Below are 121,688 nucleotides of genomic sequence, written 5' to 3' on the forward strand. Positions count from 1 at the left end.
GGAGTTTCTCATTCTGGTTAACCCAGGTCTTGACTTTTTTTGACCCGTGAGAGATGATTAGCACATATTAAAAAAGAAAAATGCTACTTACAACTCGAAGGGTGACCTCTTTCAAGCAATGCAGTTCCCAACCATTTCAATCACTTTCATAAGCTACAATCTACCACAAGATTAACAGTGATCCTGCTTGCTGCAGTATCATTCTGTTCTTTAATTGGGCTTGGAGTTAATTCAGCTAGAGAGCAAGTAGGTAAGAGAAAAATTGGGGGCAACATCAGGTAATTGGATATTCCTGAAATGCAATTCACTGGGGGAGGCAATGAGTGGGAAGCACTCATCATTCCAGTTTCCAAACCTGCTGTTAGATGTCAGGAATACTCTGGCAGTTGTGTTTGATGGTGGTGGTGATGGGATGCCCAGAAGAGACACACAGAGTGAACAACTCCCCCCAGAAACCTTATGACCCAGGGTGGGAGGTGCCCTGTTTGTTTGAAAACACCCATATCCAGTGCAGTTCCATCCCAGAGGGCTTCCCATCCTTTTGGCTACTGCAGGACCCCCACTGACTCCTACCCTGCTGCCAAGAAGAGAACTGTTTTTTGCAGAGTCCCTCTGTGCATGGCTCTGAGCTGGATATAAAGAATAAACCCATCCTCTTGCTTGTTGCCAGGTTGCTCTGATCCCCAGCATTTAGCTCCTCTGCACGCGCTGGTGACACGGGCAGGATATTCAGACCACCTCAGTCCTTACCTTACCCAGGCATGCCGCAGCTCAGAGCTGCTGCCTGCACTACCTCTGGACACAGGCTTGCTCAACACATACTCGCTGTTTACAACTGTGCTCTGAGCCCTCTCCATTATGCAGTTTTAATCAGTTTCATGCAAGCCCTGTTGATTATGTATTGTTTCCTGATCAACCCACCACATGGGACCAAGCCAAGGGCTGTGCAGAAAGCTGAGGGTATTGCATGGATGTTATAGAATCATAGAATCATAGAATAGTTAGGGTTGGAAAGGACCTTAAGATCATCCAGTTCCAACCCCCCTGCCATGGGTAGGGACACCTCACACTAAACCATGGCACCCAAGGCTCTGTCCAACCTGACCTTGAACACAGCCAGGAATGGAGCATTCACCACTTCTTTGGGCAACCCATTCCAGGGCTTCACCACCCTAAGAGGAAAGAACTTCTTCCTTATTTATATCCAATCTAAACTGCCCTTGTGTAAGTTTTAACTCGTTACCCCTTGTCCTATCACTACCGTCCCTAAAGAAGAGTCCCTCCCCAGCATCCCTATAGGCCCCCTTCAGATACTGGAAGGCTGCTGTGAGGTCTCCACGCAGCCTTCTCTTCTCCAGGCTGAACAGCCCCAACTTTCTTGGCCTATCTTCATACAGGAGGTGCTCCAGTCCCCTGATCATCCTCGCGGCCTCCTCTGGACTTCTTCCAACAGTTCCATGTCCTTTTTACGTTGAGGACACCAGAACTGCACACAATACTCCAGGTGAGGTCATGCCTAACACCCTGGTCACCTCGTTGGTGAAAGACACTGAGCTCACCACTGCCTGTTTCCCTCCAGCTCCTGTTCGCCATTCATTACTTCAGCCTCTTCATTCTCCATCTCTCACGTTCAGTGTTAGTGGTTCCATTAATTGTGCAAGATCCCTCCCAGGCTTAAAGGCTTAAAATCGACGGTGTCCTGTTCCCCCATTAATGCGTGGGCACAGGGCTGGCTTTTTCCCAGTCCTCTAGTACTTTTGATGACTGTTCCAAGACCTATTGAAAACCACCATTAACTATCCAGACAGCTCCTTGGCCACCTCCCCTACAACTCTTGCAAGTTACTCAGCTCTGCTGGTTTACAAATATAGAGCTCTATCAGCTTGCTGTTCTGTGCATACCTCCCATGTACTCTTGGAAAGTATTTCATTAGCACGTTGTCTTTTTTTCCACCAGATACCAGGAAGAGACATGCACTGAGCATTTCTGCCTTTTCTATGTTATTGATGAACCTTCCATTTCTGTGGAATATCAGCCCACTTGCTAACACAAGGCTCCTTTTATTGAAAACCCTGGAAAATACGCTTCTGTCTTTAATTTCCCTGGCTTCTGCAGTCCATTAATTGCTACCAGTTCCCCTTTTGTTCTTCTTGTGTATTTATATTTTATGTGTTAGTCTTGGTGGCTCTTTCACTTTCTTTCCAAGCACTGTTGGTTTGTTTTTTGGTTTGTTTTTTGTTTTTTAAACAAAGGTTTCTGTCTCCTTAACTGCTTTTTGGGTAAAATATTTGTAAAGGCTTCTCCTTTCCCATCACATTTTTCAGTTACAGCCTTTCTCCAAATTGATCTGACCTGTGATTATTTTCTGCTTTGTGAAACAGGACCTTTTAAAGTGGCAAGTATATAAATATATTACTGCTTTAAGCTTTACTTGGTTTGCACATAACAAATGTAATCAAGCCATGATTGCTGGTGCCCAGCATGGTGAGAAATGCATCTTCACCTGCCGGGGTGAGTCTGAATGTGGAATTCCCTCATGTGGGAGGCAGTATATTTGTATTAGGAAATCATCTTTCATTTTACTCCTCAGATTCTAAGGATATTTTAATACTGGCAGCTCAGGACCTCCAGCATCCATCGCTCTGCCTGAAATCCCCAGTGATCACAAGATTTTTATTAGATATTATGGATGTGGCTGCTTAAAGATCAGATTGTGTCAAGTCCCTGCAGTGGCATGGTGGTCTGCTGCAGACCCTTCTTGCCTCATGCTTTATTTCCAGGAATATTAATTCAGGAACAACCTGGATCTTTTATTTCCATGTTGCTAATGACTTGGAACCAGCCTGGGACCACCGGTGCTTGGGAGATGGAGATAGCAGCTCCCAAACCAGTCCCAGCGGGATGCGGGTCTGGGCCAGCAGATCAAGACCTCTAAGCACAACTGGTAATCAAACAAAAAAGGTGGTTGTAACACAGGGCTGCAGTACTTCAGGTGGAGAAATCTCCCCACCAGCCTCAGGAGCGGGGCTCTGTCATGTATTCAGCAATTCCACCTTGTGCAGGTGGGTTTTGCCACTGCAGTTTCAATCCTTTGTGTCTTGTGATTTCCCAGTTGTATTTTTGTTCGGAACAAGCATGGTCCAGTGTCCTCATTCCTCCTCCATTACGTTACCAGGATAACGGGCCCTTGGCTTGGCTGGCTGGAATACCCTCCAGGAGCTTTTCCTGTTGAGGTGGAGGTCAGCTGAGCTCTACAGCTCCACCATGGATGGCCTCACCCTGGGAAAACACAAACCTCCCTACACCACTTAAACAACCTGGTATTTAACTCCACATTCAGCTGCCTTTTCCCTTTCTTTCCCTGTGAGACAGGGATGATTTTTCTAAGCTCACATCAATGTGCTTCCCCTTCAGCATCATTTGGGCATCCCCAGGAGCTGCCCACAGTGTGTGAGGTCCTGTGAAGCCCTGCTGCTAGTGCCAATAAACATCCTCCCGCGTGGATGTAGACCCACTCAGCTGAGAAGCCTTCAAATCACACCTCATGCCTGGGCTTGGGGAGGACAGCACACTGTCCCTCCTCCTCCTCTCCCCATCCTCTGTTGTTCTTCACAGGATCACATTCCCAGAAGAAGTTGCCTGCCTTTCTGGGATGCTGGAGATGATTTTCTGAGCAGCTGGACCCTTGGAGATACATCCCTCCGCTCTCACGCTGAGGATGCAGCAGCAGTGTGCATTCCTTCACTTAATCCTCTCTCTCTCCCTTTGCTCTGTGGCAGGTTCTTTTTCTTTCTCATGCATAGCCAAACTTCCCAGCAGGTTTTCTTTAGAGGCTGGGTCTCCCTGATGGGCTGCACTTGTCTTTCTGAACCATGTTGTACATCAAAACCCGTTGCTCCCTCCAGGAGCCGCTCCATTGGCTCTTTATAGGGCCAGGGTGGTTTCTGCATGCAAGGGATGGGATCAGCTGGAGATCTGTGCCTTTCCACCAGTGTTTTTGATTGCAAGGCATGCCAGGAATAGGCTGGTGCTGATTTTATTCTGTACAATTCACATTGCTCCCACTGCTCAGTGCTATTTTGCCATTCATACTCAGTTACTGACCATAAGCTGATTTGCTTTTTATTGTATTTTTTTCATCATTATTCTTTTATCCCAAATGTCACCTCACTCCCCTCATCCACATGTGCACCAGGTTATTAGAAAACCAACTTAAAGCCCTATCTAATACTGTCTGTACCCTCTGGGACAATGTCTCCAGAGTTAGTCAAATATACTGGAGAAATCCTGCTGCAGCTTAAAGACAGTCCAGCTCCAGCTCTGGAATAGCAGCATCTGTGGAGATCAGCCTGGCTCTCACTGGTAGCAAAAGCATCTTCCAGAGGGAAAACCCCACTGATACTCAGGGCTGGTGTGAAATCTAACCTGGAATTTCCTCTCCGTCAGCCTCCTGCACATCGGCAGCACTGAGGAAACACAAACTGGCCCGAAAGTATCCCCAAGGCAGTAAGGACTGCAGATGGCTGGGGTATGAGGTTCTGTTTTGAACTAAATCCTGACCTTTGCAGGAAGTCTGGGAAAACTGGATTTATTTGGGAACAGGCTCAGGGACAGCAGTGTGGCTGTGTCATAGTCAGCCACCACACCATGATCACCCAGGCATCTGTAATTGTCCATGCAGCCCTTTTGCCTGGTACTCCCACATGTTTCTTTATTTGGCTGCCAGCATGTCTTTAGGTGATTTTTGGAGAATCCTGAAGCCCATCCTTTATATCCTTTAATAACCAAGGTGGTCCTTTCTGACCAAACCCTCCACTCCAGCCCCAGGGCAGCAAGGCAGGCTATGGGCACACCACAGAACCTAAATGGTCGTGAACCAAAGATGTAACATGTGGCTGCATTTTTGGTGTAGAAACTGGCCATAAAGGTCCTGTTCCCAAAATCATACTCATTTTAAAGCCATACACCACCCTGACAGCCCTGCACTGGCACTTGACACGAGCAAATCTCGGTCTTCTTCCTCAGCAGATTGTTATTAGTGATTTGCTTTTTGCCAGGTACCAGTAAATATGCTGTTCTTTTAAACATTTCATTTAAAACATAGGTCCTTTTAAGCCTATTTTATTAAGAGCAGCATCCCACACTAGGCAGAGGTGTTTTTGCACCTTAGTGTGTGCACAGGCATTAGCCTATGGTTTCTGTACCCCATTGAAGTACACAGAGGGAATAGCTGGCCATTAATTAATGTGCCAGTTAACACATAAAACTACTATAAATGTGTTAAAATAGAAAGGGGATGGAATTTCTTTTCTTTCTCTGCCAAAATTTTAATATACATTTAAGTAACTTCGGTTGTAGTGGTTGTCTTAGAAAGTTTGGGGGTTTCCACCCAAAGTCTCTTTCCATGAAAAAATGGGAGCTTGCAGTTCCAAAAATGCAGTACCTGAAGTGTGTGATTTTTAGGAAAAAAAACAACAAAAAACAGCAAAACCCTTCAATGTTCACGGAGGGCAGTTCCTGCATTCACAACGGGCAGGTGGGCAATGGAGGCACATGCTGAGTGTAACCATCCCTTCCATGGGGATGCACGTGCCTAAATCCTGTGGGTTTCCATCACCAGGGTTTATACAGCTCATTTTTATCCTCAAGGTTCTGGCTGAGCTGAGTCTCGAATCTCAGTTAATAGTCTTGGCTCAAAACTAGCTCTCCAGTAACTCCAGTTGTGATGGCAGGATGCAAATATGAGCCAGTGCTCCTGGAAGACCTAGTGGAGATTTTCCTGAAGAACTGTGTTTCCATACATTGCCCAGATTTTGCCTTATAAGGCAAAAAAGTGCTCACAGGTGCCTTGTGAGCATCGTTTTATTTTTTTCTGAGAGCTCCTCCTTTACTCATAGAATCATAGAATAACAGGTTGGAAGGAACATCAATGATCATCTTGAGGTCCCTTCCAATCTCCCCACAACTTACTCTTAGGGAGATCCCCGTTGGGCACAAGAGGAACATTTTTCTCAGTGAGAACCACCCGTTGGAATAATCTCCCCAGGGAAGTGGTGGATTCACCAGCACTGGACACTTTAAAGATTCAGCTGGACAAGATGCTGGGACATCTTGTCTAGTTCGTGCTTTTGCCAAGGAAAGTTGGACCAGGTGATCCTTGATGTCCCTTCCAAGATGCGATCCTGTGATCCTATGATTTGACTTCCGATAGCACCCAGGAAGATTCACTTTATAACTGAGTGAAATAAGACTTATGGGCCAATCATTTCCTGGATCCTCCTTTGAGCCCTTCTTGTAAATGGGGGTGACATTCGTCTTCTTCCAGTCTCCATGACTTCTCAAAGACTATGGAAAGCAGCCTCGCAAGGACCTCATCCACCTCTCTGAACACCGTCAAGCACACAGTGTCAGGGCCAATCCTTTTCATGGAATACCAGGTTGAAAGGGACCCCAAGGATCATCTGATCCAAAATTTTATAGGGGTCAAGCTCCTGTGTTAATCAACAAACCAACTTTTTTTTTTCACTGCTGATGGGTTTATGTTTACATCAACCTGGATTTTTCCTTCAGACTTGTGCGTTACACTCATGTATTAAGACAAATATACATGCAAACAGCGCTGCACAGACACCCCTTACACTTGTCACACTTAGAAACAAAGGAGTGTATGGCCAGTGGCAAGAGCATATTCCAGAGGGAAACGCCTGGACCAGCATCCCATGTGCTCCATTGACATGGAGCTGTTGCCACTGCCTGGGGAGAATTTCACATCTTCAGCAATTCCGGATAAAAATAAGAAATAAATCTATGGACAGGACTGGTGGGGGCTTCCTGCTGCTTTGCCCCTTCCCAATGGATAGGAAGGGCCCCAGTGAGGTGCCCTGTGTTGAAGGGAGAGGACCAAGGTGTGCATCAGCCCAGCCAGAAGGGGATACAGCTGTGACCACTGCCATAAACCTGGAGTGACAGCACGGCCTTTCCATGAATAAATAATCCGTGTTGCAGTCGCAGTGTGATGGACCCGGCACGGAGCGAAGTCTGCCCGGAGACTTGGCTCTGCCGGCGCTGAACGAAGGCGTTTGTCCCTTTCCTGTTGTCCCCGCACCGGGAAACGGGGACCCCGGGTCTGGCAGGGAGCGGCCGCCCCTGGTCGCATCGAAGGAGGAGAGGCGGGAGCGGGGCGGGGGAGAGATGAAGGGATAAATAGGAGCATCCCGGAGCCGCGGCGGGGTGCCGGGGGGAGCGGGGGGCTGCGGCCTTGCCGGGGAGGGAGGTGAAGGAGACGCAGTTCCTGTCTCTTTAAATCCACCCTGAGCCCGGAGCCGGGAGCTGAGGCAGAGCAGAAAGCCCAGGATCCTCTCATTAATAAGCAGGATTTATCCCCATAGGGAGCAGGAGGTGGTGGTGCGGGCGGGGTTGGGGGAAGCGCTGTGCGAGCGGAGAGAGGCCGCTGCCCAGCCCCTCACCGCGGCATCCAGCCTCATTCCCGAGCATCCTCCGGCCGAGATGCGGGATCCGCTGGGCGAGGCGAGCGGGTCCTCCCGGCAGTGAGGTTTGCTGCGGGCAGACAGGCAGGCAGGCAGGCGGACGGACGGGCAGGAGGGCGGGCTGCGGTGCGAATAGGGGGGGGGGGGTCTGTAAAGATATAGCGGGGGCGATGTCGAGTTTTTAGGGCGCGAGGTGCGTGCGCGGTGCGAGGCCCGGAGCGGGGCGGGGTGGGGGGAGCCGAGCGGGAGCGGCCGAGGCGCCGCATTGCTGCTGATCCGCCGCCGCCACCCCGCATCCCCTCCACCCGCAGCATCCCCGCAGCATCCCCGCCATGCCGCCGCTGCCGCCGCCGCCGCCTCCGGCCCCGCGCCGCAGCCAGGCCGGGCGGGCGGGCAGCCCGGGGAGCGGGGCGCAGCGGGGGCTGTGAGGAGCCGCGGCTCTTCCCTTCCCGGGGTTCTTTCTCCTTCTCTTGGAATTTGGCCTCTTTTTTTTTTTTTTTTTTTTTCTTTTTTTTTCCCTATTTTTCCCTTTTTTCCCCTATTTTTTTTTCCTCCCCCACCCCCGTTCCCTGCCGTGGATGGTTTTTAGGTGGAGTCGTTTGCACCAAAACCCAATAGCTGCTGCTGTTCTTGCTGCTATTTTTTTGTTTGTTTAATGATACTGTCTCCACAGCAGGGGAAGAGAGAACTGATCCTGAACGTACTCCCAGAGAATGAATAATCACAAGAAACTGGCTTAAGCAGCTCCCTTGGATCTGGTGCATGGTTGTGATTGATTTGATTTTTAAATTCTCTTTTTTCCCAAGTCATCGTTTGCATTTTATTTCCTTCTTTTTTTTATTTTTTTTTTCCCTTTTTTTTTTTTTTTTTTTTTTCACCTTTTGGGGGATTTGCAAACCGAATTACATGCATGTCCAGTGGGGGAAGGTTTAATTTTGACGATGGAGGGTCGTACTGTGGAGGCTGGGAGGACGGAAAGGCTCATGGCCACGGAATCTGTACCGGCCCGAAGGGTCAAGGTGAATATTCGGGCTCCTGGAGTCACGGCTTTGAGGTGCTGGGGGTCTACACTTGGCCCAGCGGCAACACTTACCAGGGCACCTGGGCGCAGGGCAAGCGCCATGGCATTGGCATGGAGAGCAAAGGGAAGTGGGTGTACAAAGGAGAGTGGACCCATGGATTTAAGGGACGGTACGGGGTCCGAGAATGCACTGGAAATGGGGCCAAGTACGAAGGCACCTGGAGCAATGGATTACAGGATGGCTACGGGACAGAGACCTACTCGGATGGAGGTAGGTGCTGCATTGATACCTTCCCTGCTAGGGTGGGTGATGCTGTAAGGTGGAAACCTTCAAACAGGGATCCTGGGTTAAGGCTGGAGTCTGGGAGTTTGCAGCCTACTGATGTGGATGGAGGGAGGGATCCCCATACTCCATAGGAGACAGGGAACCAGCCCATTGTGGCATCAGCCCAGCTCTTTGCCACAGGTAGCCCCACATGCTCAATGGGTCCCTGGTGCCAGGTGCTGCCCCCGTCTCTCCTCAACCAGGGTTTTTGGGGATGGGAGCTGGCTGCACTGGTGGGGGGGGACACCCAGCTCTCACAGTGGTGGTTGGAGGACGGGGATGGGCTGAGCCATCAGGAGACAACCCAAGTTGCACATGGGATTTGCAGTTCTCGCTGCATCACTGGGACCTGGAGGACTTGTACTGAAGCAACCCAGGGCAGGGGGGAAGTGAGAGTGTGTAGGGGTGTTCAGGGCAGATGGGTGCACCTCTAGTGCTGCCAATGGTCCCAAGGAGGAGCTGGGGTCGTTGTTTGCCCTGCAGCCCCTCCAAACGCAGCCCCATGCTTAATAATACCAGGCAGAAGACTTTAATTCAGACAAGAGTCTTACATTCCTAGTTTGCAGCTTAATGCTTAGCGTAGGGGCTCAGAGGGATCATCAAAGCTATTCTCTGCCGTCAACACGGCTTAACGAGATGTTGAGGGGAAACTGGGATTAAATGAAAAACAGGAAAACCCAATTGGAGAGACCTAAAACAAAATATTGCTGGACTTAAACAAGCTTAAAGGCTGAACCAGGGGAAGCAGCTGGTGCTTTGCTGTAAGTGGCTGTATCATCCTGTCTCATGGTTTGTGGCTACTTCCATCTCTATTGCCACAATAATCCGGTCCAGGCCTACCTACCAGTGGCTGGGGGCATTCAGCAGCACTGCCCCCTTCTTTCACTGTCAAATGTGTCCATCTAAAGCAGGCTCTTTTTAATTATTATTTTATTTAAGATATTATAATTTTCCGTTATTTTGCTTCATTAAGGAAATTACAGCATTGATGAGCTCCATCGCAGCCTTCCTGAAAGGTGTTGCAAGACCTTTCTCTATAAAATCCAGTTGGTTGCTTTGTGATTATGCAGGCAGGCAAGATTAAACATTTCCTGCAGCTGCTCTTTTATGCTTTGGAAGGGAGAAGTGGAACAATATCTTGGGTTTTAATGATAATGATAATGATGCTGGTGGCTTTCTCCTGAAGGCAAACAGAGCTGCAACCTTTTGTTTCAGCCGCCTGGAATAATGCTGGGGTCTGGGCTGGAATCTGCCGGGTGTGTGTTTCCGAGCCATCAATAAATCCCAGCAGTCCTTCAGCTGAGAATAAAGCTGCTTGGCCAGAGAATAATTGTGGTCTCCCACGTTCGAAGTGGTCAGGAGGGGATGTGGGGGGGGGGGTTCTGTGTGCTCAATATGAGAGCTGTCTCCTTGCTCCCCTTATGGCATCCAGCCCCTACCAGGGGACGGTTGCAGGAAGGCGGACAGAAGTCGTAACAAACTACATCTCTCTGAGGGCTGGGTGTTGCAGGGCACACACGTGCCCCCAGGCCAGCACGGTCCCCATCAACTGCAGCGCAGCAGTGATTTGGGAACCCTGGGGAGCATCCCCAAACTGGGGTGGTTTACCGGCGGTTTCACCGTTTCTGAGAACCTACCAGAAGCAAAGAGCTTCCTCTTCCATCTTGTCAGCCCGGACCGGCCTCTTGGTGCCTGGGGATTGAGAAGCTGTATTGGACATTTATCATTTTAGGAGGAGGTAGGGAGATCAGTGGGAGAAAAGGGCAGGGTCTGTAGCAAAATGCTCCCTCAGGCACTCTGAAGCCTTCCTAGGAGGGGCAATGCAGAGTGATGGTGGTACCTGTGGCCAAGCCCATCGAGCTGCCAGGAGTAGGGACACCCCATGTGCGCCCCGATTGGGCTCCTCCGCACCAGCTTCCCCCCATTTCAGTTGGGCAGTCACCACGGAGTGACTGAACCCAGCCAAAATTTCACATTCACCAACTTGGTTGCAAAAGTGTTCAGAGGCCGTGGCCCTTTCCCAGTTGCCTGTATCAGTTCCGGGTGGAAAACCCCAAAGTTGGACATCTCCAGCCTTTTTGGATACTGAAGGCTGATGAACTTTGAGCATTTAGATTCAAGAAGCCGATGTGTGCAGGAGCTCTGCTGGAGGGGTGGCTGAGTAGCTATGGCACAGAGGAGGCAACTGTTGGGAAGGATGTTTCTCATTAATCTATTCAAGCTATTACCTTCATCAAACTGAAGTATCCTAGAATCCTCGCCCCAGCATCTGTCACTTGCCACCCACAGATAAATATTCATCCCTTGCATTATGCTTTTTTAGCACATCAACCATGGCTAGGGGATGGGTCCCTAAATGCACAACAAGGCTCTGGAAGCGACGTGCCCCAAAATCCATGGGTTTAGCTCCAGTTTCACCATTCCCTCACACTATAACGGGTGAGGACAAACCCCAACGCTCCACCAGGTGCTATCTTGGGCAGTGATACTTTGCGTGGCTGATGCGCACGTGTTGATGCACAGGGCTTGGACACTGAGCAGTGGGATGCGGTGGCCTGAGCCACGCTGCCATCCCTATGCCCTGTCTCTGCTCATCGCCCCGGGTGCTCGCACACGCACGCACGCTTCCCCCACATGCAGCTTGCAGCTCTCACACCTCCCACACGGGCACACTCATCGCCATGCACACACGCCTCTCCTCCCCACGCCGAGGAGACGCTTCGCCCCTTCTCATGCATACCCACATGCACATGGTCTGCCCCCAGCCTGGAGAACAGCCCTCTCCGACCCGTGCATGCACCAGGTGAACGCGAACTGTGTTCCCCGAGCTGTGTGGATACGTGTCCATCAATGTAAACCTATCCCACAGAGCCCAACTACGCAAATGCAGCCGTGCTGTTCCCCTATAAGCCCACGCTTTGCCCAATCTCCTTGGCACACGCCTGACCCATGTGTGGCACATGTATGCACTGTCCTGTCTTTCCCCTGCACGTACACATACACTTGGACCCCCCTAAACCTCAATACTGCAGACATGTCCTTATCTTTCTGCCAAAAATCCCTCCTGCCCGCATCCAGAAGCTCCCTGGTATTACATAAACCAGGATCCTGAGGGTTGCTTCAGTCAGATGTTGGAGTTGCACTGCTTATTTGCTCAAGTCCAGAGAGGGAGCAGGATTGCTCCCTTGCTTCAGGCGAAAGGGGCTGCATCCACATGGATCAGCGCCGATGTGAGCTAGAGCTTCTGCTGTGGTCCTTGCTGGAGCTGGTGGAACCTCTCTAGAGCAGAGAGTTGGAGACCCCCACCTGAGCAGGTCTGGAGACATCTCAGCTGGTTTCTGCCTTTCTGTAACTCCTTGGACAGTTTGGAAACACTCAGGGATTTTACCCTGGGGACAGCTGGAGTGGTAGCTGCAGGCTGTGCATTGGGTATGGGTTTAGCTGCTGAAACCGTGGTTGTGAGGAATGGATGAGGTGGGGTGTGTGAAGGAAGCCCCAGATCTGCTTTTGCCCTTTCAGTGCTGTTTTTCTCCTCCCTCCACCTCTCCCCAGCTGAGAATTTTGGATCCAAAACAAGACAGGGTCTCAGGGAGGGCACCAGTCCCTTGCTTGGGTTCTGTTTGCCCAGCCAGTCCTTAGGGAATGGCTTGCAGTGATTCCCTGGTCCGTTCTGGGTCCCTCCCTCTGCTACCCACATCCCAGGTTCCCATGTGCTGCACACAGCCTTGTTTCTCAGGAGGGCTACCCCGAAACAGACGGGCAGTCGCATCGTGGTGCTTATCTTGTGTAATCCTCCGTGCCCACTCACCTAAATGAATCATCCCTTTGATAGGTGAGTGAAATATAATTAGTGTTTTCATTGTTAGCACCATGTGAGTAGGCATGTAGGTTTTCTTGGCCCAGGCTGGGAAATGTTCCTGCTTTGCAAGCAATGGGGAGAGGAAAGCAGTGCGGTGGGAGCTGCCGGTGTGGGCTGTCTCGCAGCCTGTCCTGCCCCAGTTTCCCCACCTCTGCAGTGGCACTGGTGACACTTCCAGCTGCCCTCTTAAGTGGATGCACCAGGAGCTACCAACCAAATGGCTTTAATATGGGTGAGAAGGTGAAAAACATGAGATATTTGGCAGAAAAAAGCCCTTTTGCCAGTGTAAAGGGCTGCTCTTGGGGGGATGCACTGGGGATGCCGTGATGCTGGTCCAGGAAGGGGTTTTGAATGAACCACCACCATCCAGTGCCTCTAAGGGCAGCAGCATCCCTGACAGCTGCCTCATGCCTCTCTCCATAGCGGGGTTTTCCACGGGTTCCTCTACAGCAGCAGGGAACCAGCTAGTGAGGGCAAATTTCCATGTGGTCTATTCATAGCACGGATGTCAGAATTACCTTAAAAGTACCAGCTCTCGTCTTATTTTGCTGCCGGGAAGGAATTGTTGATGCACTTTAAATAGTGGGCGGAAACAAGCAAATACAAGTGCGCCCTGATTCCCCATCCTCCCGCTTCCTGCAGATCCAGACAACCCCCTAAGAACCTGATAATTAAAGATAAAAGCTATGAACTCTGTTGATGAAGCATCCCACCTCCTAGGTTTGGTACGGAAGTTGCTCACAGCGCGGCAGTGGTTATAGGAGAGCAAGAGCTGAGGCGTCAGGACCCACCTAGCATAGAATAAATGAATCAAAATACTAAATGAAGATTGTGACCAGTGTTATTAAAAATAAATGACATGAACTCATGGTAATAACTTATCTCACTGGAACATGATGGTTAGATTCAGGTACAGCTTAGGACAGAGGAGGAAGGATTTTGACCCCAGGGGAAAGGATGAGAGATAGAAACTGTCAGACCGGCTCAGACCTTCACTCCATCTTCTTGAGGATTCCACCCAGCTCCAGGGTATGATGTAGGACCCCAACCCTGGGGCAGTCTGGCCTCCTTACACCTCTCTCCTTGACCCATAATAGAGGGTGACCTAAGCTGGGAAGCACTGTTTTAATATCCTCTCACTGGGGATGCTGGGGTGGGTTTCTCATGGCTTTTAATGCGAATCTCAGGGTATTTGCATGTGATTTGATATCCCATGGGGCCCCTCGTGGTTGGGTGACATCTGCTCCTGTAGCTGAGTGTTTTTTTTTTTCCCTTGAAGCTCCAGCTTGTGGAATCATGTGATTTTGCAAGATTTTAAGCTTCATTTTCGAAGCAAGGTTTCCACCCAGGCTGTTGCAGGGAAGTCATTCTTACAGGCTTGGAAACCAGCAGATGAGAGCTAAAAATGCCTTCTGTTTAAAAATGCCTCGATTTTAAAATGAACCTGATAAATTTTGAATGCTTTGAATCAGGTAACGCTGATGTAGATGAATGATCCGTATTAACGTAGGCATGACTTGGAGATGCATCCGGGCAGGATGGAGCTGGTGATGGTCCTAGAGGAGGCAACACTGTGGTTTAGTATCTGCCTTATGAGATTTGGCAGGGTTTGCCTGTCTGGGGTATGGGTTTGACATTGACTGAAATCCTGAGCAATAAAGGAAGTTTTTGGCAGGAGTTTGCAGTAGTTGCAGGAGAGTTTTGATGCTAGTTTGCTGTTTAACTTAAACTATTGGTTAACATAAAAGGGGAGCTTGGAGGAAAAAAAAGCCCCAAGCACTTGAATGGCAAGTGGTTGTATTTTGGGGTTGATATCGGCTTTCCAAAGACAGATTCTTCCTTCTGAATCCAAAATCCTTAAAAATTGCAATCGATGCATGGGCATTCCCTTAGAACAGCCACTCCTTTCCCAAAATGATTCCCTGAAGATGTTCCACTTACTCTTAGCACACAGCAGAGCATCATGAATTTTCATGAATGAGTGAACAGCTGGAGCAAGGTCCCTAAATTTGCAGACATTTGCACCAAGATGACTGCTAAAAAGGTATAATTCCCTGCTCAGGGCATCGCTTTGGGTCTATGAGGTGTTTCCCTGGACTGCATAAGAGATTGACCATTTATCTCATAGAATAGAATTAAATCTTGCTTTCACCTCACCTCATCCTGCGTTATCCCTGCTCCTGGTGCAGCCTCCTATCCCACATCCATGGGGAGCTCAGCCTCATCCCATGGACCCCCAAAGCCTGGTGCTAGCATACAGCACTGTGTGTGAGCATTGGAGAATTAGCTCTTACTCCTGTGAGCTCTGCTCAGAAATGGGGTGAGATCACAGAGTTTGCAGTGAGGATTAGAGCGCTGAGGGATTAATGGACTAAGTATTAGCCCGATTTCACTCTCCTTTGTGAGAGGAGCACATTAGCTGTAATAAAGGAGCTGAGTGATATGTTAATGTGTTTCTCACCCCTTGTGTGAAAGCCTCATCCTAGTTTTGGCCCCAGTCGGTGGCTGAATCCTCAGGGATTCAGCTGCCCATGGGCCCCATTTCACCAGGGGATGATGCTCCCTCCACTGTCTCCAGTGAACGTGGCACTTCCCGCTCCCAGGAAAACTGGAAGTTTCTTTTTGCCTGTTCTTTCCTTTTGAAAAGCTCTATTTCCCCTGACTCCAGGACCTGGCACTTTAAGGAAAATCACAACTGGCCTGAGACTCATTGTGAGCCCCATCAGAATTAGCAATGCCAGGATTTGATTGCCATTGTAATGGCTTAAAGCATTTCTCCAAATGCTGGCTGGAAAAAGCAATTACTAACGCAAACAGGCTGGGGGAAGCAGGAGCAATAAGGGAGAAGAGGGAGGGGATGCTCAGGATGGACTTGTGTTTTACTGCACAGGGAGAACAAATTGAGCTTTTTCCCTCTTAAAGCAAATAGCCAAAGTGCTTCAGAAGTTGTTACCAGGAGAGTCTGAACCTGGTCACGGGTATGGGAGGATGCTCATCTCACAGGTGTTATCTGAGCTGAATTTCCATATGTGGTTTTTAATGTAATTAGTACCATAAAGGCACATACTCATTGCTGGCTATTCCCTGTGGAAAATGGCTTAATTCCTGTAGCCTGGCTTATCTTCAGAGGTAGGGCATTGACTTCAAGGCTTTGCCCCATTCCATATGCTTGCTGTGGGCTGTGCAGAGCCACTTTGTGCCTGCAGCAGAGAGGCACACACCTCGTTTTGTTGGAGGAGCTCATCCTCCACCTCGCTCTGCGCCTCAGTTTCCCATCTGTAAGTGCAAATATCAGCAAATATCTTTCCAGTACCATGACGCACATTAATGTTTGCCAGTGAGGGAAGTAGCTTCCCTCTGCTGATCTGATTACAAAGCATCTTCAGAGCAGGCCTCATGGCAATGAGAACGTAAAGGACTCCCGTGTTTTGGATGGAGCTCATATCCCCCACATGATCACTCCTGATGATGCAAACCCGCCTTTCAGATGATTTTCCCGAGTGGTTGAGCAATCCCTGTTCTGTGGTATTTCATCCTGAGTTACTCTACGTGGTTATTTGCATCTGCAGAGGAGGAGGCTGTATAGATCCATCTCTTCTCTCCAGCCCCAGGCTCTTGCTGCCCCAGGTGTCCCACGAGGCACTGGCTCTACTGGGGCCATTCCTGCACCCATTTCTACCTGCTTGCAGAGTGATCTCCTATGGCACATCATCCAAATGCAGCAGCTCCACTGATTTATTTCCTTAGATGGAGGGTCCCTGGCATTTAGCTTTTAAAAGTGCAAGCTAACCATGCTGATAGGAGCTGTGGACTTGAAATGCTTCATTATTTGTTGAGCCCCAGCAACAGACTTAATGCTATCCACCATCCAGGCAGTTACAAAGCAGCTCATGTCCACTCTAGTCCTTCCCTCTTCATTCTTCATTGCTTTTCTCCCTTCTCCTTTCTTTCTTCCCCTTGTCCCCTCCAAGGATGCCAGGACCTCACTGTGCCCATCATATATGTACGTATCCAGCCTCGCATTAAGCAATATGACTAACATCCATCACGTGCTTGTGCCTGCAGATTATATTTGCATACTCAAAAATCCATACTTTATTCCTTCCCCTGTGTAAGCACTTACCAGAGCATATTTTTGGCATATTAACAACCACATAAGAAGCACCTGACTGTGTTTTCAGCATGGCCTGGTGATGGTCAAAGACCATTGGCAGAGCTGGGGGGGGGGATAACTCGCTGCTGATGCTGTATCCGTGTGGCATTGCACACATGTGCCATCACTGATTCTCACCTTTCATAGTGGGCAATGCAGGTGAGAAGTCCTAACCTTCCATATCATGCTTGTGTAGGATTTAGGTGAACATATGGGGTACAACTGCTGTGTTGGGCACACAGCAGGAAATGCAAGTCACCCAGCACAACGCCTTGTCCTGCTGCCAGGAGTGCAGGAAGGATGGTTCTTGGGATGTCTTGGCACCCACACGGATGCTTGGGAGGACCCACACCTGGAGGTAGCACATTTTGGGGGCATGTTTTTACCAACAAGGTCCCCTGACTGCTGGATGTCAACCGGGGTGGCCAACAAGTGTGTCCCTATCATTGCACCATCAGGATCTGAGGCTGAATTAGCATCCTCCAGTCCTCTCTTTTCTCTCATACATCTTCTCATTGGGATAGATGTTTCTGAGATGCAAAACATGATTTGTGCATCGACCCTCCCTGGGTCTTTCTGATATTGAATAGCTGGGAAGTGATATCTCTAAAACCTGCTCCTTCCATCATCATGCAAGAGACTGGCCTAATTATTGCCATCGGATGTCTTTAATTAATATACTGCAGAGTTCAGAGATGGGGGGGTAGAGGGTAAGATGTGAGCGTACCAGGAAGGATCCTTCACAAGATAAATGAGCAATTTGCAAGGCCTAATGACTTCAGCTTGGTTTGGAAATGTGGATGGTGGACCCTCTGGACAATGCAGACCTCATTCCCAAATTCTGCTGAGTGGCAAAAGCTATCTGGGAGGCTTGGATCACTGCCATTGCCAAACACAGTCACTGTGACAGGCAGATCTTGGCTGTGCTTCAAGGATGGGACAGAGGCTAAAGAGGAACCTATCCTTTGAAGCTTGCTGCTCCCATGTCTATGGAAGCCTGCGTAGCTGTGCTTGTGTTGATGATTATTCTAGCTAGCCTTGAAGTACTTTACATTGAGCCATGACAGTGGGTTATTTGTAGGGTTTTTAACTTCGTGTTACTGATGGGTAAGGAACATTTTTCCAAGTGTTTTGTTTTTTCCCGAGGTCATATTGTGATAAAAGTATGCATGTGCCCACCGACCTCAAAATGCTTTACAGCATCCTAAGTAGCTGCTTGAATTTCTCCATGTGAGAAGCTGAAGTGGAGTGAAGCAGGGCAGGTCGCTGCAAATCTCCCTGTGTGCTTTAACCTGTGTGCTTGCCAAGGGCTTTTTCGAGGAGAGCATGGAACTGATTGTCTTGTTTTGGGAAGCGCCTGTGAGCAACCTTCAGTCCATAACACTCCTACTTAATGGTGTTCCTGGACTGGAGCCAGAGGGCTCAGAGGACTGCAAAATGCCAAATCCTCGGGTACTGGGAGAGGGAGGAAAGAAAATGTAGACATTCCACCCCCAAAATCCTGACTTCTGTTTCTGTACAGTGCCATGGTAAAGATGAACCAGGTTTATATCCAAGTGTGTGGTTGCACCCTGGGCCAAAGGAAGCTGTGTGCCCATCACCCTCAATTTTTATGTGCAAAAAGGTATGGATTAAAATGGCATCAGTGAAGTGATTCTTCTGGCCCAAGGCTTCAGCCTGGTGTGCTGTGTGGCAATGAGCTGGTTGCCTCTTCCCAGCCACGGTTAAGACCTTGTCTGCAAGAGCAAGCAGCTCCCTTGCTTGAACAAGCACATGAGCCCCGCCACAGCAGCTGCATCCCAAAGAGATGAGCTGGAGCTGGACATCAGTCTTCTCCTTCCCTCTCCCCAGGAAAACCTCCAAATCCCTTTGGCAAAACCAAGGAAATGAATGGAAATCTGTTGTTCTTCCCAGTGTCTGTAATGCCTCGGATCCTCCCGGAGCGCTTGCAGATTGGAGCTAATTAGTCTTCCCCATAGCCAGCTGAACTGATGGAGTGTGGCTGCATCATCCCTGTTTACAGCAGGGAACATGAGGCGCAGGGGTTGAACCCAGCCACCTTGCCACCAGCTTTGCACGATTCCCTGTTTCTCCAAGGGGCAACCAAGGCAAACTCCTATTTCAGGGATTTTGGCATTATGGGGACAACAGGAGCAGCCCTGCAGTGTCTCTGCTCTCTTCCCAGAATGAATCTTAGCCTCCTGAGCCAAATGCTGAGAAAGCACTGAGGAGCTGCAATGAATTAGATCACTTTTTGGTGCTTGTCATTTCTCCAAACGTATGATCTTCTGCTGGAGAATCAGGAATAATGCTTCAGAGGCCAGTGACTTCTCGCTTTCCGCTTTCAGCCTGCCTGGCTCCAGCGAAGGATGGGGCTCTGCATGGTCCTCTGGGGAACAGAAATTCCTGCAGGAGCTTAAAAAGCCATTTGGAAACACCCTAGCCTTGCTCCAAGGGGAGCAAGCCAAGAACCTCCAAAACTCAGGCTTAAGAACGCAAGTGAAAATGGCCAACAACTTCATTGCCCATTCCCTTTTCCCCAGGTTCCTATCCCACCCCAACTTTCCCCATATTTCCTGCAAGCCCATTCCCTTTCTCACATTCCATCTGCTGTTTCCAAAAGGTGAATACTCTCAGTTACTTTCTTGTAGCCTCAGGTTATTCCCTCTCCTTATCTCTGTGTGGCTATATCCCCACCATTCTTGACATTACCTTTACCTTGACTACATCATGCTGGAGTGATTACACCAGGAATCAAGGATTCCTCCCTGTGAATCTATGGCAAGCAGGAACACAACCTGCTTATTCTCTGGGCTCTGATTTTGCTGCAAAATTCCCATTCCCAGGGCAGGATCAGGCCCTCTTTTCAGCAGGATCATGGTGGTGACTGAGATTTATTGGCTTGGCTCCCCAGTGCTGTCCTATACTCCACACTTCCACCTGGCCCTACCACTGGCTGTCTGTATGATGCTGCCCTGACCGCGTAACGGGTGCTGCATTTTCCCTGACACAATCACTCCATTGATCTCAAGCAATTAATGCTTTGTAAAGCATTTTGCAAATATTGATAGTACAGAAGGAGCTGTTGCATTGGTTGTGTTACCATAGGAAGTCACAAGTTACCTGCCTCAGGAGGGTGTTCTTTCCATGTCCAAGACATTCTTGGATGCTCTTTGTCCTTTTTGCTCGGTGTAAAAGAGCCACATTGAAGTGGGATGGATATCTGTGGCATCCTGGAGGCAGGAGTGACCTGCGTGGCTGGGGAGAAGTTGGTGCATTTTATTCCCCATAAATTATCCTCTATCACAGTGTCTTTGTCTCTTTTCCATAGGGCCCTGGCTTGGGCAATGCAATCAGCTTGTGGCCATGACTGCAGCAGTGTTGGCTTGCTTCCTGCTTCCCATCCCAATGTAGGCATGTTCCCATCTTGCACACAGTTGAAAGAGGGCATCTGCTTTTCTGCCCAGACCCTGGGAGGTGCTCAGCTCTCATTCTTTGCACTGAAATCCTTGAGGACCTCAGTTCAGCACCTCAGCAGATCAACCTGGGGACCTTTCGCATCAGATGTGTTCATCCCGTTACACCCAACCCCATCCTATGGTCCCCACCGCACAGGCTTCCCATTGCCTGCTCCCTTTTCACCTCCTGAGCAATGAAATGGCTATAGCTGTTCCATCCTGGCATGTAAAGTGGAAAACCATAAACCCCTGTCTCCTCTGCAGGGAGAAAGAGTCTCCCAGCTCCTGGTGAGATTAAGCTTTGTGCATATATCTCCAAATGTTAGGGGGCAGAGGTTAAACTGAGCAGTGCAAGGGGAGGAGGTGGCAGCGCTTAGCAATGCAGATCACATGGCTCTGAGACCTTCCAGTATTCATGTCCAAATCCTGGGATATTTAGGGATCTGAAACGTTATGAAGTCAGATGAAGGAAGGAGTGCTGTTTGGGTGAGAAAGTATGGATGAAATCAGCTACCTGGAAGGAAGCTTTTTGATGTGCTGGTGGCTATGAAGGTGGCCAGATGTCTTGGTGGCCATTGGGACCCTCCTAGGCAATCCCCAGAGGTAATCCATGCTGCTGCCTCCATCAGGGAAGCAATGAGGAGGGCAATACCACCCACGAAAGCAGACTTGGGGTTTGGGTTTTGCTCTCTAATGGGTGTTGCTCCATGATGCCAGGAGGGGAGAAGCAGGATGGAGTGGATGGATGGGGTGGCTCCTCAAGCATCCTTTGCTTACTAAAATTGGCCTTACCAAGGAGATGCAGAGCATCTCCTGGCACCTGTGCAATTCTAGGAGCAGGTTTTAAGGCCATGCAAGGATGACAGCTTCCCGGGCACCTCTGCATTGCTGGAGATACACTGCAGCTGTAACCTGCTATGGCCAATTTGCTGCCTCTCTCCAGCTGAGATGCGCTGTCACGCTTGCTCCGACAGCGCTTTGTTCTGCTCTTTGCTGCTGCCTGTGGTTTTCAGCAAAGGGCTGTGTCTGCTTTGCGGCGCTTTGGTTTAATCCGGTGGGGTTTTCATCAGCTGTAGATTTGCTGGGGACAGGGAGGTCAAGGGACCATCGAAGGGAAAGGGAATCCAGGGCATAGGCAGGGCAGGCTCTGACAGATCCCTTGCAGGACCTTTCCTCCCTCTCTTCTTGCCCACAGGAGCATCTCTCCCTGAAACCCATTGAATCCATCTCTAAGGGAAACAGGAGACTGAGCATGGTGTGAGGGCATCACAACCATCTTTTGGGCTGCCTTTGCAGGGGTGCTCAGAGCACTGGGGGAAATGTCTCTCACCCATCTGCTGCCCATTGCTCCCCAGATGCTCTGGGAAGGAGCCAGAATGGGGAGTGACACAGTGCCAGGTCTGCAGGGGATGGATGGATGGAGAGCTCGATGGTCTCTCCCCTGCCACAGAGACCATTCCAGGGTGCCACTGGGCACGGGGAGAGCCGTGGGGGCACAACATCGGTCATTGCATGTTCTTGGGGACCCCAAAGTGGACTGCAGCAGGGCGAGCAAGGCTCACTGCTCAAACCCAACCATAGGACATGTCTGATGTCTCCTCTGAGCTGTTTGCCAGCTGTGTTGTCCCCCATCCTTCTCCCTGCCGGAGCTGCCACCACCTCCTCACCCTGCCCTGCCAGTGCTTTCCATAATCCTGGTGCTCTGCCTCCCTCCCTGGTTCTAATCCTATAAACCCTCAGTAAATCCTGCCCACCTGGCCCTGCTTCTCCAAGGAAGTCTCTTCCTCAGCTTGGGGCTGGCATTGTTTTGGGTTGCACAAGGCTGTCACCCAGACAACAGAGCAACTCAGGAGCATTGCTTGCATCGGGGCAATGGGAAGGATGCCTGAGCTCCAGGGGATCCGTGCAAATGTGCCTGGGAGCTGGTTCCACTTTCTGTGCTCAGGGTGAGCCACTCCAGCCTGTATCCATCTCCAGAGCCAATACTGAGCCCCAGGGTCTGGGCAATAGAAACCCTAAGGGAGCCCTGGAGGTGGGATCAGGAGGAGGAGGAATGAAGAGGAGCAAAAGGATGCGTAGCTGTAGGGTTGGGATCACTCCTTGTAGTGGGAAAGGGGTTCATCTGGGTTGAGGGTGAGCATGGGCAGCACGGCCTGTTTTAATCATTCTTTCTGCTGGGCTGTTGGGAAATGTTGAGAAGGAAACCCTGCAGCAAAGTGGCTGGATCTTAAGGAACAATATTTTTGCAGCCAAAAGAGTGGTCTGAGGTGGAACCAACGGGTTGCTCATGTCTGATTGCTTACCCTGATTGCTAAGGACAAAGAGCATCTTGTGCGGAGAGGGGACGGAAAGCCTTTATCAGTCTGAGCTGGTGATAGTCATTGGGTTGGTTTCATCTGGGCTGTTTTGGTTGGATTCACAAAGGATTCACTCCATCAGCTCATGTATTTTTAGATTCCCCTGGTGTGCGGGAGCAGGGCTGGCACGAAGGGATGCTGTGAGGTGCTGCCTGTGCCTGTCCCAGCATTACCAGCCGGGACTGGGAATCAGGAGGGCAGCCAAGGGCTAGGACTAGCCACAGCATCCCAGCAGCACCAATGCCAGGTGAGGAGCTGTCCCCGGGCTTATCCATCTGCAAGGGCTTAGGTGGGCAGTGAATCATAGGATCACAGACTGATTTGGGTTGGAAAGGACCTTAAGATCATCCAGTTCCAACGCTGCTGCTGTGGGCAGGGACACCTCCCAGCACTGTGTCTTAAGCTAGTCCAGAACAGATTAAGCCATCCTAAGAATAAAAACAAGCCACACGGTTCAACCAGGTGGGATGGAATGTGAAAGTGTGCCAGTCACTGAGCTCCAGGAGGGGAAGGGATTATAAGCCCCAAGGAAGATTGCCACCGGGCACTTCAGTGTATGGGGCAGGCATTACACTCTGGTTGTGCTTCCTTGGGCCGGGTGGGTTTCTTGTGCCTCCATTCACAGTGTTGTAGTGAGGTCTCGTGCGTGTTTCAACCCATTACTGACCAGTTAAGCAACTCCAGTTAAGTGCCCACACAAATGCAGGAGTTCAAACAGGGGCACATTTCCAAAGAGAATAACCAAATGGATCTCTCCCCACGAGGCCTTTACTTCTATAGAGCAGCTCCCTTCTGCTACATGCCAGATGAAAGGTGCTACGTATGTAAGTAAATGCGTTGTAATGCACCATCCGCTTTGAACACTGCCGGCAGCATTGACAGGGATTGAGTCTGCTTCCGGATAACGATTCCCTTACCCCAACTCCCCACTCTCTTCCCTTTCAAATTAGGGTCAGTTCCTCGAAGCATCGCTCCCTGCTTGGTGATGCCTTGGCTGGTTTCTAATATTTCCATGCTGCATCTGGAGTGCAAGCCTGCAATCCAACCAAGATCTTATTTTTCCCTCCCACAATATGACATTGCAGTCCTTGTCACGGAGATGGGACTGGGATCCAGAGCTGCTCTTTGCTGCTCCCACTAACCAAGGGCTTGTAGAACAGTTTGATGCCATTAGCGCTCCACAGGATGCCATGCCATGAAGCCTCTGTTTGCTTTTGTCTCCTCTTCCTAGGGACATACCAGGGCCAGTGGGTCGGAGGGATGCGCCAGGGTTACGGCGTCCGGCAGAGCGTTCCCTACGGCATGGCTGCGGTTATCAGGTCACCCCTGAGGACGTCCATCAACTCCCTGCGCAGCGAGCACACCAACGGCACGGCGCTGCACCCCGACTCCTCGCCGGCGGTGGCCGGCAGCCCTGCCGTCTCCCGGGGTGGCTTCGTCCTCATGGCCCACAGCGATGCCGAGATCCTCAAGAGCAAGAAGAAGGGCATCTTCCGGCGGTCGCTGCTGAGCGGGCTCAAGCTCCGTAAGTCCGAGTCCAAGAGCTCCTTGGCCAGCCAGCGAAGCAAGCAGAGCTCTTTCCGGAGCGAAGCCGGGATGAGCACGGTGAGCTCCACCGCCAGCGACATCAACTCCACCATCAGCCTGGGTGAGGGCGAAGCCGAGCTCTCCGTCATCGAAGACGACATCGACGCCACCACCACCGAGATCTACGTGGGCGAGTGGAAGAACGACAAGCGGTCAGGCTTCGGGGTGAGCCAGCGCTCGGATGGGCTGAAGTACGAGGGAGAATGGGCCAACAACAAGCGCCATGGCTACGGCTGCATGACCTTCCCTGACGGCACCAAGGAGGAGGGCAAGTACAAGCAGAACATCCTGGTCAGCGGCAAGAGGAAGAACCTCATCCCGCTGCGGGCCAGCAAGATCCGTGAGAAGGTGGATCGGGCCGTGGAGGCTGCTGAGCGGGCAGCCACCATTGCCAAGCAGAAAGCGGAGATTGCAGCATCCAGGTAAGGTGTTCCCCTTCCCAGTGTGGTGTCTGAGCAAGGGTCAAGCCCCAGTGGCTGCGGTTTGATGGGAGAAGTGGGAATAGACTTTTTGCAGTCGTAGGCTCCTGGTGGGATGTTTTAGGGAGGCTGGTGGAGGCAGGCAAGGGTTGCAGTGCTGGCTGGACCACAAAGCGGGAGCGTTCAGCATCCTGGAAAGGCATGCTTCTGGATTGGTCCAGGTGTCATGGGTGGTGTTCGAACTGAGGTGGATACAAGCTGATTTGTCCTTCTGCTAATTCCAAGTGGGATGTGGATGCAGAGTGTTTGCAACCCAGCCAGCAAGACCGCGCAAGGTCACCCAGAATGATGCAGCCTGTGCAAGGGGTGATTGTGCCATGCACTTGTGGCTGACAATGTGGGTCTCGCATGCTGATGACTGTCACTTAGGAGCTGCTGGGTTATTTACCCCATTTCTCCCTAGCCTCTTTAGTAAGCAGGATGATACCCTTAGCAGAATTGCTCCTGAGATGTCATTTGCCCATATCCTCTGTCTGACTTATAGCCAGGAGGAGCCATCCCAAGGCTGGCCTGCACTGGGATGATTCCTAGCTATTTCCGTTCCCAAAAGAGGTTTTGAGTGGAAAAGCAGTCAAATCACTGGCTGCAGCTGATGCCTGTGGAGGGTTTGCCCTGCCTGACACTCTGCTAGGAAGAAAAGCTCTGGGTACCCAAATAATCCCTACTGGCCCCAAGAAGCCCCTTACTCCCTGGGCTGGCTGTAGCCATCATGGAACTGCTCAGTGATTCAGGGCAAGGACCTTATGTATCTGAAAGAAGGGGGGAGCAGGGGGATAGAAGTAATGTCTGATTTAGCTTGAAATAGGGTCCAACTTCCAGCTCAAAGCAGGGACAACTCAAGCACCTTCTAGCTGGCACCTGGCACTTCATGACTTACAGTGAGCTCCTAACAAGAGGTGAGCTGAGAAAAGTCTCCTCTGTCAAAGTCAGGGCTCCTTGGGGATGGTTTATTAGAGCATGGTCGTTCCTTTCTGTTTTATGAGCAAATGCTACATATAGCAGCCAGGCTGGGGAAAACGGGCTGGGGTTCAGGGAAAAACCCAGGTACCTCTTCAGTCTCCTGTGCTGGATTAGCTGTTGGGTCTGAATCATTTGTATGCAGAGTCACACTTGGAATCTTTATCAGCACTTCTACCGATGACTTATCTGCAATATAAATTAGACTCCCAGGCCTGCTTTGGGAGCGTATTTGGGCTTGATGATGTTTTTGAGCTGATGGTGTACGAAACTGTTGTCAAAGCTGTGGAAAAGGAAAGAAATCCCACTGGATTGCCAGGTAGGAAACAGACTGCAGAGCAGCGGAAAGCCCAGATCTTTCCCTGTCATCTGGGGATGTGAATGCCTCAGTACAAAGGCATTCCTGCAGTCCTGGAAGCCTGGAGCTCTAGTCTGCTGTGGGATGCCAGGTCTAAGAACCCAAGCATCCTCTGTCCCTAGGTGCTAATGGTCCTGGAAAGCCACGACAGTGGGAGTTGGCAGAGGTATGACCCCTCCCCATGTTGGAAATGCTTAATGAGCTCTGGGCATATGATATTCTACCTTCTAATTATGAGACAGAATGGAAAACATCAAATCAGATAGGGATGCAGAGCACAAGTACCTTCCTCCCCTGCACCAGCTGGGATAAGATGGTCCTGAGCTCTGCTGGACAGCAGCAGCAGTGCTGGGAGGGAGGATGCATCCTGTAATCACACGTGTGCATGGAGGAGGAGGAAAACCTGTGGGATTTGGTGGGGTCACAGAGGACCCCTTCAGTCATCAGTGAAGATGCAAAGAAATAAATGAATGGGAGCGCACTGCTTTGACGATACTGCCAGAGACTAACCTGGTCCCACCAGCAACCCGACATCTCCACCCTGCAGCCCAGCTCCCTCCACTGTTTGGTCTTAACTAGTTGTCCTTTACTAGACACACATGGAAGAAAGCAAGCTCTGGGAACCCAGGGCTTGGTTCTTTTTATGGCACAGCCATCGCCTCCGGTGCATGAAGGCTGCTGGTGTGTTGAAAAGCCCTTTATTGATCTCCTGCACAGACAGACTCCAATGTGACGTGCACTGTGCATTAGTGCTGGGTTACCAATCATGGATGACAGCCGTCCGGGGAACTTTGGCTGCTGTGTTTTATGGTGGGGCCCCAAATCCTATCAACAGAGAGCCAAATCATCCCAATACAACCCAGGCAGGACTGAAGGATTTAGGCTTTGCTGGAGACACAGGGCATGCGGGATTAGGTGGGTGAACAGGCTTAGCCCCAAGGTGTTAGGTAGTGTCTCAGGTGTGCAATTTGACTATGTGCAGGAGAGGCCCAAGCACCTCAACGTGCCAGTCCAAAACCTATCATCCTTCAGCTCAAGCTCTTCCCTTTTGTGAAGGCTTTTGCAGTTCTCAGCGTGCAGAGCCACAAGAGAGCAAGCTTTTACAAACCTAGAACCAGCTAGAAAGGCTTCCATATCATCAGTCCGGTTAACTTTAAAGCTTCTAAATGGATAAACACTCCCCTGCAGTGCCCACACCAAGCTGCATCGTCCAAATGGAAAGAAATGCACAACTTAGGCAGTGGGTGCATCGGTGGAGGAGTCCTGATGCTTGGTTTGGTGGTTTGGTGGCTTAGAGGTACCATATTCCTTGCCTCACACCAGCATGAGCTCTGGCTTACCAACACCTGGGGGTTTCATAACAGCACTGGTGTGTGGCTGTGTATGTATGTGCTTGCATGTGTGTGTGTTCTTTTCTGTCTAATAATAAGGCTGAGTTCACTGTGCAGCCTTTCCCCTGGTGGGGGAAAATATGTGCCCACCCACATATTTCATTAAATTTGTAAGATTTCAGTATTTTTGAAAACTCTGCTGCTCTGTCAGATTTGGTTGGAATTGGCCAACACGTTCAAAAGTTATTAGTGTGGGAGTGATGGCATATAGATATATAAACAGCACAATCACATAAGTAAGCCCCATTTCCTGAGGAAAGTAGGCTAAAAACACAGTGTACTGGAGAAGTCTCCAGTACACTATGGAAAGTAAATTGGATTCTTAAAGGTGTTTTAGTCTGAACACTGTACAATGTGACGCAGGAAAATAAGCTCATTTAGGGAATAGTTTTTAGGTTCAGTAGATGATCCTTCTAAATTTTCTTTGATGCAGTTGAAATTAAAGAACACTTTCTTTCCTCTTTTATGTCTAATTTGCTGTGAAGTAATTCATATAAAGTCAATGGCCGAGAAGGGCTGTGAATCACGTCTGAAAAACTACCATTGAGATCAACTCTGGGTTTTCCAAGAGAGCCAAGGGGGAAGACCCTTATAAGCCTGTCTAAAATGAGGGTTCAAAGTGTCCTTTTTGTGCTGTGGAGTGCTTAATTCCCTCTCATATCAGCCAGGAGCCATCACTCTTTCTCCTGCTGCCCTGGAAGGATGAAGGATGCACTGGAGATGCTGGCTCTCATCTCCTTAGTGCTAACATTAATACCTAAGGCAAGTTGTCCATAGGCACTCGTATGTCATGGTCAACTAAAATGTAATATCCAGGCAAGAGTGGTGGGCCAGAAAGACCATCTCCACCCCTTGGCTTTCAGCACGGCCACCAGCCATGCTGATGCTGATAGATGCATGTGGAGCACAGTGAGACCTCAGGACTGACTCCAGCCCTCAGCAGCAGATGATGATAGTTTCAATGCAAAGCAGACAGGCTTTAATTCTCTCCAGGTTTTCCTTCTGCTACCATAGTTCAAGGTTTTGTAATTCGTGGCTGCACTACGTAGGAGAGGTAGTGCCATCACCAGAGCTAGGGTTGTGAGTCCCAAACATGGGTGGCATTTAGCAAGCACTTAGCACAAGCTTCCTGGGGCCCTGTTGTTCAGCATCTTAAATAACAGCACCCCAGAGCAGCCAATGACCTAGCACCCCAGAGGGGGTGCTGCTTTCAGGTTAGTCCTAAGTAACACACTTCCAGGCGTAATTATAGCTGAGCCATTCACCAATGATGAGAAAATATAATTAAGCTCAATAGTCTCAGGAGGAGTCGGGCTACAGATTAGTGCAGTGTCATTCAACTTCAGAAAGGGAAACTGGAGGAAAAAAGGAAAAGGCAGTGAATAAAGACAAACTGGCAGTGAGGGCAGGTAAAGGAAGGTGTTTGGACTCAGCACGGGTGCTCCTTCAGGATGCTGCAGTGATGATGCATCCATTTGTGTTTGAAATATGATGGGGAGCAGGGAGGCAAGAAAAGCCCCCAAGAGCTGAACAGCAAAGTGTGTAAGGTTGTCTGAGCCAAACAGTTATTTTCTGCAGAAAAATGAAAAAGCAGCCCAGGCAAAACCCACAGAAAAGAATAGATTCTGCAGTTCTGATCCCAAACATTTTAAGTTGCGGTAATGTCACTACTGGCAGTACACCGAGCCATGATAATGCTGCTTAATGCTCTCTCAGGCCTGTGCCTGCAGCTTTGCAATTGTACTTAGCTGCATTTGATTTAAGGTTTCTGCTGGCTTTTCTCATGCCTGGGGGAGGTGGCTGCAGGGCTCCCACATTAGTATCGCCCTAATCCCTGCCTCGTGCTGCCAGCAGGGCTTGTGCTGCGGATGGAGGCGGAAAGGAGGAGGAGGGATGGGGGTTAAGGGGAACAATGTGGCCCCAAAGGGTTTTGTGTGCCAGGATGGCAGGGACGAGATGGCAGTGGACTGAAGCCAAAGTGGGTCACAGCGGAACTGCCTGTGGGGATGGGGCTGAGTGAATGATTTAGGGGTAAGACCACGTGTGTCAGGGCCCCCCCACTGCCTCATCCAGCCCTTCTTTGCGCACCTCCGGAGCCAGTTCCTCTACTTATGTTCCCTTGGAGAAGTGCTGCCCCTCTTCAGGAGTCATTAGTTGGGGACCAGTGGGGTCACTGATGGCATCACCTGGTACCTGCTGGGTGTCAGGCAGGGAGAGCTTGAACCCTCCATCCTTTCCCAATCTCTGCATCCTTTCCTTGCAATGGGACAGGGAGGGGAGCACAGATGGGATGGGCAGAGGTGACTCAAGGGCTGAGGTTAGCTGGGGCAGGAGGTAATTCTCTCTATGGCAGCATTGTCTTTTTCCTTTGTTCCCTCTCTCCCCAAAACCATCCCCTGTGCCATGCAGACAGGAGGAAAGCGCAGGGCGGGCAGCCTCCAACAGGCTTTACCACTGACACAGAGCTGAGCTGCAGCACAGCACACTGGCTTTCCTTCCCTCTGCCACCTCCCTATCTTCCTCCTGTGCCTGTGCACAAGCTCCCGTGTGTGACAGGGCTCAGGCAATACTGTGGCAGCAGAGATTAGGATCAGCTGTTATTCCTCCCATCCCAGTGCCACTATCAGCTGGGATGACACAGTCACATCTGACTCATTGCGAGCACCTTCAGTTCAGGACACTTGAGGATGGCATCCCGGAGCATCGCATCCTTATCCATGACTGGCTCTTGCGGGACATGCTGCCTGCACCGTGACTGTTTAAGTCCTCTTGCAATGCCAGTGTAATAACTTCCTGCTCAGACAGGATTTACAGCATTAAGCTTTTTTGTGGCCACGTCAAAAGTCAGAACTAGGTGGCACACTCATGCAAGGCCAGCCCTGCGTGTCCCCAACTGCCACCCGCTGCTTGCGTTGCGATGCAGGGCTGCAGGGACACATCCGTGCATGGATATAAACAGGCTGGAAAATGAAGTGCCTTTCATAGGAATGATGCTTTACAGAATAATCCAACTGGAAAAACCACAGCAGGGTCTTTTTTAGCTTCTAAGAGAGCAGCTTAGCATGGTTTCGCTAGCCCTTCTTCTTTCTTCGCTCTCCCATCCCTCGACCATGACTCCCAACTTGGCAGCTCCCACTGCCTTCCCTCTCTGCTGAGCCAAATATGACCTAAACCACCCTGGCTCCATGACCCAGGTGTGTGACTTGCATTCATATCATTATTTCCAACATTGCTAGGTCCTGATGGAATAACATGGGCAGGGCAGAGATTCACAGCCTGTTGGATTCGCCGTGGTCCCAGATGGATCTACTCCCTGTGCTCATAGGTGAAGACCTCCAAAATCCACACAGTCTTGGCAGACGCAGCTTGTGTTGGAGCAGGACCACAGCAAAGTGCAACTGGAGGGGGATGGTTTTGCCATAGAATGAAGTAGGAGAAGAGTCTTGGGATGTGGGAGGAAGCGGCAGTGGCAAAGCCGGGATAGGAGAGCTGTGCTGGTGCTGGAGCATGGTCGCTTTGTCAGTGGGACCAGATGGAAACAGGCAGGGATGGCACCGTCCAGCAGCGCAGGAGGAAGGACAGGAGAGTGATTCACTCCTGGCAGGCACCACCTCCATGGGAAGGGGCTGCCCTGGAGACATGGGCAGGAGGTGAGGGGCTGCATGGGGGCCAAAGTGGAGGCTGCCTCCTCCTCCTCCTCCTCTTCCTCCTCTCCGGCATCACACAGCAGTCCATCACAGCCCAGATCATCTGCTTGGTTTCTGATCCAAGCCTTTTACCAGCTTAGCACATGGGCTGAGTGGCCGGCACTGCTGTCCTGCTGCAGAATCAGCCCTTCTCAGGAGGTGGTGCAGGATGATTTCAGCCCCCTGAGCAGTGTTAGATCCCATCACTAACACCACAACCTCCTGCCCACCCTGACTGCCTGCGCAGCACCGGGAAGAGGGAATGAGCTGAAGAAGAGGATGGTGAAGCCTTTTTTTCACACTGACGCCTGCTTTTGGGTGAAGCAGCTCTTCATGAGATGGGGGGGGAAGGAAAAGCAACAATCCCCTGATTTTCCTTTCTGCTGCCTTTCCTATTCAATGAGCAGAAGCTGCAGTGTTGCTTTTCTCAGCGATCTTCGGGAGGGAAGGGAGAGATCCTCCCACAGCCTGCGCAGCTGCCTGGCTCGCAGCCCCATCGCTCTCCTCCATCCTCATCCTCACCCTCTGCAGGGTGCAAGGAGACTGGTAGGGGTACACCCAAACCTGGCAGGCCCGAGGACTGCATGCAGAGGATGATGAACTGTAGCATCCCACCGTGTCCCACCACCCTAAACCCCCTGGCTGCGTCGGTGGGAGCTGCTGTGCCGTGCCCTGCCTGCTCCCTTGCTGCACCCCAGTAATGCTGCACCTCAAAGCTTTGATAGCAGAGGACTGCTGAGGGGAAGGTTTGGGGTCCTGCCTGTGTCTGTGCTGCCTTCCCATCTCCTAAAGGAGGCCTGAGTGCTTTCCCCTCTCCGAGATCTCCCTTTTTGGGTTTCCTGGCATGCGTTCCTGCTGGCTGCGCTGCTCCCACTGGTCCATCCTCCTGCTTCATTGCAGCAACAGCCCCAACAGCCCCATGCTCCTGTCCCTCCACCAAAGCCCCTTCTGGAGAGAGGCAAAAGCAATATCAGGAGCACAACTGAGACGAAAATGCAGAATGGAGCAAAAATACTGAGTGTTTTCCTGGGTAATGTTCATTAGCACCGCTTCCTGCTGCAGACAGACTGGGATGCTGGGGGGGAACACCAACACTACCGTGGTGGGGATGTCCCCTGGTGCTCTTCAGTTTGAAAAGCCTCAAGCAATGAGGTTTCTGTTGCCTCCTCCATGCAGGACAAATAACAAGCTGTCCTAGCTTCCTAATCCAGGAAATTAAAGGATTTGACCATAGACCCTGCTAAGCAAATTTCCCCCTGAAAATCCTAGGGGGATTTAACCCATGGATCTGACTGATTATCCCTTTAATACCGTGACTAAGGAAGTTCCCAATTCTTCAGGGTGCCAAGCACCCCAAAAACCCACAACAGCAATGTAGCCATGTCTGGTGCTCAGCACACCATCCGGCAAGACCTTCTATTCAGTCTTAGCCCACCTCTACTACTCTTTTGAATGGTGGGCTGGCAGCAGCCCTTTCCTGCCTGCTTGGTGCAACCATGGCCCAAATGCACCCCACCCCATCCCTGTCACCCTCCAGGCACATGGCATGTCATTTGAGGACTGTTGTTCTCCTGGTTCAGCCTCAGGAGCAGCTCACATGGGAGATGGGCTGGGTGCCCCCCAATGGTAGATGGGTAGACTCCTTACAAGCAGCACCAGCTCCTGTTCATGGACCTTCATGGCAGAAGGGAGAAATGCATTTTAGCTTTGCTAAACTCATTCTGCTCAATTAAAGCATGTCTAGTATCCATCCCCAAAGCAAAACCTGCTGGGTCAGTGAACCCAAGCAAGGCTGGATCAGTGGATACCCTGCCATGAAGCATCCTTGTAAGCCTCAATGGCTCGGTGATGCCACCATGAACCCTGAGCAGCAGTTCCTTGGGGTTGGGCTGCCTTATGGAGGAGAAACAGGTTTGTGGGCTCAAAGCTGGACACCACTGTCACTAGAGCTGTCCCACAGCCACCCCACTGTCAGGCAGCACAGCCTGTCCCCATCCAACACAGCAAGATCCCTTGGGAATGTCAAACAGCCATGGCGGGTGACAGCTCTTCCCACCCCTGTGGTCCTGGGAATAAACTCTCCAGAAAAGCAGTGGCAGAGACAAGAGCCAGGGATGAGGCACTTTTGCAAGGGGAGAGGTAAGGGGCCGAACTGGCACAGGGGCTGGTCAGCAAACCTGAGTCGGATAAATGGCCTCCCTGGGGAACCAGGCTGCAGCCTTCTCTCCGTTATGTGGATGTCTCTCTCTGTCTGCTCTGTCTCTCATCACCATAGCACGGAAGTGAAGCATAAATAATTAAAAGCCCAGATTCTCTCCTGGCAGAGCCAGGCTCCGGGTCCCTTCCCCTGTTGTGCTGCTGGCTGCTTAAGTGGGATGGACCTGCAAACCCAGCGCTGCCTGCTTGCCTCAGGGCACATCAGCGTTTGGAGACCAGCAAGTGCACCCACTGCCCCAGCAGGTCTCCAGCAGCAGCATCCCATCCAGGGGACCCTACAGGGTGCTTGGGGTACGCTGGGATGAGCAGCAGCCATAGGTGAGGATCAGACTGGGTGCAGGGAGTGGGGCTGAGCAGGCAAACCGTGCTGCAGACCCAGCAGCTCATGCATGGTCTCCCGTCTTGAGGAGTAGATTATTTGGGGGTGCTGGCTGGCTTTTAGGCTCCTGGTGCTCAAAACCCCTCAGGTGACAGGGAGCAAAAGCCCATGCAGGCAGCAGGGATGAGGGATGAGGAAAGAGGCTCCTTTGGGTGGGTTCTGAAGTTTGAGGCAGGCAGGAGCTGCTCGTTGCTGTGGCAACAGGATGATATATATTTCTTTCCCCCTCCACATCCATCAGGGCTGTGGCCAGCTCACACTGCAGACGGGTCTGCCCACCTCTGTCTGGCTGCCCAGGGCACCACCAGCCCTTCTCCTTCCTGTCTGCATCCACTGGGTGCAGAGGACCGGGTGATGTGCACCAGAGGACCACGTCAGCCCCAGGCAGCGCTCAACACAACAATAAATATCACCAAACACTCTTGTCCCTTCCATCCTTCCCCATGGGGACCAGAGCTATAGAGAATGGTGACAGCAGCCTGGCACAGAACGTCTTTCTGCAGCATTTTAGCATTTCATGTTGCTTTTATTAGGGCTGATTTGGTGGGTACTGTTAGCAGCTGAGATTGCTGTGTAGGTCTACATCCAACCCAACTCTGCTCAGCTGGCTGCACCAAGGGGTGGTGGTACCACGGGTTTGGGGCACAGCTAAGCAGGGTCCTTGTACCCACTCAGCATCTTCCAGGATGGTGTTAAGCAATGGGGTTAAAGGAGTGCTGTCTGCCACATGCTTTCTGTAAGGAGCATTTTTGCTCTGGCTCGACATTTTCTCATCATTCCTGAGGGATCTTGGTGGGTAGCTGGATGCCATAGCCTTGGATGGAGTTGATGCAGCTGTGTCCAGCACACGGCTGTCTCCAACCAGCTACTTTGGTGGCCAGTTGCACCTTACAGCAGAGGAGAGCATTCCCGTTATCACTGGGTCCATCGTGGTGAGATTGACTGTGGCAAGAGGTGCACAAAGTGATGCCCATCACCAGCATCTCACTCAGGCAGGGAATCAGCCTCATCCTGGGTGTCTGGAGCAAGACATGGATGTATTTGGTTTCCAAACATCTCTTGGGGCCCTAGAGGTTGGTTTTCCGTCCCTCAGAGGAGCAGACCATTTTAACACATCCCTTAGACTGCTGTCACATCACCCCACAGGGCTGGAGGCAGCAAGGTCCCAGACGGCAAGGCTAGAGGCCAACCACCTCTCCTCTGACAGCTTGGAGAGCATCCATCAGTGCTCCTGAGGCCATTTCAGCTCCACGTCTTTGCCTGAGTCCAGGCTGTGCTGGAACTACAATACCAAGTTCAGTTAAACGAGTTTGTCATTGGGTCTGGATGTGGGTTGGGTTTTCGCAGTTTGGTCCCAACTGGGGTGGGTTTTTCTGTTGGGTGCTGGCTGTTTAAAACAGTGACTGGCCAGGATATACCATGGATCATCCCTCTCCATCAGCCCATCACCAGGGGAAAGGAGGACAATGAGCTCAATGTTACTCTGCCTCTTTCAGGCCTTTGTGGCTCCAGCAGCAGAAAAAACGTTGCCTGGAAAGTTCTTTTGCCAAATGTCTGTTTTGCTTGAGGTGACCAAAACTTGGAAACTTCCAGGGTGTTTCAGCCAAAACCCAAACAGGGCGAAGGGTCAGGAAGGGAGAAAAAGACTTTTCCTTGCGGTTCTGTTGTGTTTTGCTTTAGAATTTGTTTTTACTCCTTCTTTCTTAGGCATCAAAATGAAACTGAAATTAAATTGATGTGTTTTGCTTGCCTGCCATTACCTGCCTCATCTGAAGTTTTTCATCTGAACTCCCAAATTCTCTTATTCTGAGCACTTTTCCTTTGGCTGTAGGGAATAGGCCCCAGTAATTCACAAAGAGCCAGGCAATGCCAATGGCTCTTCAAAGGGATGTGGGGGGTTCCCAGAGGGCAGACCAGAGGCTTCCTTTGCTCCCTTTGCCCATGACCTGGCTGAGTTTCTCCATGCTTCATTTTGCCCCTTTGGCACTGAGGTTCCCACCCCAATCTTTATCCTGTGTGTGGCATCAGCCAAGCAAGGGAGTCAGTGTGAAAAACAAGGAGGAATGGGCTGGTTTGGGGACCCTTCTAGTGATGGAGGCTAAGATTGGGATGCTGATGGTCCACCAAATCCTCCACCTTTTAACCTGCAGCCTGGGGAGGGTCATGGCAGGAGGAGGTACCCAGTGTCCACACCGAGCCAGGCTTTTCCTAACTTCCTTCACCCATCCCACAAAGGATGCTCCAGGTTTGTGGCTGGACTGGGGATGTTCATGTCCCGATTGCGTCTATACCCTCCTCTCCTCGATAAATCCAAGGGGATGGGCAATGTTAACCAAACCAACAATCCAGACCCACCACCATCAAGCTTCCCACCAAACCCCTGGTGTTTCCCCAGCCTAACAAGCTGGGATGGGCTCACAAGGGTTTTGGCAGTACCACCTTCGGAGCCAGCCTTGCCCGGAGACAGGGTGATGCAACCAGAATGCAGGATCCAGCCTGAAGTCATTACAGTCAGCAGCATGTGCAGCCAAACTCAGTGCTACACATGTCCAAACAGGCTGAGTTATGGCTGCTTGGGGAGCTCTAACTTGGTCTGTTGTGCATCTAAAAACCTCCACCCGAATGCAGCATTGATGTAGGGCTTTTCTGCTGCTCTGTGTTTGCACTGAATACAGAGGGTACAGATCTGCAGTGTGAGGATGATGCAGCCCTGCCCGGGTTCCTCAGAGATTTTGTGCCTCCGCTTGTGTTTTCTTGGGCTTTTTCTCCTTTCCTTTTTTTTCCTTTTCCAAGGGTTGTCAGTGGTTCCTTCCAACCTGTTTTGCCTCCTGCCTGGAAGTGGCAGGCTCGTTTGTAATGCGCTATTTTTTGCACAGGGTTAGAGGAGCCTTTGTGGCGTGGTTGTGCCTTTGGGATGTGTGCGGGGAGGGCTGTCTGCTGGCACTCTGCAAGAGCAGGAGATGAAAGGAGGGACGTTAACATTTCACATTCCCTTTATGTGCATTTTCCGTTGTGTACATAGCAGTTATCCAGTGAAATCGTGGAAACCTGCCCCAACCAAAACACGACAGCGGGAGAGCAGGCAGCATCCCCCCTGCTCTTTCCTTTCCCTTCCTTGAAGCTAGCTCTTCCCAAACCCTGCTCTGAGCAGGTTCCTGCAGGTTTTTCATCACCACCCATCACTTTCCAGAAGATAGCAATGCTCCTGATTTATAAGAAAAGCATGAACTCCATCCATGGAGCTGGAGCTCGCTCTTGATGCCTCTGAGTCTGACTTGGGAGAGGGGACTGTGTCCCAGGAGCAGCTTCCTGCCCCATTGCTGACCATCACTGCCATGTTTGAGTCACCAAAGTGCCTGGTCCTAAGTGAGGCCAAACCCATCTCCTTTGGTCGGTCAGGCTGGGACAGTGGCATCAAAGCTGTCCTTTTCCACAGCAAAGCCCATCTCCCACATGATGGTCTGTGCTAGCAGGCACTGAAGCAGCAGGGTGGGCAGCTACTGCCTGGCCACACCGCTCACCTGCATCCTCCCTAGCTCCATTACAAGTGACAGATGGCAGGAGATGAGACTCCCTCTCCAGATGTTGATTTTCTTGCGAGCTGCAAATAACATCTCAGAGCAGCTTGCGCATTGTCTCCGGTGTGAAAGATCCATCAGCTTTGCCCTTGCTGGTGGGCAAAGAATTAAAGGGAAGGAAACCCAGCAGGAGGGAAATGTATGGGTCTGCCTGGCTCTGCTTATTCTGTGCATCCTGTGGCCAGAGAGAGATGCTGGCAGCATCCTGAAACAGTGGCAGATGTGCCTTTGGGTACCAGCTCCACCTAGTTCAGCTCTTTGAAGTTGATGGGGTTTGATTTTCTTGTGCCAGGGCTGGCATTTTGTGTTTAGGAACAACAGGGATAAAATAAACAAATCCGAGCAGCCCCATAACCGATGTGGGATGACGGCAACAAGGCAAGATGGAGAGGATCATAGCATTATGGTCCTTAGGCTGCTCTCATCCTTCTCCACCTGGAAAGACCCAGCTCAGGGTCCCAGGGGAAGCGCAAGGATGGGAGCAGCCAAGATGGTCACGATGCACCTTGCTTTGGCTGTGCTTTGGACCATGTTTCTCCCAGGGTTTTGGGGATGTGACGTTTGACTGTGGCCCATCCTTGTCTCCTATGTCACCATGACTTTGCACCATTACTTGCGAAGTCGTGATTAAGATCTTCAGCAGTAGTCACTTTGCCTGCTTAAAGGCCAGGCACAGGACAGGACACAGCCTGGCATAATTCGGTTTTCCCCTTATTTGGATGAAAACCATGATATTTTCAAGGAAATGATGCCTTGGTGAATTTGCTCTACATTTGTAAGCTCCAAAAATACAAAGGTAGAGAAGAATCTGGCACAGGTGCCTGGAGCAACAAGCTAAATGGGAACTGGCTCCATCCCTGTTTCCATGGATTTTGGAAACCTCGTGACTGCCTCACCCCCCTTGGCCATGGGTGCCTGCTCTTCTCAAGGTTTCCCAATTGGCTTGGGAATGTTTTCCCATTAATTTCCCAGCATAAAACGACAGGAAAACCCAGATTTGGGCTTTTGACCATAACATTTTCCATACTTCTCTGTATTTTGCTTTCTTGGGCAATAGCAGACAAATGGATTTTATTTTTTTTTTTCAAGATTAAAAGGTTTGACTTCATTTTTTCTTTTTTAATTCAGAACTTTTCTGAATGTGACTCCTAAAAATGTGACTTTCAGAACAATACTTCAGAGCCTGCAATAACCATTCCCTCTGCCCTGTGCCATCCCGGCCATCCCCAAACCCTTCCCTCTGTCTCTTCAATGAGAGGTTTCCCACTCTTCCTCCCAGTCCGTGTTCTCCCTGCTGGTACACAGAGCGGTGTGGTCCATCCTCCCATCCCAGAATCTCCATCCAGACCTGGGAATCCTGGCTGTGGGTGCAGGGAAACCAGGCTTTCTCTTTGCTATGCACAGCACCCGCTTTCTGTCTGGCTGCAAAGAGCCAGAGCAGACTTTTTTGGCTGCATTACGTCATGTCAGAGGTCACATTAGCTGCTTTTTCCTCTTGATTAAGAATTCTAGCAGTAGGGGGGGTGGAGGGAAAGCAGACAGAGGAAGCGGGCAAGGGAGATATGCTTGCAATAAGCAGGTAAATGGGAATTTATGCACAAATAGCTAGTTGGTGTGTCTAATATTCCACCCCCTGAGTACCGGCACTGTATTACTGCCTTCACAAATCACTCAAGGCAAGCCTAGTGCAATAACAACTAAGCCAGGAGAGCTGTGGAAAGAGTCAAGATGGAATTAAAAGTGGGTTTTATCGGGGCAATAAATGCCAGATAGGGAAAATAACAAACAGGTTGCTAATTGCTGCCATCTCCCCACTCCCTGGGGGAAATGTCTAGACGGAAACCAGCCTTGGGTCACGCCAGCCCTTGCAGTCAGCTTACTGCACTGGTCTTTTGGGGCCAGAAAGGTGCTGGGATGCAGGATGCTGTGCCCTATGAAAGCTGCAGAGCCAAAGGCCATGCCAGCAGCAAAGGGAGGCAGGACGGGTGCTGCAGCTCTACCCTAAATCAGAGATGCTCCCACAGAGGTAGAAGCCAGACAGTCTGCAGCAGCTCTTATTAATAATTCAGTCCCAATTTGTCCCATCTAGGAGAGCATGAAGTCTAGCCAAGCCTCCCCTGCTTGCAGGCAGGGTTTGAGATACTGCCCTAAGTAGGCAGAACCTCTAGTCCCTCCCTGGTGCTGGTTGCAGCTATTGATCCTATGCCAGCAGGGTTTGGAGCTGGAAGCGCCTGTCCTTCACTGCAGGGTGCGGAGCGTTCGGATAGCCTTGGGAGAGGGATGTATCAGGAGAGATCCCTCCCTCCCTCCCTTCCTTCAGCTCTGGCGTTTGGTTACCAGCATTGATCACTTGGGGACTTTTGCTTCTTGTTTCGTGGTGCATCACAGCTTGATGCAATTAGAGCTGGATCCTGCTCTCCGCTGTGTCAGTGGGAACATGAAATAACCCCTGGTGAGTCAACACAGCTGAGGGATTCACGCTCATGCAAGCCTGGGTTTTGCACATGGGGTGGTTGGACTGAAAAGCTCCTTTTCCTCACCTCATCTGGCCATCCCAAAGTGCATCCCAGCGCTTTCCTGTGCACCCCTGAGCAGCCAGTGCTGTAAAACAGAGCTGGACTTGGAGGGAAGAGCAAAGCACTGGGTCTTAAATGCCCTGCAAATTTATCTCTGAATTTTTCCTGTAGTATTTTCTTGCAGCTAGTGTGTGTTTTAATTGAATTTTGCCATTTGAAAAATGCATGAACCTCTGTAATGGAGGCAGAAAACCCTCCTATAGGAAGATAAAGATGCCTTTAAAAAATACAAGACAAAAAGCTGCCTGATTACATATTGACCTGAGAGACAAAGTGAATCGGATGGAGCCAGCCTGGCCCCTTAGGAAAACTTGAGGCTGTTCATTATGTCCCAGGATGAGCTCACTGGCTGGTTAACTCCATCCTCACCACTCGTGAGTGCCTACGAGCCAGCAGCGCTCATCTGCTCAAGTGAAGCCTCCAATGGAGACACCACATGGCAGGTTTGCCATAAAAATAGGGACTGCAGGGTTTTCTCCTCTTATATGGTAGGAAGAGTTTAAAAAGCTGAACAGAAGAAGGCTTTAATAATAGTTTTAGTAATTTTCTTTCTATCTCAGCTTTCTTACTTCATTTCTAAGCTCTGGACAATTAGATCAGTCTGTCCCTCTCTTCTGCCCCTCCGTCTGAGCTAAGAAATGGAAAACAAAGAGGGAGAAGACAGTGGATCCCTTTGTAGTTACCAGGAGCTTGGGGGTTTTATGAGCTCCCTTGCAGGGGGGTTGAATTATAGGTGTAGTGGCAGTATAGAACAGGTTAAGACCTAACAGTCCTGCTGAAATCAGGTCAGTACTGAGCAAAGGGTTTAGTGCTTGTTGTGATGTGCTCCTGTTGAGGAGTTGGAACTATCTGGAGAGTTCAGGGGAGGTTTCTATTCAGCTCTTGGCATGGGATGGAGGAGTGCTGGAGATCTTCATCCCCACAGCAGGATCCCAACAGTAAAGCAGCACTTTCATACTTCCCTATCTGAAGGGAAGTATGAAAGCCTAAATCCCACCAAGGAGAGGATCCCTCAGCCAAGCTTTGAGTTCTCAGGGGCACCACAGAAGCAAGCAATGTGCTTGCAAAAGAACATAAATCCCCCAGCAAAAGCTGAATTTTGGAAAACAGACCTTCTTTTCCAGAAATGTTGCCCAAATGACACCTTTTCACATTTAAACCACAAGCAATGCAGATTTCCCCCTGCATCCAGGACATACCTTCCTTTGGCCCAAAACATAATTCTGCTCAGAGTCTGCTACCTGCTTTTTATTGAGGAGGAAGAGCGTGTTTTCCACACAGGAATGCAAGAAAGAAAGGAATAAAGATGGCAAATCCTTCATCTGCTTCCAGCTCGCCCATCACTGCACGAGAGAGGAGATAGACTCAGAAACAAAACAGGTTTCTTGTGACAGCAGTTACCATCCATACAGTTACAGGTGTCACATTTACAACTCACAGACAGACCCACCTCTGTTCAGGGGCGTTTCTGGTGTTCTGGAAACTTATTCTGTTTTCCAGCCTAGTTTTTAAGCAGTTTGTCCCACTTGTCCCCCTACCAAAGCAGTTCATTAACCAAATCACCACTCAAACCTTGCCTGGTTCTAATTTTGCTTCCTGTTTTTGCTGAAACCATCAGGTACCACAGATTTTGCTGAGAGTTCACCCTTTTTTGGCTAAACTGGCCCTGAGCATTGGATTTGCAACAGAAGCCCTCATGCCAGCTCCTTGCTCAAGCAAATCCAGGCCAGTAGCTGTTGGCATTCCTAAAAAGCCAAGTTCTTCCTTGCAAATCAGGTTATTCCAGCTTCTTGTGGATTAGATGGAGCTGATAAAGTTGGCATTATGAACCATTCGCAGATATTATCCCTTCCCTTGTCGGTTCTGGCCAAATCACAAGAGATCTGCAAAGGAATCTGGTTGCTCTTTCTCCCTGCCTCCTCTGCCAGCTCTTCTTGCCAGTTGGACCACTTGCCCGGTCATCCTCCCAGGAGTCAGCTTGGCAAAACTCCATAAGTAACATATTCCAAGCCAGATCCAATGTGGACTCTTTGCCCCAACCCAAACCAGACCCTTGCATCTCAAGATCTGTAAACCACCCCTTGCCATCCTCACTGTGGCTCTTCCCAGCCCCATCCCAAAATGCCCACCCTGGGATCAGCTTGGATGTGCACTAAAATCTGATGATGTGCACTAAAACATGATGTAGAGGTTGTAGCTATCCTCAGAAGTCCCTTTGTGCTTGGGGGTGCCGATGCTCAGGGAGCTCTGGCTGTCTCCACAACCCAGGATGTGTTTTTCCCTCTCCCTCGCTCATCCAGCGGTGGTAGAAGGAATCTTCCAGCAGATGTGCAACCTTTTATCAGCTCAGATGAGATGATAGGAGCACCGTGCTCTTGCAAATAACACCATTTGTCCAGTGGGCTCATCACAGGGTGGAAGACACCACAGGAGGTAACTAACGAGCAATGCAAGAGGATCTGTTTAATTCCTCCCACCTCCAAGCATCCCCAGCCTCCTCCTCCAGCTGTGATGAATCCGTAGGGAAGGATCCAGCCTTGTTTTGTGGCTTCCAGGGTGGCGTTTCAGTCCAGCAAAGATTTAGGGCAGGAGAAGAGCGATTAGATTGAGCCCCATCTATGTGTTGAGGGGGTTTCTACTTTGCAAGGAAATAAACTCAAGCAGTTAACTGGGGAATTAAGATTTAGCGCAGGCTGTGAGCAGCAGGCATGTATAGAGGAGACAGCTGTTAAATTTAGGATGTGACAAAGTCATGCGAGCACTAACTGGATTACTTGCATTTATTTGGGAATACTTATGGTTTTTATTATGCAACGTATAGATCACCATAATTCTGCTTTTCACTCCGACGGCGCGTCTCCTTCAAGCATCTTAGAGAGCATTACAAACAATTAAGCCTGCTGTGACTCTGTGCAGCGCTCAGCGTTACATCCGTGCTGTGGGTATCGAGTACGTTTCAGGTTGGGGATGGCTTAATTAATGAGATTGATTTTTAACACTTTCTGCACCGAAGCCCCAAGCTGCTGCTCTTCCTGGGCTGGTCTTGCAGTCCACAGAGATGAATCGGTCCAGAAGTCTCTGGAGTGAGTTTGCCAGGGATGCAAATCCATTCATCCCCAAGGGGTGGTGATTTTGACCCATTCTGGTGAAGAAAATGGGAGGTGATTAGTGCTGGAGAGGGGAGCATGACCTGGGTAGTGGCTACATGTATGCTTTACCAGCATAACCTCCCACTCTGCAGACACCTTTGTGTGTCCCCAGGACCCCTTGGAAGTGGCACAAGCTGCTTTTCAGTGATTCCAGCCTCCTTCCCTGTCAAGAAATGGCAGATAACTGCCTCCAGCTGCATCTCCAAGGAGGAGTTTAGGAAGGCACTGTTTAATCTTGCCTGCTGAGTTTGGTTCAGATGCTCTCAGACATTATCAATCCTTTGTATCAGGCCAGCAGGGACCAGCAGCCTGCTCTATAAATGTGCTGCAGTATGGGTGGAACAGTCCCTTCCCTGAGCAGTTTTCAGTCCAAGGAGACGGTGGAGGGATAAATGGATGGAGGATCTTTGGGAGCCAACATCCAGACCACCGAGAAGCTCCTGTGGAAGATGCCAGCCAAGGTTTCAACAACCTTGGAGAGTCAGCATCTTAATTTTAAGCCTCAGGTGGCACTGGGGTGGTTCCCACTGAGCACATTAGGAGCAGTTCACGCCTCCTCTCCCAGCAGTTTGCTGCACTGAGCATCCCTGGTCCTCCTGGACGAGCTGAGCTGAGATACCTGCCAGGGGATGGGGCTGTACCGTGCTTGTCCACTCCTCCAGCCCTGCATGAGTGTTGAGCAGAGTGAGTGCTGGACCCAGGGTGGGTATAAAAAGCGTTTAAACCCAATTTTTGGTTGCAATTGTCACAGGGGACCCGCAGGACCTGTAACAGCATCACCACCGCCCCACTGCCACCTTCAATAGCTCTGTGAGAACAGGTTGTCTCTGCTCCCTCAGCTACTCCAAAGCAGGCAATTTATACACATAAAGCACTTATTAGAGCAAAGACAACTTGTCAGCACCTGAAAACAGTTGACAGGTCAGCTCCAGGAGCAGGGACCGGGCTCAAAGGGGTGACAGCACACAGGCGCGCGCGCATCCGGCTCCGTATCCCTGTGGGCTGCACGGTGCAACGGCGGGCACATTACTAGCCCTATTTTCCATTTATAGGAGCTCGTCAGAAATGGCACTCCTCTCCGAGCAGATGTCGAAAAATTAGGGGGAATTCAGAGAGTGGCAGAGGAAAAGGAATGATTAAAGGAGATGGAGGGCCTGATTTTGGAGGGAAAAGAAATCAGCAGAGCTATTTATAACGCTGCCTGCACAAGGGTGGGTAGGAACAGGCGTTTATAAAGTGCCTCCATAGCTCAGCTAAGCGGAAGGGGCAAACCAGCCTCAAAAAGGATGTCTGCAGGAGCACTGCAGAGGGGCCAGATAGCAGAGTGTAGATCCTGAGTGATGGAACATTGTCCAACATGAGCGTCTGGGGAATTGCCGGTAATGGGTGAGTGCAGGGGACAGTCACATATCCAGATGAAATACAATGTCCTGGTAACAGAACCACAGAACCACTGAATCACAGAATCCATAGGGTTGGAGGGATCTCTGGAGATCGTCTTGTCCAGCCTCCCTGCCAAGCTCTGTTAAGGGGTGGTAGAGGTGGTACTGATGGCAAGACCCCACTCCTACCTCTGCTCTTGGTGACACTTGCATTTACTTCCATGCAAAACATGGTGGGGGTGGAAATGTTCACTTTTTCATCCCAAACAAATTCTTCTTTTTTTTTTTCGTTAAAAAGCAACCAACAACAGCTTTAAATTCGGGTCTTCAGGCCCAGGGGTTTGCGGGGAGATGCACACAGAGATTGTCTGTCAGGCAGGGATGTGTGGAGGGTACCAGCCTGTTTTGGGTCGATGCATCCCCAGGAGAGCATCCTGCCCCTATTTCCAAACAACCTGGGTGATTTGCAGGCTGAGAAGCAGCTCATAAACACGTTGTTGTTGCAGCATCACCAGTTCCCCAATGAGCCCCAGCTACTGGTGGTGGCTCCTCTGCCACAGTGAGTGGAACAAAGGGGTTTCATGGGGGGAGTTTGTGCTTCTCCGTGCCTTGGTCTTCTAGGGAAGCTGCCTAACGCGGTCCTTGTCTCTCTGGTTGCCTTGCAGGACCTCTCACTCCAGGGCCAAGGCAGAGGCGGCTGTGACAGCGGCGCAGAAAGCTCAGGAGGAAGCGCGGATTGCCAGGATCACTGCCAAAGAGTTTTCGCCTTCCTTCCAGCACAGGGAGAACGGTCAGTGCATGTCCCTGCTCTGCCTGGCACCATGGATGGGGCTTCGGCACTGTGCCACTCTCTGCCCCACTCAGCCCTGCGGAGACCCCAACCCTCCCAGGAATGACCCAAGACACCCTCAATCTGTGCCTGCAGTCCCTGGTCCTCACTGGGACTCTCTGGGTGGGAAACTGCCCCAAAACACCCGTTTTCAGGGGTTTTAGCACAAGGTTTTCGGTATCCAACACTTCCGCCCTGTGCAGTCCTGTTGTTACAGGAATTTCCTCTTTCCACACCAAAACACACCCATTTTTTAATTCACAGCCTTTGATGGTTGCACAGAAAAATCCCAAATGCAAAGACAAATGTTCCAAGGGTGGTCACTGATTTTACCCCCATGGGTCTTATGGGTTCCTGGTTTCCCATGTCTGGGTAGCTAATCCTTCACTTAAGTGTACAAATCAGTTGGGGAAGTGTGTGTCTGAGGTGTGCCTGGTGGCTCTTCCTTACCTCCATCACCTTCGACATTTCTTGCTGGTTTGGCCTAATTTTCACTCATGGACAAGAGGCGCAGGCTCACCAAAGGCTGAGGGAGGAGGAAGCCAAAGCAAAGCCATGGGGTCTGCGCCCGGTGGGTACAGAGGGTGGATTCACCCCATGAAGGCTGTGCCTACCCAGGAGTAAGAGGGGCTGCTGCAAGTGGGAGTGGAAAGCTCCAAGTCCCTACAGCAATGATTAACATAGTAATTAATCCATATGAATGGCTTTATTCAGAAGTTTTCCTTGCACGGAACCCTCATTAGGAGGCGTCTATCATTATTTTCTCCCCCTTCCAGCTCTCTAACTGAAGATTACTCATTCGGTTTAATTGCTCAAGGGCCTGGCGCTGGTGACTCACGTTGGTGCCATTCCCTGAGGCCAGGGAAAAGGGCTCATTGCGTCCTTTGGACCAGCCAGCCCATGCACAAGTCCTCACCTCAGCGCAGTGGCTGCAGGAGAGTGGCTGGGAGCATCCCATGGCTCAGCAGCGATGAGCCAGACAGGGGCTGAGGTCTGGCTCCAGCCACGAACCTGCCTGGGGTGGGTGTTAGGGGTAGAAAACCCTCCTCCAGGACACATCCAGATGCAGATGGGCATTTGGGGGGCTCAAGCATCCCCCTGGCAGAGGATGCAGAGCCCCACACAGCTCTCTGATCGCTGGCGGAAGGCGCAGCTCTGTTCAAACACCCCTTGGCATTTCTCCTCCTGCAGAGGTCCAATTTGTGTATCAAGATCTGAGATTTTTCACAGGGCTGCATGGTCCCAGGGGCTTCTTCAGCCCTGAAATATTCCTCATCTCCATTTCCTCTTGCCAAGAGACTTTTTGCTGGTTTTAAATCGCCTCTTGAAAAGATATTTTTAGGTAATACATTTTTTACTAGCTTCCAGACAGGGACATGGTGCTTGACTTGTGCTGGGGCTTGTTTCTGATGCTCGTGTCTGGGTGGGTTGTGTGTGAGTGAAGGGGGGGGAAGGAGTTTCCACTTAGAGCGCATTAAAAAACAAACACACCATCCAAGATGAATTGGGAAACCTGGGAGCACCCAAGACCAACTCAGGCAGATAATAACTGTGAGCAGCCACATCACCCCACAGACCCCATAACCTCAGGCTGGGGGAGCTGCAGCAGGGAGGGGATGAGTTGCCACCACACTGCATGGCCTTTCAGGGGCTGTATATGCCCACCTTGCACAGTGCTGCAGGCACTGCCTGCCGTCCTCCTTGCTCAGCATCATGGGTGCTGGATGTGCCCCCTTTGCTCAGCATCATGGGTGCTGGATGTACCCATATTGCACAGCACCATGGCTGCTAGACATGCATCTTGCAAGGTTTTGTGGGTACCGTGTGCCACTCACCCTCACAGCATCACAGGGCATTTGATGCCCACCTCACTGTCTGCCCCGCAGGCATCCTGGTCCAGATCATCCCTGCAGCACAGCCCCTGTTTGAAGAGATGCAGACTCCAAACCCACAGGCAGTGGCTCCAGCAGCCCCAGACATGCCACAGCAGTGCTGCAAGGCTTTTACCTGTACAAAACAAAAACAACCATGCTCAGTTCCCTGCATTCCCTGTGGTTTTCCGTCTCTGTCTGTGGGGGGGGATCATCCACATCCCCATCATGCTCCCCATGGTTGTGCATCCCTGGTGCTGGCTCTGCCAGGTGCCAGCTGGGTCAGCCCATGGGCTGGATGATGCTGGTGAAGTGAGTCCCCAAGGAGCTCAGCACTGCTCCCAGATCCCATACATGGGTCCTCAGGGGCATTGAAGATGCTGTGGCCAGGCACGGCTGCCTCAGTCCTGCTGGAAATCCAGATTTGGTGCTCTGCATCCTCCTTCGTGCTCTCACAACCGTTCTTCCAGGAACATCACGTGCTCTGTGACTAATTTTAGCTCAGAATAATTGTTGCACATCCTCGGGTGTCGAAAGCTGGCAAGACTGCACCATGCATCTGTCGAATTCCTCCGCAAGGAAATGCCTGCATCCCTGTAGAGCTCCGGGGCTGGAGGGGCAGCTGTGCCATAGCGTTGCCACCCAGGGCTGCAGAAGTCAGGGAATTAACCCATGGAGAAGCAAATTTAGCTCAGCTCGTTGCAGTTGTGGGTGGGAAAGATTTAGGATGTGAAGGTGCTTAAGAAGGTGGTCCCTCGTGCAGGTCTCCAGGGTGAGGATGCTGGAGCATCATTGGGCTCTCCTGCCTCCATCATTGGACTCAGGGGACCAGGGGTCAGTGCGAAAGCACAGGGGCAGTGGGTGTTTTGTGGCTGGTTGTGCTGTTGGAGCTCAGCTTTGGGGTCGTTTGAGTTGGTGGGAAGCTTTCAAATCCCTGCAATCTCAGCAAGAGTCCTGGAGACCTGAACTGGGGAAGATCGGTCAAAGTTTGGGACACCCCAAGTCTCGGGTGAGCCCGTCTCAGTAGTTTACAGCTTTCTCATAGGAAGCCATTTATCCCCTCCCTGCCTCAGTTTCCCATCTGTGACATTAGAGGGTGGCTGGAACAGGAACTTCTGAACAACACCCACAAAAACAAGTCTCTGTTTTTGCCCTGAGACAGTTATTCTGCGTGAAGGCGGAGGGGGTGAACTGCACCTTGGTCCTTCATGACAATTTCCCACTAGTACAGGGACTGCCTGGGGGCTCCAGATAAATCCCTGGAGGCAGATAAACAGGAATGAAGGGAACAAACTAAGAGTGAAGCAGGAGTATTGTCCCCGGACTGATTTTTCTATAGCAAATAGTACCAAAAACCTTGACAGTCATTAGGAAACAATTTCCCATTGAGAAATTGCCTCAATAGGAAATTTCCAAGCAGCCTTGTTACTTTTTACCTCCCCTGCAAGTGGTTCCATGGGGACATCCATCTGCATGTTCCCAACATTCCCTGGGTGTATCCAGACCATGGCATGGTGGGACATGGGGACAGCTGAGGGCAAAGGCACATGCCAGCAGTAGCAGCAGCAGCGCAAGAAGATGCGATAGAGAAAATTGCTTAGCAGAATTGTGGAGAGCTTCTGAGCATGCACTTTTAAACCACAGTAATAAACTGGGATCTTCCTTTTAGAGATTCATTTCTTGCCAAGCCATAGCAATTGCAATTAGATGCATTTCAGGGGCATTAGGCAGTTAATGTATTTATCAAATTGTTCACCTAATTTCGCATGGGTTTAGCTGGAACAACGGTGCCTTGAGAGGGTAAAAGAAGAATTAATGCTATTAGTTTGTACCCCCTTGAAATACTTCAGTATAAGCAATGTGTTTAATGCCAGATGCTCACCTCCTGCTTGAAACACTCTCCGAGTCCCTGTCTCCAGGGAGATGCTATCTTAGGGGTGCTCTGGGCTCAGAAAGGATGAAATGCATTCTGTACTGATTATTGAACACACATAGCACCGAACGTGCTACCTTGCTCCTGCCTGAACACGAGAGGCACAGCCACCCATGTGCTTTCCACCGCATCCAGCAAGGAGGGCTGCATGGGGAAACATCCATGTCCTCCTCGTGTGTCCAGGGCAGGAAAGCTGTTTGATATACGGCTTGGGGGGGGGATTTTATGGGAGGATTTATTTTAATGGGAGGCTCTCACGTCTGCATGGATGAGGCCATCTCCCAGTGTAAACATGCAGGTGAGATTCTCTTTACCTCCCAGCTGCAAAGCCAATGTGTTTCCCATCCAGGGAGAGGTGTGAAGGCTGTGGGCAGTGAGCTGGGCACGGGGTGAACCCAGCAGCACCCAGCACACACATGCACACAGGGCACAGGGTGAGCCATGGGTTCAATCTCACATTTCCCCTCTTATGCTTACGTGGGAACTGATGGAAAAAGGTGATCTCCAAAAATCACCTTAACACCCTTAGTGGGCTTAGAGTGACTGCTTAATGTGGAGCAGCACAGGATGCTTTCAAACAGGGCTGCAAGCTGCCCATCCCTGCAACCTGCCAGGGAAAGCAGGGCTATAGGCAGAGCAGCGGCAGGGCACAAGGCTCTCAGCAGCTCTGCATCATAAGCAGCTTCCCCACCTTGCTGGGGCTGTGGTCCTCCTATGCACATCCCCAAGCAAGCAGGGCACCCACTAGCAGCAGGGGTGGTGAGAACTGTGGAGGCTAAAGGTGTTTCCTAAAAGGCTTGGTAGCCCTTAGGTTAACAGCAGTGGAGAATCACATCATTAGTGCAGAATGCATCTGTCTTGACAATGCCTGCAGCCTGCAGAGGATGCTGAACTGTTTCCCATGCTGCTCTGTGGATGCTGTGGTGACAGCAGGATTGGTGTAAAACCAACAATGCCTTTTCTCTCAGAAAAATCTGTTTGTTGAGCTCCGCTGCTGCTGTCCTGATCTTGCCTTGCGGTTCTCCTGCTGTCCAGCACTCCCAGCCCTATTCTCTGCCATGAAAAACCTGGTGGGTGCCCACAGAACAGAAATAACCCTGTGGCATTTCTCTCTCCCTCTCTTTTTCCCTCTCGATGACTGCACAAAAAGGGCTCGAATGCCAGAGACCGAAGCGCCAGAACTCGAGCGATGACATTGAGGTCCTCTCCACCGGGACGCCTCTCCAACAAGAGAGCCCCGAGTTGTACCGCAAAGGGACCACCCCGTCCGACCTGACTCCGGATGACAGCCCGCTGCAGAGCTTCCCTGCCAGTCCCTCCTCCACGCCGCCCCTGGGTCCTTCCTGCAGGAACAAGAGCGCTCACTTCTCCAGGCAGGTCTCGGTGGATGAAGAGAGGGGTGGGGAGATCCAGATGTTGCTGGAGGGACGTGGAGGGGATTACTTGCGACCCAACAGCTGGAGCGAAGAGAAGGTCGGTGGGACTCGCGGCATGAGAAGCGGGACGCTGCGCAGCGGGCAGATGGGGTCAGCCTCGGTCCCTGAAGACTACAGAGGTCGGAGTGGAGGACACAAACATTCGGCCTCCAACCACAAGCAAAGAGAGAGGTGGACAGATTCCCCAGCCACAGTTTCATGGACTTCCCACCACAGGTCCCACAACCACAGCTCAGGGAGCTCCAAACTGCTTGAGCTAGAAGAGGAGAAGATGAGCAATTACGAGATGGAGATGAAGCCCCTCATGAGGATGGATTCTTATATGCAAGAGATTCACACCCAAAAAAGACACTATAGCAAAGGAGGACCCTGCAGGAGCATGGCTGATGACCACCGTGGGGAAGACCGGGGCTACGGGGTTCAGAGACTGAGGTCTAAGTCCCAGAACAAAGAGAATTTCAGGCCAGCTTCCTCTGCAGAACCCACGGTGCAGAAACTGGAAAACCTGAGATTCGGGGACAAAGCTGAACCTCGGCTACTAAGGTGGGACTTAACCTTCTCCCCTCCACAGAAATCTTTACCTGTTGCACTAGAATCTGAAGAAGACAATGGGGATGCTCTCAAATCCAGTACGGTAAGTAGGTGAAACTGTGTGTTGACATCAACCCGATGCAGAGCTGTTGTGGTGGTGGACCCCGAAGTTGCAGTGGGTTTGTGCCTTGAATCCCTGCTCATCCCTTCTCCCATCCTGCATAATGGTGTGTGCTGGAAGGGTTTTCTCTGCACAACATCCTGGCGGGAGCTGCAGGAAAGGTGTTGGTGATGCTTCCTGGTGGTTTGGTTATGGCAACAGAACTTCTTGCTGGCCCAAGAGCATGGCATGACCCTGTTGCAACACCAGTGCTTAAATCGTGGTATCTGGGCACTGTGTGAACCTCCCATGGCTCTCAGTCATTCTGCTGCTACATGGTGGCACTGCCTGCTGAAGCAGAGGCCTGACCCAGGTGAAGAAGAGAGCCATGGCCACGGAGCAGGGGACATTGCAAAGTGGTTGTGCTCCTGAGCTGATCCCTGCTTGGGTTTCCTGTGCTGATCTGCGTGGTGCAATACAGCTCGGGGTTTTTTTTTGTGTGGATGTGAGCCAGGAGGGGGGATGCAATGCGAAAGGGTCTTGGCAAACTGCAGACAAGAGGATGCAATTTAGGAAGGACACCAAGGCAGGGAAAGCAACGCACATGCACAGCAAGGGTAGTGGGCTATTAGAGCTCTGCAGATCAGGGTGATAGAGATTACAGCCAAACATCAGTCTGTGCTATCTATACCTATACCTATATATATATCTAGCTATACTATCTATGTCTGTATCTGCACCTCTACAATCTATATACTATACTATCACTCCACTGTGAGGAGCACAAGCACACTTTCTAAGCAGGGGCATAGCTTGTGGGACTCAGAGGGTAACCTTTGTGAGAAATCCAGTCCCGAGCTCCTTGCTTTGGGATAGACAAGGACATGTTGGGCATTACCAACTGCCTGCTGGAGGTGTGCAGTGTAGGGAAGAGGAGACAGAGCAATCTTCAAACACATAAGCAGCTGCTGAAAAGTGGAAGGGAATAAACCATTCTCAATGAACTGTATTGATGGGCTTACATTCAAGTGTTAGAGGCAGTGGTTACCCGTTAGCCATTACTAGTGAGCTGGGACCTCACCTGGAGCATTGTGTGCAGTTCTGGTGTCCTCAGCATAAAAAGGACATGGAACTGTTGGAAGAAGTCCAGAGGAGGGCCACGAGGATGGTCAGGGGACTGGAGCACCTCCTGTATGGAGACAGGCTGAGGAAGTTGGGGCTGTTCAGCCTGGAGAAGAGAAGGCTGCGTGGAGACCTCAGAGCAGCCTTCCAGTATCTGAAGGGGGCCTATAGGGATGCTGGGGAGGGACTCTTCATTAGGGACTGTAGTGACAGGACAAGGGGTGATGGGTTCAAACTTGAACAGGGGAAGTTTAGATTGGATATAAGGAGGAAGTTCTTTACTGTAAGGATGGTGAGGCACTGGAATGGGTTGCCCAGGGAGGTTGTGAATGCTCCATCCCTGGCAGTGTTCAAGGCCAGGCTGGACAGAGCCTTGGGTGACATGGTTTAGTGTGAGGTGTCCCTGCCCATGGCAGGGGGTTGGAGCTGGATGGTCTTAAGGTCCTTTCCAACCCTAACTATTCTATGATTCCATGACAATAAATTGCCAGGGGAGGCCGTGGTGGCAGGGAGGGAGGAAGTGATCTAAAACCTGGCTGGACATCTGCAGCTCAAATATAACTTGGTCAGAGCTGAACCTGCCTTGGGAGAAGGCTGAGCTGTGTGATTTTCAGACCCTTCGCAGGCCTGTTTTTTGATGACTCTTAGACTTACATTGAGAGCACTTGTTCTCCCCACTGGTTTGCTGTTGCTAAAGGAGGTGATGGGGATCTGATGGGAGCAATGGGGAAGCCACCACCGTGCCAAACTGCCTCTTGTTAAGTGCCCAACACAGGAGGGATCCTATGGTGCTGAATTTCCCCCAGCCCAGGCCATACCTACTCAGGCAAAAGAAAGTCTGTAACTCTCAGATGGTGACACGTCAGGCTCTGGCAGAAGATAGGAGCTGAATCTCCTTGTCAGGGCAGCAGAAGATGACGCTTGGTTGTTTGGGAGACAAGGATCATGAAACTGAAACTACATTTATCAGTTACGCTGAAATTTTGGGGTAGAAAGCATCATGCTCTGTAATGTATCATCACCACTGACACCCCTAAAGCATCCCTGCTCCTCCAGACGCTGGCAGAGCAAAGGTATCAGGACCTGCAGACGAGGAATGAGAGCAAATGGGTGGGGAAAAGGAGGGAGCGGGGACATCCGCAGCCGTGAGCACCCGGGATGCAGGGGGACTGAACTACAGATCTGCTGTGGTTTCCCTGCTGTGGCTGTGGATAAATCACCCCCACACAGAGCCCTGTAGCTTTCCAGCTCCCTATTCATCCTGCAGGCTGCAGCGCAGGCTCGGAAGCACCCACACGGCTTTAGGGAAGAGCTGAGCACAGTGTGTTTGTTGGGGGACTGCACTGTAGGACACACAGTGAAGCCAGCCCTGAGCACACACCACTGAGCAAACCAGCGGGTGCTGAGGCCAGACCAGGCTGTCCTTCCCTGCTAGAGCAGATGCCTGTGAAACACCAGAGGAATGACAGGCAGCATTAGGGGCCTGACAGGCTTCCAGAGGGGAAAAGCAGCAGCAGTAATTGCACAGACATCAACCCTGTTGAAGTCTGTGGGACTCACAGATGGTCCAGCACCTCTCATGATGTGACCTTGCGTGGCAGCAGGGAGCTGGGACAGACGCAGGTCCCAAAGGAGGGATGGAGCCACCATTTCTCCTTGCTGAGAGCCACACATCCCTTGGGGAGATCACTGGTGTGAGTGGCACTGATGCCCCTCCCCACCCAGCCCAAGGCAAGCAGACCCCAGCCTGCACATACATAAACCTCCCACCCAATGAGGTGGGTTTGAGCTGGAGGTAAATATCCCCTAATGCAACATAACATTAATGGCTCTTCCGAGTGAATCCCAGGCACTAATGAAGGGTCACAGCCTGCATGGAAAGGCACACAGAAAAGCCATTAGGATGCACATCATACTTTTAAAGTGCTATGGCTGTGGAGCAGCATGTTCAGTTTTCTCACATTCATAACCGAGGGTGGAACAGATGGCGAAGGTTTGGGAGGAAGCTAATGTAATACAGAGGAAGAGATAATATGTGGATTTAAATAACCTACAATGCCAGCAACAATTTGTTCTAGCAAGAATTGCACTGTGCTAGCAGGGTTTTGTTCCAGTGGCCTGGCAGAGAGGGGTGGTTGGAGAGGAGCAGGGGAAAGAGGTGTAGGAGAGCAATGGGGGATGCAGTGATTTGTGTTCCAACCTCCTGCCTAGCACAGTGAACCTGCCTGCACCCACCAGCAAGGACCTGAGGGCATTTCAAACTTCAATGAGCATGAGTCCCTGAGGAAGAGGAGAGGAAGGCTAAAGGGAAGGATTTACCCCACAGCCCCCACATCCACCTTCCTTGGTGTGCACTCGGTGACACTGCACACACGGATGCTTAGCCCTGCGACAAAACCACTGCATCCTCATGCTCTGGGTCTTTCCACACAGAATTAAGCCTCTCCAGCTTCCCAAAATCCCTATTTCTTACTCTATCCCAAGACAGCCCTCCTCTTTGGACTGCCAGCAGCTCCCAGGAAGGGCTGGCTGTGTGTATGCGTGTGTGTGCACATGTGTGTGCCCACGCTGCTTCAGCTTGCATGACAGCCTGCTTCCCTGTGATCCACAGCACTGCCATCTGCGATGCTGCTCCTTGGAAAGGGCATTTCTCATCTCCCAGACAGCTGGGCTGCTTCAGAAAGGTGCTGCCAAGGAATGGGAAGGATGCTCTTAGCTCGGTAGGGCTATTTTTGCCCTAAGTGTAGTATCCCTACGCAGGGCTGAGGTCACCCTCACACCTTAATCTTGGTTTAAAAGTAATCTGCCAAAAAACAGCACTACACACTCCATCAGTGAGGCCAGTGGGCTGGCTCTGTGTTGGAATGCCAGCTCCAGCTCTGAGAGCAAGCACACCCTCATGGGAGAGGGATGGGGATGCTGGCCTTGCAGAAATACAGTCTTGAAATGGTCACTGGCCTTGATTTCTATCTTAGAAACAAGGCTGGAAGGGCTGCAGGGTCCCTTGGAGCCCAGCCTCTTGTAACATGTGCCCCAGTGGGGATGCAGACCTCTGCAGAAGAGACAGATGTTGCTCTAGGTTGCTATATAAGCTATGATGCAACCTCTTGGTTGCTATACAAGCTATGGGAACTTTGTTCTTCTGAGCCATTTTTCATCAGCCCCTTAAAGAGATGCTCCCAGAGCCCCTCTTCATCGGGGCTGCACATCAGTAATTGAAAATTGCTCTTATAAAGGTCACTTTGTGTGCCCAGCGCTCAATAGCATTGATGAAATTCCGCACTGCTTGGTGTTCACTGTCAGGGGACTTCGGGGTTTCAGGGTCATCAAGCTCACACTACAGTCATAGAAGCCCTTTAAAATTACATTTAAAGCCACCTGATCTTTCTGTGCCTCTGTGTGCACTGACCCCTGCATCCACAGTACAAACTCACGTCAATTGTCACCATTCAGGCAGATGAAAATGGAAGCCAACACACAAGGATCAGTGTCGATGTTGTTGGATTAAGGGACTTACAGGAACATCACCACCCGTTCTGCCCTTAAATGCCCACAAGGTGTAAAGCTCAGCCTGTGCCTGCATGCTTCACAGGTTCCTAGGGCCTTTGAGAAGATCTTTTTAGATTGGGAAAGGAAAAGAGGAATTGTTGAGGCACTGGAAAAGGAAAGGGGCTTTCTAAAATGCCAGCAACCCTTTAACCCACAAGCGCAAAACACATCACATTTTTAGGGTTGGGGACGGGGGAAGATATATGTGTCCTTTCCTGCAGGTGCCGAACATCTGCAGCTTGTAAAAGGGAGAAGAAGTGTTTTAGGCACAGAGGTCCTCAGCGTGCCTGCAAGAAGGGCTAGTGTTCAGGCAGTCAGGCACGAATGGAGCCTGATTCATCTGCTGTCCTCATTTGGCAGGAGCAATCACGGACATTCAGGTGAAGACTCATAGGGACACATCGTGGCCTCGCTAAAGGCACCCTTGGAGATGTGAGTAGGCTTGAGACTTGGCCCTTTAAAATCCCCATCTCATCTCGTTGAGAAGGCCTGATGGAAGGGCAGTAGGCAAAAAAAAACCACCCCGCAGCCACCCCTGTCATTTGCTTCCATTGTCACAGGCTGTTGGATAGGATCTCCGTGCTCTCAGCTGTTTGCTGACAACCCTGCCTCTTACTGCAAACAAAAAACCAGGGCAAACAGTTGCAGCAAATGGAGCTCGCAAGCATCTGCTGGGTTAGGGATGTCAGAGACACCCCCTTGTCAGTGCCAGGTAGGCAGGGAGGGATTCCAGCAGCTGCAGCATCTTCCCTGCTCACTCCCTGCGTGAGGGGCGTATTCTCCATCAAGATATTCCGAGCAGGTTTCGCTGTCGCTGGGGAAAGTGAGGAGGAAGCAGCCAATCTGCATCCAGCACAGGCTCTGCTGGAGCGCACTGTGCAGCCGGAGCCGGGCCGAGGGAGGGTACCCAGGCAGGGGACTCAGTCCAGGCTTTGATGGAGCAGGGTGGGAGGGATGGAGCGTGGCACTTGGCTCCTCCTCACTGATGCAGGTGTGGATGGCTGCCTTTTCTTCCAGCTGTGGGGTTATTCTTGAAGAGATTTACCTCAATGTGGAGTGCTCTCTTCAGAGAAGTTAGGGACCTTTATCCCTGAAGAGTGCAAAATGAGATTAAAAACACAGCTAGCTGTTCCCTCTGTCCTGAACAGGCACCCACTGAATTGTGAAGCTTCGCCTGCATCTCAGACTCGGCTCAATGCTGTGAGCAGAGGTGCTCCATCTATCTGCCTTTGGACCACTGTGCTGGGAAAGCAGCCTGGGGGCTTTATTGGGGTCAGCCTCCTTGGGACTAAACCCCGTGTCTTAACTCTGTGGTCCTCTCAGTCTTCCTGCTTCAGGTTTTTCCACTTACATTTTTCCCCCATCAGAAGGGAGTCTTCCCCAGGTCTCCTAACACAAGCACGACTGGCTTTTCCTTATTTCTCTTATCTCAAACAGGTTCAAACCCCAATCCCAAATGGCCATAGCACATACATGTGTCCATGCAAGTATAAATGTAATTACCTGGGAATAAGGAGGAAGATGGTCCTGCAGACACCCATTTGCCATCATACACCTCTAGGGATGAGCCAGGTCCAAGCATCACCACAGGGGCCGTGGCATGCACAGGAGGAGCTGTGCACAAAGCAAACAGTTTGGGTTTGGGGATTGCCTCGTTTTAAAACACAATAATCAGAAACTGTTCTTTTCTCTAATCCCTTTCATGTACAGGCATCGCAGGCATTACCAGCAACAACACAAAGTAAACAGTGTTCAGAGAGAAGTGCACTGTTTAACTTGAGAGGGTCCTCTTATAACCCTTTTAATCTTAGGGCCCCTTTGATGTACCTGAAGAGAGCACCTCTCTGACTTTGCTCCTGTCATCCTGGATTCATATTAGGTTTTGAGCCCAACTCCACATCTTCCAGCTTTGAAGAAGTTGGGGTCAAAAACCAGCTTTTAACCCCAGGAGAACCAAAAGTCTTAAAAACATATGTACAGGTCCAAACAAGAGAGCTCACGCCGGCACCTGTAATGTGAGGACTGAACCGGGGTGATACTAAGAGACCCCAGCTCGGGATAAACCCTCACATTCACTTCAGCCGCTTCTTTTCTGCAGAAGCAGGTTTCTCCATGCCTCAGTTGCACACTGGTATCAAGTGCACATTCAGCATCTCCTGGGCTGCTTTCCTCAAGTCACGGGAGACGCTGTAATACGCTGAAGAAAGCAAGTGAATCCCTTATGTTTCTTTTACTAAACGCTCTTTAACCGTTTCACAGCAGCCTGTTCCTGGCAATTATGTGACAAATCAGCACAAATGTCATGGAGCTGCTAAGTTTTCATCACTTTCCGCAGTGCTGAGGCTGGGAAACAACACATATATTTTTTTTGCTGATCCAAGTCCTTAGCAATTACACTTAAAGGATCCCAGAGGGATTCCTAGGTAACCTGCACTATGGTTTCCATGGCAAGAGAGGCAGAGCTTGTACCCTGCTATAATAGATAATAATGGATCGTTAATGCTTAAATTAATTATGCTGCAATTGTATTTGTGAACCAGCTGTCCCTTGTATTCCCAGTAAGACTCCCGAGTTGCTACACAACTCAAAAGGATAAAAACAAACAAGAAGGAGGGGCAGGAACCGTGGTGCTCGGCTGCAGCCACCATCGGAGCTGCAGAATACCAGAAACCACAGGCTGGAGGAAACCTTCACTCATTACTTCTATAGCTCCAATTTCTGTTATTACCTCCGTGCCATTACAAAGCTTTATTCACATTATAGTGTTTACATGGGTCTATGTTCCAACTCTCTAATCTGTGCAGGAAAACTTGAAAGTCCTTGGAGGCTTATCCCTGCTGATACAGAAGGATGCTTTCACCTCGCTGATACTGGTGTATCATCACTGGGCCCATCCTGGGCAGATGTTTTTCTCCTCCCAGGAAGGATCTCATTATAAAAAGCCAAAACAACAAATCCCAGTCCCAGAGCCGCCTCGTTTTGCTGATGAAATTTGCCATCACCCACTATGCTGGATGATGCTTCGGCACACCAGAGCTTGATTTAATTTTCCCTTTCCTGGAGCCAGGCTGGTAACCGTTCTGGGTGGAATTCATCTCACGTCACTTGATCTACAGACAGCCTAGATGGTTAGCACAGACTAGATGTCTAACATTTAGACAGCTAAAATTGGGTGAGAGGACGCTGCCAACTGGCATCTGCTTCCCAGAGGAGCGGGTTCTGGACTTGCGGGCACGGTGCTGGGAGGCAGAGCAGCGTTCTGCAGCAGAGCCCTGTCTCCCGGATGACAGGCAGGGTGGTTTAAACAAATTTCTGCAGCTCCTGATGGCCTGCTCTAGCACCATTTTAGGGCTAAAAAGGATATAAAAAAGCAGAGCTTTGCAGGATGCTCACTGTGTTTGACACACAAACCCCAGGCTCTGAAAATCAGCTCGACCTCTGGCTTTCTAGCACCGCAGATCCTGAGATGCCACTGGCCTCAGGGTTTGCTTTGGGCTCCTCTATGTCTGAAGGAGGCCACAGATGAGATAAAGCACCACATGAACTACTAAAGCAACATGCAAAGTCACAGATGAAGGGTTATGGTTCTTTCTGCATGGGGGTGGCTCACGTTAGAGGGCTAGCATGTGGCGTGACGAGTTGTAAAAGCTGCTAGCTCTAAAATGCTGGCTGTAGCTGCAGTAAAAGGGAGTTCACTGACCTATTGCCAGGCCGGGCTCAGCAGAACATCTCTTCCGAAGCACAGACCCAGAAGTGATTCATTTTCCACCTGGGCACTGAGCAGGAATCGCTTCTTAGATGACACGTATCTCAGGACATCCTTGCCACCAAAGGAGAAAAGGACAAGCGTTTCCTCTGGGCAGAGGCTAGGGCACAAAGACACCTTACAAGTTAGAAATAAGCCAGCCATAAGCATTCAGGAGTGCAACAGGATTCATAATTGGAGCTAAACCAGAAGCTTCAGAGTCACAAAGCTGCTTATCCACCAGCTGCCACAGGCAGGACTCCAGCCCATGCCAATATATGCTGGGGGGGGGGACCAGCCGTACCTGTAGTTGCTGGGTGAAGAGCTTGAGTTAGTGCAGAGAAGAGCAGGTTAAAAAGAGTTAACTGTGAAAAGGAAGCGGAATGTGTAGGTCGTCAGACAGCTGGATTTGAGCTGTTCAGTTTGCAGAGACCAATCCCCTCCCTGGTCATCCTGTTTCTGAGAAGCTTTTGCTGGCAAATATGGAAAACCCCACATGTGCGGTGGCAAAGCAAGCGTTTTCTCCTGCCTCTGCATTGAACTGGGGGTGTGAGATACAAATAAGTGCAGGCTGAACCAGGGACCTGAGCAAAACATTTGTGCATGGGAATCCAGTGGCTACTGATGCAGGCAGGTTCATGTGTGTTGACTCCCCCCAGTTTTGTTGGATGAGGGCATGACTTTGATGTACTGGAGTATAAAGGAAGGGCACGCTCTCTCCCTGGACACCATCACATCAGCATCCTCTGAACACAAGTACCAAAGGGTTGTGATCTCTGATCCATCCCAAAGCGTCCATGCCTGTGAGGGAAAAGTGTGAGAGGGAATTAAGAGGTGGCCAGTCCTGCTCTATGCTTTTTGTCGTCCCCCAGATTATATATATACAACTTTACTTCCTCCATGGTATTGAAGTGATCCAGTAACCTGAGCAGAGCAGAGGCAGAACTGGTCAGCACTGCTTTGGCAAGGGACGTAAGATGGTGAGTGGACCAAGGCCAATGCCAGCACAAGGGAGAACAGTTAAGTCCTCCCCTGGCTGCGAGGTGGAGACAACCAAATGCATTGTGTGCTTCTGCAGTGCCCTGCCAACAGAAACAATGACAGTGATGATAATCACTTGCAATCTGTTATTGCATTAACACGAGCTCAAAAATGGTAAAACCCAATAATCTTCTGAAATGAAGCTAATCCCCCCCCAGTGTAAATAACACACCGCATCGCAGTGCTTGGCGGCAGCAAGGCTGGGAGTGTTGGGGGGGGAAGGTTCTGCTTTTGAAAGGCTTGGCATGGTGCAGGCGGAGGGATTTGCTGGAAGCAGCCAGGCATGGATACCTGCTTGCCAGGAGAGGCTCTCTGCAATCCTTCCATTTGGTTGGCTTCCTTTGACCCTGTTGCTAAGCTACAAATATGCCTTTCCAGCAAGCTCCAGCATCCTCGCTCCCACCCACTCCCAAGCGCAAACTGAATCAGCCTGCTCAGAAGAGAAACCATCTCTGGCCAGCAAAGAGCCTTTTTTATCTCATTTTCCACCCCCCCAGTATCTCTGCAGAGTGGTACTTGGTTATAAAGAACACTCACTCTGCCCCATGCCAACCCAACAGCCTCAGGAGCTTTGTTAGGAGGAGTGTGGAGAAAAGCATATTATACCATACCAGGTGATGAAACCTGGCACTGCTCCGTTGCAGCAAGAATAGATGAGGATACCAGCGACTCAGAGAAGTAGCTACCACCTACCTGCACACACGCTTGCTCACCCTGATGCAAGCCACGTTAACACTTCAGGACAGCAGATGTTTTATGGCTGGGTGAATGCTTTCTGACCGTGTGCTGGTGTCCTGCAGAACAGCGTGCTGGAGGGTTGTCTGCAGACCCCGTGCTCAGTGGTCTCTTCTGCTATCCTTGGGATGTTAATAGGGTCCGAGTCTCATCCTCATCAGGACCATCACAAGTTGTCAGGGCTGCCTTTTGGCTCAGTGGAAGGTAATGGATGCTCCTCGAGTTCACTTCAAGCCAGCCTAGGGAGGGCGTCTGACATGAGCCAGCTGCAGTGCAGGTTGCTGCAAAGGTTTCTGTGTAGTCCTCGGGAGCTTAATTTGGTCCATATAAACCTCAGGAAAGCTTATTAAAGCTTTCCCAAAACCCTGGCTTTATATAGACCACAATATACCGGCCCGACTTTTGCCATTATCAGGATACTTGTATAAGCAGTCATGTTTACAGGTAAATGTCCTCTGAAGACTCCTCCAAACCATCCCCAAACAACTATATGACTCAGTATAATCGTTTACATGCTTTTCATCGACTATCAACCAATTCTAGTTATTAAGGCCAGATTTCTGATCTCCACATGGGGGAGTCCATAAGCAACTGCTGTCTTAATTGATGGATCTGGTGGTTCTGCATCCAAGTGTTTCCTTGGCAGATGCTAAGTCTGGAGCTCACATTAACACTTACATGTCATACGTGTTAATGTATGACAGTAAACAAAGTGGGCCCCCAGGCTTGCAGGTATGCATGTACATGCAGGCAAATGGATGGAAGTTAAGTGTTGAAATGGCTTAGAAAAGCAGGAGTCCAACAACTCTGCTGTCATACAGGGATAAGAGGGACAGAGCTGCCAAAGATGCTGCAGGACCCAAGAACGCCTTGGGCTATGGCTCAGTGTGAGGAGGGAGCAGAGTGCTCCTGGCAGAGGCTGGTTCTTTTCTGGTGAACCAGGAGAGGGATTTGTCTGCCTTTGCAGAAGCAGAGGCTGCCTTAGGAGGATGCTGTCCTTGGATGAAGGAGCTAGAGGTAGCCTGTTTATTGTCCCAGGACACGGGGGGCAATGGAGCTGGGTTTAGTCCCTGCTTTTGTTCTTTGCTCACCTCCAAGGGGGAGATCTTTATTCACACCTTCCTCATACAGTAATTCAGTGGGGGTTCCCATTTGAGGGTATAAATGGGCAGTTTGGGGTCTGCCTGCCCTGCAGTATCCAAGACCCAGGGCATCTCCCATCCCTGCCCCAATGCAGCCTTAGACAGATTGTCAACGTACCTTCTAACTCCTCTCCTTCTCTTTCTCTTCCAGGGTTCAGCTCCCATCCTGGTAGTCATGGTGATCTTACTAAATATTGGAGTTGCCATTTTGTTTATTAACTTTTTCATCTAATTCAAGACTGTCTTGTTTGCAAAAATAACAGTTACATGTATGAATGGGGGGAAAAAAATCCCGAACAACAACAACAAAAAGGGAAAAAAAAATCATAAGTCGAACTGTCCTACGACAATTTCCAAGTCTTTTCACAGAAGAACAACAAACGATCGAGTCTCACTCACAGTTTGCCTTTTTTCCTGGGTAATGTTTTTTGGATTTTAGCCAAAATTCTTTGCTTGTATAACACTATGCTGTGTGGCATGGCAAAATGCTATCAACACTCTGCCCCCCCAACACTGGAAAGGATGAGAAGGAATCCCAACAAAATAAAAACCTCATTTCCCTTCCCCTCACCCCGCAAAAAAATATATTCAGAACAACAGCAGTGAACCCCAAAATGGAGAGTACATAATGCAGAGGGGACCATGGGGAGATTTTGTTTGATGTACGGGTCCTGGGATGCTCCGGGCTGAGCTTCCCAGGGAAATCCACAACAGCTTTAATGATAAATGGGAGAGAAAAAGCAAAATCAGCCTTTTCTTCCTTCTCCCCTCGCAAATGGAGAAGCGTTGCTGTAAGAAGGAGGAGAGAAGGAGCGCAGGGAAGCATGAACCCTGTCTGGATGCAAAAGATGAGAGAAGGGCAATGGGCCCCATTTTGTTACTTGTTTTTAAAACAAAGCAGCAATTGGTGTTTTGTTAAATTTCTTGGGGCGGGGGGGGAATAGGGAACACAAGGTGTGAGCAGCAGCCCCACCACACTCCTGCCTTCACTCCTCCTCCTCCCCAGGCTGCTCCCCACCATGGCAGGGCTGGAAAACCACCCACTGCTACTTTTAATTCACAGCAGATTTTACCTGGGTAAAACCCAGATTCCCCCCAAAAAACACAGAGGCACATTCAGCAACACAAATTGAGTAGCTGCTGGTCGTTGTGCTATGCTCACCACCACGCGAGGAGCAGCATTAACTCAAGCATCCCACCCAAACACAAGCGTGAACAGAGATGCTGGGGAGCAGACTGGTGGGGAGGGACTGGGGAGAGAGGGCTTGATTCTGATCCACTTCGGATAACAATAAATCATAATAAAGCAAAATAAGGTAAAACTGTTCTTCAAAGGCATCTGGGGAGGAGCACTGGAGCATGTCCCAGAGAGGAGGGCGAGGGTGGTGGGTTTGTCTCTTTACATCTTGCTGTGGACTGTTTCAGACATCATGCTTGGGCTCTAAGCATGTGGTATTTTGCACTTTGTAATGCAGGATGTATATTCCAGCTTCCAACATGTCCCTGTAAGAAAAAAAAAAAAAAAAAAGGAAAAAAAAAAGAAAAAAAAGAAAAAAAAAAAAAGAAAAACAAAAAACCCAAACATCATTGGCAATGGCAGCCTCTAAGGATGTATTATTTACTTTTTTTTTTCTATGTCACTTAATTTGTTCGTTTATACCATCTTTGTAATATGCCTGCCTTGATTTTCTCCCCTCCCCTGTCCCCACTGATAATATGCATACTCATTAAAGATGCCGTATCCCTGTTCTGAGCTGTTATGGTCCCCATCACACGAGTGCAGCCTTAGCTCCATTGCTTGGAAGCGGCCAATGGCCCCTTGCTTCTCAAAACTGACTCCACTGGTACCTTGTCCCCACCGTGGAGATCGGCTCTGCCGGTGATCCACCACCAGGTATGGTCCAAATAGCTTCAATTTGGGATTTGGTACGTCCAGGGACCAAATTCCACCCTCAGTTCTACCCACTGCAGTGCCAGTCAGCAGGAGAAGGGGTGCAAGCATGGCAGCAACCCGAGGGTGGGATGAATCCCTTTCCACAGCTACAGTTGGGGGGAGGAAGGAGGGAACAAATCCTCCTCGACATTTCACATACAGAGGTGTTGGGTACAGCCCTGACTTGCGGACTCAGCTTTGCTTTGCTTCTGTTTTAGCTGTTTCTCTGCTACCTTTTCAGCAGATTTCTTATTACATTGCACTGGATTGCTATATTTTTAACCAGAAATAAACTAAGGATTAGAGCATGTGCCAGTTAAATTCAGTTCTTTGCCTTACATGGTCTTACTCCCTCCTGTCGCAGTTTCTCTTCCTCTTTTTCTTCCTTTCCCTTTTCAGGCAGAAGGGCTATGGGTGGACAGGGTAAACGAGAACTGAAGGCAGCAAGACCCCCTGTAACTTTGATTTCATTTTCCACAGTAACTGTCTGTCATCTTCATACATTTTTTGTTTAGGTTTGGTTTGGTTTTAGGCCTTTAGTAATCTTTTTTACTCTTGAATGGTTGCTGCATACTTGAACCAAATAGCAACATGTTGTGGTTGCAGCCCTAGGAACTCATCCGTGTGTTTTGTAACTCTTTGTAAAGACTGTCAAGGATTTCTTTTGTACATTCAGGTGCATGACACAAAGGTCCCACCAGGAGCAGGTTCAACAGTTACATACAAACACGGTACTATATTTAGATATATATAAAACAGCAAAAAATGCCTCGTTATTAATCAAATAAAAGTACTAGTGATTTCATGAGTAGCTTTTTCATGCTGGTGACTGACTGATTACTGCTCTTACCCCTGTACCAGCAGTTAGGGTTTTTCATTGCTTTGTTCCACAAATTAAAGCTCCACGGAGATGAGGTTTGTCCAATATGAAAGACAGCCAAAGACTAATATCAATTGGGCCCCAAACCATGTGCTTAAAAATCATGATTTCTTTATTAACCATGGGGAGCTGAGCAATCTGTCTTAGTTCTGGGCTTTTCACATTTGCCCAAGGCCAGAAATATTCTTGAGAAATAGCCCAGACAGAGAGTTAATTCAGTATATTTCCCTATCTTATAAGCCCTAGATTCATGCATCTCTACCTAAGGCACATTAAAATGTCTACCATCATGGCATATAAATCTATGTAAATTGTCCATACCTGCTGTTTTATGTCCACACTGACAGATGCATGTGAGCAGTTGAAGGTTTACATCAGTTTTTTTGGCTGCAGTGGTATTTTAGGTTCCTACAGTGGAACATGCAGCACCTGGAACGCAAGGAGGGGCTGAAGGAACCAGCCCACCTCCTACCATGGCAGTAAAGACATCGGGAAGAGGGTGTCTAACCCTCCCCAGGGACCCTGGACCCTACCTGTGTGAGCGCTGTGCTGATTTGATGCAGCATCTTCAGGGAAGGCAAGAAGGAAGGAATACAAAACTCCTCTGCCTCCTCACGCCACATCAGCTTCTCATCAGCCCATCTGGTGTCTGGGTTGCTTGTACCCAAGACCTAGATTCTCTGAGCACGCTGGGACTCTCCAGGGCCTGATCTTTCAGAGATCTTGAGTTGTTGCAGCATCTATTTACCTTGTGTGGAGTTTTAAAGCACTGCTGGGGAAAAATAATAATCCAGACTGCAACAGAAGGGGAGGGGCAAGAGGAGAAATACTGTCTTATGACGATGAAGGTCTTAATTGAAACCCAAGGACTATTTGTCCTGACAGGCTTTGGCAAGATAAGGGAGGATAGAAAAGCAGCGATTTCTTATACCTGTCACAGGGTGAGGATGGCTGCAGACATCTGTGCTAAAGCGGAACAGAGCAGAGGCCGGACTGGATCCTGTCTGACAGCACAGATTCACGGCGTGTGGGTAAACTGTCTGCCCCAGATGGGCCATGCAGTCTCTTGACATGGTGGCAAGTTTCCTGGTGTAGGGAAACCGGTCAGCTCCTTGCACAGCCCCTAAATGAACTGCATCAGTCCTGTTGTTGCCTATTCCCAACCTTCACAGCAAGGCTCCCTGAGCAGCTCTGCAGCCCAAGGCTTGAGCCACTGCTGAAGGCAACCCTGAGCACAGCAAGCACTAGAGATACCATGCCTTTGAGCAGCTAATCCACCAGGACTATGCTTCCCTCAGAGGCATTTCAAGCTCTTGAGTTCCCTTTATAGGTCTGTTTTAACTAATATTAACCCACAGGCACTCAGCTACAGAACTACCACCAACCTGTTTTTCCAGGGTATGTGTATCACTTCATTACCATGCCCGGTGAAGGAGTTTCAACCCCGAGAGCGACTAATCAGTGCCCAAAGGTCTGAATACAACACTCAGATACATCATTCACTCAAGGCATCTCAGAGGTTAAAGGAAACCTCACTTTGTAGATGTTGGGAGATGCTGAGTGTTGCCCAACAGTTTTTGTGGAATGGATGGCTTAGAACTGCTATGGTGAGTTTCACATTCCCAATCGGAAATGTCAGTGGAAGATAAACTTCCGATAGACTCCCATCCTTACACAGGTGTTATTTGCTCAACCACACTGCTACCTAGTAGACTCACAGTCCTTACCATTTGCCTGTTTCCTTTTTATCCCCAATTTGGGAATAACAGCACTGAGCCTAGTAAGGCTCAGGCTTTGTTACAGACACATTTTAACATGGTAAGAACACCAACATCCAGTCCCTTACCTCCTCTACAATAGCAAACATCCCCACCCCAGCAGCAGCTGCATTTTGGTATTGGGTGTTTGGTCCTGTTAGAAGAGAGAGCTGAAGAATTACTCCTGCAAGTAGTAAAAGCACTGCTCCCCAACCCCTTCAGCATGGAGCATGTTTCAAAGCCCTTCTCATGTTCATCTGCAGCTGTGGGTTAGTGACTTACCCTGGCTCATTCAACACCCCAGCTTCAGGAAGAACTGAAGGAAGCTGCAAGCCTGGGTCAGCTCGACTTCACAGCAGAGCAATGACAGCCCTGGGAAACCAACATCTCCCAAACCTTCCACTCCCTTAGCAGTGGTGTGCTCCCCATGTGGAGCTGCTGTGATGCATGCCATCCTAACTCAGCTTCCTTGGAAGCATGTCTCTTCTAGTCAATGCCCTCTCCAGTCATACTTAGCTTGGAACAGAACACAACCAGGACTATGTTCCAGAGCCCTTGAGGAAAAGATGAAAGGAAAAACTTCAGATTATCACTGCACACACTCTAGCTCATCTGATGCATCTACTTCCCTCATCCAACAGTCTCTTCCAGAGAAAGGGGAGGGAGAATCTTTTCCTGCAGCTGTAGAAAACTGTTCTTCATCCTTGGCACTAATGTAACCTGGCTTCAGCTCAGGGAACAAAATCATTCAAGGTGTACGTCTGTACCTGAAAAGGCAAAAAATGATGAAGTGCATCTAAGTGTGGTTTCCAGCATCTGGAATAGGCCTTTGCAATGGAGTCCTTTGCAGAGATGTTGTGATTTTAAACCCACTGTTTTTCAGACAAAAACATAATAATCATCACCAGAATCTTGAAAATCCAACTCAGCAACAGATACCCCAATTTTTGCACAGCAAGTTATGGACATCATACACAAAAGATCGGAATTCAATGAGATCAAGGTATAAACTAACCCAAGTGACAGGACAGGAGGACACCTGATGTCCTTAGCCAAGCAAACACTATGGATTCTTTCCTAGGCTATCAATAAATGGTATGTTTTCACCTCTCATCTGTTATTCTACATGGAAGGTACCTTCCTATCAAACATGTTTTTATCTTGACAATTGGCAGCCTGCTGTATTTAATCTTTGTTACCTTCCAATTAGCCCTGAACCTAGCACTGCTCTCTCGAGAGCTGGCTCCCCTGTGATGCCTCTGCCAAAACAATACGCATAGCACCCTGGATCTCCCTGCACAAGGACAGCCTTCTGGTGTCAACTCAAGCCATCACTTGTTTGCTGCAACAGACACACTTTGATCCATCTGTTGTCCCTATGGACCACAGTGCTGCTCTGCTGGAAAGTGATGCCTTGAGGAGAAGGGCTGAGGAAGCAGGGGTGAAAGAAAAAACCCTTTGAGAGTGCCAGCTCACTCCCTACCAAGGTAGGATGTTTCACAGGTCATAAATAAATAGTTTATACAAATAAATAGTTCATTTTTAAGACAACTAATATCTTGTCAAACAAGTGAGAAACAGAACTGGGGGATTCCACACGCAAAGGCAAAATCTGCTACAGCTGATTAAAAAGGAAGATATTTCTACTGTTATGTGTATCAGGGGTTACAGCGGCTCTCATACAGCTAAGGTATGAAAGGATTCCCAGGATTCTCCAGGCAGTGCAGCCGTATCTCAGGGCTGCTGGTGCATCTTACAACCACTACCTATGTATTTCGCATTGGGAACAGTGATTCCTCTTCCACAGCAGGAGAAAAAGAAGTAGAAAAGCTATGAAAGGACGGAGAAAAACAAAATGATGTAACCAAATAGATTTATTGTAGAAACCCTCAGAGACACGTTCTGGCCCCCATCAGGGTAGGGATTTTGGGACCAGTGAACCATTGTGATGTGCAGTTTGTCTTGACAGACTCAAACCAGTTTTGAACAAAAATATGACAGTATTGTACAGGCTAGCCTCAGCAGAACAAGTGCTCAAACAGCAATCCTGTTCCTCAAGACCCTCCCACAACCTCCAGGAGAATAACAGCACATCCAGAGAATTAACCAAAGAGGCATACTGAGACTGGTCAGCCCAAAGGCACCCAGAGTAGGCAAAAGCTAGAGCATGCCTTCTAACATGCTGACTGCCTGGTACATCAGGATGAGTTCCATGGGGCTAACCACTGCTCCCAGCATGTGTTTTCACTCACAGAACAGTCCCAAGAACATCTAGACTGAATCTTCATAGAAAGTCTTTGCCATGGCATGTGCCACTTTTACCACCTTCTTCTCCTTGGCATCCAGGCCCATATTGCTGCGGGCTAGTTTAATCCAATACTGCTCCGTCCTGGACAGGTAGTCTGCATGGCTCTCATCAAGCTGAACAGACGGGTGTTGCTCCTCTTCTAGTACACAGTGGGAAGAAGACAAAAAGAGAGGTGACAAACAGTGAATGAAGGCACTGCTCTTCAACTCAGCCAAGACTGCTCTTCAGCTAATGTGTTTAAATGTAACAGCCTAAAATCCTATCAGTCATGAGTAGAATTTCTCTTCTAACCTGAGAGCAGTGCACTATGAAAACTGCTTTTGCTAGAAAACTCACCCGGATGACAATGAAGCCCTCCAGGCTGGCAGCAGAACCAGCACGTACTGTACTTTATATTAGTATGAAGAAAACATTCATCTTAATTATTACCTCCCTCATCTTCACTCTCCTCTTCAGAGCTCTCCTCTTCCTCTTCTCCTCCCTCTGCACCTTCCTTATCATCCTCCTCTTCATCTGACTCAGAATCCTCCAGCCATTCTTGTGCTTCTTTGATGAGAAAGAAAATAAAATAAATAAATAACAAGCTGTTTCCCACTCCTACAGCCAGAACTATCATGGAAGATCTGGGCAAGGTCAGAAAGATGTGCTTCTTAAGACCCCTGCTCTATTCACTGCCTCAAAGATCCATTCACTGTACAGTGCCTGTATCTGATGGGAACAATGGGAAGAGATGAAATAGGAAGAAGTGAACAGCACAGAACAGCTGTGGAAGAGAAGCTGGTTAGTGCCAATGCTGACAACAGTCAGCTCTCCTCCCTAGCACTTCACAGTTCAATGATCATGAGCAAGACGCCTTCCTTTATGCCTTCTGCCAATTACCACATGCAGACTGTGAGTTTCGAGGGCAAGGTCACCTTTTGTGATCGCAAAGCTCTGGACTAGACTGGTTTCCATAGTGATGGTGACCGTAACACACTGCATATCACGTAATTCCAAACTTTCTCCTGTCCAGGAAAAAACACTACTCAAAGGCTCACCACCACGCCTTGAGGAAGCTCCACAGTTGTTTTGTTGGTTAGTTTTTCTCTTCCCTAGTGTGGTGTTGCTACACTAAAAGCAGAGAGAGAAATCCCACCATCAGAACTTACTTGGATCCATCTCCACTAGCACCTTCCATTCTTCCATCTTGTGTAGGTCGATGCTGTAGAGGTCACTGAGGGTGAACTGGCGATCACCCACCTCAAACATTCCCCCATACACATAGAGAATCCCATGTTTCACTGCCAACATGGCATTTGAACGTGGGCATGGCTCCACTTTCTGTCCCAAGGCTCCGTCTTCCTCCTCCTCTGATTCAGACCTCTCCTTTTCTTCTGCGGGTCCAGAGATCACCTGCTTGATTGTCATGACAGTCCCATCTTCTGTCACCACCTCTTTGACTATTTCCACTGGGCCTTGTGGAGGTTGCTTCCCCACCTCCTCATCTCCAGCACCCTCTGCCTCAGCTTTTCTGCCACGTCTCCGCTTCCTCTTCTCTGATTTTGGTCCCTGTTAACAGCAACAAGGAACAGAAAGAGACTGAGTGTGAATTGCCTGCACCTAATAGCATGTACAGCAGTTACTATAACTACTATGGATGCTGCTGGGAGGGAGGAGAGGGAGAATTCAATCGCTTTTCACTACAACTACAAGTCTCAAGTAATAGGTACAGCCTCCCACTCAGCATAAACTTCTACCAGCCATAAAACAAGGAACAATGAAACTCCTGGAGAGCCCAAAGCATGAAGTTGCTTCCTCTATTAATGGCAGCATGTGCTGAAGAAGCAGAAAACAGCTATTTTTCTCTCTGTCTTGCAGGTACACACAAACATGCAAGCAGTCCAATAGTCTGATGAGAGCAAGAGAAAGTAACCCCCATTTTTGTGAAATCACAACAATTGCCAGGTGCTAAATTACAGTGCATGACCAGGAAGCACTCCAGGTCTTCAAAGAACACAGAGAGGAAAGCAGAAGCAAACATCTGACTGCCTGTTTGCCTGTTACTATGTGATTGACTTCTGTTTGAGAACAAAGCCAGAAACAGTGGGGAAGAAGGAACTTCTTCACCTGCACCTCATTCGCCCTTGAGAGTGGTTCAAACAAAATCACAGATCAGATGGCCTCATTTGTGAAGTTTTTATGAGCCAAGGTTAATATTTCATCTCTTTAGTAACTCATCAACACTGGGGAAAAGAGAGGGTTTTTTTGATCCCAATGCAACAGAAGATCTTTTCACAGTAGCTTTTACTGAACTATCTGATGTCAGATTTATACATCTGACCTAGAGCCAGCCTCCAGTAAAACACTGTTAACGATGTTTTCATGCTGCTTTGCTTCATTTTGCATTACACAACAACGGGACACATTCAGCCTGACTCCTTAGGAGGGAGATTGCTCCTGAACCACTCCCACTTTGTGCCCAACCATCAGGGCTCACAGGCTTCCTCTCTCCACAGAAGGGCACCAGTCTACATCCCACTGTGGAAGCAGGGCATGGAGAGCACAAGGAGCTATGTGGCAGAGAAGGTAGCATGAAGGCAGCATGAAGTCAGAGAATTCAATTCATCTGGTACCAAAAATCTGCTAGAGTTGCACATCACCAGCTTCATTTGTACAGCCTCACCTCCTCTTCAAAGTCAGTGGGTCACAGATCAATGCAGCAGCCACACCTAGTGGATCACCTCTTGGAGCACCCCAAGTTATTACAAATAGAGGCTTGCTCCACACTACAAGAAAACTCTTTCAGACCAAAAAAGGCCCAAAGAACACACATCATGATCAAGAAGAACGAACTGAATGTATCTGTGTTAATTTTTAAAATCAAACCTTCAGCTGTCCAGGAAACCAGCGGTTTTTCCCGAGGTCATAGAAATAAATATCATTGAAGAAGTCCCCTTCAATGCTTTCCTCCTCTTCTTCATCATGCACACCTCCAAACAGAAGGGAGCGGTTATTGGGACCAATTGTCACGGAGAAGCCAGATCTGGGAGTGGGTTTCACTCCAGAAGGGTTGAGCCGACTCCATGCCCACTTGTCTGGTAATGGATAAAAGCAAATACAAGCATCAGCAAAGGAGAATCCAGGATGCTTTTATATCTCCTACGCCCTTCAGTACTCCGGCAGTAAGTCTATGACCCATTTTGGATTTCTCAGAACTGCACAGTACAATGTTAATCAGAACCACTTATATTTCCACTTTACACACACAGCTAATAGCACATCCATTCTACCCTTAGAAAACCATTGTGTCTTCAGTAAAAGCAACTGTAGAGGACTGTCTTCACGGCATACTTTCTGGGGCAAGAAGCCTCTTGAAAGATGTATACACCTTTATAAGAGAGTGGAGTTCAAGCAAGGATTACATATATATATATAGCCTTCACGTACCAAGGAAATGTGCCTCAGTTAACCCAGGAATCCCACTCCACATTCATTCTTTCTACAGCACTCTTCTACTAGGGTACTTCACCTACCAATTTGCATCACTGCCTTAACTCCCAGAATAATTACAGTTCTTTGTAAGGAGACCCAACCACACTTTAAAAAAAGGCTCAGGAGCAGGAGAAGGCTTGTGCTCTAAACCCTTTGCTTTTGCTCCAATCCTTTCTACTCTGGATTTAGAGCAAATCCTGAAAACACAGGCTGGGAGAAGCACATGCACTGGCTAGGCACTCTGTTTCTGAAGGAACCACAATTTCAGTAAGATGAACTATAAATAGTGCATAATGCAAACAGGGTCTGGAATCCACACAATATATGTGACCCAAACCTCCTTCCCAAATCCTGCTTTAAGATAATCAGGTTTAAAGAAATCAATCACAATTTTAAGATTTTAGAAATTCAGCTCAAAGAAGCTTGTCCCATTCCCTGAACCAAGGACAAAATACACTCTCTCCTAAGGAAAGCGATGGAATTCCTATTTCAGAGACATTCAGAGATAAAACAACCAACTAACCTATAATATCTTGGTTAGGCTTGGGTTTTTTTGGTAATATCCCTGCTCCAGGTAATCTAACGAGATCACAACCCAATCTTCTCTCTTAAGAGTCTGTAAGACACCACTACCAAAGAGTTTGTTAAAACAGGAATTTCCTGTGTGGAGATGTACTGGGTTTGCATAGTGAGGTTTTGGTAGCAGGGAGGCTATGGGGATGGCTTTGAGGAGAAGCTGCTAGAAGCAGTGTCTGACAGACCCAATGCAGCTGGATCCAACACGGACCTGCCACTGGCCAAGGCTGAGCCCATCACTGACAGCGGAAGCAGCTCTGGGATAACATAGTTAAGAGAAGGAAAAAAGCAAACCAAACTGCACAACTGCAGCCAGAGAGAGGAGTGAGACTGTGTGAGAGAAACAGCTCTGCAGACATCAAGGTCAGTGGCGAAGGAAGGAGGAGGTGCTCCAGACACCAGAGCAGAAGATTCCCCTGCAGCCCATGATGCAGACAGACCATGGTGGTCCCACAGAGGCCCACAGTGGATTAAATATCCATCTGCACCTTGTGCAGGACCCCATACTGGAGCAAGTTTGATGGCAGGACTTGTGACCCTCCGAGGAACCTACTCTGGAGCAGCCTGTTCCTGACGGACTGCAGCCTGAGGAAAGAACCTATGCTGGAGCAGTTTGTAAAGAACTGCAGCCTGTGGGAGTGACTCACATTGGAGCAGGGGAACAGTGTGAGGAGTCCTCTGCCTGCAGAGGAAGAGGTGGCAGAGATGTGTGGTGAACTGACCACAACCTCCACAAGCCACTGAGGAGGAGGCAGAGAAATCGGGAGCAGAGTTGAGGGTAGAAAGAAGGGAGGGGTGGGGGGAAAGTGTTTGTAAGACTGAGTTGCTATTTCTCATTAACTTTCTATGATTTGATTGTTAATAAATTAGGCTAGTTTTCCCAAGACAAGTCTGTTTTGCCCATGATGGTAACTGATCTCTCCCTGTCCTTATCTTGACCCACAAGCCTTTGGTCATACTTTCTCTCCCCTATCCAACTGAAGTGATAGAGCAGCTTTGGTGGGCACCTGGTGTCCAGCCAGGGCCAACCCACCACCTGAGAATTCCAAAACTGCAAAGATTTTCTGCTGTGAAACAGAAGAGCAGTGATCAAAATGTCCCACAGACTAGGAACTTTCAACATGTTGCTTTAATTCCCTCCCACATACAAACCAAAAAAATTCCTAAAATATCTTTCCTTGTAGTTTTTCCTGAAGCTGCCTGTGCAGGACAGAGCTTGTCACATAGTTATGCAAGGAGCCTGGAGACCCTCCACTCTATCTCAGACTATTCCAGGAGCAACTGGGAGGTGTCAATAAATGATGCTGTGAGCTAGAAGTGATTCTCTGACAAAAAGTATATCCCAACCTTCCTCCAGAGCTCTGCCAGTTTCTCAACCAGCTCCAATTCCCCCAGGGTTTTGCTGTGTCAGAGCTACCATTTACATCAGCTCTGAGATCAAGTCACCTAGAGCTGAGAACTATGACTCCTTAAAGCCTTCAGCTGAGAGCTTTGTTCAGCAAAGCCTACTTCCCATTTCCCTTTGCAGAGCACAGCAGTGAGGAATTCCACCCATCTTCATTCTCCAGCACACAGAAACAAAAAAGAACACAATTCCTCTAATACCCCCTGTAATTGCTGTTTCCTTCACCTTAGCCCCCTTTGCTTTTAAGCTAGAGTCACAGTATACAAATGCAATTCGCTATTTCTGTGAGAAAGAAGAAATATTTAAGCCAACTCATCTGCTGTGTTTAGCCCCAAAGCAAACACTGGGGCATAGTGCTTTCAAAAGGGAAATTTTGTTCTAAGGTTGGGTTTTTTTTGCCTGTTATTCAAAGGAAAAGAGATGATCTGCATTTACAGTCCCGCAGCATCACTTCCAGCACAGCCCTCCTAGCTGCAGCTGTAGCTTACCTTCCTCCTTGCCTGCACCTTCAGCCTTCAGCAGGAACATATCTGTATGCAGGGTGCCTTTGTCAACATCTTTCTTAATTCTCTGCAGAGAAGGGAAAGACAGGGATGCTCAGCAAAACAATTTCAGTGGCCCAACTTTTCAAAGCCTAGGAAGTGACCCATGACAGAACAGCAGTATGTGCCAATCTGATCTCCTCCCATCCCCCAAAAAACCCTAATCCCCTAATCACAGCCCAAACCTGTACATTCCCGTGCTGGAAATGCAAACACTGTGACTGGGCAAGGAGAAGCCATGCTGTATTCTCTGTAGTCACACTGTAGCTCTGGAACATCAGGCAGCTCACAACCATAGCATTCAATTCAGGGCTACATTCTGTGATGAGCCACAACCAACTTCTGTCTGTGACAACTGGGAAGGGAACAGGAGACTCAAGGTCCTGTCTTTTACTCTGACACAGACAATATCAGGCGCTCTCAATGGTCTAATTTAATATCTGTGACTCTGCTTCTGTAGCTGTAAAAGAGAAAAGATACCTACTACACTCAAGTGGCACACAACTTTCTATGGGATTTGTAATACCCATTGGGATTTCCGTCCTTGAATGTTGAGCAGAAGCTCAAAGCACCTGTGCTCTATCATTTGGAAGGTCTAAGTTTAAGTACAGATCTGTGACTAGCACACAGACTCTCAGTCCCTGCCACCCACTCATCTCCATCCCACTACAGGAGCAGCAGAGGTGACAGCTCGCTCTCTGCACCACAGCCTAACTGTAGCTGTCAGTTTTAGGATTTGGGGCCCCACAGAGCCTTGAGCAAGTCTTTTCTCCTAAACAGAAGCCCCATGACCACTCCTGCTAAAGGCAACAGCAGGAGCAGAATCAAGCCCCAGCTGAGGCAGTTAAAAGCATCATTTTAAATGTGATTTTCTCTTGTTCCTCTCACTGTAAGCCCCTGTACTCCAGTGCTCATAGCAACATGCAGTATTGGAAAGCAGCACTATGCAACACCACTGTAGGAGGTCTTCTAATAATGTCATTATCCACCCATCCTTCATGCAGAGCTCCTGCTTGTAATTCCCTTTCTCCTGGGGGTGATGCCATTGCTATGCTGTGTAACTGCTTCCAGGTAGTGGATCCAACAAAGCTGAGAGGGTTGGATCCAGTTCTCAGGAAGATAAGCAGGGCTTGTATGCACCTGAGAGCCCAACAGCATGGTGATACCATGTTCTTGCTGCATAGCTGTACCCAAGCTTGTACTTTGCACTTAACAGGTTTTGTTACTGCAGAGTACGCTATGTTCTTACTGCAGGGCCTATTATCCAATTTGTAGGAAAGGTCTTCAATTCTTAGAAAGGTGGAAGAGAAGAAAATGTGTTAAAAGCATTGCAGAACACTACTGAAAGTTGGATGATGCTGAGAAGCCCGAGGGAAGCCTGATAATGAAGTGCTGGAGGAAACAGAACTCTGCCTGCAGTGCAGCAGAAGGGAAGCTTCAGTTAAGGGCCAGGGTCTGCCTCAAGAGCTGTCCTGGGAAATATTTTAGTTTGGGGCTGTGGCTCATGTGTCTTCTTGCTCTCAACATGCATCTAAGCATGCCCATTAGTGAACTAGAAAGACACACACTCTTGAAGACAGGATGTCTACACTAGAGAGATATTCTGCGCAATCACTTCTATGAAGCCAACAACTACACTATTCCACTTACTGCCCTTGAGCAACACAAGTCAGGCACACAGGGACAGGAAGCCTGTAGGAACAGGCAGTCCCATTTTCTGGGTATGAAGTTATATAGTGATGACTTCTTCAGTTACTGCCAGTTCTCCAGCACACAGAAAGCAAGTAAGACAAGTTTTTGCATAGGTGTGTGGTTCTGAGGCATAGAGGACCTGTGGTGTGAAGACATCGTTGGAAAGGCTCAAAGTTACCTACTTTGAACAGACCCCTGACTGAGAGCTGCCACGGTAGAAAGGGAAATAAACACCTTGTAGGAAAGGTGCTGTAAGTATTAACTGAGTATTCAGTTCATAGCCTGGTACTGCCATGTACTGTGGCATTTACAACAGAGGCTCTCAAGCTCAATGGGCTGTGAGTCACCATGCTGAGCAAGTGCTATGCTCTGACAATGTCACGCTTTGCTGTCTCTGTCACACAGGTCTAGAGAAGCAGACGCCACCAATAAACTGCAGGCTGTGGACAGCAGAGATACAGCAGCCTTTTCAACCTGTCCTTCACCTTAAACACCCTTTCAAGCCTCACCTGAGCTCTCAGGGATGGATGGGCAGAGGAGAGGGAGGGAGGGAGACATGGGCAGGGGGTCCACACCTTACAGCACTAAGGTGTACTCCAGTGACTACAAAGTGCCTAACTGCTAATGGTAACAGAAATGGTAGTTATTTCCACCCCAGTCCCAGGTAGGCTGCAGTCTGACCTTCAGTGCTAGACAGAGAACACAGGCTGAAGTGTGCACTAAAGAAAGGGACATCACAAATACTGAGAGCAGCTGGCTTCACTATCATAAAAGCTGCGTAGAATAACTGCATTATTTTTCTCCTGAAAACCACAGAGCTCCCTGTAGTAAACACACTGCATATGCAACATGACAAAGCTTCTCAGGCTGAGAAAACCCCAATGAGGTGGAGTGGGAGTTAGTTATTTATTGTCAAAGAGATGCCTGTTTTCCCCAATTCACACTGGCTCAAAAGCAGACACTTCGACAGCAAGCAGTACACTGCAGCAGAAGACATCAATCCCTTCGCACCCAGGACACCCTCTTGCCCTGAGGAAACTGCTCTGTCAGCCACAAGAGGCTCCTGTTCTCCCTCACTGTGCTCCTTGCCTTAAAGTTCCAGGCACTTACTTTCAAGCACAAAAACTGGCTTGGATATCCACAGCTTATTGTTTGCACGTACAGGTACATTAGCAAGTAACAAAAGTCTTACAGGCATGAGCTAAAAAATCCCTAGCTCCACTGACAGACAGCTAGATGCCTGTTTATCCCCCTTCAAAGGGCAAGGAAACTGAGGCACAGAAAACTGTTCTTGAGACAAAGGGGTATCAGGGTTCCCCATGTATAACATGCTAAACATGCCTCGTAAGACAGATCAGCAGTGGCAAAATACATCCAATTAGCAGAAGCCCTTAGCAGGCAGAACTACAGAGGGAACCAGGCCCACCAGATGTTGCAATTCAGACCTGCCACAAGCAATCTCCTAGCAGAATCCAATTCAGGTTTGAAAAACTTGCCACAAGCTTTGCTCAAAAAAAACCCACCACAAAACCAAAAGAAACACCCACATGCTAGTCGTCTTTGGCATCCAAAAGCCTTGCACGCATGTAACGCAAGCCCTCCCATGGCTTGTAGGCTGCTTGCACCTGCAAGGTAGAGCAGTGTTAGCCTCCAACACTTCCCGGCTGCGTCCGCTGTGCCAGTCAGGCACAGTGTGCTCATGTTGCCTAGCAATAGGGAGCTATAAGCATTGCTTGATACAGCCAAAAATGCAGCTTGATGCTGCAAGCCCCATCCCAAGCATGAGAAATGGATGAGGATATCTTTAAGATCAGCAGGACAGCAAGTCTGAGCTCCCTGTGGGATTCTGAGGCACATTTTAGGCAGAGCTTACAACACCCACAACATTCCCTTCCTGGTCTAGTGGAAGGTGTCCCTGCCCATGGTAGGGGTTGGAAGTGAATGAGCTTAAAAGGGCCTTTCTAACCCAATCCATTCTATGATTCTGTAAGGGATCACAGAAGTTACCTTTATCATTTCCAGGCTGAAGATGAAAGAGATGAACACAAGGACACTATTGTGCAAAGAATCACGCATTTCACAGTATCAGGCATGCTCTTGTCAATTTGTGCACCCACATCTCAAATTACACTCAGGATTGTAAAAATCCTTTTTCACCACTGGCATCCTGGCTATTCAGTAAAAATCCTTTTTCACCACTGGCATCCTGGCTATTCACCAGTTGGTCAGCAAAATCTATTGGCTGGCATAGACAAAAGCATGCCTGGGTACTAAGGTTCTTGTCCTGGCTCTGTATACGAGTATTGGAGTGTCTTAGACAAATCACTTGACTTGTTTTGCCTGTACTTCTGCAGCCATGAAAGAGAGTTTCTTATTTGGGCCACATAAAGGGAATACAGCCACATGGCGTGGACTGACAGACATCACTGAAAACTGACCCTGCAAGCTCAGTTCTGCATTCAAGCCCAGAAAATCAAAGCAGGGACCAAATCTCTGTTTCTGCCTTGCCAGCTCATGATGCCTGCTGACCAGACTGAAGATGGGGAATACTGATCACCCAATCAGAAGAACACCCCTGGCAGCAAGTGGATGGTGTTGCTCAGGCATTACAGAGCCCCAGCTGTAATGGGTACAAAGATGCCTACATTTCCACCCGTAACCATGAATCTACTGGGCTTACACTCCTTTTCTGCCCTAGGCAAAATATATGCATTATACCACAGGTACTTTGGTACAGTACTTGAAAGCAGACTTGCAAGGGCTAAGGGAACCACAGTACACAATGCATCAGAACTGCCCATTACATAAAAGCAGACTTGCAACATCGCAACTTTCCTCCAGCAGTGTGACAGCCATATCATGCCAATACTAAAACAGAGGAGCTATTATGATTTGCACTCCCCTCCAAACCAATTCACACCATATACCTGCTTGGTAGGAGCTCTGGCCTCAGAGGCCTCCACACAAATCTGCACCATTTTTCACAGCCCATGTGCAGCTTCATCTTGCCTCTTACAAAGAGAGAAGCCTTTATATGACTTGGTGAATGGCACTTTGCTTGGACACTTGCCTGGTTTCATATGCTAAAAGACGCAGTCTTCATACGACAAAAATGTCTTCACAGCGCTATTGAAAGTAGCATCTGCCTCTCTAATTGGAGACAGGAATAGCTCTACTCCTGTTCCCACCCAGCTCCAATTAAGTATTGTCTCCTCCACTGTCTATCTCTTATTTTTTCAACAGTATCCCAGTCAATGACTCTAGGGGAATATACAAGCCAAACACGCCTTCTTCACTTCAAAGTAAACCCAGAGAGACTTAGCTCCACAATAGGCTATAAGCAAAGACACAATGAGAATTAAAAAGCCACACATTACTGAAGTTCTGCTCTCCAAAAGAGCTAAATCTTGCTGAATTAAATTTTGAGAAGCATGCTAAATGTTTGTTGCCTTTGCATGTCAGGAAAGCTGCAGAGAAAATTCTGTCCAGTGCTTTGGTCAGTTTACAGCTCAGCTGCGCCATTCCTGCCTGACAGTTGACTTGTGCTACAGAATACACAAGCAAAGTCTCTGTTCAGAATGGCACAGAAGGAAGCAGACTTAGCTCTTTATACTACAAAGGAAGTAAATTTGTAACAGGAGTGGCTGTTTCTATCTCAAAGCTGTTCTCCAAGCTGGAGAGAATCTGCACACAGCTCTTATCAGTTCAGTGTCCTGCATGAAAGCTGAGGGCAGCTTTGCCTTCCCCCATACCTTCCACTTCTTATTTATTAGCTTGACACAACCCAGAGCAGTGCAGCAGAGCTCACCCTTGTAAAGTGGAACAGAACCAAATGCAAACATGCATCAACTTTCATATTTCCATGGGGCTCAATGTGCACTTGAAACCCAGCTGCTTTCAGTAGCCATGAGAAATCCACATCTAGTAACGCAGGCAGGCTCATGCTTCCTTCCCACCCTCAACAGTGAGAGAACAGGACAGTGAAAGGAAGAGGACAAAGCCCTTTTGGGGTAGAAAATGCTTCTGTATTGTTACTGCTATTTAATCAAATGCACATCTGACGAGATGGACCCCCAAGCACAGGCCATGAGGAGGCACAAATGCTTCTAAATATATAGACAGACTACCTTCTCTTCCCTTTCCCCGCTTTTCTTTGTTCATTTATTCATATCAGAAGAACAACATGTCTTCCTCCTCCAGCACCACGCTGCTGGAAGCAATGCCTTTCCACTGAGACAGTAGCAGCGGGATCTGGGTCTTCTGTCTGCACTTGCAACATTAAAGCTTTTGCAGAAGCCTTTTGCTCAATGAAATATTCACTTCCTCCTACCCAGCATGGAGACAGGGATACTTGGACAATGAGGACATACAGTCTAAAGGGCTACCCAGTATAAATTACCATGATTAACAAAGCAAGAAGCAGAGGAGAGGAAGCCTGGTGCTCATCAGAAGTCTTCTTTGGCTTACTGAGTTTGCTAACTAGTGCTTCTCCCTTAACCCTTTAACTGATGTAAGAAAATACAAATCTTCTGGCAACTGCTGCTTAAAACCTGCAAGTGCTGGAATACAGATGAGTTCTACCTGGGAATGCTTTAAGTTGGCAGTAACCACCACTACTGACAAAAAATGTAGTTTCTCCCAGTTTCTACCTCTATGATACCATCTCCTTATATTGGATTAGATTAGCAAGGAAAATACTGAATCCATTTTTAACGAAGATATGGTCCTCAATCAGCACACAACTGCCTGAAAGAAGGCACAATTAGAAGACAAGATGCCTCTTTTTGTGGCAGTACTGGTTCACGACAACCTCAACCATTGTATACAAACAATCCAAGGGCATAACTGTGTATTTGCTTAGTTCTTCTATAGAATCATAGAATAGTTAGGGTTAGAAAGGACCTTAAGATCATCCAGTTCCAACCCCCCTGACATGGGCAGGGACACCTTATGCTAAATCATATCACCCAAGGCCTCGTCCAGCCTGGTCTTGAACACTGCCAGGGATGGAGCATTCACAACCTCCCTGGGCAACCAATTCCAGTGCCTCACTACCCTAACAGGAAAGAACTTCCTCCATATATCCAATCTAAACTTCCCCTGTTTAAGTTTGAACCCACTACCCCTTGTCCTATCACTACAGACTCTAATGAAGAGTCCCTCTCCAGCATCCCTATTGGCCCCCTTCAGATACTGAAAGGCTGCTATCAGGTCTCCACGCAGCCTTCTCTTCTCCAGGCTGAACAGCCCCAACTTCCTCAGCCTGTCTTCATACAGGAGGTGCTCCAGTCCCCTGACCATCCTCGTGGCCTCCTCTGGACTTGTTCCAACAGTTCCATGTCCTTTTTATGCTGAGGACACCAGAACTGCACACAATGCTCCAGGTGAGGTCTCACAAGAGCAGAGTAGAGGGGCAGGATCACCTCCTTCGACCTGCTGGTCATGCTCCTTTTGATGCAGCCCAGGATACAGCTGGCTTTCTGGGCTGCAAGCGCACACTGCCGGCTCATGTTCATTTTCTCATCAACAAACACCCCAAGTCCTTCTCCGCCATCAACTCTTCAGTTTAGAATCCAGGAAATATTGCACCATCTTACCAAAAAAATCTCTCTACCTGTTTGGAGTAGCCTCCATAGATGATTATGTTGCCCTCAGGATTGGTAGCCATCTGACACCCAGATCTTGGAGTAGGGCCTAATCCCGATGGAGCCAGCTTGCTCCAGGTGAAGGAGTCCAGGTTGAAAGTATACACATCATTGTAATAGATGTAATCTCTAGAGAGAGCAAATTGGCATATCACAGGTTTTTGTAATGGTCACTCATTTAGGACAGGATAAAGTATCACCGAAATAGCACCAGGAATCTCTGAAGAGGGGCAACACCTTACTCTACTTCTTCCATTTACGGCTTTTCTCCTTCCGTAGCAACCTACACATTACTATTTCAGTGCAACAATTTGCATTTGACAAAGCTCCTTCAAGCAAGACCTCCCTGGGTTCTTTTTTACCTACCATCACTCCTTACTACAGAAACAGAGGTTTCAACTCTTTCCAGTTAACATGGTCAAAGGTAACTTAAACCAGAATACAAAAGATCAAAAGATTAGAGCCATGTCTGTCATGGGGGGGGTGGGAAAAATACACATATGCCCTGTTCCCCTTCTACTGCCAGTTCACATACTGCTAGTGGAAAATGCTCTACACAGGTTAAACTCTCAAGGACACAGTCAAGTTTAGAGTGGGCTTGTTCAGCTTGCACTGTCCTCCCAGGGAGGGCTGCTCCTTACTGTCTCCATGAGACAGTAACTACATAGCACAGCTCTCTTCACAGTCTCCATGACAGTGTTGCTGTGACCTCACATAGAATATGAGAGCTACTGAAGTTGTTTTGGGAAGACAAGGCTCTTTGACAAGATGCAGAGGCCAAAAGTGATCTATTGAGCTTTAGCTACAAGGATAAGCAGCTACTTGAGTGATTAGCTAAGTGGTACAATGATTTCTCAAACACTTGAAGACTTTAAATCAAGATCACTTGAATTTCTAAAATAAAAGTCTAGTTCAGTAACAGTATTGCTGAGGATAATCCCTCCATTAAAGCCCAGCTTTCTGTTACTGGAGAAATTCTGTTGTCTTTGTTAGAAAGGATTCAACACCATGAGCCATCCTGCAATAACCCACCTTGCGCTCTCATGGAAACCTCCAAAGATGATCAGCTGTTTTTTGCAAGCAACCATTCGATGTCCACTCCGTCCAGATGGACCTCCTGATGCCCTGAAACACAAAGAAATCCCACATTATCAGCAAAATTCCCCTTCGTGTTAGTGTGTCAGTTCATTTTTATTAAAGTCTTCAGCAGCTGAGCTGGTTGAGTTCAGCTTCTGTACTTCTGGAATGGGAAACCATGGGGAACCTCACTGCCTTAATACATATGTATGATTTTCTCCAGAACAGTATGTGTGCTCTTCCTGTAACTCCTGGTATTTGCAACACAGGCATTTTGCAATAACAATTTTATTCCTAGTGATAAGCCAACATGTCTCTAACAGCACCCAAAGTCTTGAAGTCTTTTCTACTATGACTCAGAAGCTAATTTGTCAGGATAGTTTAATGAATAGCAGTTAACTCCCAAAACTGCAAGAAAGGAACTCCAGACAAAGATGTTTTCTCCAAGTGCCAAGAAAGAGCAGGAGAATGGCTCAGACATGCACTTTCCTTCCATGTCTTAGGAAATCACGTACCCATAACATCTTCAATCACCCACCTGCAGATATGAGATGGTATCAAACTAGCAGAAGACTTTGTAAATTACTTTGATTACTGTGTGCAGTTCTGGTGTCCTCAACATAAGAAGGACATGGAACTGTTGGAACAAGTCCAGAGGAGGCCACAAGGATCATCAGGGGACTGGAGCACCTCCTGTATGGAGACAGGCTGAGAAAGTTGGGGCTGTTCAGCCTGGAGAAGAGAAGCTGCGTGGAGACCTCAGAGCAGTCTTCCAGTATCTGAAGGGGGCTACAAGGATGCTGGAGAGTGCCTCTTCATTAGGGACTGTAGTGACAGGACAAGGGGTGATGGGTTCAAACTTAAACAGGGAAAGTTCAGGTTAGATATAAGGAAGAAGTTCTTTACTGAGAGGGTGGTGAGGCACTGGAACAGGCTGACCAAAGAAGTGGTAAATGCTCCATCCCTGGTAGTGTTTAAGGTCACCTTAGACAGAGAAGTGGGTGACATGGTCCAGTGTGAGGCGCCCTTGCCCACGGCAGGGGGTTGGAACTAGATGACCTTAAGGTCCTTTCCAACCCTAACTATTCTATGATTTCCTCAACAAAGGCATTGCCACAAAACAAACCATTGTTATTATCTTGTACACTAAAAGGCAGCTACTCTGTTCTGTTCTTTCAAGCCTTCCTGACCTTTCAGTTAAATGTGCTACTTCCATTTCCAGGAACAAGGAACAATACCCCATTTGTCACATCCAAAGGTTTCATGCGGAGCTAGGCAGCTGGCAGTGACATTCCTGAGAGGCAATGAAGATGCACCCTCCCTCATGTTCACCTACAAACTGCACATTACATGAGAGAGAACAAAAACAACTTCAAGAACTCTCAAAACAAAGGCAACTTTAAGCCAAACTGCAGCTAAAACAGGGTTTGCTTTGTGTGTTCTCTGCCCCCGTCGATCAATCTATCACATTTTCACTCAGGCTGAGGAGCCTCATAAAGCGCACACAGCAAGACTGCTCAAATAGGCAGTGTTAACATGTGTTAAGTGGTTGAAGAATCAGGGCCTAAATAAATAAGAAACCTGCTCACCACTGAAAACAACAACAAAACCTAAACCCACAAACATACTGGTACGCTTTAACTGGCAGCAGGCAGCTGTAAAGTGCAGAGTCACACTTTTGTGGAGAGGGAAAATGGGGGCCCTTATTCACCATCAAAAATGACAATCTCACACGAGTCGTAATGAAAAACTCCAAGCAGAACAGCATTTGGGTAAGAATGAATAAATATTGACTGCCTGGACTTTTTATTGTAACAGCAAGTAAGGTTTTCTAGGCATTTACTGGATTTTTAAGTATCACCCTGCACAACAGCACCTTAGTATTAATTTCATCAAGATGTGAAATTGTTATTTTCTTTCCTGTAAAAAGCTCCCAAATTACTATTCCAAACAATGGTCTCTTTCAAAATATTTGTTTTTTTTTAAGGAAAGAAGGAATTAAAAATCAACATTAACATCAAAAAACCAACATTAACATTAAAAATCAACATTAACACTAAAAAATCCTTTTCTCAGAGAATGCCTTCTGCCTTTCTTCACAAACAGGTTCGCTCCAAGTCAAAAATCAATTCTGAATAATAAAAAGTTTATTCATCAATGTGTGTGTTTTAATAAATGAGCTCCCACAAGCGTACAATTACCTCAAAGTCACAAAGAAAAACATCCAGTCTGGAGCCTGATCTGAATTCAGAGAAGTCTCACTGACACCTGCACCACTTGATCTCAGTCACAAGACTGTTCTCTCCTTCCTTGAGACTAGCAACATAACCTACAAGAACAGATGCTGAAAAACAGTTCATGGAAGCCTCACCTTGCACACTGTATCCTCCCAGCTTTCTTGGTCTTAGGGTTACACACTGCAGAAATGACCTATAGAGGAATGTCTGTACAGTCTTTGATGTAAGGACATGCCCTCCTAAATTTGCAGCAATTACTCTTAGAAAGTATTTTTTACATATGGCTATTCACAGACCCAAGGTCCTTTGACCCCAGTCTCCAAACATGACACTGGAAAACCCAAATGGCATAGTCAAGGAAGACAGGCAGGAACACGTAACCACGCTGCCACTCAAAAAAGCACTTGCTGCAAGCTTGAAGACTCATTTCCCAAATGCAAACTGTCTCTTTTTACCTGTATCATTGCTCATGGTCTAAAACAAGCATTTTGGAAATGATTTCACAGACTTTATGATTAATACTCTACTTCCTGGGGTTGACACCAGAAAGCAGACATGTGGGAGGGAGCTGTAAATTCTCCAGACTTTTTTTAAAAATAGATTAAAATATAAGTCTGGATAAGGACTGGCTCTACACACGTACAGCATGAGTCTGATCAGAACTGCTCCATAAGGAATTTGCTTTTGCTTCTGGAGGTACCCTGGGACTTACAGTAAGATGACAGACCCGAATTTAGCCCCCAGATTCAAGACTTACATGTCACAGTGACTACAGACTGCCTAAGTGAGTTACCTTTTCATTCATTCCTTCATCCAGAGGATGCCCAGATGAATCTTGGAATCTTTCCATAATAATAAAAGCGATGATGCACAGAACATCCCATCAAAGGGGCATTTCAGGATAAAGCACTTTTATTCTTCAGTACTCAAGGCCACTGAAGGCCAGGACTTCAGTTCTGTATCTTGTATTTGTGAATGCTCAATGGCATACACAGAGAGCGTAACCCCATGCCTGCACACTCAGTTAGGAAGTACATGAGTGAATATGCAATTGCCCCAAGGCACAAAATCCTCAAATCAAATCCCTTGCAAAGTCAATCAACAGTTGCACATTTGGATCCTGATCTACCAAAGCTCATAAGGCTCCCTTCTGGGCTGAGAAGGTCTACTCAATGGTAAACAAAAATACCCTTCTTTAAGCACCAAGGCACCTTTCTACTTTGTGTCACAGGACCCAATCTTTGTGGTGACCTAACATATGAGCAAGAAAAGCCATCAATCAGAAAATAAACCTATGCTGAAAGGCATCCTGCAGCATAGTGACTGTTCCAGTTCTCTCTTGTAAACAGCATTAAACATGCACTTGCAAAATGCTACCCTGAAGTATTTATAGCACCACATCTCACAAAACTGTTATGGGAAGTATCATTAACATTCCAGTATTAAAGAGAAGGGAGCTATACAGACTCAAAAGCAAGATAAAGATCCACAGAGAGGAGGGATCTGACAGTTCCCAAGCATAGCTCCAAAGCATGATGCTCCCCGTCTCTCTTTGAGGGTGTGCATAGGGCAACAGAGGTGATATTAATCTTCTCTCTAAGAAAGAATAAGGCAATTAGGTTAAAACATTGCTTAGTTCTAAGGCAGAGTTTGTGCAGAGACAACCTTATCTATCACACACATGATAAGGTGCTTTCTGTAAGCTGAAGTCAGTTGCTGGCCAGTCCTCTAACAGGCTAGGATTTGTTGTATTTGCATGTGTGTGCACAAAAAAACGCACGTAAATATAGCTAAATGTTGCTAAATATAGCAAAGTTTAACTCTGTCAAGCAGGCTGGCAGCAGTGAGATAATGTAGCCCCACATTACCTCTGTGCTGAGATAATGGAGATCCACTTCCTCAGCAGCCTTTGCAAGCACAACACAGGGATGCTACATACAGGGATGAGTTATTTAAGGTGTTCTCTTTAAAAGTGTTTTACAGCCAAGCCTCTTATGGCACCAGAATGATCTGTGACTCTCCAGAGCAGCCTTGGATGCAGCGATCATAAGATGCTCGAACTTGAGATCCTCAGGACAGTGAGAAGAGCATGCAGCAAGCTCACTGCCCTGGACTTTGGCCTCTTCAGGAACCTGCTCAGTAAGGTTCCATGGGATATAGCCCTAGAGGGCAGGGGGGCCCAGGACTGTTGGTTGATATTCAAGGATCACCTGCTCCAAGCTCAGGAGTGTTGCGTCCCAACTAGAAGGAAGTGCAGCAGGAGGGCCAGGAGACCTCCTTGGATGGATAAGGAGCTGCTGAGGAAACTTAGAGGAAAAAAAGAGGCTTATAAAAGGTGGAAGCAGGGACAGGTGGCCTGGGAAGAGTACAGGGGTGTTGTCCGGGAAGCTAGGGACCAGGTTAGGAAAGCTAAGGCCCAGTTAGAATTAAACCCGACTAGGGATGTTAAGGATAACAGGAAGGGATTCTAAGGTACGTAGCGAATAAAAAACAGACTAGGGACAACGTAGGCCCCCTCAGGAAGCTCTCGGGAGAACTGGCTGCCCTGGATTTGGAGAAGGCTGAGGTTCTGAATGACTTCTTTGCCTCAGTCAGAGCAAAGGCTCTGACCACACCACCCAAGTCTTGGAAGGCAGACGCAGGGACTGTGAGAATGAAGACCTTGGGCCCACTGTAGGAGAGGAACTGGTTCGAGATCATCTTAAAAACCTAAATGTGCGCAAGTCCATGGGACCTGATGAGGTTCATTTGCGGGTCCTGAAGGAGCTGGTGAATGAAGTTGCAAAGCCGAGGGCCATCATATTTGAGAAATCATGGCAGTCAGATGAAGCTCCCAACGACTGGAAAAAGGGAAATGTAACCCCCATTTTCAAGAAGGGGAAAATGGATGACCCGGGGAATTACAGAGCAGTCAGTCTCACCTCTGTGCCTGGTAAAATCTTGGAGCAGATTCTCCTGGAAGGCATGCTAAGGCACATGAAAATCAACAAGGTGCTTGGTGACAGCCAGCATGGCTTCACTGAGGGGAAATCCTGCCTGACCAATTTGGTGGCCTTCTATGATGGGGCTACAGAACTGATGGACAGGGGTAGAGCAGCTGATGTCATCTACCTGGACTTGTGCAAAGCATTCGACACTGTCCCACACGACATCCTTGTCTCTAAACTGGAGAGACATCAATTTGATGGATGGAGCACTCAGTGGATAAAGAACTGGCTGGATGGCCACACACAAAGAGCTGTGGTCAATGGCTCAGTGTCCGGCTGGAGACCAGTAACGAGTGGGGTCCCTCAGGGGTCGGGGTTGGGACCGGTCTTGTTCAACATCTTTGTCGCTGACATGGACAGTGGGATTGAGTGCGCCCTCAGCAAGTTTGCCGATGACACCAAGCTGTGTGGTTGGGTTGATACCCTGGAGGGAAGGAATGCCATCCAGAGGGACCTCGACACGCTTGTGAGGTGGGCTGATGCCAACCTCATGGAGTTTAACCATGCCAAGTGCAAGGTCCTACACCTGGGTTGGAGCAATCCCAGGCACAGCTACAGGTTGGGCAGAGAAGAGATTCAGAGCAGCGCTGCGGAGGACTTGGGGGTGTTGGTTGATGAGAAAATGAACATGGGCCGGCTTCAGTGTGTGCTTGCAGCCCAGAAAGCAACCGTATCCTGGGCTGCATCAAAAGGAGCGTGACCAGCAGGTCGAAAGAGGTGATTCTGCCCCTCTACTCTGCTCTTGTGAGACCTCACCTGGAGCATTGTGTGCAGTTCTGGTGTCCTCAACATAAAAAGGACATGGAACTGTTGGAACAAGTCCAGAGGAGGCCACGAGGATGATCAGGGGCTGGAGCACCTCCTGTATGAAGACAGGCTGAGGAAGTTGGGGCTGTTCAGCCTGGAGAAGAGAAGGCTGTGTGGAGACCTCATAGCAGGCTTCCAGTATCTGAAGGGGGCCTATAGGGATGCTGGGGAGGGACTCTTCATTAGGGACTGTAGTGACAGGACAAGCGGTAACGGCTTAAAACTTAAAACAGGGGAAGTTTAGATTGGATATAAGGAAGAAACTCTTTACTGTAAGGGTGGTGAGGCACTGGAATGGGTTGCCCAGGGAGGTTGTGAATGCTCCATCCCAGGCAGTGTTCAAGGCCAGGTTAGACAGAGCCATACGTGAGATGGTTTAGTGTGAGGTGTCCTTGCCCACAGCAGGTGGGTTGGAACTGGATGATCTTAAGGTCCTTTCCAACCCTAACTGTTCTATGATTCTATGAACTGCAGGCCAGGAAGGACAACATAATTGTCTGAAATCTATGCTGGGGGGCTGAAATAACTAGACTGCCTAAAACTGCAAGTTCGGATTGCAGCAGGGCCATCTTAGCTGTTAAATCCACACAAACCAGTACATTCAAACCCACCTGAAAAAGGGGACATGTGATTCTTTCCATGTGGAACAGAAACAGAAACTGTCTCTCTTGTCCAGACAATTCTTAATGAACAATTATGGTATCCTACTATTTACACTAAAATGATGTCTTCCAAATCCAACTGACTTTACTCAATACCAATCTTTACCCCAAATGTCTATCACCAGGCATTTATTCAGGTAACGCTGCTACCACTTTGGAAACATGGAATTACTGCTTGGCCTACTATGTGAGGGCTTGTTGTACCATGACCCAACAAACCTATGCAATCTTCCCTTGCCATTTAGTTCTCCCAATTACATTCACTCTCCCAACATCACTAACCCCAAAGCTGATCCCCCACTGTCACCAGTCATCCCAGCTGGTTAATGGCTATTCGAACAGTGCTAGACTTTCAGACGTGAGAAATCTATGTGGAAAAATGACTGCAGCAATGGGATTTCCTGGCAAGAAAAGCAAAATGCTGAAGGAATTGAAATGCAGCACGTGTTACGATCAGTTTTAAAAGAAGCAGGAAAAAAGAATCCCTCATACAATCCCTCAGCGATTATCTCTGCCTTTTCCTATTCCTCTTTCCAAGCAGACTGTAATCAAGATGCCACATGGAAAAGCAAAGAAGCAGCAGAAACCTGGTTTTCATACTCAGTCAGGTTAGCATTAAAACAAAGACATCCCCTCCCAGCCTTCTCCACCAGATGCTTCATTAATGCAGCTCCTGGAGCTCTGCCCAAGGATGGGGAGGAGATGCACTTTGTTTTATCCAAACACTGGGCCCAGGCCACAGGCATTTCCAGACTTCCAGCAAGGCTGAAAGACAGACATCCACCCAAACACATCAAGAAGCTCAAATGGAGTAGATCCTGCATGGGGCAGAGGGAGAGAAAAGATCATCTCTTCAGGGCATCAAACTTACGATGCTCACTTAGAAAATGTCTGTACTTTTTTCCTACCAAGAAACAACGAAGCATCAATGTCTCCAAATGCATCCTCCCTCTGTGGCATGGCAGCCAAAGGGGTATTCAACGAGCAATACCTGGCGATGGAGTTGAACAGCATGGTACCTAACACTTGCTCCATAGGAGGGACCAGGAGCTCACCTTGCCAATCTGGCTCCTTCCTCACTAGCTGCAACAAGCCACCACAACAAAATCTCATGCCATGGTTTTAGTCCACTTGGGTCCTGGGATTGCTGGGGGCCTCCTGCAACTCGCAGCACATGCAAGCTTCAGGCTCAGCTCCTTATACAGCTTTTGCAGTGTAAGTTACACCCAGCATCCCTCAGGCTGCTCTCCCATGTGGGATAAGATGCAGGATGAGCTCACAACCACCTCAGTTCCTATTCCCAGGCAGGCCAGGTACTGCAGCATTTGTTTTTGGAGTGGAAAACCCTAAATCAGCTCGACAGCAACACATCTGCAAACCCATGAGAGAGCAATTTGCGCCATCGGTGGTGGAGCTAATGAAGCCTCAGCTGGATTCTCTGATGGCTCACAAAAACCAATCTCCTGCCCTTGCTCTCTCTGCAGCTGGGTATTAACATTGCTCTCTCATGAGAATTTCTTCAACCAGGAGTTTGGTTGAAACGTCAACCCTTTCTCTTAGTAGGAACTCTATAGTGAGCGTCACTTCCTCCCCCCTGCCTAATATGAAACTCGTAGGGATATAATGCATTTGGAATTCATCCCCTTCACTTAGCTGAGATGAAGCAAGGGATTCAGCAGTTATTCTGGGGAGCTGGGAGGGGTACACTCACATTTACAGTTATTACGTCAGCTTCTGCCTAAAAACAATAGGCAGATCAGCCTGCACAGTGACAGGTCTTTTTAATCCTTGCACCTCTTAAAGAGCCCTCCCTTGTTTGGGAGGGTTTCTCTCACCCCCACTTCTCAAAGACAGACAGGGCTTACTAGAGGAAACCTGGCTTCCTGTAACATGGCAAATTACAGCTGTTACCAGATTAACACTGCCAGCTCTGGAGCCAAGAACCACAGTGCTGGACAGGAACCAGCCGCCTACGAATCAAACAGTTTTCCCTCAGACTCCCAGAGCATGCAAAAGGACTACCCTGGATTCTTGCAGAGCAGTCAGCTGCCAAGATCCTGTGCTCCAAAGCATCCTCTAACACAGCCTGTTTTGACTCCTTGAGATTTTAGCACTTTGGCTCTATATGCCCTCCTGCACCTTCCACACCAGATTCCCTTCAGTGCTACATTAACATTAGTAAAATTAAACCTCTAATTTTTCCCCTTATGAGGCAATATCAATCCTCCCATTTTGCCAGGAGGGGGGAAAGGAAGACAGGCAAGATGATTCACTGTGTGGCCTCAGGCATGTGCCAAGGCAGAGCCAGGGTATTCATCTTTGCACAGCTCAGTCTTCAACCGCCCTCTCAATTACTGTGCAAGAGAGACACAGACAAACAGGCACTCGCACTCTGTAAGTGGGGTCAAAAGTAATCAACCTAGGCAGATCTAGAGCTTTCCATCTAAAGGAAGTACACAGAGCTCATAACCAGGAGCCTGACAGGTTGAACAGCAGATGAGCAAGTGTTCAAAACCTGCTGCTTTCCCCAGTGCAACCTCAAGGATCAGCTCAGTTCCACTCGAAGCTGGGCTCTGACTAATCCCATAGTCAAGATAATCCCAATGTCCAAGGGAATCAAAGCCACATCTCCAGCCTCTCAGTCTACTGGATGATCCATCAGACCTTCTCTCAAACAAAAGCAACATAACCAAGGAAGCCAAAAGTTAAGGAAACATTAGCAGAGGACTTCAGGCCAGATCCACAGAAGATACTAGACACTTTAACTCCTGTTAAAAACTACCAGGGCTTTTGGCACCTATTTACTTAGACAAGTCTGAATGACTGGCTTGTTTATCCCAAGGAATATTGAGGCAACAAGTGCCAGTTATCAGGACGGAAGTTGGCCCTGTGGATAGATATAAGCTGTCTTCTCAAACAATGGTAAAACTGGGAGATCCTTGTACTGGTCTTGTACAGCCCAGCCAGTAGGAGCCCCGGAGATGGAACAACAAGTACTGCTTCAAAACAGGCAAAGTGCTATTCATGATACTGTTTTCTTCAGTTAAGAAACACCCGAGCACACCCACACTCCAAAAAATCATGTATTAAACAAAATCATTTTGGCCTCAATAGACTTGGAACACAACTCTCATTTCCATTTCTTAGTGGAGGCTGTCCTCTCCACCATTTATTTCTAGGATGGGCATCCCTGTACTGAATGGAGATGAGCAGACAGCTGGGAAACCACAGCACTATACCAGTAATCAAACTCAGATCATGCTGGCACAGTTCCTCATGAGGTCAACACCACTGACTTCAGAGCACACCACAGAATTGTAGAATCACGGTTGGAAGGGACCTCAAGGATCACCTGCTCCAACCTTTATTGGCAAAAGCATGGTCTAGACAAGATGGCCCATTACTTACTTGATCTGCTCCCAGGTCTTGGTAGCCAAATGCAGTACCCAGAGATCCTTGTAATGATAGAACTGCTCCCCACTGGGAGATGCAAACTCCCCGCCAAACACCCACAGCTGCCCGCCGGCTGTGGGCACCACTGCTGCCTGTCAGGAGAAGAATGAAGAGCTGGATCAGACAAGGGTTCAGAAACCAGAGACAGAAGTACTTTATCAGTCAAATGTGCAGCTGCCTCCAAATACCAGGGAGCAGACAAGTGGCAGCGGCTGCTGCTGCCTTGGTTGACAGAAGCAGCTCTCTGGGGCTGAAGGAAGAGGAATATTAAATGCAAGTTATTCACTGTTACTGCCCCTATAGCAAAAAGAAAGCTGGCCAAGGAGCTGGGCTCTTCCCACCTTCTAGCATTTTGAGTTTCAGTTACACAATTTAAAAGTTCCCTGGGAAGCTTCTTGGGATTTAGTTTAAACTAAACAATTTAGTTTAACAATTGTTCAAATCTCTCTGCTCACCAGAAGAAAACCTCTCCACAGCCAAGGCTCAGCAACATTTCACCCATCCTTTAGTCACATGAACAGCCACACTGTGGGTGATGAGTTCTGAGGCATGGGAGGAACAGGGGCACTTCCTTCCTCCAAGACACATCTAATATCCCAGCACCATGCAGGCACAGCAATGCAGGAAAAAGTCTTCCGGAAAAGGCCATTAACAGTGCGCAATTGCCCTTTACAGATTTGTAGATTATAAAACAACAAACAGTAAAGAAGCCAAGGTGCAGCACAAGTCCAAACCTGACACTTTTCAAGACCTGAAAAGCATTACTGCTCCCTCTGAAGAAACAAAAAAAAAAAAACACCCCACCTCCCCTCCCCCCCAAAAAAAAAGAACAACCCCAGAAAGCCCCCCAAAAAACAAACGCAGAAGAAAATGTGCATCATTTGGACAAGAGGAGACTGTTAGTGCTTTGATTAGGGCAAGCAGCAGAGAAAAGAGTATCAAAGTGGTTTTTAATATGTTTTTTTCTGCAGAGCAGCACCAAATGCTGCAATGCAAGCTGACAGTTAAAAACAGGGAGGGAAAAGCAAGAAACTAATTCATAATTATCTGTGTAAGCACTAAAGAAGAAAGAAGGAATCCCAAAAAGGAAACTATGTGACTGTGCAAATTTATTCCTTGATGAGGATCTCTTGGGTTGTTTGCACTATAAACAAATTCTTCCACGTGTTTTTTCCAGGGTACCCATCAGAGATCAACACTGGGATAACAATCTCTTTCTTCAGAAGGGCTCCACTGGCTGCCTACCTTTCCCAGCAAACAGCAAAGAAGATTTTTAGCATCAGACACATGACCATACCTTGACAAACCAGCCTATACATGCAGAGACTAAACACAAGAGAAAATACGGGTGTGCCTGGAAACAGGATTTGTGGAAAGTTACCTAAACAAAGGGGATACAAACCTGATTTTTACGGGCATCTAGAATTTGAAAGCTTAACAGAAAGGCAGATGCAACAGCCCACTCATGCTTGTGTGTGACCTTCTGAAGAGCTGGCTCAAAATTCATTACATAGCTAAACCTTCTCCTCAACTGACAACCCCCATCTATAGGGGTTCTCGCCTCGGCTCTGTTACACTGACTTCATTACATCAGTTCAACTCAGAACTGTGTGTCTGAGGCCAGAGATGACAAATAAGACTGAAAACATACTCCTACAAACCCACAGACACACTTCTGTTTGCTTCATGCACAATACACATTAAGTTGCATGAAAGATAACAGACCAGTCAACTAATGAGGCTGAACTGTCTCCTGTACAACTATAATTATCAGACAGAAAACTCATTGTTGAAGCAAGACTTCCATTTGATTTTTGTGGTAATCCAGCTGCAGCTCTCTGATGCACAGCCTCCCTGGTTAGCTCATATTCAGCTGCTAGACAGCCACCTGCTGGCTACCAACACCAGCCAAACATCTTTCAACTCCGCACCCACAAAGCAACCTCCGTATCCTCTAGGGAGTGTTTGAATTTACAGTCTCCTTTTGGAATCTGGCCTCTAAAATCAAGTTTTATTTTAAGCATCACAAGACACCCCCAAAAATCAAGTCAGAACCTTTCAGGACACACAGCTCAGAGCAAGATTGGCATTTAAGTGTAGCATAACAAGGGTATATGAACCTAACCAGCATGTTGGATCTTACCAGGAAGCTCTAAAGAGCTTTGGCCATGGGTAGCCAATAACATTCGCATCCTGTACGGCAGCTTTTGAAGTGTACCAGTCACCCAGCCACTTGCTGCGACAGGTAAGATAATCTACCAGACAGCTGGAGAGGGCCAAAGACCTGCAAAAAATACAAGTCTTTGGTCCGGTTTCTAATGTGGTGTTCACATAAAGTAAACAAACACAAATCCTTCATCATCACAACCAGCCAGTGACCTTAATGACACAGGTACAAGAGGTGAATTCTAGGGGAGTATCACCACATCCCAGAGAAAATTTAGGCAACTTTATGTCTTGCCTTTGCAGACTAAAGAGAAACAGCCACCCAAGGAACTAAAAAATGTCACAATCCAAAGGCAGGACACACACAGTCAGTGCTAGTGGTCTGTTGTGTTATACAACTAGGATACTTTGCAGAGGCCAACTGCTGCATTCTTGCAGGGACACCCTATGGTAATGGGTCTTTCAGACTGCTGGAGCAGCAGTATCTCTAATGCCCATAGATATAGGCCTGTAGGCATTAAGGAAACAATAATGCATAGTAACTCTGCCATTCATAACACTTTGGTTGAATCTGAAGTTATAACCTGACCACCATTTTTGAAAATACAGAATTACGGTTGAGCTGGTCCCTACATGATGTAGCAAAGAGAGCTCATCTTCAACAGAAGTCCCCCTGAGTCCAGCCAACTCAACAGATACAACCCCAGTCTTCACACTTAACATTTCCAGAAGACACCCAACGATGCTTCCAGAGAGCACAAGCACTGCAGATGGGCTTTTACAGGCCCCTCAGCAGAGGTGAAGTGACACCATTAGAAAGGGAATGAAGAGAAGCCAGAAACCCTGGGGGGGGGAAATCAACTCCTATCCATCTTTAGTGCCATGTTAGAACAATTCCAGCACCCAGTACCTACCTGGTGAGCACATCGCCTTGGTGGTGGGTTGGGGATCTCTACTTTAGACCAGCTGTTCTTCCGGATGTTGTAAACATACAGGTCGTTATACAGATACGTCTGTTAGGAAGAGAAAACAGACATCACCACAGCTCTCCATTTGACAGGGCCAGTCTGTTCGAGCATAGGCATGCCTGAGGGTTACCTGTGAATACGGGGGAGAAGGAGCCCAGCACCAGCTTTGCAAAGCAACACCCCACCTGCCTGATCAGGCAGGGAAGGACAACAACCTCCTCCACAAGACTGGGAGTCAAAGTGATTCACTGGGCTGGACTGTTCTTTCCCAAACCCTTGGTTAAACCTTGAGATACGAAGACTTAAGAAGCTGGAAGTTTAACACAAATGTGCAGGTTACAGTTGCCCAAACTGCTACTCAATCCCAGAGACAGGAATCAGTTAAGGTAGTGAAGCAAGCAGAATTAAACACATCATACTGGGTGACCCTAAGGCAGCCAAATATCACTGGCAGGTTTGAGTTTTCAAGCTACAGTATGTTCAATTTCTTAGTGTCATAAGGACCAGTTTGTCTCCAGGAACAAAATAAACACTTGCAATGTGCAGAAATGCAGTAACAAGAGCGTCCTCTTGCAAATATTTGCTGCTGTATACATCTCCAAGGCAGGCAATGCCTTGCCAGCAGCAAAACTACAGATGTATCTTGTTTTGGAAGCTGGAAGTTAGAGATTCTTCAGTAGTTATCAAAAAATGAGAGGCAGATATGACTACAATTAAGTCTGGAGAAATTATGAAGCCCTGAAATATTGATGCTGAGACAATTACTCTGACTTCTTAATGGGCTCTAGCATGTCTCCTTCCTGCCAACTGCTCAGGCATGAGAAGACAGTATCACGGCAGAATGAAAAGGCTATTTTGCTCTCATTCAGGGACAAATACATATTTTATGAGTGCTGCCTTGAATTTCACTTCAAATGGGACTCATGCAAATTACAGTAAAAGGCAAGGAGAGGGTGGAATAAAGAAAAAAACAAAGAAGTATACATTACTTTTTGGCCATTGAAATATTCACCTCCAAAAAGGATCAATTCGTCTTTCTCAGGGTGAGCAGAGAGGGAGCCATTCAGCCTGCAAAAGAAAGGGACAGTCAAACTGGTAATGTGTAGGAGTCTTGTAAAAGAAGCTTGCAGTCAAACTCAGCTAGCACTAGCACCTCTGCCCTCCAGCCACAAAGGTCTCTCCATCATCTGCCAAATTACAAGGCTGTGATATTCACCCCAGGGCTAAAAACTTCTCAAAGAAATTAACTTCTTAAAAACTTCAAGCAAGATTAATTTGACACCGTCTGAAGTCTTCTCCTATTTTAGGAGCACACGTTATAATGTCATTTAACACCCCTTTTGACGTGAGCTCTTGAATTTTAATGCTGGTGTGTCAAGAACAAAAATTAGTTTTGTGAGGGCACATAACTATGGGTAGAACTGGGCTGTCTCAGATCAACTTATCTGCATCACTATTCTGCAGCCTGCACTGGTCATTGCTTTACACACCACCAGAGTGTTTTGTAACATGTGGAGACAGATCTCTACCACTACCAAGAAGGAACTAACTGACCACTGTAACACCCTTGTGAGACCAACAGTAATGACATATCCCACTACACAGCCAGGAAAAGTTATCTTGGAGAAAGGCATTTATTTAACAAGCCACAAAAAGCAGGAATACGGAACCTAGAAGTATGTGGACCCCAAGCTACACTTGATGAAGTGTCTTGTACCTCACAATGCATCCTTTGGTCTCTTAAATCCTTTCAGCTTTCTAGTCCAAATACAAAACTTCCTCTTAACCTTTATTTTTCCTCAAAGCCCTGTAATCCAACGCTCCTTTGACTCTTTTGTGTTGATGAGATGACTAAAAGTAGATTTTAAGGCCAAAAACAAACAAGCTTTTGGTCCTTTTTTGAAACAGGCATTCAACATACCAGATATTTTGTAACACCAGATATCAGCTATGCCGGATGTTTCCACTCTCAAGAAATAACTTTACATAAATAAATTTCATTAAAAGTACCAAAAGAAGTGACAGCCAAAGCCTCATACACTCTCTTACCTGGGTGAAGGTGGTGGGCAGGACGACTCAATTACTTGGGTCTTTTTAGCATCTAAACTCTGGAAGTGTGCTATCAGGGCTTCAAGATCCTCCTGAAAATAAAAGCCAGACGTGAGCTCCTTGACATGCACAGGGCCACTGCACACCACATGAAAACACCAACGGATGCTGCATACTTCCACATACAGTTTAAAGATTGGTCTCCCCTAAAACACTAACAAGTTGCTCAAAAGAGCCCTTAAAAGGATGACATTCTAAGTGCACTTAACACACACCTGCTAGCCCTGCAGCAGAAACGCTGCACAAATCTGTAAGTAAATGCAAATCATTCAGGACCTGAAAAGTGATGAGCAACTACAATGCTACAACCCAGCTAGTCCTCTTCTTTGTCTGCAATGCGAAGATGCTCAAATGGAACTGAAAACTCTTTTCAATTCCCAGCTCACACTTTAGCTGGAGAGAAACCTGCACGTTATTTTTATCCCCTTTGAACTTTTGTTAATCTGCATCCAAAACGGCAGATACACAGAGCTGCGAGGGCGGAAGCAGGGCTGCAGCTAGGGGGAGTTTCTAATCCCTCCTGCAACCCCCATTGCTCACTATATACCTTCAGTTAACCTGTCTGAAGGTGCAGTTAAAGCCGAGATTTCCAAAATCTGGGGATTTCACCTCCGCAGCATGGCATAAACTCTCCCTGCTGCCAGGAAATTAACAGTGGCTCCCTCATTGTCTTCAGTTGTGCATTATGCTGGTAACAGGTAACACGATGTTTTGACCAGGGAAAAATAGCTGTTTTGAGACCTAAATACAAGCACCGACTCTATGAGTGACAGAAACAAACATTTTCATTCGCTTTTAAAACCAGAAGAAAGGGATGAGGGAGCTGGAAAGCAAAAAGGACCCTCAAACTGGGGTTTCTTCTCTTCTACCACCTGCTGTCACACACTGCTCCAGCTTGTCAGACACATGGAAGCCTTCCTGGAAGCAGTTCCTGTTTCACCCCTTGTGCTGTTTTCCCCTGTTCCCACTGATGGCCCCGCAGGCTGACCCACAAAGCATGAGGACAAGCACTGCTTTTTCACCAGGACGGCGCTAATACTACCCCTAAATCTCACACGAGATGCGAGGTTTTGTGATCTCAGACCCGCTTCACCTGCACATCACGTACCCGGTGATGATGGGCAGGCCCTGAAGTGACTTACCCAAGTTACAGCCGCTTGCGCTTGGATACACTCGTGCTTTCAACGTGAAACACCCGTTTCCAACCTCCTCCACCGACCTCCCGTGCCTCCACCTTCACCGCCTGCTTTCCCTTCGAGCCCCACTTTATAAAACACCCCGAGACCCCACGAGAACGCCGCAATGCCCCTGTGGAGGCCCAGCGGGCTGCGGCTTCCAGAGCCCCCCCGTTCCAGCCCCTCACCTCCTCCTTCTTGGCTCTGCGGGACACCTTCTTCTCCATCTTCGCCGCCGTCTTCTCGGCCCCCTTCCCCTTCTTCTCCCGCTTCCCCTTCTTCCCCATGGCTGAAAGGCCGCGCTAGGCCGCTCACGGAGCACCGCCCTCGCCGCGCCGCTCTGGCCGCCCCGGGCACACCAAGAAGCGGCCAGCGACGCCCGCTAAGGCCCGGCGCTTCCAGGCCGCGGTCCGCCTCCTGCCCGAGCGGCGTGGCCACGGGAGCCCTCTGCAGGCCCGGCGGACTCGGCCCGCCGTCCTTCTCTCGTGGGACTGCCGCGTCCCGGCCCTGCGAGCCCCTGTGGGGCGGGGAGAAGCATTAATGCGGCTCCATGTACCGCCAGAGCCCAGCGCCCATTTAATGCATGTTACTGTATATTCCAGCCCTGAGGAGTATGTTAAACCCCTAAAATGGCCCCGCTTCCCTCACAAAATGGCCCCTCCTGGCGAAGAGAAGGGCTCGGTGGACACCTGAAGGAGTAAGTCCACAGAAATAAGCATTAACCATGGGCTGAACACCTCAGGGATTGGGGGGGGGCATAAAGCGTTTTCATTTTCAGCTGCAAAGTTTGGAAATGGGGTTTATCCGGGTCAGTCTCAGAGACCCGTGTTGCAAAGCTGGAGGAAATACCATGCGCTGCGAGGCAATGCCAGGCAGCTGCTGCTTCTGCATCTGATGGGGGGGGGGGGGGAAGGAATAACGCTGATTGGGTTTTTATGGGGTATTTCACGTAGATGCTGATCCCAGGTAAGATTTCTGAGGGAATACCTACTTTGAACACCTAACCAGCGTGTGTACTGTAAATGTGAGCTGAAATGCGTCTTTAGGCTGTGAGTTCCCTTTCATCATCACCCTGTGGTTCAAAATTCCCTTTGTGGTTGTTTTTCACTCCTGGCGAAAGAGTGCAATCATAGCATTTTTCACTGAATTCCCTTAAAAACCTGGATTGTCTGAAAGCAGGGTGGCTTTCAGCACTGTCCAACCCAACGCCTGTTCAAAACCAAGGGAGGATATCCACTGAAGGTCCGGTTCAGTTCCCACCAAGCTAACCCAAACACCCAGTACATGCCATGGAAACTGCAGGATAGATGCTATGCTTTGAATATCCACCTACACTTGAACCTAAGATCTTGGAAACGGAGCCCCAAAGAGCAAAGGGAAGAGCTGGGAATATACTTTGAGGCTGCAGACAGTGTACATCTCCACCGGCGTGCTGTTTGTCTGGTTGTTCTGAAAACACTGCGGTTACAAATAAAGCCACAGCGTGTCAATGTTTATGCACAGGAAGGGAACAGAAAGCTCTGGAGAGACCAGGTCAAGTGAATGGGGCAATTTCTCAGCCAAGATGCAGGAGCTGTGCTGAGTTCTCTGGCGCTATACATAGGGTAGGAAGTCTCCCTGCTGCTTCTTGGTCTTTAACTTCACAAAGACACCAGTGTGTGAAAACCCTGATATCTACAGGAATTTGGTCACCAATTCCTCTGGGGCTGCGTTTTCTTCTGGCTCCTTTTGCGGGGACTTTGACATGAAAAATGCTGCATCCTTGTGAAACTCACTCTGGAAGTCATCACCAGGCATCACTTTACTGGGGGAGCAAGGAGTCTTTCACCTCCTGCACACCCTCCTCCACCTGACCCACTATTTGCATTGGCCTTTTCAGTGCTGCATCATTCATGGTAATTTCCATAACTGAGTTTGCAGAGATTTTCAGCTCCACAAGCTCAAATTGCATTCTCAGAACTTCATTTTCCATAGTTCTGAGTGTAGTTTCAGATGTCCTGGGTCATTTGGAGCTACCTACCACACGGGGGACTGCGTGGGGTAGAACATTCTTGGTGTGAGTTCTCTGATCTTTTGAACTATATAGTTTAGTTTTGCATGGTTTATGTGGAAAAAGAATGAAAGGACAAAGAAAACTTTGTGCTGCACTTTGAAAATACAAAGCACAATATAAGCATGAAACAGGGCATGAACTTCTCAGGGGTAAATATACCCTGCTCCACCATGGTGAGAAATCCTGTTACAGCAATGACGGTAACTGTTAAGAGATGCATCTTCCTTGAAGGGATCCAGTGGACGCCTTGACTATGTAGATGAGACTTAAGATTGTGACATGAGAGCACCAATGCCCTAAGAATTTAAGACTCCAAAACTGACTCAGGTGAGCTCTCTTCACAGGTTTCCCATCACCCTGACTGGGAACTCCACGTTCCCACACAACATGCAGGGATGTATTCCTGCATGTTCACACAAACTTCTTCACCCAGCTGGCAGACAGATGTGTGCTCCCAAACACATGGCCGAGTTCAGGCACACACACACATGCTCCCACACACAGATGTCCTCACACTCTCATTTCTGTTATGTCTCAGGTTTTGTTTCCACTTCGTTTTGGGGAACACAGCATAAGCTCCACTTTGTCTGTGTTTGCACATTTCCTTCTACTGCTGTGAAGTTGTCCTATGCTGTTATATCTGGCAGCCCATCTCCTGTTCTGACCTATACAAAGAGCACGTGGTTTTACTTTGTTGTTTTTTTATAGTCTGGAATATGCTCATTCAACAGGATGGTAAATCCAGCTGTATCAGCAAAGTAAAGAATAACAGGCATGAAAGCTTCAGAAAAGACTCAAAAGCTTTTTCCCACAAGTCTTCTTTGTGCTCTAACACTTGATTTATTTTTCCCGTGTTAATGCTTTCTGAAGCCAGTAGCAATGAAGGAATTAATGTCCACAGATTAAGCGGGAGGACATGCTGACAGCACAGTAACTAAATCAACCAAAAATGCATTGCAATTGTAGGAAGAGCTGGTGTATAGAAGGATGAGAATGAAGATAAGCTCTTGCAAACAGACAGAAAACCCCACAGGGGCTGCTAAGTGGGGACCGCTTCAACCATACTGGTAGGATCCACTGCAGCTGTATTTTGGTGAGGGCCTGTGAAGTGAGGAGGAGGCTGCTGCAAGGGAACACAAAATCATTCCAGCGTGACACCAAGGAACACCAGTGTGTTGGAGATGAGCAGAGTCAGGGCTCTGAGTGCTGCCTTTGCCCTGGGACATGTCAGGATGTCCAGGAAAAATTATGTTCTTTAACTGCTGTGTGGTATATAACTCATGCAGGAGAGCAGCACAATACAAGTCAAAATACAGGTCCTTCAGACTTCTCCGGGCTCTTCAGGCTGCAATTTTCCTCCTCCACACATGTAAAATAGGGAGGAGAAAACCACAAAAATCTGACCCCCTGGCTCTGGTGACAGGTTTTCAAAGTCATCCATCCCCAAAAGCAAATACAGCTGAGGGCCAAGGGCACGTCCATAATCAAGGCTCACTTTGTAAAAAGTCCCTCAAGTAAGAAAGTCTGGGTTTTTTATCTTGGCTGTGCTTCCAGCCTGGCAGAGGCCCTTCAGCCTCTGCATATGCATGCAGCACCTGAAACTGGATTCAGACCAGGCAGGCGGCTGCTGCAAGTCAGCAACAGTATTTTGCTCCATTCAAGACTTATTTATATCCAGAAGCTGATAATATCTCATGGCCATTCAATTGGCTTCCTGAATTTTCTGTTTTGAAATTGGTGCTTTAATATCTTGAAAACAGAGGAAGCAGAGGAAGGCGGAGGCTTCCCTGGAGGGGAGTACAAAGTGTGGCTTTATTCAGATACACATCCCAAGGGACATCAATCTAAATCCATCAGCAAACTGTCACACTTGAAGCCACAAGTTCTCATTGAATCTGTGAAAGCCCTTACTTTTGCCATTCCAGTGGGACTTCACTGGCTTTTCTCTGCTTCTGAGAAGAAAACTGCAGAAATAGTAATAAAAAACAAGACAGAGGAGAAGAGTGGCTTAGAAATTCGCATTTGTAGTCATTAATAGTGATGCATCAATCTCGGTATCCTGGATGCTGTAGCACTCTGGTGTTACAGCACTAATTACTAGCATCAGAACTGGTAATAAGGAAGGTGTCAGCTCCAGTTAATATACAGAAGACAGCTGGAAAAAAGCCCACAGACATGGCAAGATAAATTTTCACCTGAATCCACCCCCAATCCACAGTAAATAAGTAAAAATGTCTCCACACTCAGCCAGAGCAAATGAGCATGCCTCTCCCTGCTTTGAGTTCTGCTTTTCAATGTACATGCTTCCATTTCAGCAAAATGAACAGCTGATGCCTAAAATAGTAAGTTTGGGTTTAATATCAAACTGAGCCCTTCTACACCATATTCCTTCACATGCGAAGCTTGCCCAGCCTGGCTGTGCTTGTTTTGTTTTTCATTAATTTACTTGCAGTCAAAGTGCCAGGATGAGAAGTGTAGCAGGAAACATTAATATGTATTTCCTGCATGCCAGACTCATTTGTGGGAGATAGCTCTAGGTCTGAAAACGAGCTCATTTTGCACAAGCACCAGTTCTGGCCTTGAAGATGAAATAGAGGAACCTTCCCAGGGTGGTAAAACACTCAGCTCAGCAGTAAGGTTGATCAGCATTTTAAGGGTGGCCATGTGCTGGGATGCATACTTCCTGATATGTGTAAAACAGCTGAAACTGTCTACAAGGGTGATGAGTGAATGCTGATTGCCTTCTGCTGCCAAGGGATCCTGTTCCTGGGGCAAGCACCTTCTTTCCCAGCAAGCAGAACAGGACTGCTGAATTATTTCAGCTGTTCACCGTGAACAGCTGCCACATGAGAAAGGTCTGCTTGCACTGTTTACTGAATATGTCCTTCCAATTCACCACCATGCTCATTAAGCACCAGGATCCAGAAGTTCTTTCTAAAGAAAGGTTTTGCTAACTTAGTACAAGCACACGTGCGTGCACACGTATATGAGTAAGTAGAGGAGGACAGAACTCTTGGAGGGACTAACGATTTCATGCTTCAAGTCAGCCTGTGCAAACTTCCTTGTAGAGCAGTCAAATTCTGCATGTGTCACTGCCTTCCTATGCTTGTCCTTTTTCAGACATCACAGGTTGCTGGTCTTTGCGTCCGCTGTTTCATCAGAGCAGCTTTGATGGTGGTATTTCAAGTGTACAGGGTGTCTGCAGTGTCACTGTGCCATGGCAGTGTTTACAAGCCCAGCCTTGAAGCTGCTCCTGATTAAAATGCTCCAGCAGCTGCACAGAAAATCTCTGTCCAGCTATTGTCACCTCTTTCTGTGACATTGGCCCCCATCAGTCTGCTGCAGTCAGTGTGCCAGTTCCCAGAATGGTAATGAGAAAGCAGAAATCTTAGACTGTCTCTGTGTCTGTCCTGGATCTTCATTAATTAGGGTAGTGAACCATTAATTAGGCTACCTAAGCTTCTTTAGAACTGCTTAATCTCCACTGTGGGTTCACAGTATCAGGGATGGAGTCTGGCTGATACCAGATGAAACTCTTTATCCTTACCTTTCAATCAGGCTTGTTTTGCTTTATTCCCATTTTGTGAACAGGTTTTGATATTTTTGCCACTCATTTAAGTACCAAGGGGCCACAGAGGCACTCTTAAATTCCAATTTCATTGCACAGATCCCTGGCTTGCCTCACCCTGGTATCAGGGATCTGTAGAGAGATTGCTTCCACAGGCAGAATATGGGGCTCAGCCCCATTCACAGCACCCCAGGTATCTTTGAATCCACTTCGCTGTTTCTGAAAAGAAGTGTAAGTAGTTGGGTGAACCCAGTAGGAAGGAGGTCAGTGAAAGGAAAGCTCAGGAAGTTTGGGATGAGAAGTGGCAGTTTCCTTTCTGGACAGGAAAGGTCATATTGCTCATAAGGGCAATACAGCCAAAAATACCTTAAAATCACCCGCCCTTATGTACGCAGCACATTCCCCCCCACCATTATTCATATTCTAAGTCTGATGCAACCCAGCCTGGAATGCAGTAAGACTTGTAATGACTTTTGTGTCCCACCAGATGTCAGCTCCTCTGCACGGAAGGGCCCTGAGCCAGGTCCTACCGCACCATGGTGCAAGAATTGCTGAGACGTTGCATCATCTGCGGAGGTGCAGAGCTCTTGCTATTGGGAAAGGGAAAACCAAGCCCAGGGCCAGGCTTCAGGATGCGAGGGGAAAAACAACACAATGTACTCAAGTAAGTAGACGTTGTTTTTAGGTGAAGAAATCCTCTGTATTTCAATTTCTCCAGCTTTCACTGACTCAGGTAGCACCTCCCACTTAAATCCTCAGGAACGAGGTGACAGAGAAAGCGGTTCCAGTGGGAACTCAATATTAATCCAAACAACAAGTCCAAGCACATTAATTTCACTCAGGAAGACTTATTCTGCCATGAGGTGACTGAACAGCCCACACTTGATTATTGAGACACACAATCTCCAGAGCCAGGGCTTACGGTGGGTTTGCAGGTGCTGCTTTTGCTTGAATGCAAAGGACTGGCCACTGTATATAGTTATCAGTCCTATTTTCCCTTGGTAAGTAGCTACAAGTTCAATTTAAAACAATCATTGATCTATCAACACCTCGACAACACTCAGTTCCCATTACAAAGCCCTTCATCACGTGATCTCAGAATATTTTAGAGGAGCATTTCACTTTAATGGGGAAGGAAATACTGGGGGCAGTAATACGAAGGCAGCGTTTTGTATCTCCTGGCTTTTGTTGAAATCACCAGGCTAGATACAGTGCTCCCCATTCAAGTGCTTTCAAGCTCCCTTTTCCCTCCCTCAGATCTAAGGGAACACATCAACCTGGTCTTGGTGGCTCACATGGCTTCCTCTCAAGGAGGAACACTTTGTGGTAACCTCATGGTCAGTAGTGTGAGGAGACTGGCAGAGAAAAGTCTAATTTACACATTAGAGAAAACTTACAGAGTGCCAGGTGAGAGAGTCGTGAGAAGAGACTGCCTGGGGTGGCTGTGAAACTTCCAAAGACTTGTCTAAGACTGTGAAGCCAATATCAGCCAGAGATGGTTGGAGTGAGTCAACCTGCCTTGTGGCAGGAGTGGACATGGGTCATCACTCACTCTTCTCCCATGCCCGACTTTTACATATTTTCACAGCTGAAGAAGTAAAGGACAGGGTTTGATTTCTACCTACCTTGAAATAGTAACATTGCCCTCATAATAGAGACATTGATTAAATTAATTCTGTTTTATCTTCACAAAAAGCCACCAACCCCAGCCTGATAGGTGAGTAGGTTTTTCCACAACTGGTTGGCATTTGTTTTTCCTGGTAGTGCTGCATCAGCTATTGGGATCAGATTATCTACTTACTGCTGTACCTGCTGCTGTCACCTTGATTTGACAGGGCTTTACCAGTCTGAGCAATGCATTGTGGAGGGATTTGGGATGTTCTCCTGCTCCAGTTTAGTCTGGTTTTGTTAGCCCCTCAGTAAAGATAACTCCATACATCCCTTATCATGCTAAACATTTACCCTCAAGAAACGATGACCTGGCAAGATTCCTTGTGGTTTTGCAAAAGAAAAGAAAATATTTGCTCATTCTCAGTGGCTTAGAAAGGTACACTTGGGTATATTAACCACTCTCATGAGCAGAAATACTCTAAAGCATTAGCCTTTAGGAGAAGGAGCTGCTGTTGTGGAGTGTGTGCCTTGGTGTGATCGTGCTGTTTGTGGTGTGTTTGGCAAGCTGTGCGTGGAGTAGGAGACATGAGAGACACATGCTGTATGCTTGTAATTATATTGAGTTGCCTCTTATTCTTCCCTGTGAAGCCCCCAAAACCCAGCAGACCCCCTAGGGATGGTCAGCAATTTAGGGACCATGAGAAGTAAATAAAACTTTTCTTTTGTCCTTCCAGCAGAACACTGTGTGCCATCTACAAAGCCCACCATCTTAACCACGGTACTGTTCTCCTGCACTGACTGTTGGGATAGATTCATACTCCAGCAATTAATATGATTTAGTTATTAAAAGATGACATCACATCCACTTCTGAACATGTTTCAGGGTGTTTTTGCAGATGTAATGTAATAGATGATTGTCCCAAGTCTGTCCATCACTGACTTGGTTTTTAAAGAAAAGGTTTAATTGTAATCTCAAGCTGCAATTCCTGTGAAAATAGTAATACGTTAACTGATTTTCTATCACTCTAACCTGTATTGTTTTCTCTAGGAAATAACCATCTTGGTTTCCTGACCTGATGTCATTTCTCTTACTGAGAAAAGAGTCACACAGGAAGGCAAAACCCAGATCTTGGTGATAAATCACATCAGGCTATTTTCTGTGTGGTTTGAATGGAAAATGCAGCTTTATTATAAAGATAACCACATGAAAACCAATATGACACACCACACATGATCCATTCTGCTGATGAAGCAGATGTGAATTAGGTCCCATTTGAAAACCCAATATTTACTCTGATATCTGCTGCTTGCTCTGCAGCGCTGTCTGGCAAGCATCAGGAGTGTCAGCTGGGTTTCTATGGTGGCTGTTGACACTTGGGCCAGCTTGACGCTTTCCTGCAAGATAAACTGTCACATTATGGGACCGAGGTGAGAAGCACCTCAGCCACACAAGGGAGGGAGCAGGGTCATGGCTGGGTGCCTGGGCACCCATTCTCGTGTTATCCCTCTTGCCCAAGGTACGCACGCAACAGCCACTGCTGGGTTATATTCCCGTTCAAAGGGCCAGCTCTGATTTAATACAAACACTTTTCCCTGCTCTCCAGGTACATAGTGAGAGACCAGGACAGGCACCAGGAAGACACAGGGGTTATTGTGCAATGCCAGCTGCAAAAGCTGCCCATTCCCCTTTGCTGCCTTCATGGACAGGTTCCTCCTGCTCACTCGTGTCGCTGGAGGATGCTGGTCCATGAAAACGAGTACAAATATTTCAAGACACTATGAAATAAAGATTCTGTGCAGCTCACACAGGTCAATGAGTCCTGAACAATGTTGTCATGGGACATCCAGCAGAGGGGTCTGCCAGGAAGGTCTTCTGTGCAGAGCTGTTAGCTCACTATCAGCTCACTGTTAGCTGAATTGCGGCTTTGTATCAATGGGTATTGGTACATATCACACAAACACGTAGCAAAGCAATGTGATGATGCTCTGAACTGCAGAGCAGCTACTAGGAGAGGCTGACAGCTCTTCCCAGGCACAGACTTGCCTGCTGAAGGGCTCAGTTGGAGGCAGGCATGGGCTGGTGCTGGGTTTCCTCATTCCTACCAAATCCCTCACCTTTATCCACTGCACCTGAAGGCCAGTGGGGTTTGAACAAGCCAGGGAATGTTTGTTGGGGACAGGCAGTGAGCCGAGCACTGCTTGCATCCAAGGCTGTGAGGGGAAGTTACCAAACCCAGCTGGGGTAAATCCTTTAGCTGTTAAGTCGTAACTCCATTGGTCTAAAACCATGGGGAACTTCAACCCATGTTGGTTCCTCAGGGGTTGGCTGTAAAGTAGCAATATCCACAGGCCTTCACTTTCCAAGGCGCTGCAATCCCAACTGAAAGGTTGTGTTCCAGTTCCTCCTGATATCCCTTTGGGGTTATTTGTACAGGGGAGGATTGCCAGCTCCTCCACCTGCCCCCCCTCCCCAAACCTTGTACCCAGAAGGGAAACTTTTCCTGACGTGCCTTTTGCTCTTTGATCTAATGCAGGATCAAGATCCCTTTTTCATTCCAGGTCAATTTTCCTCTTTGTCTCCAGTTCCACATCTTTTCCCAAGCCCTGTTTCTTTCTGTCTGCAGTTAACCAGCCTTGAGATTAATATTGTCCTTTCATCTCCATGCTGTTTTCTCAGAGATGGGTGGGAGAGGAGTTCCCCCCATGTCTGTGGTTTCTTTTCAACAAAGGCCCCAGGAGGGTATGAACATCCAGCTGCTGTGGTTGCCAGTTGCAGCTCCCCATCCTGGCAGGGTTTTGGGGGTAAGGATGCTGCAAGTCAAACCTCACAGCACTTGCACCAATGCTCGGAGCAAACCATACCAAAACACCAACACAGCACTGGCCCCACTAAGATTTGCATCAGGACTGGGACTGGTGCCTGGGAGACCGTGGCACACAAAGCAGGATGTGCAGCTCTGCAGAAAGGCTGGAATTCATTTAAGAAGGGCAAGGAAAATCAAATGAAAGCTGAAAGCATCCTTTCCCGCCTAACCCCCTGCATGAATCAACAGAGCTGGCTTCAGCATCCAAAAGCTCTCAGGCTGAAGCTTCTTTCCCAGCACATGGGTGGAGAACAGGCCACAACAAGAAGGTGGTTAAATCATGGGTGCCATAAATTGTGTTTCTGCTGGGGATCTTGTTCTGTAGCAAAACAGTGCATTTCTGAGACACCTTTACAGCTCTGTGCAGAGCAGCCTTGTGGCTGCTGAGTTTAGTATAAGGCTCCTTTCCTACAAAACAGCAGAGCCCACAGTTTCAGCGGAAGACAGGACAGATTTGTGCCTCTGCAGGACTTTCCAACCTTGTAAGGTGTGAAATGACTCCTGTCCATCAGACACTGGAGATGCTGCAAGCCCATGGCCAGAATTAGGCCGTTGTAAAAGTGGTTTTGCAGGCTTATTTTTCTGTGCTGAGGGCAGGGAAGAAATCCAGATGGTATTTGGCCCACACAGCAAGAAGAAAATCCCATGGGGAATATTTTGCAAGACTTTGGGGTTTATCTCATTTGTCTTGGGTGCAGGAGGTTCTCTCCAAACCAAACCTAAATTTGATTTAAGGAGTCAGACAGACAAAACCTGTTTAACCTTTGCTCAGCAGTGATAGCACCTGCTTAAAACTCCACAGGGTACTAGAAAAAAGAGAGATTAATTTTGCATAAGCTTTCTATGTTTTAATTTAAAGTATTAATTATAATTAAACATGGAAACTGAAGAAAAGCTAGAGAGGTTTGAGGCTTGCAGCCTTTGTAACTAGATAATGCCAGGCTTCTGGCTTTTTCTGGAAAATACTAGCAATATAGAAAAACAGACAAGAGCAAGTGACAAAAGGATTTTTCCATCCCCAAATGTTCCTTCTAAAGACAAAAAAAAAGTGACCAGCAACAGTAATTTTTGGTTACTCAGAGGGTGTGATTTACACTGGGATTATTGTGGCTTTAACTGGTTTTGTTCTAGGAGCTGGCATTTTTAATTTGAAGCAATTAGTTTCTCTACCTGAGGAAGATCTGTCCAATTAGCAGCTCATCAGGCCAGACCTTTCCATTTGGCTGCTTTCTCAGGTTCCTGCTCTCCCCCTGTGACCACACTGTCTACAGCCAATGCTGATCTCTGCAGTAATTGCACAAGCCAGTGTGTCATGTGAGAGCTTGAACTCTTTACATTGTGGAAAGCCAGCGCCTCTCGGAAAGGGCTTTTTCAAACAACTCTGTCAACCTGGATGATTTATTTTTGTTCCCTTATGCAAACACAATATTGGCAAATGGCTTGATACCATTTAGCAGGAGCAAAGCTGAAGATGGATGGGCAAGAGCAGCATTAGGAGGCTGCATTTCACAGCAGGGAGCTCATCACTGTTTCCAGCCCTGGAAGTTCCTGCAGTTCATTGGGACATCTGGGACATCTTTTAAAGGCTTGGGACTTCAAACATGCAAGAAACAGTGAAACAGTGAAAGTGTGGTAATGGCCAGCATGTTGGGCAGCTTAAGTATGTTCCCTTTGGGTGTCTGTGGCATATGGTGGCTTTTCCCTTGACCCAGCCAGCTCTCCTCCAGCAGTGCCCACACCCCAGTGACCTGCAGGCAGCTTTCACTGGCAGAGGAGCCAAGGACTGCCAAGTCTGGGCATCTTTTTCAGTCCCTGCAGTAATGTCTGCAATCTGAGCTCCTTCTTGCATGTCTTTGGCTGGCCAGATCTCCCTGCGGCCACACAACCACTTCTCCAAGTGGTGTTGATGCAGCCCCAAAGTGTTCAGCTTGCTTTTCTCAGGACTCGATGTAGAAAGAATATGCTTACTGTTGTTTTTATTATCCATGTGCAATTGTTCTGCTGACTTTTGTTTACTGAAAGCCAGGGCCAGCAGAAACTTCATTTCAAGTCCTTGCAGGCCCGAGTGTGTCTTGCATGTTCTTTATCATACAGAGACTTGCAGAGCTTTAGTCCCTATCAGCTGAGCAGTAGATTCATCGCCCATCCTTGTCCTGGCAGAGCAAACACATCTCCTCCAGACACTTGATTTTTTTCCTTTTAACTGATCTGGTGTCTTTGCAGAGCACTGCTCTCAGGTAGAACATGCACCAGCACCTCCCCACAGTTCGTTACACCACAAAACCTCCTGAATACCTGAGATGCCCAGGCCTGATTTATGAGCTCTGCAAAGCCAAAGGCTAAGAGGGACAAGCTCTCAGCACGCAGCGGTTGCACAAAGCAGGGAGCTGCTTGGGGAGAGGGGGGAGCCTGTGCTTTTCCCAGGCAATTTAGAGCAGAAATGACCTCACAGAAATCTGGAGCCAGGCTCCTGGAGACATTGACCAAACCAGCCAGAAAACTGGTCCAAAGCGGGGAACACACTCGTATTCCCATCCTGTAGTTACGTTCTAGGGTTTATACAGGCGTATTGCCACATCCTCCTAATTTGCTTATGGCATTTAGTGTGCACGTTGCTCTGTGCCTTTTATTTTTGTTACTCTTTTTTGTGGTAATGCTGTTGACTGCTCTGAAGGCCACAAGATTCATAACTTTATGCCATTACAGGCAGTACCTCGTTTTCAGAAGTGTAGAGAAGCCTTTGATAATACCCTGCCCAGAGCTTGCTTTGAACTGTGCAAAAAGCCTGGCACAATGCATGGACAGAGCACATACAAAGACCTACTGGTCTGCTCTGAGGCAGCAACAGACAAACACATCCTGACCCACCCAGGCTGCTTTGTAAGCCATGCATGTCCCTGCCACTGTCAAGCTCTGAAGGACATGCTGACAAGTGATGACAACCCATGGAGAAGCTGGGAGAGCAGGACAGGATCCTCGAGCTGGATCATTTCAGTGCTTATTGCCCTGGCTGCAAAGGGCAGGCAGGGAATCAGTTCCAAAAAGAGGTGTTGAAAAGAGCTCTTAATACAAAAAGGGAATTATTTTTCTCACATAATGCGTCATCCTGCCTGTTTCCACTGTCTGAGGCACTGTCCCTCACCCCGCATCCTTCCCCTGCTCAGCACCTTGCCAGCTCCATCCGAAATGTGCTGCTGCTCAGCTCTTTGCTGGCCAACACCACTGCCATTGGTGCTGGTGCCCACGATGAGTAATTGGATGGTGCTGAAAGTGTTTCCAGCTAACCCAGACCCAGGACAAGCTCTACAAGGCAATATTTAACTCAGCTAAGGCAACAGGTACATTTTCTGCTCCAGCAAACCTTGACTGAGCTGACTTTCAGCAACAAGGTGCTGGCACAACTCTTCATGTGAACATGACGTACCTTGCATGGTGACCTTGAAAGGACAGTGTATGAAGGACAAGTCAGTTATATTAGGAAGGAGAGGCTCAGGCAAGAGGAATTGTCATTTCTCACTTCTCTGGTCTCTAATTCAATGTAAGGATTCAAATGTGGATTTATCTTTGCATTGTGCAGTTTCGGTGAAGAGCAGGGGATTTGCCAGCATTTCTTACCCCACCTGGTTCAGACAGGGCTTTTAATCATCACCATCTCCTGTGCCATCCATCCCCACGGCAAGGGATGGCAATCCGAGATAGGCACAAAACTTGTGTATTTAGTAAATATGCAGGGCAAAAAAAACTTATAGGTATCTGTACAAGAATCCCTCTGTTGTATTTCAAGGTCTGGTAATCAGGCCAGCATGCTTTTGTTGAAGATCTACAATGCTCACTCTTTATAAATCCTGTGCGTCTGAGCTCTGACACCTTAAATAGGTCTCCAGCAAAATGAGGATGGACTAGCACATCCTGAAGAGACACCTTTATTTCACAGCTTTTGTACAGCAGGTGAAATATTAGCAACTCCTTTTCTTATTTTTTAAATAAAGACTCCCAATATCAAGGGGACAGTTTTGTTGTTGGGTATATTTTGCTTCAGGGCAGTTTGTCAACATCAATACTCCTTGTATTAAATTTCCTCATACCTGTATCTCATTTGGGTGTATTAATTTATCTGCCTCAGAGGATCCCTTTATTAGTTCTATCCACAATTCCTCGGCAGCTGTTCTGCACCCTTGAAGCAGTTCCCAGCCCATGTCATACCCCACCCTTAGTGGCTTCTTCCCAACCCAAACATATTTAGTGCCTTTCATCTTTCACACAAATCTTCAAATAAACAACAGTTTTATTGCCTTTAGCTGGGCTTGCCCTCAGTTTGGAGAGGCTTTTCTATGTGCAGCTTCAAGGGCTCACCCTTCTATGGTGGTAGACCCCCATGCCTCTCTCCGTGCCACTCAAACACATAGGCGCTCATGGGTTTGGGGAGAAAAATGCAATGGTTTTGGCTTGAGGGTTGAAAAACATCAATCTTGATGCCTGTGTGTCTTCTAGAAGGGCTGAGTTCCCACGCCTGCCCCTTCCCATCACCTCCAGCCATCAAAGACCAAAGCTTGAGGAGATGCATCGTGACAGCCCAGTGCTGCCTGGGGACCATGCTGGGTTCATGTGTGGCTCCCATGATGTGAGTCCTTCCCAGGCAAAGCCCAGCATGAGCTTCCTCTACCACTGTGGGGCTTCCCTTGCCACCACTGTGAATCACCATGCATCTTCTGGTGACGAAGGCATGACTACTGCAGTGGCAGTAAAGGACAACTGGAGGGGAGCCAAGAGTCAGCACATGGACAAAGGATCACATCTCCAAGCAGCCATCAGTAGTGATCTTTTAGGGAAGACTCCTGAAACATGAGGTGTGATCCTGTCCCACTTTGTTCCTTCCAGCCTCAGGCTCACAAAGATACGCTTCCTGAGGCAGAGGCTGCCCCAGGGCTCCTGCAGTTAATAACAAACCCTTTTATCTGAGCTCTTTTTGAACTTTAATGCACACATAAAAGTTGTCTCGACAACATCCCCTGACACCGAGTGCATGATGAACACTGGTGTCTGTGAAAGAACACTTCCTGCCTTTGTTTCAGGCTGTCTGCTTGAGTGCTCGCTCAGTGCTCACTAGACAGTGAGTCCAAGTCCTCTCGCAGTTCCAATCCTGCAGCCCTGGGCCCCGGCAGGGTGACCAGACCCGCTCGGTGCTCGGGATAGGCACATGGAGCAACATTACATCACGTCACTGGAGTTCTTTTTTGTTCCGACTTCCCAACTCTGTGTTTCATAAGCCTGAAATGCTTGTTCTAAAAGGTTGGGTTCAAGATTGGTTCCAGGCCAGGCTGGACACAGGGGTTGGAGCAACCTGGACTAGTGGAAGGTGTCCCTGCCTGTGGCAGGGGGTTGGAACTGGATGAGCTTTAAGGTCCCTTCAACCCAAACCATTCCAGGATTCTGTGATTCCAAGAGACTTTGCCATCCATGTCCATCTCCTTCTCCAGATCGTGGTTGCTGACCTGAACCAAGAGAAGATTCATAGGCAAGCTCTGCAGACCACCTCCCTCCACTATAAACACTTTACCAGTGTTCTCTTGCTCCTAAACAATTGTTAGCACCCTGTGGGAAGCTCAGTGAGACCTGACCCTGCTGAAAACCCAAGGTACTGGAAGCTCAGGGATCTGCTGAGGAGTGACCTTGCACAAAAGCCGTGTGTTTCTCCCCAGGATGCTCTTCTTCTTCTCTCTGCTCACTGTATCCCCTATACCAGCTTCTGCAGCCCATCAGGACCTTTACCTGTACCAGCATCACATTTGCCATCTCCCATACCACAAGCATCACTGCCACGTTGTGCAGTGGGTTGCACACACCTGCTACTAGCATTTGATCTCATCAAGAACCCTTTGCAACTCCTGAAAGCCTTTGAATCCCACAGCTGGGGCTTTGCTCCGAGACACGATGCATTATCTGGCAGCAATTCCTTGCGCTTGCTCGCTGTGAAGAAAGGCTCCAGCATGGGAACTTCTCCAAGTCAGCCTGCAGCGAACACAGATGCAAGTAACTCATTTCTTCTCTGTGCTACTGCCTTATCTGTCTGTAAAGGCGCTTTGCAGTACAGCATGAGGCCTGCGTGTCCCTGGCAGGCTTCCTGCAGGCATCACAGCCTTCTCCTTCTTCTGCCATCAGCATCCCACTTGTGAATGTTCTGTTGAGTTGACTTATTGAGGTTTTGTGTTTAATTTGCCAGAATTTATTCTCTCCTGTTTCCTTCTTTGGCCACAACTGTCACTTTTTGAATGATCTCTTTTGAATCACTTAATGGCACAGGCTATTCTGCTGCTCAGACATGCTGGCTGAGAGATGTTTTTTTTAGATTACTCTAATTCCTCCACTAAGAGTCTCTAATGCTGTATTGGCGAGCCTCTGTGCTCCTCATCACACACATTATCCTTGTAACTGCATTCTGCACCTCTGTTTTCTTCCTTTATATGTTTAAATGTTACAATGGTGGCAGGGTTTGGCTTTATGAGGACATTGGGCTTGAGCATGTAACACTGCAGATTCTCTCTTCCAGTGTTAAAACAGCCACAATGCTGGAGAGTAAATCAAGGCTTGCCTCTTTCTTGTGCATTTCTCATTGTCCAAGACGTCACTGAGTGTTGCATCTAAAATTCAGCCTGGAATTTTAGGTATAACATCTATTCAGCATCACTGAAGTCTCACTTTCCTAACAGGTTTTCCTTGCAGCCCTTCTAAGCTTTAGCATTTCATGCCCCTTTCTTCCTCTTTGGGGATGTGTGTATCAACAGAATAGCCGGAGCACAATCCTCACGTTTAGGAAGGAAAGCTGCTGAGCTCTGCCGTGGGTACACCCAGAAGTACAGATCTTGAAGGAACCCTCACACCTCCACCTCTTTGTGTGCCTGAGCATCCCTCCCCTGGCTGTGGTCAGGGCCCCTGCACACAGAGCATCTCTGCTCTAGCTCTTGGTCAGCCCTGACTTGGTCAGGCAGTTGGACTAGATGATCACTGTAGTCCCCTTCCAACTGAAATACTCTCTTCTCAAGCATGGAAGCGGGACTGCAGCAGGGCATCACTTTCCCCTTACAATGTTTGATACCTTCCTGCAGCTAGACATTTCTTATGGCTGCTAGCTCCTCCATCATATAACCATGTGGATACTCATTGGGAATTGGGATATCCATCTTCTGCTCCCACCTCTACCCAAAGCTCACCCACTTTCCCATTCCCTTAGTTTTAACACATGCAAAACCAGAAATGGCCACGAGAAGTCAAAAAGTGGGGGATGGTGACGGAGGAATGGATGCTGTCATTGCTCATCTATATACTCCTGGACCTGTCTGCAAGAGGAATGCTTGGATCCCAGGGCTCAGGTGCTGGTGGATGTGGGATAAACAAGGCAACTGTTTGCAAAATAAAAGTTTAAGAGATGGAGACCAGCAACAAGAGAATTGTAATTCAGCTTTCTTTGTTAAAAAAAAAAAAACAAAACCAGAACAAAACAAGAACCCAAAACATAGAACAACCCAAACATTTAACAGATTTGTTAACCACAGACATAAAAGAATCAAGAAATACTCGAAAAAATACATTGCAGGAGACATCCTGTTTTACAAGGCAATTTGATTAAGTTACTACTGGCTGAGCAGCACTCGGTCAGTTGTGGAATAGCTGTGTTGACAGGAACACAAACAGTGTAAATAGCGCTTACTGTAGAAGTATTAAGACTAAAAGATATTTACCCCTTAAAATAAATAGAATGTTATCTATAGCAACATTTAAATTAGTACAATATTTTTAAAGCAACCAAATATAACAAAATTGTAAATCAGATCTAGATTTTCTTCTATATGTTAAGATCTTTTTTGTGTGTGTGTTAAAAAAAAACAAACAAAACCCAACAAAAATACAAACTTTAGAAGAAAGGTATCTCTGAAAAGTCAAATTATTCACTGGCAGTGAATCTGACCCTCCTTTTGTTCTTCAGGCCAGCACAAGGTGTGGGTACCACTTAATATTCTCCCTCTGCAAGGACTTAGGTGGGACACAGACCTCACCCTGTCCTCTGAACTAAGGAGTCTTTCCCTGCAAGTGATGTTCATCCCAGTGCTGGGGATGCAGCCAGACCCCACAGCACCACTGGCTAGGATGCGGGAGAGCATCCAAGTGCTTGCAGAGCCCCTGCGCCAAGATGAGCATCACCCAGGGGGAACAATTTAGGTGTAGATATAAAGTCTCTTTTAGGCCATTTAAAAATTAATTCAATAGTTAAAAAAATACTTCTTTTTTCTCATTAACACTTCAACAGCTACAGGAAGCAACACCCCGTGTCACGCAAGGAACAGGGGGCTAAAAGCAAAGAAGTAATCCTCTGGACACTGGTTCCTTAGGGGCCACTGAGTCACATTGCCTACCACTACATCTTGTGGGTGAGAGCATCTGCACCAAACTGAGAGCTCTTGATTCCACCAACCCCAGCGACATCACACGCACATCCTCCCACCCCAGCTACTAGTTCCAGTTCGAACTGTGTATAAACTGGGAAGAAACTTCTTACATATGGGCAAAACCAATGTAACTCCTCAAGGACTGACCAGAAATGGAGGTCCATCAGCATCCCTCAGTGCCAAGGTCCCCGGCGGAGGCATGGGAGCAGATTCCCATCACCACAGGGAGGCAATGGAATGCATCAAGGCTGCTGCACTCCCTGGTCAGGAGCCGTGGCGCCAGCTCCAGCCATGCTGGCCCCTCCTGCAGCCAGCAAACCTCGACAAGAGCCCCAGGGGGAACTGGAGCTGTCTCATCCCTGGCTGCCCTTTCCCAGGCTCCAGTAGGAAGCTTTGTTCCAGCCCTTTCTCAATGGCCAAGGCGGCCCTCCCCTTTGATATCATTATAAATGCAGTTGCGCAACCAGCTGAGGGAAAAGCTGGCATCCCACAAGAACAGCCCCAAACAGCCAGTGTTGTGCAACAAACAAGAACATCTGGCCTTATTACTTTACTTCTATTTTTTGTTAAAGCCCAAGAACACTGAAGGGATGGGCACCTTCCCAGACTGAGTGGAAGCCTTCCCTGTGATTCTCCACAGTGAGACCACTGTGGCAGGACTCTGCCCCTGTAAACATCTTCCCATGGTTGGGAACTCACATCCATAGGGAAGAGCTCTGCTGGGACGCTGCTGCCCCTCAAGGGCTCTGCTCTCTGTCCGACCCACAGTGGAGGAGCCCAATTTATTCCCCTGTCTGAGATGCCAGGAGAGGGCTTGAAGAACAGAAAAACCCACTTTGTAAGAGTTTCCGTCAGTTGAAGAGTCTTTAAAGCTTGTTCAACAGTGACGGAGCCCCTCTGAACTTAGTATCCACGGAGGATGCTATTAAAAACAAAAAAGACAGAAAACACTGCAAATACTACAGGAAGTTTAAAACATTAACAAAAAAATCCACCCACAATGACATATATCCCCTCATTTTTGACCAGAAGCAGTCTGCAGGGCTGGTTCCCCTGACTGTAGGGAAGAAGGTTTCTCATTTATAAAGAGGAACCCAATGGATAAGCAAATGCCTGGCAGCCGGCTCCTGCCTGTTTAGCAGTCCCTGTAGGATGCTATTCTGTGAAAACCCCTAACTGCCTGAGACCCTAAACACTTCAGAACAAGGTAAGAGCGGTAACTGAAAAGGGGGGGTTAGTACAAGGACGAAGGGGCTACTAGTGGCACAGCCAGCACTTGCAGAAATACACAGCCATGGCTCCACAGTTGGACTCAATGATCTTGAAGGTCTTTTCCAACCTCCACGATGCCACTGATGCAGATGCTCTGGCTGTGTTTGCACAATACTGTCACATGAAATAGACTCACATGGTACCTCGATTAACTGTAGCTACTGTTTAGGAAAGCCAGTTCATGGTCACTGTGTCTGTGTATGTGCTTTATAGGAAGGGTGTATCTCCAACTGGTGGGTCACGACAGGCGTGACTGACCATGGCCTCAAAAGAGCACAAGCAAACACAGAAACAACAGAAAAATCCCACACCCGGCACTGGGAATGGTGAGAAATTTCCTGTGAGGTCTCTGTTCCTCCTTGCACCTCATTCCACATTGGAGGAAACCAAGCAGCAAGGAGCTCTTTGATGGGATGTATCCTCTCAACATGTATTTGAGCATGGCAAGCCTGAGGGAAGCAGACACTCCTGGGTGCTGATTCAAGTTACAAGCTGCCACGTGAGTAAATCCTGTTAGTTTCACCATTGGAGAAAATACTTTCTTGTGTTTTCTTTATAAAATGGAATTAAGTTTTACCCCCTTCCTCATTATCTCCTTAATCCCCATGAAAAAAAATAAGACAGCCTCTTACAGCCATGTCACCATGGTGGGGGGGAGACTATCGGGGTCAATGAATCAGGGATAAATCAGGTTTTTGCAAGGTAAACTTTGCAATGTGAACTGTGACTGACCAAATGCAACGATTTTGTCATTCTGTGCTGGTACCTGGCTCAGTTTCTTCCTAAACCTCTATTGCCAGGGAGATGCTGGTGAGATCACCGTGAAACATACAGTATCAATGCCAGAGCCAGCAGGTTAGTACAAGAGAAAGATCTTTAGCAGCAAGTGAAAAATCATGAAAATTCATAAAGAGCGAGCAAGCGAGTGAAAGATTTAATTAAGATCAGTTAATTAATAAAAAAATATTTCTCAGTGTGACATCTCCTCTTTAAAAGGTTCACCAAGAGGGAATCGTGTAGTGATGGTCTTCACTGAAACCTCATTTAAAGATGAGTCCAAACCAAGCGATCCCCATGTTTTAGAAAGATTTGGACCCATTTCTGAGCTCTCTATGGACTGGACTTGAGTGCTAATTTACATTGGATTGAGGTGGCTGAGAGTTATAATCTCTTTCCTTTGCATTGCAAGTGGTTCTGCTGGCATGTGTTAGCACTAAGAGCCCCTGTGCTGAACCCGGCCCCAAGACCAGTACAGCCAAAAAAGCCTGCAGACCAAGTGGAAGGTGACAGAGGTTCTCTCTCCATGAAACAGGTCCAGCATAAGCAGTGATTTCCCATCACTCCCCTGCCAAAAACTCTCAGCCTTCACCTGCAAGAGGATCCCAAAAACTGAGTTCAGGTTTTACGGTTCATGACCTTATTTATGCAAACTCCTCTCCACAGGCACTGGATCTGAGATGCTCCAATTCATTGCACGTAGGTCCCCTGGACAGCCAGACACCGGCCATGAACTTTGGGCTCTTCTGTGCTGTAGATACACCCAAACCAGCTGCAACTCCCCAGAGGTTAACTGAGCTCCAGGACAGCTCGATGCTA

At 48.3% G+C, this 121,688-nt stretch overlaps 2 protein-coding genes and 1 long non-coding RNA gene across 3 annotated transcripts; 1 reads left to right on the forward strand and 2 right to left on the reverse strand.

Moving 5' to 3' along the window:
* The first annotated feature begins 8,036 nt into the window (after positions 1-8,036).
* Positions 8,037-63,510, forward strand: JPH3 (junctophilin 3). The gene is made up of 5 exons (XM_057423519.1): positions 8,037-8,779; positions 23,892-24,669; positions 45,065-45,189; positions 50,183-51,102; positions 62,585-63,510. Exons 1-5 carry the CDS (start codon positions 8,398-8,400, stop codon positions 62,663-62,665), a joined length of 2,286 nt encoding a protein of 761 aa, XP_057279502.1. The 5' UTR covers positions 8,037-8,397; the 3' UTR covers positions 62,666-63,510.
* A 103-nt stretch (positions 63,511-63,613) lies between these two features.
* On the reverse strand, positions 63,614-66,265 carry LOC130606899 (uncharacterized). Its single transcript, XR_008974103.1, has 3 exons — positions 65,780-66,265; positions 65,568-65,675; positions 63,614-63,936 (listed from the first exon to the last, which is right to left on the reverse strand). It is a non-coding gene; the product is annotated as an uncharacterized LOC130606899 (long non-coding RNA).
* Positions 66,266-68,859: 2,594 nt separating this feature from the next.
* KLHDC4 (kelch domain containing 4) lies at positions 68,860-100,690 on the reverse strand. Its single transcript, XM_057423517.1, has 12 exons — positions 100,472-100,690; positions 99,049-99,140; positions 97,989-98,067; positions 96,946-97,044; positions 93,821-93,957; positions 83,675-83,767; positions 82,612-82,771; positions 75,252-75,333; positions 72,177-72,385; positions 70,460-70,859; positions 69,741-69,857; positions 68,860-69,450 (listed from the first exon to the last, which is right to left on the reverse strand). The coding sequence occupies exons 1-12, from the start codon at positions 100,568-100,570 to the stop codon at positions 69,275-69,277; spliced, it is 1,743 nt and encodes a 580-aa protein (XP_057279500.1). The 5' UTR covers positions 100,571-100,690; the 3' UTR covers positions 68,860-69,274.
* Between the last annotated feature and the right edge of the window lie 20,998 nt (positions 100,691-121,688).

Source organism: Pezoporus wallicus, unplaced genomic scaffold, assembly GCF_028554395.1.
Source record: "Pezoporus wallicus isolate ANWC-B61680 ecotype Strahan unplaced genomic scaffold, APGP_CSIRO_Pwel_v1 contig_10160, whole genome shotgun sequence".
NCBI classification, from domain to species: domain Eukaryota; kingdom Metazoa; phylum Chordata; class Aves; order Psittaciformes; family Psittacidae; genus Pezoporus; species Pezoporus wallicus.

Excerpts from the sequence above, each read along its gene's own strand:
- JPH3 (XM_057423519.1), top strand. The coding sequence starts at position 8,398 with ATGTCCAGTGGGGGAAGGTTTAATTTTGACGATGGAGGGTCGTACTGT. Across the intron at positions 8,780-23,891 it reads AGAGACCTACTCGGATGGAG|GGACATACCAGGGCCAGTGG; the intron begins GTAGGTGCTGCA and ends TCCTCTTCCTAG. Across the intron at positions 51,103-62,584 it reads ATGCTCTCAAATCCAGTACG|GGTTCAGCTCCCATCCTGGT; the intron begins GTAAGTAGGTGA and ends TTTCTCTTCCAG.
- KLHDC4 (XM_057423517.1), bottom strand. The coding sequence starts at position 100,570 with ATGGGGAAGAAGGGGAAGCGGGAGAAGAAGGGGAAGGGGGCCGAGAAG. Across the intron at positions 97,045-97,988 it reads AATATTTCAATGGCCAAAAA|ACGTATCTGTATAACGACCT; the intron begins GTAATGTATACT and ends TCTTCCTAACAG. Across the intron at positions 93,958-96,945 it reads CAAGGCGATGTGCTCACCAG|GCAGCAGTGGTGCCCACAGC; the intron begins GTAGGTACTGGG and ends TTCTCCTGACAG.